Source organism: Lethenteron reissneri, chromosome 5, assembly GCF_015708825.2.
Source record: "Lethenteron reissneri isolate LAM-NWPU_2019-01 chromosome 5, ASM1570882v1, whole genome shotgun sequence".
In the NCBI taxonomy this organism is placed as follows: Eukaryota; Metazoa; Chordata; class Hyperoartia; order Petromyzontiformes; family Petromyzontidae; genus Lethenteron; species Lethenteron reissneri.
The window spans coordinates 5717151-5827727 of NC_083783.1; the positions used below are offsets into that span (position 1 = coordinate 5717151).

Here is a 110577-nt window from a genome sequence, read left to right on the forward strand (position 1 = left end):
CCTTCAGGCCACCCCAATATAATACGAAAGACGCCATGCCACATGATTATGCACAACCTGCCAACCCACGCCCCTCCAATTGCCAGAACATTGCTCCCTGGACAGAAGCCTCATCACTTGCTGTCCGCATGTGGAACTCGGCCTCCCGATGAACACATTGTCGGCAAGATCACCGATTCTGGTTTCAGGCCTTCAAATGCTGAGCACACACACATGGGGCATCTCCTTACTTCACCACGTGCCTTGCCGAGTCTTTGAGCTCCAGTGAATAAAGATTATGCCGATTAGATGTACTAATGTCTGGTATGGATCTTGTGCGCAATTGTATATAAAAAAGGGCCGGATAGGGGTTGTCGGAGATAGCTCAACCCCCGACACTAACAAGTGGACCAGATTCTTTACAGATTTTAAACAATGGTGCAGGTTTCTTAATTTCCTCCCCCCACTGTCCACCCAGCAGCGGGCGTCACGGTGGTGAGATTTTAACTACCTCTCCCGGTATACAGGAGGTCGTGGGTTCGATCTCGACACTGACGCCAGTTGTATATTTGGTTTGCGTGTTCTCCCCCATGGTCGTGTGGATTCTCCGGGTCCTCTTTTTTTTCCCTCCACGTTTAGAATCAATGTCAGGCGTTTGGAGAAGTTAGCTGCTATACATTTTTACGTGATAAGCCACTTCTCTGAAAAAGAGTTACATAACTCAGTGGGCCTTACCTCATTAAATAACAAAAATATTTATACATGTGGTGGCTTAAAGCATGAGTAGTTCCACCTATTCCAAGACATTTGGCCAGTGTGGAAGCGTAGGCCAGACTCTCTCGAACTCCCTCCAGTGGAGGGCCCCTTCAACCAGTGGTGCCACGAGCGAACAATTGTAGGGCTGCACTTTGACCTTCTATTGTTGTTATGATAGTAAGGGATTGATCGAATGAAATCCCCAGACTTGAGACTCTACTATGTGTGTGTTACGTATGTTGAACTGCTTTCGCACCGTACGTAGCCAAACCGTGCTAGTCGGAGGTGCGGGGAGGGGGGAGGATAAACTAAACGCAAAAAGCAGTTGTTGAGAAATGAGTTTTCAATCTAGATTTGAAAGTGCATGGCTCCAGTGGCTTTTTAATATCTGAAGGAACAGCGTTCCAGACTAAAACCTCCACGGGTTGTGGTCGACTGGACGAAGAAAGACCACGACTAGGATGAAAAAAATATATTTAAAAAATGCCGACCCCCCCCCCCCCCCCGCAACGAACGATGTCTGCGCCGCGTAGAGTCTTTGAAGGCTCCGTTTGGTTCGCGTTCCCGTCAGGTCGCGACCGCACGGCTCGCCGCGCGCGCACACTTAGCGCCGCTCGCGGGGGATAGATATTTCTGGCGGCGGGGCGTTGTCGTCGTTGTTGTTGTTGCGGGGAAAAAGGGGGAGGCGAGAAAGTTGCATTTCTGACCTTTCGTTGTTTGGCTTAGGTTGAGAAAACAATGAGAGCATTAACTAAATAAACTCTGCGAGGAAACTTGGGCACAAATCCTGCTTTGGGATTTGGCTTTCATGCGCCTGTGCGCGCGCGTGTGTGTTTGTCGGTGCATCTGTTTGTCGGCGAGTGGTAGTGTGGTGTTTAGCGCCCTGCGCTACTCACCCCGCGACCTGGGTTAAATTCCCGCTCATGACCAACACCAGTGACAATATATTTGATGCGGTCCTGGGCCTATCCTAGGTCGACTCGACCTCAAATGAGTACTTGGTACGGTGTGTAAACATCGCTACGAGAGAAAATGGCGACCGGCGTGGTGTTGGCCACCTCTAACCCCTTGTGTGCTGTACCAGCCTTGATAGGTACTCCCTAACAGCACTTGCCCCAACAGTCTGTTCAGGCTATACGGGGGATCTTTGTCTTTTATGTGCGCGGATGTGTTCGTCGGGGAGCAGTGGTGCAATGGTAAGCTCGCTGTGCTACGGACCTGGCGGCCCGAGTTCAATTCCTGCTCACGGCCAACACCAGTGACAAGTATCTGACTCAATCCTGGGCCTCCCCTAGGTTGACTCAGCCTCGAACGGGTACCTGGTGCCATGTGTAAACATTGCCACTGGGGAGACAAAGGCGGTCGGGCGTGATGCTGGCTTCCCCTTGTGTGCTGTACCAGCCTTCATAGGTGCTCGCTAACAGCACTGGCCCCTACGGCCTGTTGGGGCTAATGGCGTTATTTAATCTTGTTTTTTTCTCCCAGTGGGGAAGTACGGTGCAAACAAACCGACAAAGTGGTCTGGTAATCAGCTAGCAGCAGATTGGCAAAACGACTGTAAATTTGAATTATCAGTTATCTTAAATTTGACTATTTTAATGCATCTCCCTACTTTAATGCAATTGTACTATCTTGTGTTATTGTAAGATACCATAATTCTAAAGTTCCCATTCAATACACGCCATTGTAAAGAGGCATTCATTTTAAGCAAGCCCGCCGCCTGAGCGGATTCGCAAACCTCTCGGCCGCGAAAAAACTTTTCTTCTGGCAGAATCCAGGCGTGCCACGCGTCGCCGCTCGTTAACCGGGCGAGCGACAAGTCACCCTACAGTTGCCCACCCATGTGGGTCGATGTGCCTGGAAGGGCACAGGGGCAGCTGAGGGGCTGCGGGAAGTTGTGATGCGGAGTGGTGGGGTGGTGGGATCAGCGATGGGGAACCGGGGGGTGACTAGCGAGCCACGGGGTGGAGCGCAGTCCCGATTGATTGAGAGTGGTGGATAAGACGCGGATCAGGGGGTATCAGCGTCGTAATCGGCTTGCGCCTCGGAAGGACACAACACCCTCGCGCGAGGAATTGGGGTCAGGCAGGGCGATGTGCAGTCTGTAGTGGCTCCGATTGCCGTGGCGGTGAGCAGCCGGTACGGTGTTTCTCCCCGTATCGTATCCCCCCCCCTTCACCCCATCAGCTTTAGCTCGCCTGTCCGGGATAGAGCCGTCCGAAATGACCGCTTGACCGGGTCACGCCCCAGTGTCTGTGTTTGGCACCTTTTTGCCCGAAATGAAGATATTGACCTTCTGCTCCATCCCTAAAGCCCTTGCTTATGGTAGAGCACACAGCACCTCTGATGGCGCTTTAGGTTCGTACGGGCCTGCTGACGGAAAGGCCCTCCACTGGAGGGGAGTTCCAAGATCGCCACCAGGGAAGCTACTTTGGCCTGCTCTTCCACGGTGGCTTCGTGGTGTAACCCGCTACTTTATTCCACCCCACGTCAAACTGCCTATTGAGTCACTTGGTGAAACCCATCAATACAGCTCCCGGTCGTCAGAGGTCGAGCCGGGGGCGGGCGCCAATTTAAGAAATTGGCACCACTGTTTCAAACCGCAGTTTCCGGAGATGGAATCGAACCGGCGACCTCTGGAGTTCAAGTCCAGTGTGCTCGCCCTTGCACCACGGCGATGCTACTTGGCCTACGTGCACGTGCAATGCGTTCACGCCGCCAGTGGAACTTAACCGTTTGGGTCAAGTGGTTGCTTGTGTGCCGATTGCTTCGGAGTCCTTGGCCTCGCCTCCCTCGCTTTACCCTGACCCCCGATTGGCTGCCAGTTCACTGAATGGTTTACTTTACGTTCACAAACGTTGACGTGGCGATTTCAGCGGCGCGCGTCGCCTTCGTGCCCCTGCGCCTCCCTTCCCCCCGCAAAGGGCGACGTTCTTTCACCTAAGTGGACGGGTTGTCCACTTAAGTGAGGCTTAAGTGGGCGAAACGTTACGCTTACATGTGCTAAGTGATTTGGCACGAGCCCTAGTCGGTGGTCCAACTTGGACATGCGTCTACGGTTAAACCCGCGCTGCCCCCTTCCGTCGTGCCAGACGTCGCCTCTGCCGGCTCGCCGATGACGCACCTGGCGATCGCCAATAACCGCGCCGGCCAGTGACACAAAACGCGGCTGTTGCGGCGACGACGACTGTAATCCTCGCGTAGAAGACGGGCAGCTGGTAGAACGAGCGGTGACATAATATCAGCTCCGAACGCGATCCTCGCTGAATTACGCCTTTGTGTTAAAGCCTCGCTGGGAAGCTCGGGGCTTTAACCCCGGCCGCCCACCGTCTGATTCCGCGCTCCCGGGAGAGGGGGAGTGACGCGGGGTAGGGCCTATGGACGAGTCTCGATTTATGAGTCAGTTGTCTGCGGCCGTGCGTCGGCAAGCCTGGCCAAACCTGACCTCGCAAGTGGGACGGTTGCGTAGGACCCTGGTTGGTCTTCGTCATAATAATGATAATAATTTACATTTATCAAGCGCAATTCATCCAGGGATCTCAGTGCGCCATGCACAAAGCTAGGATGCCATGGTGGCGAGATGTTAATTACCTCGCCTGGTATACAGGAGGTCGTGGGTTCTATCCTGACGCCTGTTGGTTGCGTGGATTTGTTCTCTGGGTCCTTCAGTTTTTCCCTCCACATTTAGAATCAACTTGACACATTTAGAGTATTTGGCTCTAAACAGGATAAGCCACTTTGTTGAGCTAACATTTGTGGCCTTGTCGCTTCTGAAAAGGAGCTATATAGCTCAGAGGGCCTTACCTGGTAAAATAAGAATTGTTGAGTTTTTTTAGGAAATATAAATATGACAACAGTACAGTAAATCATCATCATCAGAGATAATGAAACACCCGCCATTGTTCTTCATAATTTTTTATTTTTTGTAGTCATTGTTAGTGAACATTTTCCATTTCGCCCCCACCTTCCCCCCAAGTTCACTCGTACCAGGAACGTAACCCCATTCTTCCCAACTGGAACGAGGTTTCTGCATTCGCGAATTCTACATTCGCGAGTGTTTCCAAGAACGTGACCCTCGCGGATAGAGAGAGAGAGGGTTTTGCTGTGCAATTACACATTTACCCAGGAGAGCGACACTGAGGCTTTAAGACTCTCGCTCAGTTTGGGTCCTGCATGTGGATGTTTGGCCAACGCTAATTGCACGTTGTTTATTTTTGGCTGTGCGAGGAAAACGGAGAACTCCACGGAGAGCAATGCAGAACCGGGGAAGGGGGGGAGAGCACACAACCTCTGCGCAGACAGGTTCCTCAGTGAGTTTTGAGACCCACTGAGGCTTTCCAGGCTATAATCTAACCAGGAAGCAGATCGTTTTTCGCAAGCCGTTTAAGAGCTCTCGTTCTCTCCCCCACAGGCCACGCAAGCAGAACTCTGCGGGGGGCTCCGCACCGTGATTGTGCATGTAATCTCATGTAATAGCATTAGTCATGCATTCTATTGACCAAACGTCCCAGTGTGGCAGGACGCTCCGGGGGTAAAAAAAAGAGTCTTGCGAATCGTTACATTGTTACGAGCGGACGAGCGGCACACCGCTGTCGTGTGAACGGAATGACGTGTTAATTTGGATCGATACTGGGGAGCCACGGTGGCGAGATTTTAACTACTTCGCTTGGCATTCTTGGTTCTTTCGGTAAAGTCACGTCGAAGGGAAATAATAAAGTAATAAAAATTTAATAATGAAAATTGAACCAAGAATATGAATCCCTGCAGTCACGAAAGCTTTAAATCGAAATTTACCTCGCCTGGTATACAGGAGGTCGTGGGTTTGATCCCGACCCTGATTGATGCCTGCTGTATATTTGGAGTTTGCGTGTCCTCTGGTTTTTCCCTTCACATTTAGCATCAACGTGCGATTAGAGGATTTGGCTGCTATAAACTTCCGCATGATGAGCCACTTCATTGAGCTATCATTTGTGGCCAGGTCGCTTCTGAAAAAGAGCTACATAGCTCAGGGGGCCTTATCTGGTAAATAGAAGAAATGGTTTTATTTAGTATCAGTTTAAAGTGGTCCTTTCATCGTAAAGTTAAAGGTCGTGCATTGCTAAATTTAAACTCTTTGGCCAAGGGACGCGGGCAGAATGCGATGTCCGATAGTCCTTGCGGTGCGGTCATCGTAACCCCTGTTAACAGCGCTGCCAATGGGAAGGCTGCAGTCACAGGTCTATTATTAATCCCCGGCGCCATAGTTCACAACTCATAAAAGTCTTACACGGTCTATGATTTGCTAAATTGTTCTTAATTAAACTAAACGATTAAAACTACAAAACTATGTTTTTTTTATTTTACCAGGTAAGAGACCACTGAGCTATCAAGCTCATTTTCAGAAGTGACCTGGCCACGAATGATTTATCAATGAAGTTGCACAACACGTGGAAATTGATCGCAGCCAGATACTTTCAATGCACGTTGATTCTAAATGTGGAGAGAAAAACCAGAGGACCCGGAGAAAATTCCACGTGACCCCGGGGAGAACAGGCAAGCTCCAAATATACAGGCGTCAGGGTTTGGATCGACCCCACAACCTCCTGCATACCAGGCGAGGTAGTTAACATCTCTCCACTGTGGCGAGATGCTCCGTGAATATGGGTCAATATTGCCCCTCTCTTGTATTTAAATATAATTCTTTCGCAGTTGGTATATGAAGCATAGTTGGATTTGATGCTGCGTGACTGAATCAGTGGAGTGGTGTCACTTGGTTGTTTTTGGAAAACGGGTAAAACCTATTCTCATTATTGTCCTGATCAAGCTCCGTTTGCATCACAGCCCCATAGACCACACGGAGGACCGTCACGGACCCACCGGTTGTCTGGTGGACCAACACTCTGAGAGGCCACTGGACTAAGTGCAAGAAATGAAATGAAGGGCCCCCTATCTAATTTACACCCTCTATTTAGCCTGGCACCTAGGCCTCTCCCGGCCTATGGGCCCCTGGGAGACGTGGCACTGGATTCATGCTCGGCAGCCAAACCACAGACTGAACCCTCGCGGATCCCCGGTCGGGCTCTTAAAGGGGGGTCTCTTGCGTTAACACCGGTGTCTTTGGTAACCTTTGTCCGACTCGACAAGTCGCAGTGATTCACGCCGAACCCAATAGTCATCGCATTGGTCGGCATTGGCCCTGATTCAAGGTATAGAATCGGCTGTCCAAATTTGCACCACCCCACCTCCGCACCGCCCCGCCCCTCTCCACCCTCCCCGCTCCGTGGAGCACTCTACTGGAGAGGATTCAACAGAGAGCAATTTGGGTAGATTGATGATCGAGCAAACCCTGATTCACTCCAGTGACTCGCTCACCAGCGGTCAGTCGCCTCCTTGTCACTCTTCTATCGCTACTGCCGGGGTTACTGTTCCCGTGCACTTCACTCATTGATTCCTCGCCCCGTGCTGAGGACGGTGGGTCAGCCAGGCACTGACTGGCTCCGTCTCATCCACCACGCTGTGTTCAACCACTACACATGGCAGGTCACAGCAATACACTCACTCACTCATTCACCCACTCACTCACCCACTCACTCACCCACTCACTCACCCACCCACTCACCTACTCACTCACCCACTCACTCACCCACCCACTCACCCACCCACTCACCCACCCACTTGCCCACTCACAAAACGACAGTTGATAGCAACACACTCACTCCCTCACTCACACCTACTCACTCACCCACCCACCCACTCACTCACCCACCCACTCACTCACTCACCCACTCATTCACCCACTCACTCGCCCACTCACAAAACGACAGTTGATAGCAACACACTCACTCCCTCACTCACACCTACTCACTCACCCACTCACTCACTCACACCAACTCACCCACTCACTCACTCACCCACCCACTCACTCACCCAGGTGACAGCAACACACACACACACACAGTCGCCCACTCGTTCACACCCTCAACTCCGCCACTGCTGGTCGTCATCTCACTTATCTTTCCGCCTCTTCCCTCGCACTGCTCCACTTTTGGAATTCCCACCCTCCCATGGTCGGTTGAACAACAACACAAAAATGCAACCAACGCGTAGCCCTTAATCCCGCTACAACTGTGGCAGTGCTGGTTGTGGCTGGCCGCCTGGCCTCACGGGGCCTCCGTTGGGCCTGTGCTCGGCAAGCCCCGTTGCCTTTCTCGCTCGCGGTGTTGACGAAACCGACGAATGAAACGTTTCGAGCCCATAGACACGCCACGCTTGCTGGGTTTGCGTGGACCCCCCCCCCCACCACTCCTTACTGCGTTCGTGACGCAAAGGTGGGAGATGGACTCGTGGCGTAATCGTCACGGCAGCGCTTCGGTCCACGAATAAATGTTTCTGACGTTGTTGAGGTGCTTTTGCGCGCACGCACAACTCGTTAGGGACAGTTTGAGATGTGTTCGCTCGTGTAGAATGCTGTTAATTGGGCTACGTCAGAAGAACGTTTGTTTTTCTGGAGACTCTTTTTTTGTTGCTTCAAAATGGTACGCGCAAAATTCTGAGATTGCACATCTTTTGAAGCGTAGTAGTAGTAGTAATTATAATGAAAAGACAAAGACTGAGAAGGACAATTTACTGCAACAAAAAACTAAAAGGAAAATTCCCGGATGACAAAAGCCCGCTAAAAATACATTGGCAATTAATCACCGACAGCTTTTCGGTCTCCATCTAAGGATCGAGCAGATATGCAGGAAAATGTTCCGTAATTAAAACTGCACTGTGAGCATTACAAAGAGACCTAAAGCCCATTTAGACGATTTGTTATCTTCATTTATTATTATGATCACCGTCATTTGAATGTGTGTGCCGTAAGCTGTTGAGAGGGGATGTTGGGCGTGCTTTAAGTTGCCCCGTGGGAAGGTTAACTTAATTATGGGATGGAAGCGTGGATCGCTGCGTTTTCCCGAAGCGTCGCCGCCGTTCCGGCAGAGCTCCGATTCACCCACGTGTGGGCTGCTGCTGCTGCCGCCGCCGCTTTTGATGCTGCTGCTGTTGTTGTTTGTGCTGTTGCTGCTGTTGTTTGTGCTGTTGCTGCTGTTTCTGTTGCTGCTGTTACTGCTGCTGCCATTGCTGATGCTGTTCCTCTTGTTGCTGCGGCTGCTGTTGTTGCTGCTCTTGTTACTGTTGCTGTTGTTGTTGCTGCTGCTGTTGTTGCTGCTGATGTTGCTGCTGCTGGTGTTGTTGCTGCTGCTGGTGTTGCTGCCACTGCTGTTGTGACTGCTTCTGCTGTTGCTGCTGCTGTTGCTGTTGTTGCTGCTGCTGTTATTGCTGCTATTGTTGCTGCTGTTGTTGTTGCTGCTGTTGTTGTTACTGCTGATGTTGCTGCTGCTGCTGGTGTTGTTGCTGCTGCTGTTGTTGCTGCTGTTGTTGTTACTGCTGATGTTGCTGCTGCTGCTGGTGTTGTTGCTGCTGCTGTTGTTGCTGCTGTTGCAGATGTTGTTGCTGCTGCTGCCACTGCTGTTGTTGTGACTGCTTCTGCTGTTGCTGCTGCTACTGTTGCTGCTGCTGATGATTATCATGCTTCCGTAGCGTTTTACTATTACAGCTGCTCCTATTGATGCTAACATTGCTCCTGGTGCTGTCGCTACTGCTGGTGTTACTGCTGCTGTTGATGCTGCTGCTGCCCATGCCACGTGAATGATGGCCATTCACAGCGTGGGGTGCTGCTGGGAGTAACAAGGAGCAGGAGGAGGGTTATTCGCTCGCCCGCACCACCGTCTCCACCACCTCTTGGCATCCTCGCATCATCCTCCCATCCTCATTTGACTGAAGCCGTAACCCCCCAACCCTAACCCCCTGCCCCCCCCACACCTTTTAACCCGTTCAGAGTTCACAAGAGAAACTGACGGTGCTGGTTGGCGCAGAAACAAAAATAACACGCTACCCTCGAGCGTGTAGAGATGCAGATTGCGTCATATCTGCGTTTTTATCGTTTCTCAAAGGAAATGATGGTGTCTTCTTGGTTCTTTCGGTAAAGTCACGTAGAAGGAAAATAATAAAATAATAAAAATAAAACATAATAAAATCATTCTCACGACGTTTCGGCCACAACGCAAGCAGCCGTCTTCAGGTGGAGAACAGGTCTGTCGAGAAGGCAGAGTCTGAAATGTTCTCCTGTTCTCCACCTGAAGACGGCTGCTTGCGTTGTGGCCGAAACGTCGTGAGAATTATTTTATTATGTTTTATTTTTATTATTTTATTATTTTCCTTCTACGTGACTTTACCGAAAGAACCAAGAAGACGAATCCCTGCAGTCACTAAAGCTTTAAATCGAGAAATGATGGTGGTTTATAATTGCGTGACGTTTCGGGCAATGGCCCTTTTTCAGGCGGAGCAGAGCTCTAGAAATATTGCAGGAGAGCGGCCATTCACGAGGGGCCTAATGTTGGCTCTCGGCATGTAGCGTAGCAACAAGCGAGTTTGTGCCAATGGTCCAGCTGGTCCTATGGAACAGTTAAGTCCAATACCGTATAACTATACACTCGGTAACATGTTATTAATCTCTCCAAATTGGGACAGCTAACTCCAAGACAATACGACTACACACTCGGTAACATGTTATTAATCTCTGCCAAGTTGGAACAGCTAAGTCCAAAACAATACAACTGCACACTCGGTACAATCTTATCAATCTCTCTCCACTTTGAAGCGGAGTCAGGATGTGCTGAACGCATGGACGAGGGTGTCAGTGGCAGCTGGGCTACGGAAATGGCGGAGGATGTTGTGCGGTTGGAGGTGTGAGGTCCCGCAGAGCTGAGATGCTCGGGGAGAGAACGAGAGCTCTGAAGGCAGCTCGCCCCTTCGATCTGGCGCTTGGTTGATAATAATCGTGAGGATAAATGATGGTGAATGCGTTTTAAATTAATCCAGGAGTCCTGCATTAAGAAGTTTGGCGAGTTCCATTCGGCGTATGGGAGGCTAACAGAGAACCACAGGGTAAACTCACCGAGCAAACGAGGGGATAACACTCAAAGCTCCGCACAGATGGATTCATTCCACGGCTGAATCCACCTGATTCAGCTGTGAGCCGAATCCGTCGCAGCACTGGCATCTCGTGACCACGTAGCAGCCCCACGCCTGCAACACCTGGCATGCACTGGTGGTCACCCATCCCGACAGAGGCGCAGCTAGGGGGGTGGGGCAGGGGGGTACATGTGTCCCCGGGCGCCAAGGTAAAGGGGTGCCAAAATGAGGCTTACGACGTTACATTATAACTTATTGCGGAGGACGCGACAGCCTGAAACTACCGCACAAATCTACACCTCAACCTAAGAGTTTATATATCCCGCCACACACAGCCTACATGTCATGTAATTACATTTTGGTATGTGATTAAACGGGGGGGGCGGGGGCGCCAATATTATAGTTCGTCCCCGGGCGCAAAATATCCTCGCTACGCCACTGCATCCCGAGCACTAAGCAGGCTCAGCTCTGGTTAGCATCCTCGATCCGACGAAATCCGGGCACGTTCCGGGTGATTTGGCGGTAGGCATTAAAGATAATTCAACCCGTCGTGGCAGCATCAACGGCAGCATTGCTTCCACCGCTGCTCACGGCTTGTGCCACTGTGAGCGAAATCCTTTGGGCTCCCAATACGTGTGGCGTACATTGAACGCGGTTTCATTCGCGTTCGTAAAATGTGCAGGATGAAAATTTGCCTTAATGAAACCGCGAAAGCGGCTGCTGTGACTGTATGTGTGTATATCTATCATGTGCACCGTTGCTGTGACTGTGTGTGTGTGTGTGTATATCATGTGCGCCACTGCTGTGAATGTGTGTGTATATCTATCATGTGCACCGCTGCTGTACCGCGGTTGAGCTTGGCTCCAATGTCTTGGCTGCGGTTATCGCTGGCAGTGCCCATGCCCGGCCCCCACCCATTCCACCCCCGCTTTTGTGCGACCCTACCCCGCACCCCCTGCTTTTTGCGCCCCCTCTCTCCCGAGGGATTTTGTGTGGGGTCACGCGTTCAGACGCTCGGTTATACGAGGCAGCTCCGGCCTCGTAATGCTGCGTCGGTTAGAGATCCCTTTACGATCCACGAGCATATTTGAGTCCTTCAGCCGCAGCTGCGTGAGAGACGTTTGACGGAGTCTTGTCCTGCAGTGTGTTGGTGCCACGCTGGCGAGATGTTAGCTACCTCGCCTGGTATACAGGAGGTCGTGGGTTCGATCCCGACCTTGACGCCTGTATATTTGAAGTTTGCATGTTCTCCCTGTGGTCACTTGGATTTTTCTCCGGGTCCTCCGGTTTCTCCCTGCACATTTCGAAACATGCATTTCGAGTATTTCGCTGCTGCTATAAATTTCCACGCGATAAGCCACTTGGTGGAGTGATCGTCAGTGGCCAGGGAGCTTCTGTAAAAAAAAAAAAGAGCTACGTTGCTCAGTGAGCCTTACCTGGTAGAATAAAATTGGCTGATCGTAGAATTTTTTTTAGTTTATTGTATTTTTATATCATGGTGGTGGGGAGGGAGGGCTTTCATCCATCAGCTGGCGACACGGTGCCTGATATCGTTGCGCGGTTTTCTTCCGATTCAACACGTTTGAATTCAGATATATTTTTGCTCGAGGCCCACTGTCCGACGTAGGTTCGTTTCCCCCCCTGCCGCTCTCCTGCCGCTCTTTGCTTGCCAGCGTTGCATCTGCGCGGCGGCCGATGCGCCGCGCCGTTTCTCAGCGGCGCCACGAAGCAACCGGGGAAACGTCACGGGGTCCAGCGGCGTGAACAATTCGCCCGGCGCCTGCGCGCGAGCCGACATCGTCGTCGCTCCATCGCCGCGAGGCGCGTCACCTCCGGGCCCTCTCGCCATTTAATTGCACGGCGGTTGTTACCGACGGGCAGCTCGCGTCAAGTTCATGTATTAGGTATAGCCCTTTGAGCCATTCGGCTCTTGAATCGGGTGCAACAGCAACAAACAAAAAAAACTAAAACATGAACAAAAAAACATCTTTAAGTTAATATGTGACTGAGTGCAAGCAGAAAATCCAAGAAAAGACAGCAAAATATTGCAGAAAAAACACCATACACCAACGCTGTGTGCATAAATCCCAGTGGGATGCAAGTCAAACAACAACAACAACCACAAGACAACTTAGAATAAGGCCATCAGTCTAACTCTGTACTACAACAAACAAACATGGCTAAACCAATACACTTTTCGAAATCACCAAAATAAAGCCATGAAAGCAATGAAACAGTGATCATAGGAACTGTGATGGAATTTTCACAATAAATAACATAAACAACATGTACTACCAAAACCCTGCAGCCATAGCTGGCTGCATGAGTCACTCCACAACAGCAGGAGCATCATTCGGAGTATTATAACTTTTCAATGCACCTTTAAGATCAGCACACTAAATCAAAACACAGGTCATACTTTGCAGTGATCATCCGGAGCGAAACATTTTATTTTAGGCCACTGAATAGCACTGGCAGCTAGGGGTGTACAACTCATCTAGAGCAGTTTTGAGTGAAGACCTCATAGGTAGTGATTCAAGTTGCAGTGTTTATTGGCAACAGCATTCCAGACCCAATGCATTGCGACGGCCGCGTGTCTAAGGGTGCACCGAAATAGCAGCGGTGGACACCTGTGGGTTTTATAATGAAAAGTGGGATGCAAGAATCTGTCAGGGCCACTGATGATGCCCTATCCCCCGTGGCCTGCGGAAGGTCGCCGCGTACCAGGCCAGGTACATTTACATTTAAATTCCAGCCTCTAGGCAACCTCGTAACGGCTCATTTCACTCTCCTCCTTCTGAGCCCCTCGGCGATTCGATAAATTTGTCCGATTCCAAGGTCAGAGTTCGAACCATGAACACAGTATTATTATTACAATTGTGGTGATTGTAGTGGCTGTAGCGGTCACTATGAACACTTTACGGAGTTTGAAATGTCGATTCTTACTCGCATGGTTCTGCGATGTCACAATACATCTGACCCCTGCACATGAACTCGCCTTCTTGCTCCAGCTCCACAGTAGTCGTACTCTCAGGGTCACGTTTCCTCCTTTGGCTGCCATTCCATTCCCGGTCATATCCATCGGCCCATTTAGTGACGCGTCCTGGCCAATTCCACTTTCATAAATTATCAATGCGATGTCTCGTATGCATGTTGAACTTCTTTCGCACCGTACGTAGCCAACCATACTAATCGGTACCCGTTTAAAGCTGAGTCGACATAGGGGAGACCCAGGACTGGCACAGATGTTCTTCACTGATGTTGGCCATGAGCGAGAATCGAACTCGGGTCACCGGGTTCATGAGCGTAGCTCACAAGCTGCTGCTGCACTCTCACGCTCTCCACTTTGTCTCTGCCCAAAACACAAAGATCCCCCATATAGCCTTAACAGGCTGTTTTTGGGAAAGTGCGGTTAGCGAGCACCTATGAAGGCCAGCACGGCACACAAGGGGGTGTAGGTGGCCAACACCACGCCCCAGTGACGATGTTTACACATCGCACCAGGTACTCATTTGAGGCTGCGTCGACCTAGGGGAGGCCCGGGACCGGATAATCGTCACTGGTGTTGGCCATGGGCGGGAATCGAACTCGGGTCGCCGAGTTTTATAGCGCAGCACAGCTAACCCTTGCACCCCCGATCCCCACACGTGCACACGCGCACGCACACACGCACGCACACGCAGGCGCTTCTCTACTTCATCCACGTGATGGACCACGTGGCGTCACGCGACTACATCCTCGTCTACTTCCACACGCTAACGAGCGAGGCCAATCAGCCCGACGCCGCCTTCCTCCGCACCGTCTACAACACCGTGGACTTGAAGTAAGCGGCGCCCGTCGGGGAGATGGAGGCGGTGGGGGGGGGGGGGGTGGTGGGGGAGCGGGGGGAAATGGCACTCCGATCAGCCAGTCGACCGCGGTGCGATCGGTCCAAGAACTTGCCCGGTAGAGTCTCTGTTGTGCCCACTCGTTCTCCACCCGACTCAGCCAGTCAAGTCGTCTCGTGAACAAGTGTGCCTGTGTGTTGCCACTTCAGCCATGCCGGCGTGTTGGAGAGAAATTCGCAGCATTTTTAAAATTTTGTATTACGTCCCTGTGGTAGCTACCGCCAGCATCATCAGGCAGTGGCCAGAAATCTGCCCGATGGTAACTGGCTCTATCTACCAGTGAAACACCATGCCATATGGTTAGGAATTAGGAAGTTCCACCACTGGCGAAGGGCTAAAGATGGGTTTTTATGTGAGTCTGTGGGTCGCTATGTCAATCTATGCATTTTATGTGAATCTCTTGAGTGTCTATGTAAGGCTTTGGGGTTCCATGTAAGCCTGTGGATATCTATGCGAGTCTTTAGGTCATCTCTATGTACGGTTGTGAGTCTCGGTGAAACTATGGGTCTCTAAACTAAAAACCATGGGTCTGTGTGCTTGAATTTGGATCTGTCTCATGTTTGATTTGTGTGTGTGGACAAATTTTCACTTATGGTGAGCGGTAGTGTAGCAGTTAGCACGCTGCACTATGAAGTCAGCGACCCGAGTTCGATTCCCACTCACAGCCAACACCAGAACCGGTCCTGGGCCTCCCCTAGGTCGACTCGGCCTCAAATGTGCACCTGGTGCAATGTGTAACCATCGCTACTCGGGAGACGAGGGCGGACGTACGTGGTGCTGGCCACCCACCCGCTAATGCGTCGTGCAGGCCTTCATCGATGCTTGCAGCACTTGCCTCGGACGTACGTGGTGCTGGCCACCCACCCCCTAATGCGTCGTGCAGGCCTTCATCGATGCTTGCAGCACTTGCCTCAACAGTCTTCCAAGGCTGTACGGAGAAACTTTATATTTGTGTGGGCAAGTCCATGGTAACGAGGCCAACTGCAGCCGTATTCAGCTGCCGTGGGCTCCGTGCTGTAATTCTGTTACCATGGGATTGGCCCCCCTGGGCACACCGTCGAGCTAATTCTTTAGTGAAATCCTACGATATAATAGGCCAATTAAAAATAATGACGGGTTTTTTTTGTTTGTTTTTGCCGTGACTTAGACGAAAGAAAGATATTGGTGTTTCAGCCGACTGGCTTTTTTTTTCAGGAAACGCACAGGTTTTTACAGCAAGATATACATATATATATTTAGTTACACAGACGTCTATCAAACTGCTGCACTGCGGTGTAACGGGCGGCACGCTTCGCTTGCGACCCAGAGGTCGCCGGTTCCACCTCCTGGCGCGGCCGGTGAAACGGCGGTGTCGGGTTTCTTAAATCGTCCACCTGTCCGTACCCCCTCTCCCGCCCAGCGGTCCACCCGGCGGCGTTATGAATGGGTTCCACCACTGCGAGAGTTGATTGGCGGTGGGGTAAAACGCGGGCACTCCTCGCCTCTCCCAAGACGTCCGGCCAGCGTGGAAGAGTAGGCCCTTTGCCACGGCAGCTCCCAGGCTATGGAACGCTTTGCCTTTCGCAATAAGATGATCGGAGTCGTTTGAGCTACGTCTGTCTAGAAAACTCCCCTCTTTAAATTGCCCCACCCAGTTCTGCATTGCAGGTTCTGTTTATTTTCTGCTTTCCATACTCGGGGTGCGTTGGGATTCATACAGACGAAATGAGCCTCTTTGCAAATGTAATATATTGTATCTATGGGGACCTTTTTTGCCCAGTATCAAAATAATAAAAAAATAAGAATAGGCTTAACTTTTCTGTGGAAATAAAAACTGGTGTGTTAAGATGTTCGAACACCAAACAGACACGCCAACGACAAGGCATCGAGTGTGCGTGAACCACAACGTACCTGTGGAAGAAACATGCAAACAAACATGCTCTGACAGTGGATTACAATGATGGTGCATATTCTTATTTGTCCACTTTATTTGATTATTTGTCACAGCGCCATGAGAAAGAAATTTAAACCTTTTTGCCAAGGCTCGGCATCCGTCCGTGGCGAGCCGCATCTGAGCCGATCCTAGGTCGGCCCTTCCACCGACCCGCACGGACCACCGTGGCGAAGTACGGTTAGAGTGACCTCGTATAACAGTCACGGAAGCCTCCATCCAGCAGTGGATTGACGAGTGTTGTGAATCATGAATGGGGGAAAAGAAACTTTTTTTTTTTGCTTCGTGCGACAGCCACGTGTGACTTTAATTATCGAGGTCCTCGCACCGGTTTGAGGTGGAGGGCCCCACACGGTTTCGGAATTCGCGAGCACTTCTTCCACGTTCCCCGCCGGGTCTCGGCAAGCACTGTAAGACGGACGTCGCCGTCCATTTAAGAGGAAGCCGCTAAGCCCCGGCGCCGGGAGAAACGTTTGCCGCGTTACTAAATAAAGACCTCGCCGCGAGCCAAGGCCCGACCCGGGCCAGCGCGTTTTACTTTGGCCGCCGGCTGCCGCTTGTTTGCAGAACAGATTAGGTGCTAGCGGCGGTGCACATGCGGGGAGCAACGGCGTGCGGGGCATGCCGTACCGCCAGCGTGGACGTTCCCACCCCCTCTCCCGGCCAGACACCGATTGGGAACGTTTGGAAAAATCCCAATCCGCTGCTGCTACCGCTACTGCCGCCTTATTCATGGAGGGGGGGAGGGGGGGCCACCCTGCCCACTCCCCCTCGCTGCCCCCTCTCCCCCCCCTCCCCTACTGTGCATTGGCACGTCCATCGCCTACACACGATCCGCGGGCTGGGGGGGGGGAATTACTTCGATAAGGGAATGTTTGCGTCACCGGAGGAGGAGGAGGAGGAGGCGGCGGCGGGGAGAATGGAAATGTTTGCGTGACGTTATATTGCCAGAGGTCACAGCTACCAACGCACGTACGTCTGAATCGACGTAGACATTTTGAAATGCAGTTTGCTTGCTGGAGCCGTGCACTTTATATTGCGAGAGGACATCGCTTGCAAAGTAGACATCTGAATAAATTAATAACTGCCCTTTTTGTAAAGAATTGTCAAAAGGTGGCATAACCTCACATATCTTGATTTGCATCTCGACTGTGAAGGTAGCTTGACTACAGTATTGTGAACTGGAGTATTGTGATTCTTTTTTTATCCTTCTCTTTCTCTAGTCCGATTTAGCTTATCCAGTGTCGTGTCATGAAACAGACATTTCCATTCATAATGCAAAGAGAAAGTGTCACATCACCCTGTGCAAGAGAACGGCTTCTGGAAGGTGATATTGCAGAACTACTTCTGAGTTACGTAGAAGGGAAATAATAAAATATAAATAATTAAACATAATAATAAAATAATTCTCACGACGTTTCGGCCACAACGCAAGCAGCCGTTCTCAGGTGAAGAACAGGTCTGTCGCTGTCTTTCCGACAGACCTGTTCTTCACCTGAGGACGGCCGCTTGCGTTGTGGCCGAAACGTCGTGAAAATTATTTTATTATGTTTTATTTTTATTATTTTATAATTTCCCTTCTACGTGACTTTACCGAAAGAACCAAGAAGATGAATCCCTGCAGTCACGAAAGCTTTAAATCGAAATTTACTTCTGAGTTCCTTGAATTGCATCTTATCCACGCAAGGACGATGCTTTGAAAGCCACATGGAGCTCACAAGAAGTCACAAACACCACGCGCAGTAGATCCCTGGCTTCGATCTCCCGCGAAGCTTAAGGGGGGCCACAATCTTTGTTGATCACGTCAAGTAGCATAAACCGTCATCACGCGTGCTTCGGTGATCTTCGCAGTGGCGGCTTTGGTCTGGCCATCGAACAAAGACGGTCGCCGTTTCGCGTGCTTTCGGGTCCACTTCTGCGGCCATCTGAAAAGCTCTTCCGATATCAGGAGGCCACCGGAGCTATGGAATTTTAAGTGTAGCTTGGAAACGAATTTCTTTCGAACTGCTTTTTGTGTTTAAGTTTGTTGTCCTTCCCCTGCACCTGTGATTACACTGGTCAACACACTTTTTCTGGCATAAGGTAATCCGACGGTTTTTAATGTAATTTTGGGGTGCTGATTCCAAATGTGGCATCAGTTTTTGTCTATCACATCAGGTTTTTGAGATATCAAATATTGCATTTTCAATAAAAACTGCAGAAGAAAAATATTAAATAAATGTGGATATTTACATAAAATTATATTATAAACACACTATAGTAAAAATACGGCACCATATTTTAACACTAAAGCAGTCACTGACTCGCAACAACTTGCAATCATAAGTGACAGAGTTAATTTTGGGTAAAATCAATGAAAATGGGGTATGCCGATAGCATTTGGAATCAGTACCCTGAAATTAGTCTAAAACAGCTGCAAAAGTCCAGGCCAGAAAAAAATGTTTTTTCTGTTGACCAGTGTTAGCAACTGCATCCGCTGCACAAAGATACCTAACAACTCAACGCCCGATTCGTCATCACAGTGATGCACCACTCCGCTATTACTGACGCAATTAGAGTTGTTACTTCACATCAACATCGGCCACGTGAAGAACGTGGGACGATCACCTACATTAGCAGCGCATGTGAGAAGATACATGACAATCGCCATGACAATCAATCCAATGAACGAGGCATCCACAGAGCGAGACATTTTCAGAACCCGACGAGTTAAAGCCGAGATGCTTGACACGATTGTATTTTGCGCGGTAACCCGTGACGGGGCTGAAGGGTGCCGACTCGCTACACTTGTGAGATCCCGGTCGGTTTAATCACAGGAGGCCTGAAAGCCGAATTGAAACCCAGGGTCTCGGCGTCGGCGCCTCCGGCGTGTTATTATTCCGCCGCACCTCTCGGCCACCCCCCCCATGTTTGTGCGCTTCTCAGGCGAGAATGTCCAAGCGCGTGATTGATAGCCGGTCACCGCAATTGGGTCGCTCCGCATTTAAATGTAGGCCGCCCTGCCTGATGCAAACAAATGGCACACGCCCTGAGATTGCTCAAATTTTGCCAGAACGAATATCCGGTGCTGGCCAAGGGCTCAGCCCCCACCCCCGCCCCCCCTCCCCCCCACCTGCGTGTCACGGAATCACGTTGACTGATGGACGGTGGCCGACCTTGCGTTAATTTGGCCGGGAGGTCGTGCGTACGTACGCACGCACGTTTAAGCGAGGGCGCTGGGGTGACAAACAGGTGTGTCACGCTGGCGCGAGCAAAATCAAAACAAGGGGCGAAACAAAGCGGGAGAGAGGCACCCTTCAGAGACTACCTCCTGGACGTGCGACAGCGCCGCCTTTATATTTTGAGAATTAACAACACATTCATCTCGCCGAAATCAATGAGCACAATTTAAACAATGTCAGCGCCTGACACGGAGAATTATAGCCTTCAGCTCCCAGCGTTAACCCCTTCCGCTTTGCCCGGTTCGTGACACACCCGCCCGCTGGGTTTGACGACGCGCGGCGAACGTGATGGACCCCACCGGGAGATCCCTGCTCCTTGCGGTCCCCTCTCAGCCACTCTCCAGCGTTGCCTGCGACTCTCCGCTACCCTTGCCCATCTTCCTGTCGATCTCCAATCAAGCCCAGGCCCCCCCCCTCCACCCTCCCGCTGGACAATCGCACTACGCCCCAGGGTTATGATTTGTTATTATTTCTGGGTTTCCCCCCCCCCCTCCCTCTCTCCTGGTACCGAACTTGACCAAATATATTTTTTTCACAGCCCCCACCCCCCCACCCTCCTCCCCCCACCTTACTCTCCTTGTCGTGCGATAAATGCGAGCGCGGAGGGCAAGTGGCCGACAGCAGCCGTCTGGAGCCGAATGTTCCCCCTCCGTTACGATAACGTGCGGTGACTCAGGGTGTCTCTGTCAGACCTTGTTTGGGGAGGCAAGTCTCAACCGGAAGCTCCTGTCCCTGCCGGGAGTGGGGTGGGGGGTTGGGGTGGTCGGCCTGCACTGTTGCTGTGCACCCATGAGAGGTAAAGGCGCAGCCCTGCAATCGCTTACTCATGCCGCTGCTGGCGGAAGGCGCCTCCGCTCGAGACCCCCTCCAGGGAGGTTTGAGGCCTCCTCTTCCGCGCTTGGGAGAATTAGGAGCCACCCACATTATACAAACAAAGACACACACACACGACTAACCTGCCAACGACTAATTGTGCTGGAGAACCCATTTATTTTATACCGTTGATTGGACAGGAGGCGGTGGAGGTGTGTGGGCTCCTAGAGATGGAATCGAACTGGCGACCACCGGTTTGCTCGTCCGGCATGTTGAGCATCACCCCGCTGTACCGGTGATTCACTCTTCACGTTTCCCCAATCCCGTGGGCGTGAGAATGCACGGTTGTGCATAGGCGCCCCGCGCTACCACGAGGACGCACGTCGGGCTAGCGGCGGTGCGTGCGTGCGACGCGCGGGTCTTTTTATTGAAATTTTTTTTTTTTACGAGAAGCGTTTAGATTTTTTTTTTCTCCTCGTTCAGGTATAAAAATAGGAGAGCGCTCGCGTGGGAAAACCGAATTGGTTATGAATGATCGCACGGGCGATTTCAGACCTGGTAAACACGTGCGACAGAAAAGAAAAACCACACGTACGCTCCATTCTGATTTATCTCACCCTGCTGCTGCGGCTAACGTTTGGCGTAGATACAACGCTCGCGCCCGGCCCCGTTGTCGATCCACTGCTGGATGCACCGTGAGGGCTAAACCTACGCCCGCGTCGGTTCACGAGGGTTATTTTGACCATACTTCACCACGCGGCGTTGGCGATGGCTGGTGGTTGCGTAGACGTGGAAGCGTGGCGGTACAGTACAACATGATGTTTTGCCTCACCGCCCAACACGTAGCCCCCCCTTCCCCTCCTGTAAACCCGATGGCAGCCTGCGTGCGCGCGACTGTCGCCCCCCCTCCTTCCGAGCACTATCCAGGCCCCTGACCCTGACGTATCCTGCGAGATTCTGCCGAGATTGATTTGGTCCCCGTAAGCGCATTACTCACCGTTACCGTGAACGAACGAGCTTGCCGATTTTGGGGGGGAAATTACGATCTGACGACGAGCGTTCAGCGTTGCCGACGCGAATGTACGCAAGCGTCGGAGAAGCTCCGCTTGCAGGAACGGTTCCCCTCGATGGCAAGCGTCTGACCGTTGTTCATTCGCGAGCTGCACCGTGGCCGTGATGATCTGCCACGCTACCCGTGTCATTATAATTTCCTCGGCATTGGCGGCGGTCTCAAGTTTCTCCGCGCGGCTTTCGCCAGGTGCCGTTTGCGGCTCGCCGCTTGTCGTTTTACAACTTCGGGAGGCCCCGTGTTCAGCAACCGATATATATCTATATTTTTGTTACACTTGCCCAGCTCACTCTGTGGTCTCATACATTTTTAATGCTGTTTTACTCCCCCGCCTTTAGTGAGTGCGACAATGCAATTAGTTAATATTAGTTAATATGCACAGAAGCGGGATGATTCCCAATGCGGGAGGATCAAGAGCGGCGATGGCGAGCATGTCTGTAGGTACGTATGTTGAACATCTTTCCTCCCGTACGTAGCCAACTGTGCTCATCGGAGGTGCGGGACGTCCGTAGCAAACAGAGACCACCTTGTGCCTTTAAAAAATTTGATTTAAATATCATTTATTTCTAACTGCTTTTCCTAATTAGTTTGTTTTCCCTCCACGCACCTCTGATTATCACGGTTGGCTACGCACGATACTAAAGAAACGCAAGCAGCCGTCCTCAGGTGAAGAACAGGTCTGTCGGGAAGACAGCGTCTGAATGAAACACCCCAGGCTTGGAGCTTATATTTAAGCTGGGTTGGAGGGGGAAGAGCGCCTTGACAAAAGAATTGGCATATCAAGAGGAATTTAACATATTTATGGGAAATGCAGATATGGGATTAGTACTGCTTGTGAAATGCGTAGGAGGTGGGCGGGGGGTTTCAAAGTCATATTATGCCCGTGCATTATGCAGGATTAGCAGCATCATTATATTTGGTTTTATTTTTATTACTTTATTATTTCCTTTCTATGTGACTTTACCGAAAGAACCAAGAAGATGAATCCCTGCAGTCACAAAAGCTTTAAATCGAAAGGTACTAAAGAAGTTCAGCGTATATACGTACGTGCCAATCGTCGCATCTCGGCTTTTGCGATGGAGGCGGCTGTCACCAAAGAGGAGCTGTCAACGCTGTTTGAGAGCAGATTGATTGAAAGGTTTATATACCACAGAAAGATTAATCATTTTCAATCCATCATCATCGTGAGCAGTAGCAGCCATGGTTAATCCACTGCCCATTGAAGGCCTCCCCAAGATGCCTCCACCCCTCGTGATCCTGTGGTATAACAATCCGCCCCAGAACCTGTACGCGCGCTGAACTTTTTTTTAATCACATTAATTAGAACGTCAATAATGCCATTTGCTGTCGTGTCTTGTGATTATGAGATGTGATGGGGTGAGTGCTTTCGTCCGGCAGTGGATTGATCATGGCTAATGATTATGATAAATGCGATTTGTTTTTAGGCAGGAAAGCCTCACCCAGTGTCTAGGCTTTATCAGGAGGGGCTTACATTTATGTATATTTCCTCACTTAATTCTTGGCTCACAGAGATACCATGAACAAATTGCACCCGATAGATGTAAATTATTATCATTATATTGGAGATGTTTTAGTCGACTCCGTTCACGAGTGTCTCAGATGACTGCGTGACCCAACTCGGCAGAACCTGGAGAAAGCCCACCACGCAAGCGAACAGGGGGAATATTGAAAGTTTCATCGCAAATAAATTTGAGAATACATCGCTGTGTTTCCATCTCCGGACCACATCACAACACCAGGTATTCCCGTACCTACCAGATGCAACTCTGCTTAGCATCCCATATCTCTTGATGTAAGTTGCATAATTTATGTATGTTGAACTCGTTTCGCACCGTATGTAACTAACCGTGCTAATTGGAGGTGCGGTGCAAGAACAACAATCTAAACACAATAATCAGTTCTCAAGAAATGAGTTTTCAATCTAGATGATTTAAAAGTACAGAGTTCCAGTGGCTTCCCAATATCGGAAGGAAGAGCGTTCCAGACGGCCGCAGAAGCGTATCTGAAAGCGTGCGATGCGCGGACCGTCTTTGTTAGATGGCCAGCCGAAAGCCGCTGCTGCGAGGATGAGGGAGCACACGTGATGATGGTTTATGCTCCTTGATGAGATGAGCGAGGTTTTGGTGGTTCATTTGTGGCAAGCACTTTGTGTGTAATGAGTGCGACCTTTACAATGCATTCGTTCGGCGACCCGAAATTATTAAGAACAATTACTTGGTACGTTTGTCATTTGCGGAATTACGTAGCGCGCAAGCACAAATATCACAGAGTGCGTGTACGTGGTATATTTTTCCATTTTAAGGCAGTGCGAGTTTTTTTTCTAATTTCACTTAAAATAATTTAGTCACGTTTTTTTGACGGCAGCGTTGCCGTAGAAATCTCAAAAGAATGCCAAAACAGTGTGATGCGATGTGAGAAAAAAAAGTTTGGCTGGCTGGCTGGCACACGGGTGCGCAGATGCGCGCGGTCGTGATGTGCGAGGCTATAATGACGTTGCCTGGTTTCACAGACGAGGAGTATTGTCTGTAGGTATGGGGCAATGTTCCCGTGTGGTTTTACCCAATTTAATTATTTGAAACGTGACGCCGGCACGCATGGCCTACTCTCTTTGTATCCGATTGATAGGACGACGTTAAAATGCACCCGCGGAAGCAAACATAATAGGCGGCTGTATCGCGTAAGCCATCGGAAACACTCGAAGTGGCATCCTCTGCTGTTTTGTCGCAAGAATTGTGACCGGGTTAAGCCCCCCGATGGGACATTGCGGAGTCTGCGTTTGCACCCAAAGGCTCCATTGCCACATCCATCTTTAGGCTCTGCAAGCGACAGGCCAAGGATGGGAATTTCAGAGGGCAGATGACTCGTATTTTAATTCGCCACCGTCTCCCCACTCCCGGCCCCTGACAGGTTCACCCGGTCTGAGCGAGACGCGTCGGGAAGAGACGCGCATTGTCCGTGCCGCGTGGCCCCCCGCGTTGATTTCGCTATTGAAATCACCGACGGATATATTTGTCACCAACGTGTTTTGATTTTCCTCTTTGTCCTGCACTGCCGGCCACCGGTCCAATGAGTGAAACTGGACCGGTGGCCGGTGGTGTGGAATAGAGGAACAAGTAATGTTTTAACAAGGTACAAAACCTCTTTTTTTCTTCTTTCTTTCATCGATGACGATGGGGGGCTGACTACTGCTGCCCATGAGATTAACGAGGCTGAACGAAGAAGCAGACTACGATGATTTAAGTTAAACAAGCTATTTAGTGGCGACTGCGTTGGCAGTAGCGCACAAGCACACAAATAACACAAAGTGCGTGTACGTAGTATATTGTTCCATTTTAAGGCAGTGTTCGTTTTTTTTCTAATTTCACTGAAGAGAATGTAGCGACGTTGTTTTTTACTGCAGTTTTACCGAGGAAATCCCAAAATGATCAATCTCAAAACAGCTTCATGCGATATGAGAAAAAAAGTTTTGCTGGCTGGTCTCTGGGTGAGTCTATAGATCTGTGTGAGTCGTTGGGACTCTTTGTGAGTCTGTGGGTCTCTGTGTGAGTCGTTGGGACTCTTTGTGAGTCTTTGAGTCTCTGGGTGAGTCTATGGGTCTCTGTGTGAGTCGTTGGGTCTGTGTGAGTCTGCAGGCCTCTGTATGTATGTAGTTGAACTTCTTTCGCATCATACGTAGCCAAGCGTGCTAATCAGAGGCCTCAATGTGTGTCTATTGGTCGCTGCGGGAGTCAATGGGTCTATGCATATGTCTATGAGTCTGTGGCTCTCTAGTCTCTAATCATCCTAGTAGCATCGTTTTTGTCTTTTCTCAAACCATATGAGTCTCACCTCCGTGACCTCCAGAATTAGCCTCCCGCACAATCTCCTTCATCGGTGTATCATCAGTATTGTTATTTCTACGCAAGCGTCAAAAACCGGGACTTACAATGTCCTGGAAAGTGCAGACTCAAGGACATATTTTTAGTTTTCTTCCACCGAAGACGTAACAGATTAGACAACCACCTCTAAGAGAGAATGATCCCGTGAACACCTGGACAGGTGGCAACCCCCCCACCCGCTGGCCCCCACCCTCCCCTCCAACCCTTCCACCTTCCTCGCCGTGAACTTAAAAGGACACGACCAGCGCCGGATTACCAGCGGCAGTCGTCAGCGGACGCGTCCGAGTGACGCTGCGGCACCTGCCCCGGTCCACCTTGCCTGAGCTGCTCGGGTTATTTATTTTATTTATTTTAATCCCACGTTTCCCGGCACTGACTGACGCACACGGAACGTGACGTCGGCCGAGCCAGTGCCGCGCAGCGACGCGTCCCCGCGCGGGCGCACGCACGCACACAAAGACAAAGATCCCCCGTGTAGCGTCAACAGGCTGTTGGGGCAATTGCTGTTAGCGAATAGCACCTATGAAGGTCGGCACGGCACACGAAGGTGGGTGGCCAGCACCACGCCCGACTGCCTTTGTCTCCCCAATGGCGATGTTTACTGCACACTGCACCAGATACTCATTTGAGGCTGAGCCCACGACCGGTTTCAGATGAGCTTCACCGGTGACGACCGGTTGCCGGGTTGGTAGCGCAGCGCGCTAACCGTCGCACTCCCACTCCCCACACACACACACTCACGAGCACGCTCGCACGCACCCGCTCGCACACGCAAGCGAGCTGCAAGGCATGTGCACTCGGCGAGATAATGCGGGCGAGAGCCGTGCTCAAAGAGCGGCGGTTGGGGTCGGGGGAGGGGTGGTGATGGGGTGGAGTGGTGGGGGGGGGACGTCCGTCGAGTGGCCAGCGCGGCGCGAGAGCGTCAATGGTTCACGACACCCTAACACCCTAACACCGCCACGGCCACGATGAGGTCACGAGCGATGAAGAAAAGCACCCTTCGCGCACTGTCGATCGGCTCTGGCGAGTTCTTCTCGCCCCTGCGCTTGAACAGGCGTCTCAAAATACACACAGGACACAGCGTCCTTCCTCCTGTGGCTGACGGTGATGTCGAGCGACAGCCCCGAGTTTACATCGAGGCGGCTGATGAGCCAGGTGATTGCGTCAGGAGCAGCTGTGATGATGAGGCCTCATCCTTTGTATTTTGTGAATCGGTGGGGAGATGAGGAAGGGGAGGAGCATTGTGTCTCCATTATTCTACGTCCCATGGTTCTGTTCTGGGTTGTGACCACAGTCTCCCGCACGCTGGCCGGGAGAGAGTTTTACATTTTACACGTGCGCATCATATGTGACCGCATCTGTTGCGGTTTAATCGGCTGTGTGCCCGGCAAGCTGCGTAGAAAACCGAACCCGGGGACCTCTCCTGCGTCTTGTCCGGGTCTCTCGCGAGGCGGAGGTGTTTACTACTTCTTGTTGGCTCCACGTGGCTTTCCAAGCATCACCACCATCATCATCATCCCCAGGGTTGGAGTTGCGATAAACAAGGGATACGTTACCGCTAACTCGGAGCGACCGGGGGTTGTTTCCGCCGTTAATGATTAAACGAGAGAAAATCAAACATCGCCTCCCACTGCAGCGTTCTAGTTGCACCGTCTCGTCCGCGATGTTGCGACCTTTCACCCCGCGTGCCGAGCGCTTCTTGACGAAGTGAAGGGGGTTCTTCCTCCCACCAAAGAATCTCGCCGTACGTGGCGTGGAACGTTGCAAGTGGGAGCGGCGACGCGGCCCAACGGCGGCGCTTCCGCCACCTGTAGCAGAGATCATGGGAACCTCCCTTGCCAGTATCAAATATATAAGAATAGGTTTTACCCTTTCTGGCAATAAAACAGGAGGTGTTAGGATGTTAGAACACCAAACTGAAACCTTTTGCAAAGAATCATGTCTGCATTGGTCACATATACTTGTGGTGAACATGTAAACTAAAAAAACATGCTTTGGTAGTATATGATGATGCATTGTCCCTGAAACTGATTGGTCCACACCAGAGACAGCTTTCTTTAGTGCCTCGTCTCAAACGGTGTTAGACTAGAAGACGCCAAAAGGAAGGCGACTAGCACAAAGACAATGCACACTCAGGACATTGAGAGCTCGGGGTGAGCAGCCACATCATGAGACCTCCCTTGCCAGTATCAAAATATAAGAATAGGTTTTCCCCCTTTTTTCTGGCAACAAAACAGGTGTTAAGATGTTCAAACACCAAACAGAAATCTTTTGCAAGGAATCCCGTTTTTTTTCACGGGACGCCCCCCTGATTGACGTCTTTAAAAACGAGCTGGCAGTTGTTTTCCGGTGTCGTGGTCCAAATGTGCCAACAACATTTTTTATTGATTACCCCCAAATTACTCGATTGGGGATTACACACAGCGGCAATCGTCGTCCCTGCCGGCAGACTAGCACCCGTCTTGACGGGCCTGCGGGAACAAGAAGTTATAAACAGCCAGTGAGAAGGGCTCCCCGTTCACCCGGCGGTGGATAAGCCGCGGCTGCTGGCTCTGGTGTGGCGGGGAGGGTGACGACAACCCCACGTGGTCACCGTGTGGAGTTGTTCCACATCGAGAGGAGCGTTGCTCGGAGGAGCCGGTAGCGGCGTTCGGCGATGACACCACGTTGCTTCCACATTGTGAAGCGCTGCACACTCAGGGCCGTGAGAGGCACTTGGTTGTGGTTATGGTTGTGGTTATTGCTGTGGTTGTGGTTATTGTTGTGGTTGTGGTTATTGCTGTGGTTGTGGTTATGGTTGTGGTTGTGATTATTGCTGTGGTTGTGGTTATGGTTGTGTTTATTTTTGTGGTTGTGGTTATTGCTGTGGTTGTGGTTGTGGTTATTGCTGTGGTTGTGGTTATGGTTGTGGTTGTGGTTATTGCTGTGGTTGTGGTTATGGTTGTGGTTATGGCTTCCGTCCCTCACTGTATATCGTGATGGGTGTTGCCCTTGCACTGCAGGTACCGGAAAAACCTCAAGGCTTTCTACATTGTCCACCCTACGTTCCTCTCAAAGGTGTGCTCATCATTGTCACCACCGTCGTCGTTGTCACCATCTTCGTCCCTAGTAATAACCAGGGTTTCCTGCTGAATCTGAACCCCGCAAACCTCTGCGACAATCGGCAGATGTACAATTGCGGGGTCGTCGATGCTTTTGCAGGATTAGCTTTTGGTTCAATGCGCTGTTGGCTGAAGTTTACATAACACCAAAGTAAATGCATTTCATATTTCAAGCAGTACCCACTACAGTGATTTTGTGAATTATCGCTGTCCAGTCTCACACTCCGATTCAACACACCCCAGGCTGCACCTTGACCATTCACTATAAATCAATTGGATAATTATTGAATCATCGACACGCTGGTGGCATTGAAGTTTAAACTCACGCACCCGGTCTGGTACCCACGCACATCTGTGTACTCGCCGTTCACTATCAACTATTTTTATTTTACCAGGTAAGGCCCACTGAGCTTTTTCAGATTCGACCTGTCTGCAAATAATAGCTCAACGAACTGGCTCATCATGTGGAAATTTATAGCAGCCAAATACTCGTAATGCTTGTTGGTTCTAATGTGGAGAGAGAAACCGGAGGACCCGGAGAAAAATCCACGCGACCACGGGGAGAGACACGCAAACTCCAAATACACGGCAGGCGTCAGGGTCGCGATCAAACCCGTAACCTCCTGCATACCAGGTGAGGGAGTTAACATCTCGCCACCGCGGCACCTGTACCCTCCCTCCCCCCAGGTCATGACGTGGTTCTTCACGACGTTCACCGCGTCGGGGCTCAAGGCGAAGGTGCACAGCGTGCAGCGGCTGCAGCAGCTGTTCGCTCACATCCCCCCCGAGCAGATCGACATCCCCCCCTTCGTCCTCGACCACGACCTCCAGGTGACATGGCGCGCTTTGCGGCCATCCGGCTGTCCGTCCGTCTCTCTGACCTTTCGTGTGTCTCCACGTCCGTCCGTCTCTTTGACCTTCTGTGTGTCTCCACGTCCGTTATTCTCTCTGACCTTCCGTGTGTCTCCACGTCCGTCAGTCTCTCTGACCTTCCGTGTGTCTCTGTCCGTCCGTCTCTCTGACCTTCTGTGTGTCTCTGTCCGTCCGTCTCTCTGACCTTCCGTGTGTCTCCACGTCCATCACTCTCTCTGACCTTTCGTCTGTCTCTACGTCCATCCGTCTATCCGTCTGTTTAACCGTCTGTTCATCTCTCTATCCGTCTGTCCATGTCTGTCCATGTCTGTCCATCCGTCTGTCCATCCGTTTGTCCGTCTTTCTCTCTGTCTGCCCGTCACTGCAATTTCTCTGCAGGGGAGGGGGTGGCCGTGGGGGGCTGGGGGGGAGAAGGAAAGTGTGATTATTTTATCGCCGACCGTTTCACAAAAACCACGGGAGCTGCTGCAGTTGGGAACGTTCCATCCATCCAAATCATAGCTCGCGCTGCACGCGGTAAAGGGTTCACCACGGCAGCGCACAATGGAGCCGGCTCGGTTAACTACGTCACGGTTAACTATGGCTTGGTTAACTACGGCGTGGTTGACTTGCTCAGCTACGTCGTGGCTAACGACAGACATGAGCCTGCCACTAACCTGCCCTCGGTGTACGCCCAGTCACGCCTCGTCGAAACTCTCCGAAGCTAAGAGGGGTTTCGAGCGCAGCGAGTAACAACGGATGGGTGGCCGCCACCGGTGCATGCCATGTAAATTAGGGGGCGGGGGGGTGAGGGGTGCCGGTTGCACGTGGCACGACCGTGCCGTGGCCTTTCCACCGCTCGTTGCAGAAGGGTTTGCGGATCGAATCAGAAGGACCGCCCTGGTTAATACTGTCATGTGCAGCGTTTACCAAATTAACACCAATGCGTCGTTGGTGTTATTTTTTCACCCCCCCCCCGCCGCCCCCTAATTTACTTTCTGTGCCGGCGTCACGGTCCGTGTTTAGCAGATAAAAAAATGTACTCGCAGATGACATAATTGGATGGAAATCCCCCGCAACAACATCGACTGTGAATCTATTGCAGACCGCGTGATCGTCTGCGAAGCGAAGCAGCTTCGTGATAATAATAGCCTTGCGCTGGAACATCGACTTGAAATCTCCCCGACGTCCTTGCGCGCTTTGGCCGCGTTGAGTTCGCATCGACGCCCGCGTGACGTTTCTCTCTTCCCGGGAAACGGATCTTCGGGCATGTCGAGCGAAGCGTCAGACACTGCTGCCGAATCGTCGCACGTGCGGCACAACCCAAAAACCCACCGTGGGGGGGGGGGGGGGGGTTGGGGCTACGCAGCACCACAGCCACGATGACCACACGCACGGTGGAGATCCACCGCTGTGACCTCGGTAGTAGAGAGTGGTACGCCGCGTGAACCCTCTGCTCGCTCGTTCATTACGAGTCGGATGAAGGCAGTGGTCGCTCCATACGCCCCGTTGTGGCTGTGTCCACGCTTCAGGGACGGCTCCCTTTGTCGAATTAAATCTTTCCCACTTTTGTTCTTTCCACTCTCTCCGCAGGCGAACCGCGCGTACTACACAGATGACCCGTCGGGGCACGATCTGTAGACGGATTTGGAGCAACTGGAACCCCGGCGGTAATAACCCCCGTGGCAACAGCGGCGGCGGCGGCCGTCGCGAGCCATCTCCTCCCGCCGGACCCAGCCCAGCGTCGCTCGCACTCCCCGGCCTCTTGTAAACCAACGCGGTTGGGGCTTGGCCCTGACATTGTTGGACCGCGCCGGCCAGCCGGGGGCCCACCCTCCCGTGCCGCGTCAGTTCCATGCGCCCTCTCTCGCCCACCGGGCGTCGCCGATGCGCGCTTGGTCAGCACGTGCGTCGTTTGTTTTGTTTTAGAGAAAATGTCAAGACTCTTCGGGGGGGGAAATTATTCTGGGCGCTGTTGCCGAACCGTTAATGGTTTGTTTGCTCCATTTTAAGGGCTCCGGAGAACCGCCACTGAAAGATTTCGAGAGGCTAATCCGTCCGGCAATCATTGTACCTTCTTTCCCACTTCATTTGCTCCCCACGGTACGTATAAGTGTGTGTGTGTGTTTGAGTGTGGGACTGTTTCTTGCCGCGTGAAAGTTATGCTAGGAAATCGTTGAAGATGTGAAATGAATTGGGGTCGACCGTGAGGAGTAGGCTTCATCACAGCAGTTACGCGGTTGACGATGTGACACGGCCGTTGGTGGCGGCACTGGCAATGATTTGTACACTTGCTGTGCACACCTCTTGTCCAAAGCCGATTCCACGCCTGGGCGATCGGAATCGCGCCCGGAGTTGCGCAACTTCGTCGCCTGCGGCTGCTTTGCCCACTTCTGAGCAAGCAGTTGTACGGCGAGGAAATGAATCGGTGTGTTCGGGATCGTAACTACCGATCAAAGGGGGTCGGCAAATTGTCGCTGCGAATCGCTGAGCGCAGCCGACGCTTGAAAGTCGAGCCTCTCTCTCGTGCGAGCAACCCGAGTTGTGAACACTTGAGTGCATCAAGTGTTACGCAACTGGATCGCTCGGGTGTGGAGCCGGCTTGAGATGAGGCATCGTGAATGGGTCGTGTGCAGGTTTTGGTGAATGAACTACGTGGATTACAAGTTTCCTGGGCAACACTTTCAATGAAGAAACACGTGGAATTATATTGATACAACCCTGCTGCTTATGCACAGACCTGGCACTCTGCAATAAGCTCTTTTTAACGCAAGCAGTTGTGCTCTTTGCACGTACACATATGCATTGTATTTAACAAATAATTTTTTGAGCGGGAAAATCTGGTACCTACTTTGATAGTCTCAAATAAGCTTTTGTGCACTGCGTTCATTGTCACTTTTTCCCCCGATTCTCTCCCAACGAGCTGTGGTTAGCGCGCTGCGCTATAAACCCGGCGACATGCGTTTTATTTTCCGCTCGCGGCCACCACCAGTGACGATTATCTCAATTGGTTCTGGGCCTCCCCTAGGTCTACTCAGCCTCAAATGAGTACCTGGTGCGGTGTGTAAACATCGCCACTGGAGAGACAAAGGTGGCCAGGCGTGGTACTGGCCACCCACCCCCCTCGTGTGCCTTGCCATCCGTCACAGGTGCTCGCTAACAGCACTTTCCCCAACAATCTATTCAAGCGTTACAGGGGGGAGTCTCGGTCTTTTTTTGCGAATTAGTGCGAGTGTGCGTCTGAGCAATGCCAGCGCGCGGTGGCTCATTCACTGCCTTACCATTCAAGTCACCGGGGTTCGATTCCCAGCCGTCAGTGGCAAGTGGTATCTGATCCTCGACTAGTTGTCCTCCCCTAGGTCACCTCCGCCGCAAATAAATAAAGCTGTTATGCTGTATGAATGTCAGCAATGGGGAGACACTGGTGACCGGTCACAGTGCCGATCGCATCACCACCACCACCATCACCACTACCATCACCACCACCACCATCACCACCATCACCACCATCACCACCATCACCACCACCATCACCACGTCGTTTGCAGCAATTTTTAAGAGGTACCCACAAATAGCACCTGTTGTGTCGGATCTCATCAGGCTGAATTGAAGCGGTCTCCGTGTTTGCGCGTGCGTGACCCGATCGTTTCCTGTGCCTGCGGGATTCATGTTGGTTTCGTGCTCGAATTTTATTTACTGAAAAATTCTGGGCGGATCGGCCGCCCTCTCTACGCGGCGGGAAAGGCACACGAGCGGTAAACAGGAGCCCTCATCCCTCCGCCCCCCCACCCCCCGCCTCTCCCCCCCCCCACACACAATCAGAGAGGGTCTCCACTGCACGGCGAGATACATGCAAATAAAGATTGCCTCTTCGGTGCCGCGTACTTTCTCCCGGTGCTGTTGAGACAAAAGCGCACGTTTATTAAATCCCACATATTTCACGGCCTTAATTTACGTCGAACGAGGTCGGGTGTCATTATCTTCATCAATATTACACAAATCGTCAATTGTAATGATAATAAACGAGCGACCACCTTAAATCTTTTTGCCACCGCGACTCTCAAACCTGGCTGACTTCTCGGCAGAGCGCAAAATCTAATTCCCTGACGCACGCCCGCCGGCTCGCTCGCTCGCTCGCTCGTAATGTCTCTTCCGTGGCAATTGGCCACACCAGAGTTGCGCTTCAACGGAACCTGTCTCCCGGTTGGACGGGCGAGGCATGGAAATCAATCGGCACACTTTATCCACGGGCAGCAAGCGGTGAATGTCTTGTGCACGGTCCCGCTAACCCGTAGGTATTAAGTAAAAAAAAATATTTAATTTATTTACCGTTTCCATTGTGACGTTTTTTTCAGTTTTGTTTTACCGCAGCTTGCCGTGCCATGCAGCGGGTACTTTTTTTCTCGTCCTTTTCGTTTTTTTCGTTGGCGGGCGCCGAATGTCGCGGGCGCCCGTGATGTCAATGTGAACCTACGGCAGCGCTGGCAATGCGGGAGAGTGGTGTGCACTGGTGCATCCCGCACGCACACGCACACACGCAATGAAGCCACGTTGGTCGATGTAAAAAGAACAAATCCTAATCCACGTCATTTATCTGCGGCCGACGGAACTGCGCGCGCGCGCGCGAGTGTGTTTTGGGACCAGAAACGCGAGGTGCGTTTTATTTCGACGTGTTGCGTTTTGTCTTTTTTTACCACGCCGCTCTATAGGAAGCCCTCGCGTCGACCCGTCGCGCCGGGCGATTCGTTTGCGTCGCTTTGACGTCCACGCGCTTGCCCCCCGCGAACTCACGCGGGCGAGAGCAGGCTGGTCAAATATCCGTGAGGAGGCATTCCCTCCCGGCGTCCTCCGCTGTGTACCGCACCCCCCGCGGCCTACGTCGAATATTTCCCAAAATCCGGTTGTGGATTTTACGGATCGGCGTGGTGTTTTTCTGTCCGCAAGCGTCCGCGCGCCGTCCGTCGTCGTCCACCGCTCCGTCCGTCCGTCGGTTGCGCTCGATGTGATCTTGAAGCCCCGTTCTGAAATCTGCTGCACGTGCCCTGGCCTTGGCATTGCTTTCCACCACTCGGTTTTGATTTACCGCCAGCCCTGACGGTTGATTTGTTCCACCACGATTCCCACTTCCACTCTCACCCCCTCCCACCCTCTCGCCCCCCTCCCCTCGTTAATTTGGCACGTCGTCGCTCCATCGATCGACCTCGCGCCCCCCCCCCCCCCCCCAGTGCCGTTGGTGTCGAGGCCGGGGTGTGATGACGAGCGATGTGCGGCTGCCCAACCCCCGGAGCCGGTCGTCCTGACGTGCACCGCAGCGGAGTTTAAAAACCTCGCGAGCAGATGCCGACCACATGTTTTTTGGCGTTCATATTTTAGTTTCTCTAATTATTTTTCACTGTGTCGGTTTATCGCTTTTTTTTGTTACCTCTGTAGGCTTGGGTGTTTATTTTTGGTCCCGGATGCAGAGTTTTACGATGGAGTGCGAATTTCCACTCAGTTCGTTTTCTTAAGGGACCTAAATTCCACGCCGTGTTTGTGTGTAGTGTCGCCAAATTGCACATTCTAGGCGAGTGGTTGAACTTTTAGGATAAATAAATGTCTTTGGTATTATTGTTATTCGTCTTATGGCACGTTTGCCTGTGAAGGTCCAGAAAAATCACACTTTTGTCTGTGTGTGGGTGTCGGGAGCGATGGCACAGTGGTTAACGCACATGGATAATACTTGTGTGTGTGCGCATGTGCGTGTTTCTGTGATCATATGTGTAGGTGCAGCGGTGGTGTAGCGGTTAGCGCGACGGCCTCCGAACCCGGCAACATAGGTTCGATACCCAGACACGGTTAACATCAATCGCTTTTATCTGAACCAGTATTGGGCCTCGCCTATGTCAGCCTTAAATGAGTATGGTGTGTCAACCTCCGAACCAGGAAGATGAAGGTAGGCTGGGTGTGGTTCTGACCACAACACGCGATTGTGCCGGCCTTCATAGGTGCTCGCTTAACTGCACTTGCCCCAACAACATATGTAGGCTATACAGCGGGGGGAGGGGGATGGGGACATGCGTGAAAAGAGCTTCATAGGTCATCGGAATCTGACAGTTTAAATAAAGATTCTGATTCTGGAATCTTTACTTTTGTGTGCTTCTGTGTGTCCGCGTGTGTGTGTGTGTATATATACTGCATGAGGATCGGTAGTGTAGCGGTCAGCGTGCTGTGCTACGTGACCTGGTGAAAGCGGCAAACACCAGTAGCGATTATCTGAACCGGTCGTGGGCCTCCCCTAAGTCGACTCAGGCTCAAATTGGTGTCTGGTGCAATGTGCAAACATCGCCACTGGGGAGACAAACGCGGTCGTGCGTGGTGCTGGCCACTCACCCCCTCGTGTACTGTGCCGGCCTTCATAGGCGTTCGCTAACAGCACTTGCCCCAACAGTCCGTTAAGGCGACACAGGGGATCTTGGTGTTTGATGTACACTGCGTTCACATCAGGTGGAGTTGGCCAGTAATCCTCACGGGGTTACGGATGGTCGCGTCCGTCCGTGTTTTATCGCCGGACCGGCGGTGACGGCCGGCTGGCCGCGGTGGCGTGGGGGACGTGCCGGCGAGAGAATGCGGCCCCCCCCCCGGCTCCCGCCCCCCCGGTCCCACGCTGTCCTTGCCGGGACGTGCGTCCCCCTCACGGCCCCACCGAGATCGGCAATCACTCGCACGACCTATATTGAAGTGGCGGCAAGAGTCGGAGGGTGCTTTCTTGCCGAGATCTGGTGACGCCGAGATCCGGTGACTCCGAACAAATGCGAGTGACTTGCCGTTTCGTTCTTGTTATAACAATGTAAGTGTGTGTGTGTGTCATCTCGGTCATCTCAGTCAGTTGACCCGTGGCACCCGGGTCTGCCCCTTGACCTACTGCCAGCGGGCGTTCGACACTTCACGTGGCCTCAAGGTGCACATGGCCTGGCACAAGCGTCGTGGTGATTTCACCGCCACTTAGTGTCGAATGGCGGTTGTTGTTGTTGTGTGTTGAACTTCTTTCGCACCGTGCGTAGCCGACCGTGCTAATCGCATGTAACAAGAACGAAAGCCTCACCGAGTTCCAACTCTCTTCTTCAGTAGGGTCCTGCCAACTGCATGCTCCTGTGTGTGTGTGTATGAGATCCCAGTTGAGTAAGTTTGCAATGTTTTCTGCATTTGCATATTGCGTGTCGTGTTCAGCTATGGGTGGGAATTTGAGAACCCGCAGTAAACCCATGGCGAGCATACGAACTGCACGCAGAAAGGCGCCCGGGTCGGGAATTGAACCCCAGGCCCTTGTTGCGGTTAGGCATGAGTTGTCACCACCCTGCGACCTGTCAATTCGAGAATGAAACCGATCCCGTGGAACCGTGTTCATCGGCTCTTTGCGGGTTAACGTTCGCTTGCTTCACACTTTGACACAAAAGTAACGAAAAAACTCAACAAAGTCAGTCTATCTGTAGGCTGCCGGGTTCACAACGCAATGTGCTAACCGCTGCTCCAACGCTCCCCACCCCCACCTCGTGATTGTTGTGGTGCTAAAGCTGTGGACAGCAACCGGTGGGAGGGAGGGGGAGGAGGAGATGGGGGGGACTTTGTTATTTGCGACGCTTTGAGTCACTTTTGCCGGCTCGGTGGGACGCGCGGGCAAGAGTCGGAGCGGACCTTGCGTGGAGACGCGGGGTGAGGTGAACCTGCAGGGGTTAACGCACGCCACCTCCCCCACCCCCTTCCCCGTGCAAGGTGACGCTCACAGCTTGTGACGGTTTGTTTCAGGGGCTGCTAAGTCTAACGTGAAGAGATCTCTGCCGATTGCCTGTGCGGTGGAGTAGGGGAGGGAGGGAGGGATGCACTTTTTTGTGGTTCCGTCAGTAACAATGAGATGTCACGCCAATGCGGTTTACGGGGCTTCACGTGTTGCGTCCGTGTCTTTCCCTGTGATTAACCCGCTCGCTGAAGCTGTGAGCAGGAGGAGGGGTGGAGAGGGGTGTGAGTTGTGTAGCCAGTTGACGTGTAGATACTCTCCCGTCAGCGCGAGTGTAGCTGTCGCCGTGTGATGGGAAGGCACACCCCGAAGCTTGCGTTGTCCTCGGCCGGTTTTGTTTTCCGTCGGTTCCGTACGAAGGTATAAATATGGCAATCACTTCCGGTGCTGCAACCGTCGATCGAATCGCCGGGTGATGAATTGTCTCTTTGCGCTCGGCGATGCGTGCGTCGGATTGCGTGTGCGCGAGCAGGGCCGGATTAAGATTTTGTAGGCGTCGTGAGGCCCCCAGTAATATTTTCAAAAGGAAAACAAAGTTAAAGAAAAATCCATTTTATTTTTACAAGGCGAACAACAAATAAAATTCGGCATTCACAAATAAAATATCTTTTCACTCGCCCCCCACGCCTTAATCCGGCCCTGCGCGCGAGTGTGTGTGTGTAAAGAAAGAAAAAAAGTGATTATTTTCTATCTGTACGTGGGCAATCCTGCAAAATCGTGCAGCCTGAAAAATATGAAAATTTCTCGAAATCACCCCAGTAAGCGCGCGAGAGCTGTCTGAGTGAAGTTAAATGTGTTGGCTTTTCATTTAAAAAAAAATCTTTTAAGAAATAACAGCTCTTAGAATAAATTATTGGTTCGACACTAAAATTATTGCACCATCGCCACCATTCCGTTGTGGATGAAAAATATCAGGCGGGAATCGAACCTAGGACCTTTTAGCCATGAGGGAGGAGAGAAACTTGCACACCTACGGTTGGTTCCTCAATGTACACCCACGCTCTCTGCGCCAGTGGGTTCCCGATCTCTTGTCAGATCAGTGGCTTTGGGATTAATGTCTATTTGGGGTTTGCGTCTCTCTCTCTTTCTCTCCCACCGTGATCGCGTCGATTTTTCTCCCGGGTCTTCCGTTTTTTCCCCCTCCACATTTCGAATCGACGTGCGTTTTAGAGTATTTGGCTGCTATAAATGTCCAAGCCACTTGGTTGAGATATCATTTTTGTGATAGCCAGGTCGCTTCTAAAAAAAAAAAAACTCCATAGCTAAAGTGGGCCTTACCTGGTAAAATTCTAAACGTGTTTTTATTTAAAATATATAGATATTTTTAGAATGTCGGTGAACCGTTGCACCTGTTCTACCCCTGTGTTGGGGAAACCACTACCGGGGCGGGATGCGCGGGGGAACAGTCTACACGTTGCTCCCCCCACTTGTTAACACTTTTTATTGTCAAAGCCATCGGCACGGCGGCTCCTGGCGGCGGCCACCACCGTAGGACGACGCGGATGGTGGGGATTGTGCGCTCCGTGCGTCACGCGGAGCGTGCGTCCTCGCCGTGAGTGATTGCGTTAACCCGCGGAGCGACACGCTCGCTCGGCACGCGATGAACCACTTCGGTCCCGGGCGTCACCCCGAGCCACCACGCGTGCTGCTGCTGTTTCCACTGCTGCTGTCGTTGTCGCAGCTAGTGCTGCTGCTGCTGCTGCGTGTTCGTGGTGACGCGCGCGTTCTTTCGGGGAAAGCGGCCGTCCCCGAAGTCCTTTGCAAGTAACCCCTTAACTGGTGACGCTGCCGCGCTGTAACGGTTCGCAACGCTGGACTTTGCCAATCACAAAGGTCGTCCGCTTCGATGCGAATTTCCCCACGGCGTGACAGCAAGATGCGCCACCCGCTGTCGTAGCGACCGCCGCCGTGATGCCGACGCGATGCCGACACGTGTGCCAGGCACAGCCCTCGTCGTGCGCTCCACTGCTGGACGAGGGCTCCTCCCCCCTACTACGCATCGAGCGTGGCGGGTTGGCGAAGGACCAGCGGAGGGCGGGCGGGCGAGCCGAGGCCCGGGAGCATAGACGTACGGCACAACGGCGGATTGCGCCGTGACGCGTGGTCACCTGTCCGGGCACCGTGGTTGCGCTCTGCGCTCAGCCCCCCACCCCCCGTGTGTGTGTTTGCCGCACTATCTGCGAGGACGGACGATGGGTTGATTCGGCGACGGGGAGGGGGTCGTGAGTTTACCGAACCCTGCTCAGGGTTTCAGCCGCTGGGGAGCACTTCTGTAAATGTTTTGCCGTAACAAGTTTTTTTTTTTGCTCCGATGTGAAATGTGAACGCCCTCATTCTCCCGACTCCTCACCCTCCCCCCACCACCCCCCCCGCCCTCCCCGACTTTGTGATTTCCTTTTGCTGTTTATCGAACTGATTAAAACAATGCAAATAAACTTGTCTTTTTTTTACCTTCACCTCGTCTCGTTGGCGTTCCACTACGGGCATGTTGCGATCGATGTTCGGTTGCGTTAGTACAGGATTTGTCACTTTACAGGGGTTATTTTATGAATCTAGATCAGCCGGGGGTGCCGTGGTGGTGAGATGTTATCTCCCTCGCCTGACATGCAGGAGGTCGTGGGTTCGATCTCAACCCTGGCACCTGCATATTTGGAGTTTGCGTGTTCTCGCCGTAGTCTCTTTACTTATGCTATGATACACTTAGACGACTAAACTATAAAAATATAACTAAATTCAAGATGGCAAATAGTTTTAATATAAACTTTTTTTTACGGGGGTCTGCGCTTAACAATGCGCGTCACCTTTGAAAATGTTCGTAAATTTTTGAATCGCGATGCTCGCACTCTGCCGTGGCCTCTTGCGAATGAAGTTACGCGGTTTTGTAACGGCCGCCGTGAAGTGTACGGACCGCGGTATTTTTCATGGTTCCTTGGGAACGTGCGCGCTCGTCCCGAGGGCTGCCACGGCACGATCCCGGAAGGTTTGTATCGGGCACTTGAGTCGGGGGGGGGGGGGGGGCGGTACATTGCTAACCGGGGGGCGAGCGCTGGGTTCGAGCCGCGAATCGTCGAACGCGCCGAAACCGCTGGGTCTCGTCGCACGACCTGCCCATTCGGGCTGCTGCCTCGCGACGGGGAAATTGTGTACGGGGTGCTTAAACAAAAATGAAAAATTAAATTTAACACGTCTGAGAATTTGCAACAACACCACCAGGAATGTGCTGCCATCCGGGCTCTGGAGAACCACCTGGAGATGCTTTCCAGGCACGCGTTGATACTGATGGCGAACAACTATGGGGACCTCATTTGCCAGTAAAAATATGATAATTGGTTCTTTACCCTTCTATCTGGCAACAAAACTGACACCTTTTTACAAGGAGTCATGTTTGCATAGACCGCAATACCTGCAGTCATAAATACAAACAAAAGACATAACTCTTCAAGGACAGTGCACATTATCAGAGTTATGTCTTTTGTTTGTATTTATGACTGCAGGTATTGCGGTCTATGCAAACATGACTCCTTGTAAAAAGATGGCGAACATGTTGAGACTCTGACTTTTAGAAGTTATTAACATTACATTTGTTAGAATTGTAACATTACATTAGTTACGCAGTGTATTATCCGTAATTTTTCCATTAATCACGATAGCCCCATGTAAGTGTTAGCATTTTTTTTGAAGCGTGCTGTACAATGGGCTCGTCAGAGAAAGGAGAGGGCAGAGAGATTAACACAGCTGGAGGATTGCACTTTACAGCGTGGGCCCCGTGAATTGGCGGCAGTGTTGCGCCGAGTAAATCTACCGACGGGAGACCTTCATAGTTTAGCTGCATGTTAATAATGTATGTGGGTGGCGAGGGTGGCGCAGTGGTGACGCAGCAAGAAGGTCACCGGCTTCGACTCCCCCCTATTCCGGTTGCCTTTCTGCGGTGAAGTTTTTTTGAGCGCATTTTTCGTCCTGTTCGCTGCGTCGGTTTCCTCCCAGAGCTCAAAACAAAACAAGAAACTCGCAACGTGTCACGGCCATTGGCCAAAACATCTCAATGCTAAAAAAAAATGTAACCTCAAAATTACTCTCTTGGGATTGCACACCGCAGCAGCTACATCGCTCCTGTCCTGTGAAAACTTCGGTGCAGGACCCTCTTGACAAAGAGTTTTGAGACTACTCGGCGAGGCTTTCTGGTCAATAATAACAACAGCAACGTTCGTTTCGCTGTTCAGACTCAACATTATTTACCCCGTCGAGGTGTTGAATCTACCCCGGGCTCACGAACTTAAGTAGTCGTTTAATAATCCACGCAGCCACCCGCATGCTAACCGATTCCATCACTCCATCTCCTAAGTTGGCTGATCACGTGATAACCTAGGTCAGGGGTCGGCAACCTACGGCTCCGGAGCCGCATGCGGCTCTTTACGGGCTGCTTCTTGACGATATGTACGTGAGTACAGTATGTACTCAGATGCATTGCGGCTCTTGAAATACTGAATTTTGTACCGAATTGGAAAGAAATGGCTCTTCTTGTTATTTTGGTTGCCGACCCCTGACCTAGGTTATGTCAGAGTTACGCGTTCAGAAATGTGCCCAGGAAACACATTCCTGCGGAAGGAGCTGGTAGGAACGTTGGGTTGCCCGGTCAATTGCCAGGGTCAACGGCGGCGTGGTGTATTCCGCAAATATGGCCAACTGTGAGGGCGGGCACAAGCCGGCGTGAGTAGGTTAAACGTTGAGTTTTATAAGGGCACCACGGGGTGACCAACCCCTCCCCACCCAGCCTCTCCCCACCCTCCCCTCCACACCCAGCCCCTCCCTCCCCACCCAGCCCCTCACTGCACGACGGACACAATAATCCCCTGTGGGCTGGTGTAACCAGGAGGTTCCTACCAGTATAACAATGTGCCCTCTGCCCATCTGCTGATCAAACGCCTTCCCACCATGTGTCAGTAACGGGGCTTTGTTTGACCATACTTCGCCACGCCGGTCAGTGCAGCTTCTGGACGGAGGCAGACGAGGACTGGGTCAGGTATCACTCGCCACTGATGTTAGCCGTGTTCGGGAATCAAACTCGGGTTAGCCATATCGGTGTCGCAGTGCGCGAACCACTGTGCCACCCACTGCTGCTGGTCACGTGGAATTGGATTCATTTTGTCATATTTATTTTCCTTTTTTACAGTGCAGAATGGTCCGTGGAAGGCGATACTACAGAACGACTTCTCAGACGCTTTCCAGTGACCTCTTGTCCTCAATCTCAGTGGGCTCCACTTTTCCTAAAACGCCCGAACGAGAGCGATGTTTCGATTTAAAGCTTTCGTGACTGCAAGGATTCATCTTCTTGGTTCTTTCGGTAAAGTCACGTAGAAGGGAAGTAATAAAATAATAAAAATAAACTTAATAAAATAATTCTCACGACGTTTCGGCCACAACGCAAGCAGCCGTCCTCAGGTGAAAACCAGGTCTGTCGAGGCAACAGCGTCTGACGGACCTGGTTTTCACCTGAGGACGGCTGCTTGCGTTGTGGCCGAAACGTCGTGAGAATTATTTTATTACGTTTTATTATTTTATTACTTCCCTTTTACGTGACTTTACCGAAAGAACCAAGAAGATGAGAGCGATGTTGATCGCATGGCACTCGAACAGAGTTTCATATTGTTTTTGTTTCGTGTGTGATGAAGAAGGGCAATTGCCCGAAACGTCGTCTATTATTTGTTTCGAATTTGGTGTAGTTATTTGTGCTCGTGCACCCGTGCCAACGCAACAGCATCACCAAGTAATGTCTTGTTATTTTCACAGACCCTGACCAGTGTAACGCACACAATGCTGTCACGGCCATTGGGTTTGGTTTAGAGTACAGGGTGAGCCAGATTGTATTGTGACCGCAATATAATTCCGTAAAACTTCCTTTTTTTAAAAGTACATTTTATTTAAAACTAAAATTTATATGAAAATTACAAATATGTGCGGGATCAATTAATTTGTGGGAGGGGGGGTGTCACAAGACATTTGGACCGCCCAGTACAGTACTGTAACAGGCTTTCGCAAACTCCAGTCCTCGCGAGCTATCCACCCACCACTCTCCTTCGTCTCTCCGCCTTTACCAACTTACTCCGCCATTCGAAATGCGCAGCGCAAATTAACTCGGTGCGCGCCGCACGCACCCGATGCTTGTTAAGACACTTCCCACGTGACGCGCTAAGCCAGGCATGTCCAAAGTCCGGCCCGCGGGCCAATTACGGCCCGCGGGCAGATTTCATACGGCCGCAGCTTCGGTCTTATAACGTGTTATTAATGGCTCGCTAGCTCTGTCAGAATAAATACATCATAAAACGCATGGAAATTTAAGGTATTCTATACAGTTTGTTCAATGTTATCTGACTGAATGAAAGGCAGAATTGCGTTTTTAGAGTTGTTCCCGTCTGCCTGAGTGGCTTATATTTGGTTACATTGTCATTTGAAAAATGAAGGTAATTGTGACAATGAAATTGTTTTATAACAGTGTGTGTTTCCACGTAACTTTTGTGGTTAAAACAATGTCATAAGGAACTATTGGCCCCCGGGCATCTTCACTTTATCAAATGTGGCCCGATTTTGCAAAAAGTTTGGACACCCCTGCGCTAAGCAATCGACGAACGCTCGCTCGCGTCAAGAGTGGGACCGCGCGCGTGACGCACACCGAGGGAATCAATGTATTCGTTTGAGATTCGGAGTAAAATTGAGATCTTGTGATTTCATTGCTTAGCGCGGCCACGTGGAACTGTGTTGTGTTTAACGGCAAATGATCGTGCGCGCGTGGAACGAGTTCATTTTAGTTAGACTGATGGCCTTAATCTAAGTTGTCTTGTGGTTGTTGTTGTTGTTTGACTTGCATCCCACTGGGATGTTTGCACACAGCGTTGGTGTACGGTGTTTTTTTATGCAATATTTTGCTGTCTTTTCTTGGATTTTCTGTTTGCACTTAGTCACATATTCCCTTTAAGATGTTTTTTGTTCATGTTTTTTGTTTGTTGCGGTTGCACCCGATTCAAGAGCCGAATGGCTCACAGGGCTACACCTAATACATGCACTTGAACATTTGTATTTGGAGGTCTGTTAAGAAAAAAGTTTAATAGCTCATCGGATTCCTTTCAGTGTCAATACAGAGTCTGAATGGGGTGGGTAGAGGGGGGGGCGGGAGTAAATTGGCACGGGCGTTGGTGGGTGGTAGGTGGGGCCGCTAGCACTGGAGTTTGGGAAAACCCTGGCTCAGAGAACCCTTAGCCCAGAAAACTCGGCCACGTGCATTTGTGTCATCGTCAGCCGCGTGGCTTCCCCTTGCTGTTGAATCGTTTTTTTTTTGGCGAACGTTCAGGGTGTAGGCTTCGCTCGCGGTCGTGTCGGCTTCACCTTTCCTGTGTCCAGCTTCGGACGGAGCGAGACACTGGGACGGGCTTGCGGCCAAGGGCATCAGCGACACGGCGCAAACAACGAGTCGACTCCCCCCCCCATCCCCCACCCCCCAAGCTACCGGTTCATTTGTTTTGTTTTTTGTCGAGGCCACTCTCTTTAAGTGAGGGCTCCCTGTTTGCGTTCCACCTCCTTTGCTTCCTTACGCACCCCCCCCGTCCACCGCATCATAACATTGCTAGCTCTCGAAGTGGAGGAAGAGGGAGGGAGGAGGGAGGGAGGCAGGCAGGGAGGGTGCGACACGGCAAGTCTTTTCGAACGTTCTTTCCTCCCGTGTTGCTTGCACCCAGCCGAGGCCACGCTCGCAACGCGTTTATCAAGCTCCACACGCGTGCGAGCAGCAGCGAGTGCGTCATGACCTGGGTAAAGAGAAGAGAAGTCACAGATTCCCCCCCCCCCACAACCTCCCACAACCCCCCACAACCCCCCACCGCCTATCATCCGCTGCCCAAACAACGATTGCTCAACCACTGTTGACTACAGCCCTGAGCCGTTGCCGGAAATTCCACATTCCCGTCGTATGGACGAGCAGCTCGTCCACATTATTCGCACCCTTTGGTTGGTTTTGCATGCCACGTTCGGCATGATGACGCATGTCGTGGTGTCATTGCGGTGTCGAAAAACACGTGGTACAACATGGAAACATGATGTCATATGTCACGACGTAATGTCGAGCTAAACACGTAATTTTCGGTGCGATTTCTAAATTGCACAAATTTGCATCGCCGATGTCGGCACACAATGGCCTACTCTTTTCGAATGATGTCACGTGATTGTTTTATAATCCACTGTATGTACGCACGTTGGACTTCTTTCGCACCGTACGAACGCCAACCACGCGAATCGGAGGTGCGGGGGAATGACGACAACCTGAGCACAAAAAGCAATTCTTAAGAAATTACTTTTAGTTTTTATTGTTTACGGTCAACACCACACCGCGGTATTAACTAGGGGCGGCTCGCTGGGTTAGAACCGCAAACTTCTGCAACGAAGGACGAGCGTTATCCGGCTGTGCCACTTCACTGCCCCCGAAATAAACTCGTGGTAATCTTAAAGCTTTTACAGAATCGACCGCAGAAGCGTCTGATCGGCGAACATCAAATGTTAAACCCGTAATCGTACAAAAAAACGCCGGTGATGTATAGGAAATATCTATCATTGTAAACTTTTCGGGGGGAAAAAAATCTACTTTAAACCAAGAAGATAGGGCGAAACACTAGTTACCTCTTTTCAGCGAGGTCAAATGTATTCTTACGCTTACTTAAGGCCCCACAGAATCACTAATAATACTATTACGATTCTTAATTCATACGTTTTGGGTGAGATCATCGTGTAGGTATAATGTCAATTCTTAACTCGAGACCTCCACCCAACAGAGCTAATCAAATCAAGTTGCCACGTGGGCATCTACGCCAATTTTTCTTTTTTTCAGAAAAATCACGGAGGAATGTTGAAGGGCGAGCATAATTTGACACATTTTACAAATTCGTAAAAAATATATCAATTGGCATATTTGCCTGTGACGTGACAACTCGATTTTATTGGCTGTGTCGAGTGGTGGAGGGCTTAAGAGTTAAAACATTGACATCATACCCACTACACGAAGATCGAACCCAAAGTTAACCAATTGTGAATGATATTGGTTGTGAAAGCATACGTATAAATGACGTGATACTAATAGTCTTATAATATAATTATCCAGTAAAGCCTCGCTGAGTCTCAAGACTATCTTTCAGGCGTATGCTGTCACATTGAGATGCTGGACCATGAATCCTCTCGGTAGTGAAGAGTCTGGCTTCGTGTTGGAGGAGGAAACCCGCCACGCGATCAAGAGAGCGAGGGGAGGGGGGGTAGCGTATAAAGCCCAAAAGATGGATTCAATATTCCATCGTTATACATTGGGATGTTTGACCCAAGTCTATTATGAATGAGCTTGGCTTCGTGTGGGAGACAAGCTACTGGACATCTGTGAATACAAGCTTTGTAGCTCATCGGATTCCTCCAATATAAATACTTCTTCTGATAAAGCTGAGCATGGACCGGTCCACTCTTTAGTTCTTTCTGTTCTGCCCGCGTGATAAATCCCACAGCCCGCCGTGTTTTTGTGAGTCTCACGAATCTGTACGTGATCCGTCAATCATTGCCTCCAAAGCGCTGGATCACAGCTGTTCCACCGCCACCACCGCCACCGCCACCACCACCGCCGCCACCACCACCGCCACCACCACCGCCACCACCACCGCAACAAACAACGCGCTGCCGGGAGGACTCGCGCAGGAATCGAACTGTCCACTCCACGTTCGGGGCCTCGACATTAGAGCTGGAACCAACGAATTGATGAAGTCGAGAAATCTAAACTACAAATCGCGATCGACTAATTTTTTGTGTGGTGGTGGTTTGATTAACTGGTGTCTCAAACAACAACACCTCACCCAGCCCCACCCTCCCACCCCCCACCCAGCCCCACCCTCCACACCCAGCCCCTCCCCACCCAGCCCCTCCCCACCCTCCCCTCTCCACCCAGCCCCACCCCTCCCATTTTTGGATGCACGACGGACGGGCGGACAGAATAATCCCGTGGGCTGGTGTAACCAGGAGGTTCCTACCAGTAAAAAAATAAGATTTCTCCACTCAGAAGTCAACACGAGTACTGTTATGAGATGTCATAAACTGGGAGCAAGCTCGCTCCGCTGACTGCCAGCCACACTCGGAAACAAAACACAAAAGATCCCCCCCGTGTAGGCGACGCAGACTGTTGGGGCAAGTGCTGTTAGCGAGCGCCTATGAAGGCCGCACGAAGGGGAGGTGGTGTTGCCAGTAACGCGCCCGGCCGCCTTTGTCTTCCCGCTTGCGACGTTTACACAGGCTGAGTAAACCTAGGGGATAGTGCCCCGGGACCGCTTAAAATGTTCGTTGGCTGTGAGCGGGAATCGAACTCCGGTGGCCGGGTTCGCAGTGCAAGTGCGGTAACTCGTGCGCCACCGCTCCCAACCCACGTGCGCGCACACCCCAACGCACACCCCAACGCACACCCCAACCCACACCCCAACGCACACCCCAACCACCCCATCCATCCACGTGCATTGAGTCGGCGACCCTCGATACGGGGAAGTGCAGCCCAAAGCTGAAGGGTAAACGAGTCGGACTTGCCCGTGTCACGTGAGTGGTATTCCGTCGCGCCTTATAATAAAGCTATCACCGTCAGTCCACTGCTGGATGAAGGCATCTCTAAGCCACCACCACCACCGTCAGCCTTGGCCAATCCACTGCTGGGTGAAGGCCGACTCCATGCCACCACCACCGTCAGCCTTGGTGAATCCACGACTGGGTGAAGGCATCTCTAAGCTACCACCATCGTCAGCCTTGGCCAATCCACGACTGGGTGAAGGCCGACTCCATGCCACCACCATCGTCAGCCTTGGTGAATCCACTACTGGGTGAAGGCCGACTCCATGCCACCACCATCGTCAGCCTTGGTGAATCCACGACTGGGTGAAGGCCGACTCCATGCCACCACCATCGTCAGCCTTGGTGATTCCACGACTGGGTGAAGGCCGACTCCATGCCACCACCATCGTCAGCCTTGGTGAATCCACTACTGGGTGAAGGCCGACTCCATGCCACCACCATCGTCAGCCTTGGTGAATCCACGACTGGGTGAAGGCCGACTCCATGCCACCACCATCGTCAGCCTTGGTGAATCCACTACTGGGTGAAGGCCGACTCCATGCCACCACCATCGTCAGCCTTGGCTGATCTACTGCTGGATGAAGGCCGACTCCATGCCACCAATCATCGTCAGCCTTGGTGAATCCACAACTGGGTGAAGTCCTCTCTCAAGCTCTTACCATCCCGCACGATCCTGCCATGTAACAATCACGATCTTTATTCATACCGGAGGAATCCGATGAGCTATGAAGCTATTTTTCTACAGATCTAATTTCATCGCTCCATCTCCTTCGGTTGATCGACTCTCTCTCCGACGCGTTCCAAATCACGAGCTGCACAATTCTCTCCCATCCCAGAAACAAAAAAATTCGTCCTCTTCTGCCCTCGTCCGCCCGTCGAAGATGGAGTTGTAAGTTCGCGTGTGCATCGTCCCAATTTGCCGTGCCCCTGCGGGGTAGCTCTATCCCCCCGCTCCCGTTCAGTGGCAGATCCAAAGGGGGAGGGGGTGGGTGGGTGGGTGGGGTAGATCGCCCCCCACCTCATCATCTCGTTGAGACCCCAAAATGTATATTGTATTGATACTTCGTGGCTATATATCACACGTGAATTGTATTATTTTTTATGTCGGGCGCGAGAAATAGGGCCCCTGCGAGCAGTGGCGTGAGTGAGAAATTGCAGGGCTGCGCCTAGAACCTCCCCAAGCGCGTCACTGCCAAGCACGGATGAGTGAATTCGGCGTTGTTCGCGATCTCAGTGTTGCGGGTGTCACATTGCGTGGCGCGTGCGTGTGTGTAGTGTTTAAAGGGCGCACCTTTTAAGCTTAAACAGGAACACATAATGACACGATTGTTGTGATTTCCCTCCGCCGTTGTCTGTTTTGCGGAGCTCCGACGAGGCTGTCAACATTTTGCATCCACGAGGCGACGATGATGAGTCAGTCGCTCATCCACACACAACACCCCACACACCCCACACCCCCCCCGGTGCAATTTGAGGCAATTAACTTCGAGTGCTCGGGAGTTGGTACCCACCCCGGCGCTGACGCAGATCATAGCCCTCCATCTGTACCCTGCTATTTAAACATACTGCCTCCCATTCATTAAACATTCGCCCCGCTAATGTATGTGTGCGTAGAGGGAAAAAAATGCGCTTTTTGTGTGTGTGTGTGTTTGCAATGCGTGACTCATGGCATCTTTATTATAAAAGCGTCGGCGTTCGGTGTGTCCGTTGTTAACTAAATTAGAAGAGAGCCTTTCCGGAGGCTTGAATCAAAAAGTTATAGACCCCCCCTTCCACACCAGATGTGGGAATCAATAATTGATCCAACAGGTTTACAAACATTAAAGCCGCCACGGCACGCGAGGGGGGTGGGTGGCCAGCACAACGCCCGACCGCCTTTGTCTCCCCAGTGGCGATATTTTACACACCGCACCGGGTACCCCATTTGAGGCTGAGTCGACCTAGGGTAGGCGCAGGACCGGTTCAGATAATCGTCACCGGTGTTGGCCGTGAGCGGGGATCGAAGTCGGGCACCCGGGTTCGTAGCGCAGCGTAGCGCTAACCACTACACCGCTGCTCCCTCCATAGAACAAAAGTAAACACACGCACGCCTGTGAACATACGTTCGATTGAAATTACCAAGGAATGGAACTTCCTCCAACGGAGAGACGGAGCGATGAAATCCGTTCCTTGTCACAGGTGCAGGGTGGTGCTCACAGCACTTGCCCCAAAGTTCTGTTACGGCTATACAGGGGTTCTTTGTTGTTGCATTGCAGGGTCGTGAGAGGTGGTGGAAAGTGGAGGGGAAGGGGAGGGGGTGATTTCCCCCACCGCCCCCTCGACCCTCCACGAGACCCCGAAAATTGGTATTTTATTGATATTTACCACATATAATGTATTGATTATATTTTATGGATGTAAGGGCCCTATTTAAAAAATATATATTTCAGGAATACCCCCCCCCCCACTCCGTCCCCCCTCCCTCCGTCCCCTCTCTCTCCCATCCTTCGGGAAGTTTCTAGATCCATCTCTGAGTGGCAGCGGTGGATTGGGGAGGCCTTCAGCCATCAGTGGATCGACCATGGCTGATGATGAATTGCAACGTTGATTCATAACACCTGTTAATAATACCCTTCGTGGACAGTGATAATTATTTCCATGCGTCAGAATATTCGTAAATCCACTGCTGGATGAGGGCCTCCCTATTGCAGTCGCTGGTCACGTGGGGGCGTTATCTGACCATACTTCACCACGTGGGTCAGCTCGGGTTAGTGAAGGCGGAACAGCATAGACGTAGGAGCATCGAAGTACAGTCCAACAACGGCTTTTTTATGCACAGCCCACAATTATGTCGGCTTGCATTAACATCCATTGTTGTACCGTACTTCCATGCCCCCAAAAAGAGCCGTGCCTAGGGTACGGCGAACCGTGGGCGACTGCCCCGGGCCCCGTGCTTTGGGGGGGGGGGGGGTATCCCACAACCTTTCTATGGACGGTCCTGCCCCCAAGTCAAATGTGCCACTCCTTCAACCAGCACTAACCAGCACTAACTAGCACTAACCGGGGTGCTGAGATGTGGTCTGGTCAAATAGATCCCTCCTATGGATCTACACGACAGTGGCAAGGTCCTGGCTCCATCCAGCAGTGGACTGAGCAAACGGGCTGCTGCATGCTACGCGTCCTATTGTTGACGTGTGTTTTGGTTGACGTTTCTGTTGTTGTTGTTTTTCCGGCGCACGGGAGCCGTAAACGATATGCGTGACTCATGGAATTTAACAAGAGGCAATAGTGGTGGGCATTTTAATACACGTGATGTTCTTTGGATATTTCGGGAAAGCCACGTAGATATTAAAAAATAATCAAAATAATAACAATATCACGACGTTTCGATCGCAACACAAGCAATCGTCTTCAGATGAAAAAAAATATATATCAAGTTAAATTTATATTTTTTGGAGAGGCCAGAAATAAAATGAGATATTTTTTTTCTTCCAAAATAGCAAAGCGGAGAAACAAAACGTGCGGCAACGATGCAAAATAGAAAATTGTGAACACATACACACACACAGCGGCTAATTAGGCAGCTAACGGCGCCCGCGTGCTAGTTTGGTCACGTTGTTGATAATTACTATCATTTATATTCTTACGACGCTGGTTTATCCAGGAAAAAAACAGAATGTATTTATACTCGAGGAATCCGATGAGCTATGAAGCTTTTTTTTGTTCACAGCTATTTCCACGTAAGTCTCGCTGGGTCTCAAGGCTCTTTCTGGTCAGGGATGTTCCTGCCCAGTTGAGTAGCGGTAGGGGGCGATGTTTGCCGCTGTGTCTGTGATTCCAATTGAGTGATTTGCAGGTACATTTTTTTTCGTCTGTGTGTTAGGCATTGGTGATGCTTGGACTAATACCGGTTTACACGTCGTGTGTCATTTGCTATTTGCTCGGTTGTTTTACATCGTAATGGTGTTTATGGAAGGATCAGAGGGATCAAAGAGTTTATGTAACAAACACTGACGAATAACGTGAGCGAACATTTACAATTCTGCAACCTCCCTCCCTCCCCGCCCTCCACCCACCCACCCCAAATTCAATTCCTGATTAAGCTCCCAGCACGTGGAACGAAACGTCTAACATGAAGCCGGACAACAGCTGTGGTGGTGCTGGTGGTGGTGGTGGTGCTGGTAGTGCTGGTGGTGGTGGTGGTGCTGGTGGTGGTGCTGTTGGTGGTGGTGCTGGTGGTGGTGCTGGTGGTGGTGGTGCTGGTGGTGGTGCTGGTGGTGGTGCTGGTAGTGCTGGTGGTGGTGCTGGTAGCGCTGGTGGTGGTGGTGGTGCTGGTGGTAGTGCTGTTGGTGGTGGTGCTGGTGGTGGTGCTGGTGGTGGTGCTGGTGGTGGTGCTTGTGGTGGTGCTGGTGGTGCTGGTGGTAGTGGTGGTGATGGTGCTGGTGGTGCTGGTGGTCGTGCTGCTGGTGGTGCTGGTGGTGGTGCTGGTGGTGGTGCTGGTGGTGCTGGTGGTGCTGGTGGTGGTGTTGGTAGTGCTGGTGGTGGTGGTGGTGGTGCTGGTGGTGGTGCTGGTGGTGGTGCTGGTGGTGGTGCTGCTGGTGGTGCTGGTGGTGGTGCTGGTAGTGCTGGTGGTGGTAGTGGTGCTGGTGGTAGTGCTGTTGGTGGTGGTGCTGGTGGTGGTGCTGGTGGTGGTGCTGGTGGTGCTTGTGGTGGTGCTGGTGGTGCTGGTGGTGGTGGTAGTGGTGGTGATGGTGCTGGTGGTGCTGGTGGTGGTGCTGCTGGTGGTGCTGGTGGTGGTGGTGCTGGTGGTGCTGGTGGTGCTGGTGGTGATGGTGCTGGTGGTGCTGGTGGTGGTGCTGCTGGTGGTGCTGGTGGTGGTGGTGGTGGTGGTGCTGGTGGTGGTGGTGCTGGTGGTGGTGGTGGTGCTGGTGGTGTTGGTGGTGGTGCTGGTGGTAGTGCTGGTGGTGTTGGTGCTGGTGGTGCTGGTGGTGGTGCTGGTGGTGCTAGTGGTGGTGCTGGTGACGGCGTCACTCGCCACTGACGTGAGCCGAGCAAGGAATAGACGTCGGGGCCGCCACCTGTTCGATCTCGATGCAGTCGCCGTTTGCGCTTCGTGTGTTTTTCTCCTTGCGTGCTCCCGCTGTGGTGAATGTGGCGGCCTCTAGCGGCTGCTGGGAGGGGGGGGGGTCGAACCCAATAATCGATCCACATACGCAACCGGCACTCACCAATGTGTCCAAGTGATGGTGACGACGACGATGATGATGCTGATGGTGACGATGCTGATGATGATGCTGATGATGACGATGATGATGATGCTGATGATGGTGACGATGCTGATGATGATGCTGATGGTGACGATGATGATGCTGATGGTGACGATGATGATGCTGATGGTGACGATGATGATGATGACGATGATGATGGTGATGATGGTGACGATGATGCTGATGACGATGATGCTGATGATGATGCTGATGGTGACGATGATGATACTGATGGTGACGATGATGATGCTGATGGTGACGATGATGATGATGGTGATGATGGTGACGATGATGCTGATGGTGATGATGCTGATGATGATGCTGATGGTGACGATGCTGATGATGATGCTGATGGTGATGATGCTGATGGTGACGATGATGGTGATGATGCTGATGGTGATGCTGCTGATGGTGATGGTGATGCTGCTGATGGTGATGATGATGCTGATGGTAATGATGGTGATGCTGCTGATGGTGATGATGATGCTGATGGTGACGATGATGCTGATGATGTATGTTTACCCCGAGCTCGCAGCACGGACCCGTGCGTACAGAGTTGGGGGCGGGTGGGGGAGGGGTTGCGCGGGGGGGGGGCGAGATGCGCTTCAGTGACGTCATTGAGGGGGAGCCACGCGTCCTGTCGAGAGGCGGGGCGGGGGTGATCGTCGCTGTGGACAGAGGGGAGGGGGGTGGACAGAGGGGAGGGGGGTGGACAGAGGGGAGGGGGGGGTGGAAAGCGAGAGGGAGAGAGAGGATGGGGTTGTGGCCTGCAGAGGAGGAGGTTGTGGCTGGAGAGAGACTGGAGGAGGTTGTGGATAGCGAGAGAGGAAAGATGTTGTGGCTGGAGAGAGAGGCATGGATACGAGGTTGTGGCTGCAAAGGGACGGCGGGAGGAGGCGATTGTGGCTGGAGAGAGATAGAAGGAAGTGGGTGGCTGTAGAGAGGAAAGATTTTGTGGCTGGAGAGAGACAGGAGGAGGTTGTGGATAGCGAGAGAGGAAAGATGTTGTGGCTGAAGAGAGGCAGGGATACGAGGTTGTGGCTGCAAAGGGACGGCGGGAAAGAGGAGATTGTGGCTGGAGAGAAATAGAAGGGGGTGGGTGGCTGTAGAGAGGAAAGATGTTGTGGCTGTAGAGAGGAAAGATGTTGTGGCTGGAGAGAGACAGGAGGAGGTTGTGGCTGAGAGAGAGAGAGAGGAGGCGGTTGTGGCTGGAGAGAGGGAGGGGATGGGAGTTCGACTCGCTCTCTCACTCTGCGCACACACGGGTGGACAGCCGGGGCGGGCTGGGTGGCGGGGTGGGTGGGTGGTGGTGGTGTGCGTATTGGTGGGGGTGAGCGGGCATGCCGGAATGAACTGGGCTGGGCTTGCTATGGGAGGTTGGGCTACGTTACAGCAGCAATGCATGCGGGCGTTGGTGCATGAGTGGTGGTGGTGGGGGGGGGAGAGATGAGTTGGGGGGGGGAGGAGGAGTGGGGGGGGCGTGACGTGCGCACCACGTTATCGGGGCAGCCCAACGCGGCTCGTGCTGCGGTGATTCTATTTGAGCTGCGAGCGAGGCGACGAGCTGGGCAGTCGGTGGGCGAGTCGAGATCACGCGGCACGGAGAGAAAGAGAGACAGCGAGAGAGACAGAGAGAGAGAAGCAGCAGAGAGAGACCAAGCCACGCGCAGTGGCTGGAGCGAGGTGGTGAGGTTATCGAGGGGGACGTTACCGCAACCTTCTTTGCTTTGATCGGCATTCGAATCATCTGGGTCGTCTTGCAGCACCACCGTCGTCTGCAAAGTCGTCGTCGTCGTCATCCACCACCACCACTCCTCCGGCGTCTGAGACCCACGGATGTGTTGCCGTGGGAAGCTCTCGGTGAAGAGTGTCCCGTGCTCCGTTCGCAGAAGCAACAGCGGCTGCTGATTTATCTCCGAAGCCTCAAGAGCTGAGCGGAAGACTCAACGTTTGTTTATTTTCTTTGCAAACATATTCGAGATATACTAGCCCAAGCATTTCTAGTTGAAAAGTAGACCTCGTGCGTTTTTTTGTTATTTTTTTTTTGCACCAAGTCGCAGCAAAGCGAGACACACCGATTCGCAGTCCTGCCCTCCCCCCCTGCAATCGTTAGCGAAGTTACCCGGACGTCGCGGCTACTTTACTTTCTCACTCTCTCCTCCCATCCTCTTACATTTGACTTTTGATTCCGGATTTCTGCGTGTGTTGGGAGTGGGGGGGGGGCAAGAAGGAGCGTGCTACGGAAAACGCCAAGAAGCCCTTTAATCGAGTGTTCCAACCCACCCCATACGAAGACGAAAAAAACCCAACAACTCCTGAGTCGGATCTTCGGAGCAAAAGAGGGACCCCCATCCCCTCCCTTCACGGTGAGTACCGCAACCTTCCACGTCCCTGCACCACCACGCCGACTTGCACGCTTGCTCGGACGAAAGCCACCCCGACGGCGCCGTGCCCTGCTCGTTTTGGCGTGGGAGAGGTCTCGTTCGGGGCCGGTGAGCTCGGGGCTGGCAAAGGCGAGCGAGCGTAGAGCCGCATCTGTGCGCGCGCGAATTCGAGATCCTCTGCTGATCCGACTTGAAAACGTGGGTGTGCTAACCGCTGCGCCACCGCTCCGTTACCCATTCCCCCCCCCCCCAACGCCAACGTGGACATTGCGTCGCAATGCGACCCTGACTGATGACTTTATTCGAGGAACTAGTCGATTATATTTCACGGTGGTGGTGATCGTAATGTGATCGGCTCTAATGTAGGACGCGGGCAGGTTGTAGTATTGTAACCGGAGCGGTGGTGACCATCGGCATAGTAAGAACTAGGCTAGCGAGAAATGTCCTTTATTTTACCCAGGGAAAACCTCCCAGGGTGCCAAGTCTCAGGAGAGTACTGCTGCAATTGGGGATGCTCGGTCAATTCCGTTGATGTGAGTTTGGCTTCACGTGGCAAGAGACACGGAGATATGGGCTGACACTCTATAAACTAAAATACAATTTTTTAACCAAATGAGGCCCACTGAGCTATAGCGTGGCTCTTTTTCAGAAGCGACTTGGCCACAAATGATTGTTCAACGAAGTGGCTGATCGTGTGGACATTTATAGCCTGCAAATGTTCTAAACGCGTGACGTTGATTCGAAATGTTGGAGGGGGGGAAAAAAACGGAGGACCCGGAGACAAATCCACGCGACCACAGGGAGCGAGAGAGAGAGACACGCAAACTCCAAATATACAGACATCAGGGTCTATGATCGAACCCACGACCTCTTGCATACCAGGCGAGGTCGTTAACATCTCGCCACCGTGGCACCCCCACTGGAAAACTCTCCGCGCAGATAGTTTCGATTAAAGAACACGGTTCTACATTCGATATATATCATCGCCACCTCGCGGCGCGAAGGTCTGCATGCGATAACATTTCATTTCCAGGCAGTCCGTCAATCTTAACAGCGATGCTCGCCAGGTTGCAACCCTGCTTAGGTTTCCGCGTGTTGCTCGTAGCAAATCGATAGCGCCAGCTGCGCGCGTTATCACGCATGTTCCCACAGCGATGTGAAATCGATTACTTTTGATGATAGGATCATAAATACATCAATTTTGTTCAGTTCGCCACGTAACGGGGGACTAGGTGAAGCCCTGTTGCGGCAGCAGCGGTGAGCGCACTGCGCTAAGAACCTGCACAGGCAGCGATCCGACCGAGTGAAATCCTATACCCGCTCAGAGCTATTTGCATCGGCGGCTCGGGATATATGAACCAGGATCTGGTCACTCTCCAGCCCGCCCCGACACCATCCCTTGCACACACGCACGCGCGTACCAGCGCGGTGAAGTATGGTCAAACATCCTCCACGACCGGTAACGCCGTGGGGATGAATTCCCTTCATCCAGCAGTGGATCGACAAGGGACTGTAAATAATTGTTACCTTTTTTGGGGGAGGGTTTGTTTAAAACGGCAAACTAGAACTCTGGTTACCGGCAACACGATGGATGTGAGGTGTGGCGAGCGGGCATTGTCGGGAAGACGCAGGCTGTTGACGAAGAAGAAAAAAGAATTCACAATTTCACGAGCAAGTGAAATATAAATTCCAGCTATTCTCAATCCACCGATGGGTGAAGTTAGACCTCCCCCATGTCTTGCCGCTACGGTGAAGGCGGGAGAGTTGATCATACTTCACCATGCTGGCAAAAGGGGCATGTGGGTGGGGTGAGTGCCCTGATCTGCTCTGATATAAACTCGCCGCTACTGCTGACGTTACAGCCGCAACCGGGAAATGTTGAACTCGTTTGTGGGCCGGGTTGGTGACTACAAATGCGCTAACCACTTGGCCCACCGCTCCCCCTCCCCTCCACTTGATATACACGATACTAAATCGACTTGCGCGCACTTTGGACTGCCCCTAAGACCACTACCACCGCCGCCACCACCTGTGCAGGGCAAGCGCTAGCAGTTGAAGTGCAAATTGCTGATGCGGTCATTGACCAAGAATACCTTCCCGACAGCTGGAGAAAGGTTTTTATTTTAGATGTCATCGCCACTGGGGGGATATTGAACGCGCACACGCGTGTAGCAGAACGGTGAGAGATTGTTGAGGCTTGCCGGAGGCCTGAAATCCAGCAGTGGATTGATCATGATGATGATAATGATGATTGCTACGTGCAGCTCGTTATTGCCAAACCACTGTCGGTGTTGTATATTCTCTCCCCGCCTTTGTCGGGCGTTGCGGTTATTTTTGACCATACTTCACCACGCTGGTCGGTGAATGCGGCGTGCGAGGCGTGGATGTGGACGCATAGAAGTGGAGTACAGCAAATGATGTTTTAGAGTCGATGGGACATTACCCTGGAAACTGTCCGATGGCAATGCCACGTTTGCTTATGCTGTGGTTCTTTCGGTAAAGTCACGGGGATAGAAAAAATAATAACAATTAATGAATAAAAAATAAAGTGAAAAAATAATAATAAAACGTTTGCTTCTGTAAAAAAAATAATTGTTGATCCACTGCTGAATGAAGCCCCCCCCCCCACACACGCCCATCTCATGGGGGGGTTCTTTAACCATACTTCACCACGCTGGTCAGTGCCGGTTGGTTGAGGAGGGCGGGCGGGCGGGAGGGGGGGGTAGAGGAGGGGGCCCGCTGTGAACGGGGCCAATTTCACCCACCCACTGAAGCCAGCCGCTGCCGGGAATTGAACTCAGGTGGCGGTCCAGCTGTTGCGCAACTGCGCGTGTTTACACTGAGCGGTCACCATGAGATAATGTAATAAATAAATATGTCCTTTGTATCTTCACGTTAAATATACATTATTCTTGTTCAGCCTCTCGGTCTATTTGCCTTCCGGCTTTCTTATAATCGTGATTTAGTATTGTTTAAGCAAACCTCGGGGGGGGGGGCAGTTTTCAACGTGCTCTTAGGCTGTGGGGGGCTGTGGGGGGCGGTGGTGCAGCGGTTAGCGCGCTGCGCTACGAACCTGGCGACCCGGGTTCGATTTCCGCTCAACGGCCAACACCCAGTGACGATTATCTGAACCGGTCCTGGGCCTCCCCTAGGTCGACTCAGCCTAAAATGAGATACCTGGTGCGATGTGTGAGCATCGCCACTGGGGAGACAAAGGCGGCCGGGCGTGGTGTTGGCCACCCCATCCCCTCGTGTGCCGTGCCGGCCTTCATAGGTGCTCGCTCACAGCACTTGCCCCTACCGTCTGTTAATGCTATACGGGGGGATCTTTATCTTTTTTGTAGCCGTGGGGGGGGGGGGGGGTTGATTAGTGACAGCCGTGGGGGGGGGGGGGGGGCCCTTGTCTTACTTGTGAAGTGACTGACTCGGGTCGTGGTGGAAGTGTGATGCTGCATCGTTCGCCACCCGTGCAGGCGATTTAACTCACGCTGCTGCGTACAATTGCAGGTGAAGTTGTTTTCGCGTGCTTGCGAGTGCGTGTTGTTACCACCACCCGTACAACTTTATTCGAGGCACGTTCACGCGTTGATCATCTGGGTGGCATGATACAGGGTGGCAGGACGGGGGGGGGGGGGATATTAGCAATGGTCCCCCGCTGTTATGGGACGTCAATTATCTCTGGAGCGGCCTTGCTGCACGGGGGGCTACGTACGGTGCGAAAAAAGTTCAACATACTTACAACTTAAACTAAACTACATTTTTATTTTATTTTACAAGCTAAGGCCCACCGAGCTATCTAGCTCTATTCTTAGAAGCCTGTCACAAACGGATAGCCCAGATTAAGTGGCTTATCACGTGGGAATTCATAGCACACAAGTCGAAGACTCTAAACTTTGCGTGACGTTAATCTCTAAAAAATGTGGAGGGCAAAAAGCGGACGACCCCGGAGAGAGACGCCACAAACTCCAAACACACAGCAGCAGCAGCAGCAGGAAGTCGGGGGTTCGGGATCGAGCCCACGAACCTCCTGTATACCAGGCGAGGGAGTCAACATCTCCAACGTGCATGGCAGCGGCCCGTGTCCGGGTCAGTTGCGAAGCGTCGGGACCTCTGCCGGGAGTCGCGACTTGTGCAGCCCTCGCGTCTCTGCTGCCCAGCCTGCCCCAGCCTGCCCCAGCCTCGGTGTTGTGTTTGATATCTTGACGTGCTAAAGCGACGCACCATCCCCACAATACCCCGGGCACCCCATTTAAAACCGTGCGTCTCGTCCAGTGGCCCTCGATCACTTTTGCTCCTGCGCCCCCCCCCCCCATAATCGACTCCCCAGCCCCCCCCCACTCATAGCATCGTGTGTGTTTCGTCGCCGAAAGGTGACGGCCGAACGAGCCCCCCCCCGACACAAGCCCCCCGGGGGTTGGCGAACAACGATTTGAGAACTGCAGGGCTTTGTCATAGGCATTTCTTAATTTGGAAGATTCGTTTTTTTGTTTAGGGGGGTGGGAGTGGTGGGGGGGAGGCGAAGAGCCTACTGGACATCTGTGAAAAAGGATATTTTATAGCTCATCGGATTCCTCCAGTACAAATATTCTGGTTCTGCCAATTTCGGGAGGGTCACCGCAACTCGGCGAGCGACGCTCGCGCGCGCCCTTAAAGGCGCACTTCCAAAAGCTGCCTCTGCTTCCGCAGCAGCATATGGCTTTTATATTCATATAAATATCTTTCGGGCATTAACCGCACATAATCCGTCCAGATTTATAGAAAGGACGTAGTCAGGAGTTTTTTTTATTTATTTCTACGATGATCAGAAGCTGGCGTTACCCCGAGAAAGAAATAAACGCGAACCTCATGCGAGAACAAACTAAATAAATATTGCACCGACTAAGAATTTGTGAATGCAAAGCACGTGCCCAAGATTATCTCACACGGGAGATCGAGCGGGACAAACGACCTTTTTTTTAGTACCAGGTGTCATCGCCGTTAATCACTCTTTAACAGCCCGCGGAGATCAGTAAATATACTTATTCATGAGCCCTTTGCCAAGTACTTGCAGCGAAACAGCAATCACCACCGACCACGACAACCAACAGTGCAATATTAGCACGGGTGGCTACGTACGGTGCAAATGAAGTTCAACGTACCTGCATGCAAGAGCTAAAGACGCAGCACTGCAATTCCTTGCTTTACGCTACTGCTGACGGAAGGAACTCCACTAGAGGGGGGCTCTAAAGACCCCCCTCCCCATTCAGGGTATGTTTTGGCCTACTTTTAATAAACGCTGGAAGAGGTGGCAGTCACCCACACTTTGCCCCACCACACACGCGGGATCGACATGCCGTGGTGGGCAGACGCGATGTGATTGAATAAAGTTGCACCATTGTTTCAACTGCCCGACTAATAATACAAGTTCCACGACGTTTCGGGCGCAACACAAGCGTCCGTCATCAGGTGGAAAAGCTTTGATTTATTTTATATACCCACGTGACTTTACCGAAAGAACCAGAGAATGTATGGATTCCTGCAGTCACGAAAGCTTCAAATCAAGACTACACATTGCTTTGCCCTAGCAAAGCCTACGTCTTCAGACGAGTCAAAGATTCCCCGTATAGCCTTAAGGGACTGTTGGGGCAAGTGCTGTTAATGAGCAAACTTATGAAGGCTGCCACGGCACGAACGGTGGCCAGCACCACGCCTAGCCGCCTTTGTCTCCCTTGTGGCGATGTTTACACGTCGCACCTGGTACTCATTTGAGGCCGAGTCGACCTAGGGGAGACGCAGGACCGATTCAGCTGCTACACTCGTGACGTAGCCAGGGTCAACTCCACTTCGCTTCCGAGATCTGACGAGATATGGCAAACGCACGTGCCGAGATGTTAACTACCTCGCCTGGTATGCAGGAGGTCGTGGGTTCGATCCCGACCCTGACGATGCCTGCTGCTGTATATTTGGAGTTTGCGTGTCTCTCTCTCATCACCATCATCACGATGGCTAGGAGATGTTAACTACCTCGCCTGGTATGCAGGAGGTCATGGATTCGATCCCGACCCTGACGCCTGCTGTATATTTGGAGTTTGCGTGTCTCTCTCTCATCATCACGGTGGCTAGGAGATGTTAACTACCTCGCCTGGTGTGCAGGAGGTCGTGGATTCGATCCCGACCCTGACGCCTGCTGTATATTTAGAGTTTGCGTGTCTCTCTCTCTCTCCCCGTGGATTTTTCTCGGGGTTTTTTTCCCTCCACATTTCGAAACACGCGTTTTCAGAATCGGGCTGCTTCTATAAACTTCTGCATGCTGAGCCACTTCGTTCAGATATCATTTGTGGCCAGGTCGCTTCATGAAGAAGAGCTATATAGCTCGGTGGGCCTTACCTGGTAAATATATTTTAATAATATTAGATTTTATTGCTCCCACTTGCTGTACTGCCACCGCTTGGCCACCTCGTGTGTACAGCCCCAGCTGTGGTTGTGAGTTTCACGAATCTACGTGTGATCCACCAACGCTTGAGCTCTCAGTTTTCGATAGTTTTGTTGTCAAATCACGATTGCTACGCCCAGGCCACCAGACTCAGAACGCCAAGCGGCCAGCAACGAGCAGAACTATTGAAGGTGTACTTGAAAAGAGTCAATATGTTCCTTGAACTGAGCGAGGTTATTTTAAGAACCTAGCAAATGAGACGATGATGCGAGGTGGGGATTCCGCAGTGGAGCGGTGAGAGGGAAGAGGCAGAGAGAGAGAGAGCAGTGAAGTGACCTGCAGTGCGGCGAGTGGATGGTTGAGCGAGTGAATGAGTAAGGGGGCGGGTGAGTGGTAGGTGAGTTCATGGTTGAGTGTGCGGGTGAGTGGTAGGTGAGTTCATGGTTGAGTGTGCGGGTGAGTGGGTCCATACAGGGGGGGGGCGGTGTGGGGCTCGGGGCCGTGTGGGCTCCCCAACGCCTTCAAACTAAACCGAAACGATTACATCTGACACAGCGATGTCGAAGCGCTGTTCCCCCACCCCCCAAAACGCGGGGCCCGGGGCGGTCTCCCCGATTCGCCATACTCTTCGGGACGGCTCTGTGCGTACGTCAGTGTGTTGTCAGTCTGGTTAGACCCGAGTGCTCAACATGCCGTAGGTGTAGCAACAGTCTGTGAGCAGAACACCGCAACTGCCCGCGGAGAAGTACGGTCAAACAATCCCCGTGTTCCACGCCGAGTAGAGGGAGGCCTCTCATCCCGCAAGCAAATCGACAAGGAGGTCATCATCGTGATCACCGTCGAGTAACGTGAAGGACAAATAAAAAATTACCACGTGCTAAATCATGGCACGTGGACCTGGGTGTGAGTCACGGGGCGGCTGTGGTTTTTCACGGACACTGAGCGGTGGCGCAGTGGTTAGCGCGCAGCGCTGTGAACATTCGGGCCAACCCAATTCAATTCCCCTCCCCGTTGCCCACCCCCCCCCGATCGGTCTGTGTTTATCTTGTACGCAACTCCACGTGCGTTTTTTAGGCTGGCTCAGCATTTATCTGGGACCGCTGGAACAGAGCCAAGTCACCAAGGACGAGTATATTAATCACATCTCAATGACGGGCAGCTGTTCACAGCTGACCACAAAAAAAATGTTTTTGCATGTCCATGACTATTCCTGCCCATCGCAATCGGTAGCGGATGATGGCCTCCCCCCAAATCCTCCGCTTTCTCACTTCGCTAAGGATCCTAGCTAGCGCCGTCGATGATGCACACGAGCCGATTTCATTTCATGGCTCCATCTCCACGGGGTTGAACGTTCTCTCGGCGGCTTTCTGGTCCCATCCGCCGTCGCTTTCATCGTAATTCCTAAAAAGAGATAAAGGGGCAGCCCTGGAATATCTTGCTCCACGCCGCTGCTGGGGAGCTCAAGAGAGGCACTCTGGAGGGTGCTTTTGGTCTACTCTTCCACGCTGGTCAGCGGCGGGAGTGGCCACACTTTGCCCCCACCGCACGCGAAATTCCGATGGGATTGTGGTTACGCGCCCGTAAATAATGGCAAGTGCTGTCGGGCGAATTTTTAAGGAAGTTGCTCATTGTTTGAATTGCCACGCCGTGAGATCGAACAAAACCGTCAATGCAACAACCACGGCTTCATCAACTAAAATAAACTCTTTTTTATTTGACCAGGTAAGGCCCACTGAGTTATGTAGCTCTTTTCTAGAAACGACCCTGGCCACGAATGATAGCTCAAACCAAGTGGCTTATCGCGTGGACATGTATAGCAGCCGAATAATGAATCCAAGGTAACAGCGGGATACAAAAGACCCGCATGCATCACAATTAGCATACTTATCTGCGTCACTCAAGCGACGGTCGCACACATATCCGAGCAATCGCGTGCGTGCCAAGATTACTCAAATGCCGCGTGTGAATACGTTAAATGAATAATTCGCCGAAACGCCGTGATAAATTCCCGCCGAAGATTGGGGGGGGGGGGGGGGGGAATCTAGCCAAGGCCGCTGGGTGTGTCTGCGTCGTGCTAATGTGGTGTTGGTGGTTGGCCGACCTTCAAAGCAAAAAAAATTAACCCCTAAAAACAAAGTTTTTCACTATAAATCCTTTATATGCGTGGCGGCTAGAGTCATCTCGTCCTCTGGCTTGAGATGGCTGCCACCTATGGGTCAGATGATTGCCTGCCACCATTAAGCAATTGGTAATTAAATATTTAAAAAAATTCCTAAAAAGTGGAAAATTTTGAAAAGAAAATTCACGAAAATAAATTGTCACGCACAACGAGTCTGTGTGGAAAATGTCAGCTCGATTGGATCACGGGAAGTGGGTTAAAACACGACCGAAAGATGTGCACGGTCGTAAGCGCGCAAGCAAGTGAACTTAATATAAATATTTAAAAATACTCTGTCGAGTGAATTTCTGCCCACGTGGTCACCGAGACATCGCTGCTCACTCGCCTCTTTGCTCCCCACATGCAGTGCCAGCGGTGAGTTTATCTGCAGCACAGACACTGTTTGACTTCCCCCATAAAGCGGTAGGAATTTTATCGATCCCCCACCCCACCCCCCAGGGAAAGATGATGATGATGGGCATTTCAAAAGAGCAGATGCTAAGCATTTTAACTCACGTCTCCGCCTACACGTTCAGGTGATGATTTTATAGAGTGTGTACAGAGAGAGAGAGACCACTGGTGAATAAATGCCTCTCCTCGCCGTGTCGGTGATGGGGAGGTAGTGTTTGACCATACACTCAAACATACACTTTTTTTTACTTTACCAGGTAACGCCCACTGAGATATATAGCTCTGATTAAGCAGCGACCAGGCCACAAATGATAGCTCAACGAAGTGGCTTATCGTCACGTGGTAATGTATAGCAGCCAAATGCTCTAAACGCGTGATGTTTCCAAACGTGGAGGTGAAAAACCGGAGGATCCCGGAGAAAAATCCACGCGACCACGGGGCAGGAGAGAGAGAGACACGCAAACTCCAAATACACAGCAGCAGGCGCCAGGGTCGGGATCGAACCCAGCACACGTTCCCGCATTCACCAACCCGCACCACCAAGCGTGGTGAAAAGCGCGGGTTGATGAAGGCGGGGAGCATGGGAGTACAGCACAACAAGGCTGTGTGCTGCGCTGTCATCTGCGTATATCTGCTGGCGACTTCGCCCCGCGGCAGCCTATAACACCTGTTAGCTTCCGCAGCCCGTCATGTTCGAGCGCTCTGCGTGTGATGTTTACCCGAACGTAGGCCTTAGGGGTTAAATGCATTGAACGCAAACGGTGTAACTAATACCTCGTGTACTTTTACTGTCAGATGTACCCGTCTTTAATTTAGGTGAGTACTGTCCCACGCCTTTCGTAACGAATTCTGACCCCGTGCCACGACGAGAGGGCTTCAGCGGAGAGACAGAGAGAGAGAGAGATCGTGTGGCTTTGCTGTTCCTCCGCCGTCGACGCAACGCAGGCTACAGAGGACTGTGTGGTCCATCGTTTGGGTTGAATGGCCACAATAGCACGATGGCTTATCTTGAATGCATCTCTATAATCCCTATGGGCCTCTGTGCCTCTGTGCGTTTCCATGTATCCCTATGTCTCTGTATTTCTATGGGCGTCTACGAAACTCCGCGTCTCCGTGAATTTCTACGGGTCTCTATGAATCTGTGTGTGCCTCTGTGCGCTCAATATGTGGCTCATAGTTTGGGTTGCATGGCCACGACAGCACTGATATACTAATTCGAATGCAAACATGACGCAAAAATAATATTCGTAACAATACACAACTCTGCCCGTTGGCAATCCACTGCTGGATGCGATGATGCCACCATAATCGACATCACAGTTGTGCACAATCTCATCAGGAACCCCCCTTCCACCGCCCTTCACCGTCCGTGCCATCGGCTCCCTGCCCCTGTCCATTGAGTCGACTTTCATCTCCCAAGCGAACGCGTCCTTCCCTAGCCCATGCACCTGTCACAGAGCCCAGTGCAATTGCGAAAGATACAGCACAGAAGATCCCCTTGGGTTTTGATCTTCTACGAAGCTCGTGGTACACCCTAAACCGCATCCGCTGCACAAAACCACGGCAGCAGTAGATGCGGGATACCCTGGTGGTGATGATGATGCAGCACAAATGTTAGATGTGAAACTCTCCAGTAGCGTGGGTCATCCAGAAGAGACGGCGGTGCAACGCGTAACGACCCAAATGCCTCCCGATCCACAAACACGGAGGAGACATCGCAGCGACACACGACTCCGCTTGCTGCTCCTGCTGCTGCTGACGCGGTTGTCTGCGCTTTGGCCACCACGAGTGTGACATTGCAGTGGGTGCTCTGCATCTACATCAGCCATATGAAGAAGTACGACGAGACATACGTTTTGTTGTCTGACACACGTGTTTTCTCTCGGGTTTTTTGCAGCGCTACTCTGCCCATTGCATCGTCGTCTCTTTCTCTCTCTCTCGATGATTCTGCTGCGTACTTTGAAATCTCGACCGGGGGGTATTAGCGATGACGCTGTCGTGGACATAATGCTTCTGCGTGCGCAAGCGTTGTCAGTACAGTGCAGCTATTTGCGTGACAGACGAAAAAGGGGCTCTTACGTAATTCCCAGCCAGTGCCATTCAACTCTCCAGCACCCCACCCACCCACGTGCCCCCCACCCACCTACCCACGTGCCCCCCACCCACCCACGTGCCCCTCCACCCACCCACGTGCCCCCTCGCCCCCCACCCACCCACGTGCCCCCCACCCACCCACGTGCCCCCCACCCACGTGCCCCCCACCCACGTGCCCCCACCCACCCACGTGCCCCCCACCCACCCACGTGCCCCCCACCCACCCACGTGCCCCCTCGCCCCCCACCCACGTGCCCCCCACCCACCCACGTGCCCCCACCCACGTGCCCCCCACCCACCCACGTGCCCCCCCACCCACCCACGTGCCCCCCACCCACGTGCCCCTACCCACCCACGTGCCCCCCACCCACGTGCCCCCCACCACTCGCTCCTTCCAATGTAATCTCGTCGCATTGCCACTGCTACGCGCGCATGCCGCAGCGGCAGCGGCGTCGCTTTGGGGCACTGCAATTGCAGCGCAGAGGTCGGCACGCACGGGTCGATCTCCCGTTGCGGCAGTGCAGAAAAAGTTTTTGGCTCTTTCTTGCAGGGGCAATTGCTCGCGCACGCTGTAAGAAATTGCCTCGAGTAATTTCTCTGACTGGTGGACTGACAAATTCACATTCTCGTGATGTAGATATTTTTGTCATTATGACTTCGTCATCATCATCAGCAGCATCGCCTTCGTCGTCAGCCATGATCAATCCACTGCTGGATGAAGGCCTCCCCCAAACCGCTGTCCACCCACCTCTCTCCCAGCACGTGCCTGGCCACGAGGAGGTGGCATTAATATCGCCAGCGCGTTCGGCACGTGGCAGTGAATTCGATATTTCGATGATTGCGTTTCGATGAGTATTTGCGAGAGTTGGACTCTGCTAAGAGTGCGAGAGCACGTGCGGCCATTGTTGTATATCCACTGCTGGATGGCTGCCCCCCCACTTCCACTCCTATTAGAGTCTTCAGGGGGGGTATTTGACCATACTTCACCACGCTGGTCAGTGCGAGTTTAATGTGATTGGGGAGCGGTGGCGCAGTGGTTAGCGACCTGCGCTTCGAACAACCTGCCACCCGAGTTCGATTTCCCGCTCACGGCCACCAACATCGGTGACGATTATCTGCGCCGGCACTGGGCCTCCCCTAGGTCGACTCAGCCATAAATGAGTACCTGGGTACGATGCGTAAACATCGGCACTCGGGAGACAAAGGCGGCCGGCCGTGGTGCTGGCCACCCACCCCTTCGTGTGCAGTGTTGACCTTCGTAGGTGTTCGCTAACAGCACTTGCCCCAGCAGTACGGTCAGGCTATATGGGTATCTTTGTATTTTAGTTTTTTTTATAACAACGACCGCTGTTCACCACTTAGTGGCGGTGACGTCGCCACGGCGCTTGTGCCAGGCTAGGTGCACTTTTGAGGCCACGTGAAGAAGGCCCGCTGGCAGGAGGTCACGGGACAGACCCACCAGGTCGACTGATGGAGATGACTGACCACCAACTGTGCTCCCAACTCGCTGCGTTTTCGCCGTCCATTTACACACGCGCACACGTGTACATCGCTGGACATGTTTACCACGGGCGTGATGGTTGAGGGTTATTTTAGCAAAGCAATACACCTTAATGTGCAAATGAGCTTGAATTGTACTTAATTAGCCCATAGGTAACCCGCCCACGACCCAAAGTGGCAACTCCGGAGCACGATTTAATAACATCAAGTGCTTGTGTACTATGCTCATAATGGGCGAATGCAATGTTTGGGTGGCGTGATGTGTAAAACGACAACACGAAGTTAATTGTAACAAATGTCACACCAGCCTCAACTCACAGCAGCGCACTGCCATTCACATGCACGGCAATTGCCTGGGAACAAAAATTATTTGCCCCTCGTGACTGCTGGCGGAAAGGGCCTTCAACTGCAGGGAGCTCTGGCGATAAGATGATTGTATTTTTAAAATTGGGTGCAATTGTGAACAAAAGCCATATCTCAGACGTGAGTCCGTGTCTCGTCGGCTTACTAAATTGGGTTCACTGCAACTCAAAGACTCGGTCTCTAGAAGGATTGTGGTGAAGTCAGGAGATATCACGTGTGTATGTGTGTGTTCGGCATTGTGAAGGCCCAAAGACCAGAATCGGTAATCTCGCCGACAATGTCTTCATCGCAGAGTTCCATATGCGCACAGCTGAGTGAAGGGAGCTTTTGTCCAGAGAGCAGTGTTCCTGGAACTGGACAAGAACATCTTTTATATGGGGGTGAAATACGTGTAAATGTGTAATCAGAGAACACCGCCTTGTATATCTATGATGAAGAAAGTCCGCCGACTCGCTGATAACTTAACGAGTAACCACGATAGACTATATACACTTGGGTAACTTAAATAGCTCTATTCTGAGACAACACAATTCTAGCCTTCCAAGGCTGCAAGGTGCCCAACTCCAGGATGATGAAGACCATCCGCAAGTCCCCCACAACAGTAGCCCAGAGCCCAGAGGTCGCAACCGGGTACCCGATACCCGTACCATACCCGATACCCGTACCCTACCCGATACCCGGCTACCCGTACCCGGCCGGGTAGCCGTTTGCGTACGGGTAGCCGTTTGCGACCCTGGTGCGGCCGGGTTTGGGTACGGGTAAGCCGTGAGTCACTGGTGAGTAACCGTTTGTCACTCATTTCGGGTAGGGAGCGGGTACCCGGCCGGGTACGGGTACCCGTTTGCGACCCTGGTGCGGCCGGGTACGGGTAAGGAATCAAAACCCGTTTGTGACCTCTGCCAGAGCCCCCCGCCTGCCCCCGTGTCTGTCTCTGTCCTTATTACAATTCACAACCGTTGGGTCCGCGTGCTTGCCCTCACGTGACCCTGTCAACCGCTTAGTCCCATCAATCATTATTAGCGACCACTTGGGTACCGCATTGCCCTAACGTGACCCCAGTCCGTTTCCGGCACGTTAATTAGTAACCATGCCACGGGGAGTACGACTGTCCCTGCATCACCCCGTGCTGTCCTTACAAAGGCTCCGTCCCAGCAGTAGCCACAGCCGTACCAACCTTAACAAAAAAAAATCCTCTTCAGGGGCCTACCCTGGCTTCTGCCCCCCTCAACCAGTACATATATATAAGGTCGGGTCTCTTGGGATTTCTCTTTATTTGATATAGCAATCGTGCTGTGACCGTTCCACCTGAAGACGGAAGCTTGTGTTGCCTCCGAAACGTCGTGATTTTTATTATTTCATTTCTATTATTACTTTATTAATTTTTAATTAATGTTTTTACCTACGTGACTTTACCGAAAAAACCTAAGAGTATTAATCCTTGCAGTCACGAAAGCTTCAAATCTAGAATTATTTCGTTGAGGATTGCTTTATCACGTTGGTTTAGACGTCACGGAACAACTTTATAGACTGTTTTGTTAATGAGGTAAGGGCCCACGAAGCTGTTGCATAACTCGTTTTGCAGAAGCGACCTGGCCACGAATTGTAGCTCAACGAAGTGGCTTGTCGTCATGGTGTGGAAATTAGCAGCACGTTGATTCTAAATATGGTGGGAAATATCGGAGGACCCGGAGAAAAATCCACGTGCGAAAATGCATTAGGGTCGGGATCGAACCCACGACCTCCTGTATACCAGGCGAGGTAATTAACATCTCCTAGCCACCGTGATGATGAGAGAGAGAGACACAAACTCCAAATATACAGCAGGCGTCAGGGTCGGGATCGAACCCACGACCTCCTGTATACCAGGCGAGGTAGTTAACATCTAGCCACCGTGATGATGAGAGACACAAATTCCAAATATACAGCAGGCGTCAGGGTCGGGATTGAACCCACGACCTCCTGCATACCAGGCGAGGTAGTTAACATCTAGCCACCGTGATGATGAGAGAGAGACACAAATTCCAAATATACAGCGGGCGTCAGGGTCGGGATCGAACCCACGACTTCCTGTATACCAGGCGAGGTAGTTAACATCTCCCAGTCACCGTGGCACCCTAAGACAAGCTGGGATTCGGTCCCACGCTATACCCCACTGCACAGGGTGGTCCAGATGTCTTATGATCCCCAATTGATTGACCCCTAATATGTGTTTATATTCATTTGAACATTAATTTTTGTTTAAAGTAAAAATTTCTGTAAAAAATATGAATACTCTTTGGTTCTTTCGGTAAAGTCACGTAGGTATAGAATAAAATGTTAGTATGGATTCCTGCAGTGACGAAAGCTTCAAATCAAGATTTGAAAAAATATGAAGTTTTTAGAGAATTAAATGGGGGGGGGGGGGGGGTCACAAGACATCTGGACCACGTGTACCACAGCCTGTCGATCGATGCGTTACTTCCGCTGGGTGGACGGAGCTTGATAGTTTAATAATTAATCTGTACCACGCTGTCTCGAACCGCTCGAGATGACTGGATGATATTTACAGGTGCCCGTGTACAGAGAGATGGAGAGATGCCGTACGAAATGAATATGGAGGAATTATTGATGAATCTAAAATGTATTGAAAGCCCTCCTCTCTGCAAGATACGGAGGCTATCCCGTTATTGACAATATGCTGTTGAGAACGATGTCTAAGGGGGGGGGGCAGCATTAGAAATCAGTGGGATATTTGTAAATGTATCGGGATTTGTTATCAATCCCTGGGGGGGGAGAGGTGGGATTTTACCATACCTCACCACGCTGCTCAGTGCGGATTGGTGAATAATTTAGTGGGACCCAGGACCCGCTTCGGAAATCACTCACCACCACTCAATTATGGCGATCGTGTTCGGCGTGGCCCGGGAATCCAACTCAGGTGAGCGGCTCGGCTCGCGCACTAACCGCCTAACCACTGCGCCACCGCTCCACCGCAAACTGCGCCGCATACAGGCCACGAAATTATTCAACACATTCCAATGGCAGCGCGTAATTGTTAATTGCTCGGCATGCCCCGGGTCTGTGTGTGTGTGCGTGGCAGTGACTCACGCGTTTTGGCTAATAGGGCCCTGGCTGCTCTAAATTCACCAGCGGGCTGAGCTATTAGCGGGCGCGTTAGCGCCGATGAGCTTCAAAAACGCCGACGCCTTGACGCGTGGCCACTTCTTGTTGACGCGTGGCCACTTCTTGTGGACGCGTAAAAGCGCGCGGTCAAAATCCACTGCTGGATGAGTTCGAGGGCCCCTCCGCACGCCGCGCGGGTCGCTCCGTGAGCGGCTATTTGACCCCGAAATACGTCGCAGCATCGCCGGTTCTCACCGTAGGGTCGGTGAAGGCGGTGAAGGATTTACGTGGGAGCATAGAAGTAGAGTACAATGGATGTTTCTGGCGATGTTCGCCGATTGCCCCAATAACACGTTGCGCCGTGACCTCTGATCCCTGTTATGCACGGTTAAATAAAAACAAGCAAACTAAAATATATCAACGAGAAAAAAATAAGAACAGCAACTACGGTCATCGTCCGAAACGTCACCTATCATTATACAAAAAAAAACATACCTAATAAGTTCTAATTCTTGGTTTGACGAGTTGACCTTCTGCCGCTGTGCAGTTATAATTCGCGTGGACGCGTAACGTCGCCGCGTTCATAAAGCAATGCGCAGGCAGCAGCATCGTCAGCGGTGGTGGTGATAATAGCAGCTGAGTCGGTTGGCGGGCGTCAGCTCAATACAATGCATAATCACCGGGCGTGCCCGCTCGCCTATTGTGGCTTTGTGTGACGGCACAAAGCTCCTCCGCACTCCACGCACACACCTCGACCGTTGGCGCAAACGCGCGCTTACGAAATTCACACCTTTGGCCATGATCGGCGAGCACCCATCATGGAGGCCCACGTCCTTCGAGACGAGGAAGAGGACGTGGAGCAGTGCCGGTGTGGTGCAGTGTGGCCGAGCGGCTTATCAGGCACCTTGGTCTCCCCCAGCGTCAGACTGTTCCAACCCTGTGGATGTAAGAAGGCCAGGCTGCTTTATTAACACTGAAGCCCTGACAATCGTTTTATTTTTATGTTATGAAAGTGGTACATTTCGATGTTCTTTGGGTGTTTCGGTGAAGCCACGTGGGTAGATAAAATAATCAAAATCACGACGTTTCGATTGCAACACAAGCAATCGTCGTCCGGTGAAAAAAGAGGACATTTAGCTTTGAAAGTCGCGCATGAGTTCGTGTGTGTTTAACCCCGCCGCGTACATCCGTGGGGTTGGTCAGTGTGCAGTCCACTCACGATGGATGGGAACGGAGAAGGGACACGGGGAAGGGAAGAGAGAAGAGGAGGATTGGGAAAATGAATGGAGAGACAAGAGCGTAGGGTCAGGAGAGGTGAGGATGTGAGGATGTTGATTTTATGTGAGGATATTTATTTGACTTTCATTCATTTGAACCCATCTACGTGACTTTACCGAAAGACCCAAAGAATAGCAAGAGGATACATCAGGGCCTCGACGCTGCAGCTGCTGCACGGAGCCGCGTCTGTTTTCACAGGGGGCGGAGTGGAGGGATTCAGAGTAGCGGTTGGCTTCACCTGAGTCACGTGATTTACGGGGAAGGTTCAGCTGATTTCGCTATTTATCGATGTTTGCACGGTCGCGCAGGATACCCATTCATATCGAGATCGATGACGGCCTGCGTAGGGTGGGGGCACAGGCCCCTCCCCCCGCTTCCCACGCACGGACGGCATCGGCGCTTAAATCATCGTCACCATTGGCAGCTGTGCACGGCGCCTCGAGCAGGTGACGCTGGGGCGGATGAGCGAGGGGACATCGCCCGCTCGACTGCTCTTCGCCGGGGGGACGGGGGGGGGGGGTGCAGCTCGTGCTCTGGGCCTGGTATTGAGGGTCACGCTCGCGACGAAAGCAGAAGTCGACACTGGAACGGAGGGGGGGGATGCGCCAGATTTTGCACGTGGGTCTTGTGACCCTGGAAGGATGAGTCGTCGTCATCAACATAATTGAAATATCTAGATTGAAAACGTATTTCCTTCGACCAGCTTTTTGTTTTATAGTGCGCTGTCCTTCCCGCGCACCTCCAAATCGCACGGTTGGCTACGTACGGTGCGAACGAAGTTGAACGTGAATTCGTCAGCATCGGCAGATCGCCCGTGGTTTTGACGAATCTCCGTTACTCGCCGCCGCTGATGCTACATGCAGTCGTGCATACTCAGTTCAGGCTGATTCGACCTAGGGGAGCTTTTGACGTCACTCACCACGAATGTTAGCCATGGCCGGGAATCGAACTCACGTTTGCTGGATTCGAAGGGCCGTGCGCTAAACACCGCTCCACCATGGCCTGTGATTAACCCGCGGTCGTAGGAGCTACGCAAGTTGCAAATCATGGATTGTGTCATTTCACATCAATCCTCTACAGAGACATTCATTGCCCCCACCATCACCTCGCCCGACCGGCCTTCACAGTTTTAAGTGCTGGAGAATTTCCCGGCACACTCGCGCGGATGAACTCTCCCTCGCAAACTCCCCGGGGGCATATGTCTCCCACGTGCTAACGCGGAATTCCATTCATTTTACACAACTGTTTGCAACTGTCAACTCAACAGAAAACCGAGAGGAAATTTCCATAACCTGCACGCCCCTCCTCCCCCGTACCCCCCCTCCTCCACCGCCATAAGATGAGCATGGTGAACATTTTTGATCGTGCTTTTTTTGGCTGTTTTGTACCGAGATCAAATGTCACAGGTTGTACGCACGTCATCATTAATGCCATATAGGCCTCGTGGTTTTTCCTTGCGGTCACAGTGAGCCCTGGGCTCAGCTCTGTAAGAAATTGGCTCGAGTAATTTCTCTGACTGGTGGACTGCTACGCGCGCATCCGCAGAGGCGGCGTCGTCGCTTTTGGGCATTGCAATTGCAGCGCAGAGGTCGGCACGCACGGGTCGATCTCCCGTTGCGGCAGTGCAGAAAAAAGTTTTTGGCTCTTTCTTGCAGGGGCAATTGCTCGCGCACGCTGTAAGAAATTGGCTCGAGTAATTTCTCTTGACTGGTGGACTGACAAATTAACATTCTTGTGATGTAGATATTTTTGTCATTATGACTTCATCAGCATCAGCATCACCTTCGTCGTCAGCCATGATCAATCCACTGCTGGATGAAGGCCTCCCCCAAACCGCTGTCCACCCATCTCTCTCCCAGCACGTTCCTGCCCACGAGCTGATTTCATTTCTTACAGGAATGCTCACCCCGTCAAATAATAATTTACGCATTTAATGCGTGCGGAATCGTGTGAGGATGATTCTGCCTGTGCCGCAATCCAACGACGACAAGAGATAAAGAGAGCAAACGATCAAAAGAGCAAATTTTAAAGTTGCTCTCGTTGGCTGTTGAGTCAATTCCATGAAGAAAACAAGACGCACTATGACGCCATGGGCGAGAGAGGGGGCCTCTTTCACACCGTGCCAGTTGTGGTGGCCTCAATTGACCATACTTCACCACGCTGGTTCGGAGCGGGTTCATGAAAGCCGGGGGGAGGGCGGGGGGGAATGGATGTAGGGACATAGAGGTTTGGTACAATAAGTGAATTGGCCGCACTGCACCCTGACGACAACGTGTCGCCTACAGCAGCCTACAACATCAGAGTGCAGCGCCACATTAAATACGCACTACAATGACAAGAGTTTAAAGCGATTTGAAGCATGTTTTATTTTTTTTGGGGGGGGGGGGGGCAGAGCTTTGTGACGTCATATTTGAAGGGGGGGGGGAGGGGTCTGACTTTTTGTGACGCCGTGTGATGAGGGGGGGGGGTGTCAAAAATCGTCAAAAATCGCGTGACGTCATTTATGGACGGCCCTTAAACTCCACCACCCGCTACCCCACCACGACCCCAGACCTCCCCCAGAGCCCCCCAGAGCCCCCAGCTCGGGCTCTGTGCAATGTCAATTGCTCAATGAAGCATGAACTGCGCAATTGCAGACGGGCTTTGGTGTCAACACTGGCAACAGCGAGTAAATAAATAATGGGCGACGTTTCGGGCAATGGTGCTTTTTCATGCGCTGAGTTATTGTGTATGTGATTCGTGCTTTATGGCTCATGCACCCACTTGCAGCATATCAGAATACAACACGCTGATGTGCACAACACACGATATACACAGCACTATGTACACAGCACTATGTACACAACACAGATATACACAACACACGGTATACACAACACACGATATACACAACACACGGTATACACAACACAAGGTATACACAACGCACGATATACACATTACACGACATACACAACACACGGTATACACAGCACGCTATACACTACACATTATATACATAGCACTATGTACACAACACGTGTTTGCTGCGGTGGTAGTGATTAGATTCTGATGCTACGAGGAGGTGTATGCTGTGGGTCGGGTAAATATTGGGGGGGGGGGGGTGGAGGAGAGGGGGTGGGAGGAGGCAGAGTTGGGGGGGGGGCTGAAGAAGGGGAGGGGTGGGGGGGATGAAGGGGAGGGGTGGGAGGAGGGGGGAGGCTGAAGGAGGGGAGGGGTAGTGGGATGAAGGGGAGGGGTGGGGGGATGAAGAGGAGGGGTGGGGGGATGAAGGGGGGGGATGAAGAGGAGGGGTGGGGGATGAAGAGGATGGGTGGGGGGATGCAGGGGAGGGGTGGGGGATGAAGGGGAGGGGTGGGATGAAGGGGAGGGGTGTGTAGGGGGATGAAGGGGAGGGGTGGGATGAAGGGGAGGGGTGTGTAGGGGGATGAAGGGGAGGGGTGGGATGAAGGGGAGGGGTGTGTAGGGGGATGCAGGGGAGGGGTGGGATGAAGGGGAGGGGTGTGTAGGGGGATGCAGGGGAAGGGTGGGAGGGGTTGTGGAAGGGGGAGGGGTGGGGGGATGAAGGGGAGGGGTGGGAGGGGTTGTGGAAGGGGGAGGGGTGTGTAGGGGGATGAAGGGGAGGGGTGTGTAGGGGGATGCAGGGGAGGGGTGGGAGGGGTGTGTAGGGGGATGAAGGGGAGGGGTGTGTAGGGGGATGAAGGGGAGGGGTAGAAGGAGGCGTGGCCTAAGTTGTCCCTTTAATCTTGTGGGGGGGGGGGGGGGGGCAACCATCGGCCCCTTCCACCCCGCGCAGCGTCGTCACCACGAGGGAGGAGCGAGCGAGTGAGCGCGCAGCTATTTAAAGGGACGGCCGCTACCGCCGCAGCAGCTGCTGCCGCATCTTCGGAGCGCGCGTGTTCACACCCACCCTCCGTCTACGCTTGTGTCCTCTTTTCCACACACCAACCGCACCCGTGCCGTGCCGTGCCGTCACCGTAGGTCGAGTTCCAATGGCCGCAGCGAGTGAGCAGCAGTCGCGGCGTTTCAGCGTGCTGGGCTGGGAGCAGGTGGAGCGTCTGGACGCCGTGCTGGACCAGAAGGTTCCCATTCACGGCAGGGGGAATTTTCCCACGCTCGAGGTATGGCGGCAGTACACACACACACACTACCTACTGTACACACTGTACACACACACTACATACTGTACACACACTGTCTACTGTACACACACTGTATATTGTACACACACTGTCTACTGTACACACACACACTAGCTAATGTACACACACACACTACCTACTGCACACACACACTACCTACTGTACACACACACTACCTACTGTGCACATTGTACACACACTACCTACTGTACACACACACTACCTACTGTACACACACTACCTACTGTACACACACACTACCTACTGTGCACATTGTACACACACTACCTACTGTACACACACTACCTACTGTACACACACTACCTACTGTACACACACACTACCTACTGTGCACATTGTACACACACTACCTACTGTACACACACTACCTACTGTACACACACTACCTACTGTACACGCACTACCTACTGTACACACACACTACCTACTGTGCACATTGTACACACACTACCTACTGTACACACACACTACCTACTGCACACACACTACCTACTGTACACACACACTACCTACTGTGCACATTGTACACACACTACCTACTGTACACACACACTACCTACTGCACACACACTACCTACTGTACACACACACTACCTACTGTGCACATTGTACACACACTACCTACTGTACACACACTACCTACTGTACACGCACTAGCTACTGTACACGCACACTACCTACTGTGCACATTGTACACACACTACCTACTGTACACACACTACCTACTGTACACGCACTACCTACTGTACACGCACTACCTACTGTACACACGTACTACCCACTGTACACACGCACTACCCACTGTACACACGCACTACCCACTGTACACACGCACTACCCACTGTACACACGCACTACCCACTGTACACACGCACTACCCACTGTACACACGCACTACCTACTGTACACACACACGCACTACATACTGTACACACGCACTACCTACTGTACACACACACGCACTACATACTGTACACACACTACCCACTGTACACACGTTACTTGTACACCAACCTAGCACTTGCCCTACAGTCTGTTGGCCTACACAGGGGAGCTTTGTATTTGTTTCCCCACGTGGTCTAGACTCTCTAGAGAACGCGTCGGTGTGTGGTGCATGTGGTGTGTGATGCATGTGGTGTGTGGTGCAGTGTGTGATGCATGCGGTGTGTGGTGCATGTGGTGCAGTGTGTGATGCATGTGGTGCGGTGTGTGATGCATGCGGCGCGGTGCGTAAACATCGCCACTGGGGAGACAAAGGCGGCCGGGCGTGGTTCTGGCCACCCACCCCCTCGTGTGCCGCGCCGGCCTTCAAAGGTGCTCCCTGACAGCACTTGCCCCTAGAGTCTGTCGAGGCTACACGGGGGATCTTTGTCTTTGTTCCAGTATGATCATGCGTGCGTGTGTGTATGCGTATCTGTCTTCCCGTACGTGACCTAAACAATTCTCTATCTGAATCTGCGTCTCTTCCTCCGGGGTCATCAGCGGCGCGTGCAGCGCAACCTACGACTTTGTTTCGTGCGTGCGGGCAGTGCTGTGGCCAGGAGCTTCAATACCAATGTCGAGGTCTGCCAGCCACGACGAGAGAGGAGAGAGGGCTTCAGGAGAGAGTTGTTTTGCCTGCCTCGAACTACAGCGGTGTTGCTGTCTAACTTTATGATTAAAAACGAATTCCTACGATTGATCACGGGGCGAATTGCTTACTCGGTACCATCACATGAACAGGCAGAGAGAGACATTTAATTGTGGTGTTGGTGGCAGCATTCGACGCGCACGCATTACGACACTCTAGCCTGCAACAGGCACGGATGGATATCACCAGTTGCGAAATCTCGTTTCATCCCATCTAGCGCATCCACCATGGATTGTGCAGGGCAATGGGGATGTTGCTGACATTTTCACCACCGGCGCAATCCGCTGTTGTGTTGGGGCACGCAACCCGGGCAGAGGGAACTCGCCTGTTATCATCAGCTGGCAGGCCTGCGGCAAAGTTTTGAAAGTGAAATTGCCATGCGGCATTGCATCTCAACCAAACTATTCAATTTAATTTTGCCAGGTAAGGCCCCACCTGAGGTTTCTAGCTCTTTTTCACAAGAGACCTGGCCCACAGATTGATAGCGACGTGGCTTCATCGCGCGGACATTGATAGCAGCCAAATACTCTGAACACGTGGTTGATTCTTCTCAATGTGGAGGGGAAAAACCGGAGGACCCGGAGAAAAATCCACGCGATCACGGGCAGAGAGAGAGAGAGACACGCAAACTCCAAATATACAGGCGTCAGGGTCGGGATCTAACCCACGGCCTCCTGACTACCGGGCAACTTGGTAAACATTTAATTCTGTTAAACGAAATATATTTTTCAAGTAAAGTTTCTTTAAAACAGAAATGAATATACTAAGGAAAACAATGCTAGGGACCAATTAATTGGGGGTCACAAGACCTCTGCCCCACCATGTTCAATGCATTACGATGTAGACTGTGTAGCAACTTTAATGTGAGCACATCTCTCGATGCTGGACATAAACAGTGGGCCTACGCTATGTTTTTTTATGGGGAGAGAAGGGGGACAGTTGCTGATAGGTTTTATAATCCAGGCATCTCTTTCGCTGTGAGTCTGTGGGTCTCTGTGCGACTCTTATGGATATGCTGTATGAGAGTATGTGGGTCTCTGTGTGAGTCTGGATCTCCATGTGATTCTATGGCTGTCTTTAGTGAGTCCATGGATCTGTTGTGTGAGGTGTAGGTCTCTGTGTGAGTCTGTCTTCTTTTTGTGAGTTTATATAAAATACAGTTTATTATACGCAGCATATAAATGCAACCGCGTCTCAAGACACTGTACATAAAGAGTGCAGCATATTTATTTTCATAAGCGAGGGAGAGGTCCAGTCAGCCACGAGCAGAGAGATACAAAAAAATTAACCCGTAAAAACAAAGTTTTCCACTATAAATCCTTTATATGCGTGGCGGCTAGAGTCCTCTTGTCCTCTGGCTTGAGATGGCTGCCACCTATGGGTCAGATGATTGCCTGGCAGCATTAAGCAATTGGTAATGAAATATAAAAAATTAGCAAATTTTTTTTCACGAAAATTAATTGTCACGCACAACGAGTCTGTGTGGAAAATGTCAGCTCGATTGGATCACGGGAAGTGGGTTAAAAAACGACCAAAAGATTTGCACGGTCGTAAGCGCGCAAGCAAGCGAACTTAATATAAATGATTAAAAAAATGGGACGTCGTGAGTCTGGATTTGAACAGGGTCAGGGATTCAACAGCACGGATCGCTAGGGAAATGGAGCTCCAGGCTAGAAAGGGCAGCAGACGAGAATGATCGACCTCCCCCCCCCACCCACTGATCGATTGCTCCTTTATTTGACCAGGGTGGGAACCCGCCGAGACCCCGAGTATCTTTTTACAAGGGGTGACATGGCACAATGCAAGCAGCAGATTGTTGAGGTCGGAACGTCTTGGCGGTGTTTCAAGCCCGGGACCCGCTTGAGTTTACCGATCGCAGGGTAAAGGGCTAGAGGAAGCGGGAAACGTCCCCCCCCCCCCTCTCTTAAGAAGCTATTTGGCCTCCTATTCCGAGCCGGCCAGTCGTATCGCAAGAGGTTGCCCACACTTTACACCACCACACGTGACCTGCGGGTCAACTTAACTGTGGGTGGACACATTTATACAGCTGCTGGGTGGACAGAGGTGCTGGAGGGGAGGGGGGGGGGGGCTTTGGAGCGGGGGGAGGGGGAGATTTAATAATCATGCACCGATGTTTCAACCGCAGTGCCGGGAGATCGAATGAAACCGGCGACCTCTAGATTGCAGGTCCATCTTGCTAACCGCTACACCACCGTCACCGTGGCAGCGTCCAATCGCTGAGTGTCCCACGGGGCCCTTTAAAGTCTCGCCACGTGGTGTTCTCTACGGTAATCGTGTTGTAAAAGAACTACAAGATTGCTAAACGGCTTAAATGCATACAGCAGCGTACAGTGACTTGCATGATTGCCAGATAGTGCTGCTGTGCTTGCAATGACTGTGCGTGTGCCAACGTGCGTGTGTGCCAACGTGTGCGTGCTGGTGTGTGTGTGTGTGTGCGCATGTGCCAACGTGTGCGTGCTGGTGTGTGTGTGTGTGCGCGTGTGCCAACGTGTGCGTGCTGGTGTGTGTGTGTGTGCGCGTGTGCCAACGTGTGCGTGCTGGTGTGTGCAATAAGCATTGCTCGGCATGTTGGTTGCCCAACGCTGAGCCGTACTCCGAACCGCCAGGCCTCCCCTGTCAACGCCGATCTCTCTGCGGCTGCTGCTGCTGCATCCTCGGAATCCAGAGCCCAATTCTAATAATAATAATATTTCTTAATGCGCTTTGTTTGCCCATAAAGAGCCTCGCCCAGTCTCGGGAAGAATTTCGTTTTGTTTTCGAGAGGGTGTCGCTGCATTAGCGATGATTTTGGTCAATTTGGCTGGTACCCGCTAACGGGTGTTTAAATCAATCAAGTCTTTATTTCTAGAGCACGATTTTGTGCAAAGGATGCCATTCAAAGTGCTGTACAGATTGAAAAAAAACCAAATTGGCGGAAAACCCCGGCGAAAACCCAACACGAATGGGGGTGGGTGAGGGTAGGTGTAGCACAAGAAACTCCATACAGATGGGTTCAATAATCCATCAGCCTCCTGACCACCTCGCATTCTGGACATTAAATCACGAGCCAGGCCTGTCGACCCTGGCATTGTGTGTGTGTTTGCGCCCGTTGAACTTCTTTCGCACCATACGTAGCCGACCGTGCTAGTCGGAGGTTCGACATCTTCAATTGTGACACATCTTCAATCTCTTATAATAATAATGCAATTTATAACGCGCGCGAATTTGCGGACGTAACGGCCGCAATTCAGAGGCGCGGAGCCAAGCTCCGAGTCACTCGAAAGCATGATTGTAGAGGTGAGTTTTTAAAGTGTCTCTTGAAGGAGGCGATTGAGGTGATGCTGTGAATGTGCAGAGTGGATGACGACGTTCCAGACTGTTGGGGCTGCCACCGAGAAGCGGCGCATAGATGTGACCATCCTGGATCTTGGTATCAAGAGGAGGTCCGCCGAGATACCGCCTGGCAGTGCAGTGGCGTGGATATAATAGTTGACCCAGTATTTCCTGGGGTGAAATATTGGCCTTTTGAAAGAATGTGTCCACACACGTATATTACAATATATCGCTTGGCAGGTCGCCACTTCGGCTGCGTAGTTGCTTGTCCATAAACTATTCTCCTCGGTCATGCCGAGTCATGCCCTGTGCTTGTGTCCGCCTGCCCTTGTTGTTAGGCAGGTAAAGGCAATAAACGCCCCGTGTTTGTGTGTGTGTGTGATTCACACTTTGAATTACTAACGACTTGCACCTTTGAACGGCAGTAACACGGGGACATTAATAATTAAATTCGTTTATGGACTTCTAAGTGTGCCCCGTAGCTTCTTGCGTCTTCAGCCCCCCCCCACTCCTCTGCACGCCCCCTCCCCCCAATAATTTGTACAATGATGACGATCGCGTTCGAACTGGAAGCCAAAAGAAACGCGCACGGCGAAAAAGCCGTCGAGAAAGATCGCCTTGGGGCGATTGCTGTATAAGCGAGCTCCTGTTCGGGCTCACACGCCCTGCCCTTATTTTATTTTTTGAAGGCTCCCTAATGTCAGCTGCGGTGAGAATGTTGAGCTCTGGCAGCAGTCGTGGTTCTCATCCTCTGCGTTAACGGCCGTGCCTCCCGCACTTCACAAGAAAGGGCCACCGCACACCCCCCTAACGTGTTTAACCTTTAACTCGCCGTTGGGTCAAGTGCTGTACGTGAACGCCTATTCAGGCCGACACGAGGCACGCGTAATCGCAACAACGACGACGACAATAGCCGCCATTCGCTGCTAACTGGCGGTGACGTCGCCACGTGAGCTTCAAGAGGGTCGCGGGACAGAGACCCTCCAAGAGCTGTGAGTTGACCGCCCGAGATGACCGTCAGATGCTTCCACCTGTGGCACCTCCACCGCTGTGCCTATCCTTCCTACAAAGGAAAAATGGGGGTGGGGGGGTGGGTGGCATCGCTACATCCTCCGTTCATTGTCGCCTGCACGGCGCATTGCACGTGAACGCTCCTTCCTGCGTGCGGCGTTCGCCACGGCTGCGCACGCGCGCACAAAGTAGTGTGTGACATCCGTTCTTCTGTGCACGCGTGGACGGATGGCTTCCCGATAGGCGACGTGCAGTGATTGTGTAACCCGGCGCCGGCACAATGCTTCTCCTTTCACCGCCAGGAACTATTCGACGCAGTGCGGTCCGCCTATTCAGGTTGCCTTGCCTTTTGTCGGATTGCACGCGTGCACAGATTTGTTGGTGCTCGTGTGCCGGCAAGCGTCGAGAGTTCCAGCGTGGTTTGTCCGCTGCTGGATGACAGCCTTCATTCCCAGCTCACGCTTTTCTTACCGCGATTCCACGATGCAGCGATCCACCGCAGAACTCCCCCCCCCTCCCTCCCCCTGACCCCATCTGCAAGCAAGGGGGATGCTCTCGGGATGCCGTGCGTTCCCTGGCCCGCCCGCTGCGGCGTCCGTTCCGGTGCCGCGACGCGTCCTGCCAGAGAGGCCCTGCTCACTTTTTTCTCTCTCTCTTGTCTCGCAACGTAGTCCCAAGCCTGCAACCAATCCCCATGCTTAATGTGACGGGGGTGGGGAGGGTTAGGTGGGCCGTTTGCATTGTCGCGGAGAACACTTGGCTGTCTGGCTCACTGGTTCGCTGGCTTGCTGGCTCGTTGGCTCGCTGGCTCGCTGGCTCCCTCGTGCCTCCTTTTAAAGCGACCGAGCTGCCGGGCCGCGGTGGACTGCCGAGCCAGGCCCGGGAACAGCGAAGGCCCTTCGTGGTGAATGGCGGTTGTTGTTCTTGTTGGGCAAAATCCTTCATTGGCCGCATTTTATATTTATACATTTTTTACCGCCCTCCCCAGTCCTGGCCACATCTGCGTTTTTAGAAAATGAAAAATGTTGCCTGTGGGATATATTAAATGCAATTGGAGTTGCTTTATTGATCTTTCCACTTATGAGTTTCTGTCTCTCAATTTTTTTGTTTGCCCTGAAGGGTCAAGTATTTCCAGAGAAAGCTGTTTGTGAAAATCTGGTTTTGCCACTTGCGAAATCCCCCCCCCTCCCCCCGCTTGCGTAAAACAATGCTCACATCCCCCCCCCCCACCGATTGTTGAGCCGAGGAGTCGCAGAGATGGTTCGGCTCGTGCGGCCGCCCCTGTTAATACCGCGCGCGGTCTGTGGCCTTCTTCAAGGTTCCCGTGACGTCATTCGCAAGCGCAAGGGGGCATCGTGTAGCTGGTGGCGGGGGGCTGCAGGGGGAGAGTTGTCATCTCGGGGGGGGGGTCACAGTTCAAATTGTGTCGTATTGGGAAAAATGATACCGCACATTACTCGCTTGGGATTATATAACTCTATATATCTAGCGGTGGTCGCTCACCTACTCCGAACACTTGGCAGGACCCTCCTGAAAGGAGGGTCTTGAGACCCGGTGTGGTTCTTCTGTGGAAATAAGCGGAATGATAATCTTAAAAAATACCAAAAATCTTTATTTAAATTATTTGAAATTGTGTTGACATTGTGGTACTGATGGGCGACAATGTGAAGCATTTCACCGAGCAGCGCTTATGATAATAATAACAACAACAGGATATTAACCTGGCTTATTCAGCAACCAGCACTGGTGAAGTATGGTCAACTAATCCCCATAATCGATTGCAGTGTTGGAAAGTCCCTATCCGGCAGTAGAATATGGCAGAGGGTTGTGTATCCTGTTATCTAATGTTAATATATAATGTTACGTAATATATATTGTGAAGATAATTGCAGGTTATATAAACCCAGAGCTGTCAACCCATGCGGTTTAACCCCGTATTCTTGTACAGGAAGGAAATTGAGTGTCCAGGGCCATACGGCGAACAGCCGCGTCAACACGGGAAACAAAAAAATAATGATACGGCCAAATAAAAAAAGTTGTGGGACGGATTTTTTTTTTTACACTCTGGAGAGTAGCGATCCCCGTAGCAGCTGACAAATTTAATCTGAAATTAAGATGCTCTCGGTACAGATTGTACGCACAAGCTACATCTCCAAATCCGGTTTTCCAAACACAAGCCACACTACAGCACAGCGACAAGCGTTACCTCCTGCAGCGAAGTTAGCGATGCCTTGGTGCGTTTACAACATGAGTGTGTGCGTTTACAACATGAGTGTGCGTCCACATCAAGCAGGCGGCAGCATCCGCATACAGGGTCACAGAGGGTAGCGTAATAATCGGCTCGTTGACACCACTTGTCAAAATGAATACGTAAAATGTTTTTTTGTTTAGTAACGTAATTTTCGTCTTTGTGTTTCTCCCTTGTGATGGGACTTTTTAGGATGAACATTCAGATTTATAAGGGCACTGGGTGACCAATAAGGTCTGAATTGGTCTGTAATGGGGAAGGCACTAATAAGTGGTTGCCAGGTATGTAAACCAGAGCCTGGGAAATGCAAGAAGTTAGTGGATAATGGGCGAGTGCGATTGCGAACCTGTTCGCGCGGATTCGTTTCTGTTTGTGCGGTTGGGTTATCTCCGTTTTTCTCCCGCACGGAGCCAATTTATTTATCGTGGGCGGCATCTTCGTGGTGCATTCTACCCACCCGTGTCCCACTGGCAGGGGGGACACCCTTACCGTAAGAGAGTCTACTGAGAGCTCTGTAGAACCACGTCAGAAATGGCACCTCGGCCCAACTCTTTCACACCAACCCAATATGATCTCGGGAGAGGTGGACGTACCCACATTTCACCCCACCGCCGACACGGACCCTGGTGATGGACCGAGCGAACGTGTACGGGCACTTGGCTGATTAATGCAGGACGCTCATAACGACGAGTCATGAGACTCAGCGATGCTTTCCCGAATAAAAAAAATGGCGTTATTATTATAATTTAGTTAGTGTTTGCTATGGGGGGTGGGGGGGTGGCGTTGCAAATGGAATACTTTATATGGTCGCACTCATTACACACAAAGTGCTTGCCATAAATGAACCACAATACCTTACTGATCTCGTTAAGGAGCATAAACCATCATCACTCGAACTGCAGTCACCCTCGCAGCGACTTTTGGCTAGCCTGTCGAACGAAGATGGTCGCCGCATCCTGCGCTTTCAGATGCGCGCTTCTGCGGCCGTCTGGAACCATCCTTCCGATATTAGGAAACCACTGGGGCTATGCAGTTTTAAATCGTCGATTGAAAATTCATTTCTTTTATAAATGCTTTTTGCGTTTCGTTTGTTGTCCTTCCCCCGCGCCTCCTATGAGCACGGCTGGCTTCGTACAGTGCGAAAATAAGTTTGACATACATGCATACATACAAATACAACCGGTCAACCGACTTGACTGAGCGATGCCATCTGCCCATGGGGACCATCATAAGACCTGCGCTCATTCATGCCAATAGCAACCCACAACGCTCTACATAAATTATGTGTAAGGACCAGATCCCATATACGCGGTGCGAAATAAGTTCGACGTACATACATATGTTACGGCTATACGAATGGTAACTTCGTTTTTGTGGCATCGGGCTGGGACTGAGTGAGCGAGTGGTGTGTTCCGTGTTCGCTGGCACGGTGTGTAAGCAGTTCACCGTATATACATACATACGTACGTTAAGGCTTTGTGGCATCGGGCTGGGACTGAGTGAGCGAGTGGTGTGTTCCGTGTTCGCTGGCACGGTGTGTAAGCAGTTCACCGTATATACATACATACGTACATTAAGGCTTTGTGGCATCGGGCTGGGACTGAGCGAGCGAGTGGTGTGTTCCGTGTTCGCTGGCACGGTGTGTAAGCAGTTCACCGTATATACATACATACGTACGTTAAGGCTTTGTGGCATCGGGCTGGGACTGAGCGAGCGAGTGGTGTGTTCCGTGTTCGCTGACACGGTGTGAAAGCAGTTCACCGTATATACATACATACGTACATTAAGGCTTTGTGGCATCGGGCTGGGACTGAGCGAGCGAGTGGTGTGTTCCGTGTTCGCTGACACGGTGTGAAAGCAGTTCACCGTATATACATACATACGTACGTTAAAGCTTTGTGGCATCGGGCTGGGACTGAGTGAGCGAGTGGTGTGTTCCGTGTTCGCTGGCACGGTGTGTAAGCAGTTCACCGTATATACATACATACGTACATTAAGGCTTTGTGGCATCGGGCTGGGACTGAGTGAGTGAGTGGTGTGTTCCGTGTTCGCTGACACGGTGTGAAAGCAGTTCACCGTATATACATACATACATACGTACGTTAAAGCTTTGTGGCATCGGGCTGGGACTGAGCGAGCGAGTGGTGTGTTCCGTGTTCGCTGGCACGGTGTGTAAGCAGTTCACCGTATATACATACATACGTACATTAAGGCTTTGTGGCATCGGGCTGGGACTGAGTGAGTGAGTGGTGTGTTCCGTGTTCGCTGGCACGGTGTGTAAGCAGTTCACCGTATATACATACATACGTACATTAAGGCTTTGTGGCATCGGGCTGGGACTGAGCGAGCGAGTGGTGTGTTCCGTGTTCGCTGGCACGGTGTGTAAGCAGTTCATCGTATATACATACATACGTACATTAAGGCTTTGTGGCATCGGGCTGGGACTGAGCGAGCGAGTGGTGTGTTCCGTGTTCGCTGGCACGGTGTGAAAGCAGTTCACCGTACATACATACGTACGTTAAGGCTTCGTGGCATCGGGCTGGGACTGAGCGAACGAGCGGTGCGTTCCGTGTTCGCTGGCGGTAGGTGCGCCCGCGGGACATCGTGCGGATCGTGCGCGGGCGGCTGGAGGAGCGGGGCATCGCGGTGCGCGACGTGCGCCTCAACGGCTCAGCCGCCAGCCATGTGCTCCACCACGACAGCGGCCTCAGCTACAAGGACCTGGACCTCATCTTCGGCGTGAGCCTCACGGGGGAAGCCGAGTTCCAGCTCGTCAAGGTGCACGTCACGCCACGTCACCCCCCACCACCACCCCGGCAGTGATGCGGCGATCCGTTGTGTTTCCCCGTCGCACGCATGTGATTGAATTTTTTCTTCCCACGTGCTCCTCCCACACATATAACGCTGATTAATTGGCCCGATACCAACTCAATATGTTGAGGAGCGCAGAGCTTGGGCAGTTGTTAGTAGCGCCTGCTCGGCATCGCATCACTGCTGCTGCCTTCCCGCTCATCGGTATCAGCCCCTCTCTCTTTCTCGCTACGAGAGCGAGTTGGGATACTGTGCAGCAGTGGTGCGTTACAAGTTGACTCTTGATATTAAGACCATTCTCCACGTGTGCACCTGTGTCTGTGTGCCATTGTGTATGTGCTGCAGCCCGTTATTATTTTGTAATTAATGGATTAATTAAAAACACATTTTCGTTGTTGCAAGTCTATTTAATCCAGCAGTCATTATGGGGCCCGCTATGCATCGTTACACCCCAGTGCCCTTGCCTCTTCCGTGTTTTGATGAGAGTGCCAGACTAACGCTACCACTGTACCCTCCCCTACCCACCACATGCACTACCACCACCACCACCTTCATCATCACTAACAATACCACCACCATCGCCACCACCTGCAAACCTTGTCCACCACCACTATTCTAACATTCGCCGTCAATTATCACCACCTCTATTAACATCGCTACCACCACCGCCACCTTCATCACCACCATCAACCACCGCAACCAACCTGACCCACCACCACCACCAAAACGCCTACCGCCCCCCCCCCCCGTCTACCGTCGCCGCCTCCGCCGTGCACAGGAAGTGGTCCTGGACTGCCTGTTGGACTTCCTGCCCGAGGGCGTGAGCAAGGAGAAGATCGGGCCGCAGACGCTGAAAGAGGCGTACGTCCAGAAGATGGTGAAGGTGTGCAACGACACGGACCGCTGGAGCCTCATCTCGCTCTCCAACAATAGCGGCAAGAACGTGGAGCTCAAGTTCGTCGACTCGCTGCGGCGGCAGTTCGAGTTCAGCGTCGACTCGTTCCAGATCGTCCTCGACTCGCTGCTGCTCTTCTACGAATGCTCCGAGCACGCCATGTCGGAGCGCTTCCACCCGAGCGTGCTCGGCGAGAGCATGTACGGCGACTTCGGCGAGGCGCTGGAGCACCTGCGCGGCAGGCTCATCGCCACACGCAACCCCGAGGAGATCCGAGGTGCGCGCTCGTGTCTGCGTGTGTGCGCGTGTCTGCGTGTGTGCATACGCACACGTGGGTTGTGGTAGTGTAGCGTTTGGCGCGTCGTGCTACCAACCCGGAAATCTCTGCTCGCGGCCGATGCCAGTGACGATTATCTGAACTGGGCCTGGGCCTCCCCTAGGTCGTCTCGGCCTCAAATGAGTACCTGGTGCGGTGTGTGAATATCGCCACTGGGGAGACAGGCGGCCAGGTATCATTTTGGCAGCACCACCAACCCCGTGTGCCATCCCGGCCTTCATAGTTGTTTGCTAATGGCACTTGCCCCGAACGTGCTTGCGAAGTGTATACAGCGGGGTGAGTGGGTTCCTGTTTGTGCGCGCGTACATCTGTGCCCGCGTGCCTGCGTGCGTTCACGCATGAGCACCGTGCGATCCACAACGCTGCCTGGCCCCGAGCCTAGCGATAAACAATGTAGGCCGCGACCTCGTCATTAATAACGCTGCTCCTGCTCCAACCAAGCCGTGTCGAGTTTGTCCGACCACCACCGCCAGCGAAAACCGCACGGGGTTGGTGGGCGAGGGGAGGAGGGAGTCCCCCCCCCCCCCCCCCCCCCCCCCCGGCGTCACTACGCCATTAGTTTCCTCCGAGCTCTCTGCGTCACGCTGGCCCACGTGCGCGCGTTTGTCCACGCATCGTCCACGCGGCGACGCGTTGGAGTCAACGGCGGCGCTCTGGTTTCTAACTCTGGACAAACGAAGCGGTTAGCCCCGCGGGGAACATTGAGGGGCGCGTGCGACCGCCCCCCCCATCGTTGACTGGACATCTGTGAACCTTGGCTGGACAGAAGGTCTAGTCAACGGGGCTAACGGCGGCTGTAAGTTCACAGATTTCCAGCCAAAACAACTATTTAAACTGTGTTTTTTATTTTACCAGGTTATCAGGCCCACTGAGCTGTATAGCTCTTTTTCAGATGCCACCTGGTCACAAAGGATAGCTTATCATGTGGAAACGTATAGAAGCCATATACTATAAAACGCCCATTGATTCTAAATGTGGAGGGCCCGGAGAAAAATGTACAAGTCATTTTGGATCTAACCTTGAACCTCCTGTATACCAGGTGAGGGAATGAACATCTCGCCACCGTGGCACCGACTGGACATCTGTGAAAGAGAGCTTCGCAGCTAACCGGATTCCTTCATAATAAATAAATAGTCTGTTTCCGAGTGACGCCACCCATCGGAGTGAGCGGGTTGGCCCAAGCCCTAGGCTCAATGAGGGATGAGTGTGCTGGGGGGGGGGGGGGGTGTAGTTGACTCGGTACGAATTCGCGTTGGAATTTTCACCGTGATTTTTATATTTACAATAAACCCATATTTATTCGACACACATGGGGCTCTGGTCTTGCCGAATTATCCAATATTCCGAACTATTTACAATCGTACTCCCCAGTGCCTTCTGCCCCAATAAAAAAAAAAATCCAAATTTGTTTTCCAAACTCTTCACACACCCTGCATCAATTCTATCCAAAACTTTGGATTTGTCTCGCAGACTAAGGGATTTATACTTCAGACCCCTTCCATTTATTCTTGATGTAGGCTTAGAGGATTGCCTTGCACAGTGTGCATAAGCAAAGTAAAGTCCATAGCAACAGGGTCTGCTCTAACGCTCACCACGCGCGCTGCCACTAGACTGAGTCGTCGTTTTGGCCGTGGTGCACAGCGTTGCTCCGCGTGTATGCAGAAATTGGACAGTTCGTTCAGGGAAAATTCGGCTTGTCACCAATAATAGACAGTATATGCCGAAAATGCAGCCGTGCCGAATTATCCCCAATTACGAATGATCAAATTAGCGAAATAACGAGGTTTTGCTGTACATGCTGCACACGTGTGTGCCGCCTACGTTACGGCCTTGAGTTATAATGGTCGTGGTGATTCGCTGTTAGATGTTTTTGTATGTCCGATGGCGATTTTTTTGTAGGTCTTTTTTGCGCGCGACAGAAGTTCAACATCATACGAAAATCGGTGCGCAGCTGAAGCATTAGTCGATTGGCATGTTTGTTAAACTTTATTAATCTGCTGTGTCGGTCGTAGGAGGGTTTACGATACCCACGCCCGACCGCCTTTTGTTTTCTCTCCATTCGCGATGTTTACAAACCACATGAGGTACTCTGTTGAGGCAGAGTTGATCTAGCCGGAGGCCTGGGACGGCTTCGGATAATCGTCACTGGTGTCGGCCGTGAGCGGGAATCGAACTCGGGTGGCGTGCCGGGTTCGGAGCGCAAATTGAGTTGGCCCTCCTGAATAACAAATCTTGCGGCTCCGTGAGGCCCTGCTGGGTAAATTCGGCGTTAATGGTAACAGACTTGCCGACCTTACTACGAGGCGTCGGGGAAATAAGCCGCGCTTCGGGAATCTGCCCGCCCTTCGAATGCTGACGTCCGCGCCTCGCTCCTCCGGCCAACGCAGGCCGCCCGCGTTCGTTGTCCCACCGGGGGTGGGGGGGGACACTTGTGGGCGATGCAGTGCCCGCGACGTTGTGACCTCAGACGACGTCTGGGCGAAGAGAGGAGCGCGGTTCGCTCCCTGCATTGTTGTTGCTTATCTTTTATTGTTGTTAGCGGCGAGCTGCTGTCCGCCCTCCGACCCCCACCACCGCCACTGCCGCGATCCGGTCGTCTGTATGAAAGAGTGCTTTGTAGCTCATCGGATTCCTGCAGTACAAATACAAATTCTGATTCTGATTCGGCAGTAGTGGCGCTAAGTTCAAGCAGCCCCCACCGTGTGCGGCGTTTTCCACGGCCGTCGGATGTCGGTCTGTGCCGTGCCAGTCCTGGAACGGCCCCTTGCCGCTCCTGCGTTCAAATCCCCCACGGCGAGAGGGAATCGACCGTAGTACATTTTTAACGAGTTTAAAAGTACGCTTGGGTCGGATTGCGCTGTCCCAAGGTGTATCATCTTTTATGTCGTAATAATCAAAAACGCAGCCCAGGTGTTGACTGCGGCGTTAGATGATGACGACGATGATGAGAATCCCGACGATGATGACGACGAGCACATCGTTCCTCGTGACATCGCCTATCTGCTACCGATCGACGGCTTGATATTTAAGCCCCAGCCACTCGGACTGCAAACGGAGAGCCATGCGTGTTAGTGCGGTGCCAAGGACCAGCGCGTGAACAGGCGTTGAGCCCCCCCCCCTCTCCCCCCGGTTCACTCCGAGTGGTCGTCTGATGGATGCGACGTTGAGAGTATCCACATCGCTCATCATGCTGCGGCGAGCGGGGAGCAGGGAGCCAGCAAGCGGCACCTGCGAGGACTGTAGCCTCACAAAGTTTGGTTCGTTCCACTGGAATAGTCCTGTATTTGGGAAATTTCGTATGGAAATAAATTCTTTTCGATTTCAGAAAAGTCCACGTGGGCAGCTGACTTGGCCATCCGTCTGTCGCTGCTGCGTCGGTTTTCACGGTCGCGCTGTTCCGTTACAGTCACGATGCGTTTTCGATGTCCGACGTTTCTCTGCATATGCTTGTAAACATAACGTGGACTGGTGGAACATTGTGGTTGGGGGGCTAGGTGGCAGCTATCACCCCCCCCTGCCAGCCCCAATTTTCTGAATAGGGGTAAGCAATTGACTCTAACCCCCAACTAGTATTGATTGGCAGTGCGTCTTATCAGCAAGCAAACCGTGGAACCATTTGATACATTTGTAGTCTCGTCAGCAGCAGAGTCGGTTGTTGCTTGAACCAACCAACTCTGACATTTCTGAAGCGTCCTTCTTCCCAACGTCCCGGCTGTGGGTCCACATAATTCTGTGTGGCGGGTGGGGGAGGGGGGGGGTAGTGGGAGGGGGGTGAGGGGACGTTAGGGGTAGGGGGGGAAGGCGGTCGTCGCCAAGTTGGGAGTGAGGGAGGGGAGTGGGCGAAGACGCCGACAGACATCTGGGCCCGACATTAGCGCTCGCGTTCTCACAAGGCGGCTTGTGTCCGCCCAACGTTATTATCTTATCGAGGCTAAGGAGTTTTCAAGGTCTCCCCCACCCCTTTTCCTTATGAATCGTTTAGTTGTTTGGGCCGCTTGTCAAAGCGACGGCGTTTGTCCGACGCCAAACGGTCGTTTTCGAAATCCGGACGCGGATTCGGGGTCGGGCACTCCGCTTCGGGGCGGGGATTCTCGACTACACCGGCGGGGGGGGGGGGGAACTATCCGGATCGCGACCCTTGTACGACCGTGCATGTTCTCTTCCCCCCCCCCCCACCCCCCTTTTCCCTCCCCACGGGTGTCAGAGAAACGCACTCGCAGCACCGAGTCTGTCTGGACGCCGCTCGGCAGGAAGCGGAGAGGGCTGCTATTTTATTAATGGCAACGTCTGAAGGAGATAAATTGGTCGAAATGTTTTTGTTGGGGCTGAGCGAGCGCGCACGTGTGCGTCTGGTTGTGCCGAGCCGGCCGAGCGAGCGCAAGGGGGGGGGAACGTGCATTTTGAGTATCGGCGGGAAAAAAAAAAAAACGCTTGTGGTTCTAAAAAAAGATATGAAGAAAAATAATTAAATATCGTTTTTTTTTTTGCCCTCATACGCGTGAACCGGAGGTTGCTCGAAGGATTCGCCGAGCGGTAGTTCTGCGATATCCGCTTCTCGAACGCGAAAGGGTCGCGCAGTTGCTCCGTGAATAAGTTGGGGATTGATGACGAAGTTAAGTTACGAACAATTAAAATATTTTGCCCCCCTTCGTCAAACGGTGATCTCCGGGTGACCCTGACGACCCTAATTTGAAACTCGCTTTTAATTATCGGCCCGGTTACGTCGGCGATGAGACCATTGGCGTCCGTTGTTTAACCGTTCGCTCAAGCCTGATTTTAACAAGAAATATTTACGCGTAGTCGGGGGCGCTGCTGTTGCGACCTGCTTACTCTGGCAAGCACTTTGCACGCAACACAAAACACGCGCGAACGTTGTCCGCGTTGATTGCGTAGAGCAGTTTGAATATTTATATCACGGTTATGTAAGCACGCTTTTTTTGTTTTGTTAATACGGCATCATCACTCGCGCACGCCCGGAATTCGTAACTCGTACGGATTCCTCGCGTGGGGGGTGGGGTTGGGCGGTGGGCGTTAAGGCAGCCAGAACCAAGAAGCACCGACAATTTTCTTCCAAACTCCAGTCCTAGAGTCCTACATCGCGACGTTTTTCTTTCTTTCTACCGCCGCTCACAAAACCCACTCGTTGCCCTTTGTCCCCTCCGCTCCCCCCCCTCCCCTCTTTGTTCAGGCGGCGGCCTCCTCAAGTACTGCAACCTGCTGGTGCGCGACTTCCAGCCGGCGTGCGAGCAGGAGATCAAGACCCTGGAGAGATACATGTGCTCGCGCTTTTTCATCGACTTCCCCGACATCTCGGAGCAGGAGCGCAAGCTCGAGTCGTACCTGCAGAACCACTTCCTGGGCGAGGAGGGCAGCAAGTACGACTACCTGCTCACGCTGTGGGGCGTGGTGAACGAGAGCACCGTCTGCCTGATGGGGCACGAGCGCCGGCTCACCCTGGGCCTCATCACGTCGATGGCCTTCCGCGTCCTCGCCGAGCAGAACGTCATCCCCAACACGGCCAACGTCACCTGCTACTACCAGCCGGCGCCCTACGCCAGCGACTTTAACTTCAGCGGCTACTACCTGCCGCCGCCGCCGCAGCACGCGCTCGCCTACGTGCCGTCGTACCACCAGCACCACCACCAGCAGCAGCACCACCAGCACCAGCAGCACCAGCAGCACCACCACCAGCAGACGTGGCTGCCCTGCAGCTAACGCAGCCGGCGATGCCCCCACCGTGATGCCCGCCCACCTGCCCGCCCGTCTGCCCCGCCAACCTCGCTGATTGATGACGGACCGCAGCAATTACCCCCCCCTCCCTTCCTCCCCCAGGACCAATGCCGTGATACCACGCGGTCTTTTATTTTATTTTCGATTTTCCTTCCCCTTGCCTACCCCGCCCCCCCCCCCCCGATTTCCTGATTCTACACCCCCCCCAACCCCCCTCCTCCACTGCCACTCCATAGGTGCCTGTGCAACAAGCTGCTGTCTCTCCGCGCCGTGTTTGTGGTGGTCGTTGCTGTTGGTTTCTCTCTTCCATTTTACGTCTCTCGGTAAGACGGGCAAAGCAGCAGCAGCAGAGGCGGCAGCGGCATTAAGAACTGTGCGCGTTTGGCAGCACGAGCCCCCCCCCCACTCCCCTTCATTGAACCGAGATTGCAGAACTGCATGCACGGAGACTTGCACGCCCACACACACGCAAATGAGTGAAGAGTGACGAAGAGGAGGTTGAGCAAGAGAAGATACTGGGTGGTTTTGCCCGCCGCGCTGCTTTCCACGTGTGTACATATGTAATCCAAGGCTCGCGACGCTTGTGCCAGAAAAACTTCCGCGGGCAAGTTGCGGACGTTAACCGTTTAGCGCTGGTGGAAGTAAAAAAAAAAACTAAACTAAAACACACAAAAAAATGGAACTCGAGACTTACACGCAAGATGTTTTGCGACCTCTCTTCGGGGGAACTCTCCCGACGGGAAGAAATTATACGCGCAAAGAAGATGAAGAAGAAGAAGAAAATACAACAACAAAAAAACCGGGACACGCGTTGTGAACGGGGAAAAAAATTTCATAAAAATTTTAATAAACGCTAAAAAAAATAAAAAAACCCCAAGAGAAAAAGACTGAAAAGGAAAATATTGGCGGGGCAGCCGTGCGTGGCGAGCGCGACTGCCTGTCGCAGGTTGACTGCTAACGCGTCGTCTAGCTGATTAACCACAAAAAAAATATTACCGATTTACAAAGCGCTATATTTTTTGGGGGTGGGGGGCCGGGTCCGCATTTAAAACACGAGCCCAACGTGGACACCCGACGCTTCCAGAGTTACGTAGGGGCACGCGCGCGTGGGGTGAAATGGGGAAAGCAAGAGCGAGCGAACGCCCCGGGGATGCCACTGATTTTTTTTTTAACACCCCCCCTCCCCCCACATCGCGCGACGGTCAACCTTCACGCCGCGGGGCAAACCGAAATAATTCCTCCCCCAACTGCACGCAACGAAACGAGTGACAACGGGACGCCTCCCACCCACCCCCTTCCCCGTGTCCCTCCGTGCTTGGCCTGTGACCACTGCCGACCCAACCGTGGCACGTACACCGCTTTCTCGGCCTCGTCTGATGCCAAGCCCGGTGACGGAACGGACGCGTTTATCAACTCTCTGCGTCGCCGCGCGGTGCGTTCGGTCGCTGGGCACGCAGGGACATGTGGGACAAGAGTCCGTGCCTTCCCGCTGTTTGCGAGCAGCCGTGTGCGTGGGTTAGTCCGAGAGCCCGGACCAGAAGTTTCACTTTTGTCGGTAGCAGCTGAGGTGGCGTCACTTTAGCGGTTCCACGTTCTTTACGCGGCCAATTACGCGATCGCCATTCCATTTCAAGCGTGCGAGTGGGTTATCGAGTTCATTTAACTCTCGTTAGCCTACATAAATAACTCCGTATGGACTTAACTAGAGTGCTGCCACCTTAGCCAGTACAAATTTCTACTCTGGCCCGTGACACCGAATGATGTCGTCATTTCTGCGCGTTTTCCAGCCTGCTTTTTGTCGCGTTTTTCCTGGCACGGGCGTTCTCTGCAAAGTCCATTTGCGTTCGACCGCAACGTTTCCTTGCAACGCCTTCGGTGGGGCAGGTGGGGCAGGACCGTGTGTGTCGGTGCGTCCGTTTGCGGCGGTGCCATCGTCTCGCCAGCGCTACCGGCAGCGCCGACGCCGCTACCGCCCGTAGCTGCGGTTTGAGTGCCGTTAAAGGGATGCATACAAATTGACTCTCATCTGTGCAATTTTGAAACTCTTTGAATCTTTAGTTTGCACTTGTTTTCGGAGTTGGGAGATCGAATCCCAACATAGTGTTTTCCCCCATTCTCCCCCCTACACCTTCCCTTTCATTTGTTATTGTCGCTTGTTGTTGTTTTTTGCGTAATTGTGTTCTCTTAGGTAATTTACACAAGTGCTTGCGTTGAACGTGTACGGTATGCCGTTGGTTTTTGAGTAGCTGAGCGACTCGAAGCCGTAACTGGAGGGTGAGGGGGAAGGCCGAGGTTGGATGTATCCATGCCCCCTTCCCCCCCCCCCCATTGGCACATCTCAGAGCCGTGCTGGGGCCAGGCTTGCGCCACTCGGGAGAGGCTCCAGACCCTGCGTCCCGAGTCCAATTCAAATATCACGACGGTGCATGCACGTGTCGCAGTTTGGTTTCCGGGCTCGGCTTGGCCAGTAACCATTCGTGCTGGCTTGGCTCTGATGTTCCAGTGGGGGTGGGGGAGGGGAGAGGGATCAAGATGTGTGGCAGAGAATGAGACCTAAAATGAAGGTGGCAATTTTTAAGGAACAGCAAAGTTGGCCATGGAATTGTTTCGGGTTTTTCCAATCCCCCGCGTGGTTGGGTCAAATGAGTGGACAACCGTTGCCAAACCTCGCCTAGAGTTCCACCGCAGGAAAAATCGCAGAATCTCTCAAAATGATCCAGTTAAAAAGTCTTACTCCCTCACGCGCTCACCCCCAGAAGTGTTCAGATCCTTCCATGTTTGAGAGGGAAAGATCAATTGCAATCCATTATACTTTTTTTTGCGAGTGATATTTACCGTGCAATTTAGCGTTAAGACGAGAGAAAAAAAGCCCTACATAGATACAGTATAAATATATGTTTACAAAACAAATCGCGTCCAGGTTCTATCAATCGGGAGTAAAACAGGTCCGAAGAGATGATGACCATGACGACGATAATGATGGTGGTGGTGGTGATGCCCATGATTTATTGTGAGTAGGGACGAAAAATTGGACTTTGAGAAAATGTTGACGGGAGCGCGGTGCATCTTGGGAAGAGACGATGGCTGTAGGGCACCGCTGCTGGATGGTTCTGTCAACGCTGTCAAAAAGAATAAAATAAAACCATCGCGGGGTCAAACGTCAAACGGGATGTAACGATGCACCGATTTGGTCGCGTTTTTTCGTAACGTTTTTTTTGAGTTCGCAAATTCGTGCGTGCGTGGGAACCTGATGTTGCAGCCGCCCCGAACTCGTCGCCACTACGAAATTGAGCTTTGCGTGACCCCCTGCCCAGCCACTTGGGGCCCACTACAAAACTCACGATGTTCAGGACTTGAGCGAATCGCGACGAACGATCGAATCGCGGTTTCTGACCGCTGGTGGTGGCATCAGTGGTGGCATCGGTGGTGGCGCTGGTGGTGGCACTGGTGGTGGCGGGTACTGGTGGTGTGCGGCTCGTAAACTTGCCATGCGCAGCACTTGAGGTGCTACAATACTTTTGGGCATTATGTTTATGATGATGTTGTTTTAGATTTTATTTTAAACTTAGCCTAAGGTGGGGATTTTCTTTTTTAAAAAATATATACGCGGGGAAAAAAATTATAGAGGAAGGGCAAAAAAAAATATCCGTGCTGCCGATGGTCCGACAAATAAGCTATATATGGTAGAATATATTCCAGACACTGAAGAGAGAGAGAGAGGGAAAAAAACAGGAAAAAAATATATATAAATATATAAACCGAAAAAAATGTCTACGAGCGCGTTCGTTTTTGAGTTGACGGATTGCAGAGAAGAAAATATTACGGGGCCCATCGATTCGCTCGCGCGCCTCGCGATGGCGAATGACTAAGGTGTCCATCGATTGCGATGATTCACGATGGTGGGGGCGGGGAGGGGGGGCGGTCGAATGGGTGACGTCCGATGGTCGAGGACCCCCCCTCACCCCCCTCGCCCCTCACCCCCCTCACCCCCCTCACCCCCCTCACCCCCCACCCCCCCCGCACGCGCGTGCGTTTATTTTCAAACGGCGATTTGTAGCAAAAAGTGTCCCCACTAGCGAAGGATCGCGTCGGGGCAACCCAACCCCCCACACACCCCCCTACACACCCCCCCCCCCCACACACCCCCACACACACACCCCAACACCCCCCCCCACTTCTTATCTCAGTCTTTCGGCGATTCTCAGTGCATGCGAAGTGATGATGAACATGACTGTGTCTGTGACTGCGTGTGTGTGTGTCACTGTGCGTGTGTCACTGTGCGTGTGCGTGCGGTGGTGTAGCGGTTAGCGCGCTGCGCTACGAAGCCTGGCAACTCGAGTTCGATTCCCGCTCGCGGCGAACACCGGTGACGATTATCTGAACCGGTCGTGGGCCTCCCCTAGGTCGACTCCGCCTCAAATGAGTGCCTGGTGCGATGCGTAAACATCGCCACTGGGGAGACAAAGGCGGCCGCGCGTGGTGTTGGCCATCCATCCCCCTCGTGTGCCGTGCGGCCATTTATAGGTGCTCGCTAACAGCACTTGCCCCTACAGTCTGTTAAGGCTATACGGGGGGGATCTTTGTCTTTTCTTTTGTGCGGGGTGCGTGCCTCGTGCCACTCGCTCTGTCCGCTTCCTCCTCCTCCTCAGCGCCCCTCGTCCCCAAACCGGTTCACACGCGGCGAGGGATGATGTCGAGTTCGATCGTAAAGACACACAAAAAAAGAAATATATTTTGTTATATCAAGACTTTGCCTCGGAGACATTTAGTGAACCGTGTAGCGGATTTCATTGTTCTCACCCCCCCCCCCCCCCGTTGATCCAAAAGTTGTTGAGGACGTGAAGAAAGATCTGTTCCAAAGTATGAAAACAAAAATAGGAAGAGTTTTTTTTTTAACCCTTTTCTGGCAATAAAACGGCTGTTAAGATGTTCAAACCACCCCTTTGCAAGGCATCGACATCTCAACGCGTGTTTTTATTGCCAAAAAGGGGTGTAAAAAAAATCTTCGCTTGTTCTTTTTTTATTTTCATACTTTTGATACTGGCAACAACAACAAAAAAAGTGTCCCTTTTTTCAAGATCGGGCCCTCCCCGCAGAGTTTGTGCGCGGCTGCCCCCCCCCCAACCGCTCCATTTGCCACCGGGACATGTTAACGCCGTGAACCCCGCTGCCTCAGTTCAATGCACTGGCTTTGCTTCCAAGCATTTATTACCACCACCACCACCGTTCCTCACCCTCCGCTCCGTACACTCCTCCTCCTGAAGACCGGTGGAAGAAAACATGTACCGTGCTAATCGGATGTGCGGGGGTTACGGACAACAAACTGAACACACGAAAAAACTAATTTCTTTAATTTGCAATCTAGATGATGAGTTAAGATTGCATCGTGTAGCTCCAGTGGCTTCCTAATATCGGGAAGGGAAGAACGTTCCAGACGGCCGCAGAAGCGCGTCTGAAAGCGTCGCGCGCTGCGGTGACCACCGTCTATGGTTCGGTCTGTCAGGGCCCCCCCTCCCAGCCTGCCCCCCCTCCCAGCCTGCTCCCCACCAGCCTGCCCCCCCCCCCACCAGTCTGCCCCCCACTGAAAATCGTGAATAGCCGCCACCATGATTGGTCAACAGAGACGTCCACTCTTGTACGTTGTGCAGGCCCGTGTGAGTGTACAACACTTTCAACGTTTTTGTTTTTTTGTGGGGTGACTCTATTTTTGTTTATTGATGTTGTCTGAATGTAAGATTCTAAGGACCAAAGAAACGGCGCGAGAGGGGGGCGGCTGTCGTTTCCCGCATGGGTTTTGTCTGGGGGGTTGGGAGGGGGGGTGCCGTTTGGGGGCTGGGGGCGGGGGGGGCCCATGTGTGTCTAATTTTGTTGTATACATATACTGTAAGTGCCTGATCACATGACCATTTCATTAAACTCCTCTTTTGGGTCCACTTTAACATCGCTTGTCTCTTTTATTGTTATTGGTATATTTTAAAAACGCGCGTTAACTCGAGCACAGGGCTCTGCAACCCCTCCCAAAAAGCGAGAAGAACCCACGTTTATTTCGAATTCTGTAATTAAAAAAATATATTTTATGGTTCTTTTCGGTAAAGCCACGTAGATCGAAAAAATAACGATAAAATAATAAAAATAAAGTGAATCAAAATATCACGGCGTTTCGATCGCAACACAGGCGGTCTGATGGCGACCGCTTGTGTTACGATCAAAACTCCGGGATATTTTTTTTTTATCATTTTATCATTATTTTTTCTATCTACGTGACTTTACAGAAAGAATCCCTGCAGTCACGAAAGTTTTAAGTCAAAATAAAAATATATAAAAAAAAAACACCCCTATTTCAAGAGCCCCGATGTGGTGGTGAATCTGTCTGGAGGGTGTCAATCTCTCCGGAGACGCGATTGACGGATGCCGTGGCTACTACGTACGGTGCGAAAGAAGTTGCACGTGTGTTCTCCTGTTCTTGCATGGCTTGTGCGGGTTTCCCCTGCCACGGCTAACGAAACGAAAATCAAACCAAGCAATGGAACCGGTGTTGGCCAAGCAGCCCAATGCAAATGGATCGATGAACATTACACACAACATCAACATCACCCCACCGGCCTGAAATCAAAACAACTGTGTAGGTACCTCCCGAAAACGAGTCTTGAGTCTCGGCGAGGCTTTCCTGGGAAAACAAGCACGAAGCTATTAATGACGATGAAATAATATTGTTCTGTTTATAAATCTTCGAAGTTGTGCCAGGATTTTCTCGAGGCTTTTTTGTCTGTGTGCGTGTGTGTGTATACACATGTGGGAAGCGGTAGTGTAGCGCTTAGCCTGCTGCGATATGAACCCCGAGACCCGGGTTTGATTCCCGCTCACGGCCAACACCAATGGCGATTATTATCTGAACCGGTCCTGGGCCTCCCCTAGGTCTACTCAGCCTCAAATGAGTACCCGGTGCGGTGTGTCAACGCCACTGGGGAGATAAAGGCCACCCACCCTCTCGTGTACCGTGCTCGCTAACAGCACTTAACCCCTAAAGTCTGTAAAGGCTACACGGGGGATCTTTGTCTTTGTTGCGTATGTCTGCCTCCACTTTTTCCAATTCCAGTCTGATTCCCTTCTACGGCAGAAATCTCTGGGCGGACAGATAAAATGAAAACCACATAGCGACTCGGCAACTGCTGCGGCGGTGGCGGAGGGCTGTGCCGTTGTGCAGCTGCGCACACGAAGAGCGTCCAAACGAATGCCACAGCCCAGAGCCGCGCTTTCGAGGTTGCTGGAGAAGAAGGGGCCAGAGGCAGAATGAGCGAGCGAGTGATCGGCGCGTGGCTCCTGGGGGACTCGACAGCTGGGGCCGTAATGATGCTTCGTGTGCAGTCGCCGGTCATCCGGCTTGTTCATCGTAGAGTTGGATTTGAAGTTTTCGTGACTGCAGGGATCCACGGCTTGTTCATTGTATAGTTGGATTTGAAGTTTTCGTGACTGCAGGGATCCACGGCTTGTTCATCGTAGAGTTGGATTTGAAGTTTTCGTGACTGCAGGGATCCACGGCTTGTTCATCGTAGAGTTGGGTTTGAAGTTTTCGTGACTGCAGAGATCCACGGCTTGTTCATCGTAGAGTTGGATTTGAAGTTTTCGTGACTGCAGGGATCCACGGCTTGTTCATCGTAGAGTTGGATTTGAAGTTTTCGTGACTGCAGAGATCCACGGCTTGTTCATCGTAGAGTTGGATTTGAAGTTTTCGTGACTGCAGAGATCCACGGCTTGTTCATTGTATAGTTGGATTTGAAGTTTTCGTGACTGCAGGGATCCACGGCTTGTTCATTGTATAGTTGGATTTGAAGTTTTCGTGACTGCAGGGATCCATACTCCTTGGTTCTTTCGGTGAAGACACGTGGGTAGAAAATAAATTAAATCACGACGTTTCGATCGCAACACAAGCAATCATCAGGTGGGGGAAAAATTTTTTTTGCTGTGGTTTTCCCACCTGATGATGATTGCTTGTGTTGCAATCGAAACGTCCTGATTTAATTTATTTTATTTTATACCTACGTGACTTTACCGACAGAACCAAAGAGCATCATATCGATTTTGTTGTTGTTGTTAGGTTCGATCGTGTAAATATAAATGTGCCGTTAAACCCGCCAGTACCCGACACAGCCAATTAGTAAGGTTTGTTACGTCAACAGGACGTGCCAATTCGTTGCTAGTTCAGCAACACCGGTTGTGCGTTGGGAGAGCAAATCCACAACATGTACAATCGGAGTACGACGTTTTGCCAAGTAATTACAACCGGCACCATCAGGCGGACAGCCAAGATTAGTGGAGAAATCCTCCCGTTTCGTTCCCTTTAATAGAGGGGTCGATGTGATGGCGTCACTTGTGAGCCCGACACGTGCGAAGGGGGGGGGGGGGTACGGGTTTAATGTATGGCATATAAATGACAATGGGCATCGATTACAATGGGTATCCACCCGGTTGTTCCCAATGCACGTACGTGCACATCCAGGCCTCGCTGTTCCAGGGCGGTGTTTCTCGTCGGTCGGCAACAAAAACCGGGACGAGCGGGCGATGCCAGATGCCGCCGCTTCGATGTTGAATCTCGGCAGACGGTAAGCCGCGCATCTCTTTATCAACGTTGTCATCTCATTGGGAGATTTGGGGAATTTAATGGGGAGGGCGGCGGGCGTGGGAGACGCGGGGCGGATCGCTCCATAAATAATCGCGGCTTCGGCCACCCACCCCCCCTACCGCCCATCACCACAGCACATCTACCGCTCCTCGCGTGCCAACCAACCCGTGGTAGCGGCGTCCGTCGGCTGGTAAGGCGGCTGGCAACTGGCGGTGGTGCCTCTGCGTCGGCGTAGTCGTAGCTGTCGCGACCATTGCCCCACAATGAGTTAGAGTCAACACGGACATTCATCGCGGATGCGGCCCGCCGCGCGCGTTAGTCCGCGAGTGTCGTGGTGTTTCGATTTAAAAGCTTTCGTGACTGCAGGGATTCATCTCCTTGGTTCTTTCGGTAAAGTCACGTAGAAGGGAAATAGTAAAATAATAAAAATAAAACATACTAAAATACAGGTCTGTCGGGAAGACAGCGTCTGAATGCTGTCTTTCCGACAGATCTGTTCTTCACCTGGGGACGGCTGCTTGCGTTGTGGCCGAAACGTCGTGAGAATTATTTTATAATGTTTTATTTTTATTATTTTATTATTTCCCTTCTACATGACTTTACCGAAATTACCAAGAAGATGCCGTGGTGTTGTTTAAGAAGAATTTCAGCGCCGTGGGCTTGTAGGGTTGTAAGGGGTTTAGATTGCTAGGGATGATGGGATAAATGCCCCCAACCCACCCCCCTTCTCCTGAACGGCAGTTGCTTCGAGGTAGATTTGCCACCTCCCGAGGTGTAATAACGCGGGGGGGGGGGGGGGTGGATGTTTTGACGGGAAGAAGTCAAAGTGAGGTCTGGGTGACTTCCGACTCAAATGAACATCGAGGCATCGGTGCTAATCTCTTGCTTACAGAGGCCGCAGAGCTCGCAACCGTGGCAATTCCACATGCCCATGGCAGGGGTGAGTCTCTCCCTTAGGACCATCTGCTGTTGACTTCCCCGGCAAAGTAGTGCTTAGTGTATCGACCCTACGAAGGAATGATGGGCTAAGTTACTTCAAAGTTGCATCTCTCTTGATTGCCAGCTGCTCGCTCTGCGATTGAAGCCACCTGGTCGAAAGAAATCCAATCTCCCAATTCGGGAAGAGAGGGAATCGTCATTAGTGAGCGGTGTTTTATAACTATGACTGTTATTATTTTACGCAACTGACAAACATCTGGACATTCAATGTCCCAGGACAGACTGAGACATTTCCTTGGACAGCAGCTGCCTCTTGGCAACACGAGAATCAGAATATGTTTACTGGAGGCGATCCGATTAGCTATTAAGCTCTTTTTCACAGTTATTCAGGAGGGGCAGGTAAGTATAGGAAAGGTAATTTTCGATTTAAAGCTTTCGTGACTGCAGGGATTAATCTTCTTGGTTCTTTCGGTAAAGTCACGTAGAAGCGAAATAACTAAATAAAAAAATATAAATTTAATTCAGACACTGTCTTTCCGACAGACCTGTTCTTCACCTGAGGATGGCTGCTTGCGTTGTGGCCGAAACGTCGTGAGAATTGTATTTTATTATGTTTTATTTTCATTATTTTGTTATTGCCCTTCTACGTGACTTTACCGAAAGAACCAAGAAGATATAGGAAATGTAATAAAATCACTTGAAAATTATATACAAATAAAACTAAACTATTTTTTATTTTACCATGTAAGGCCCACTAAGCTATATAGCTCTTTTTTTCAGAAGCCACCTCGCCGCAAATGACAGCTCATCATGTGGACATTTCTAGCGGCAAAATTTGCTGAATAAACTGGTCAACACACTTTTTCTGGCATAAAGTATTCTAACGGTTTTAAGGTAATTTTGGGGTGCTGATTCCAAATCTGGCATCAGTTTTTGTCTATCACATCAGGTTTTTGAGATATCAAATATTGCATTTTCAATAAAAACTGCAGGAGAAAAATATTAAATAAATGTGGATATCTACATAAAATGATATTATACACACACTATCCTAAAAATACAGCACCATATTTTAACACTAAAGCAGTCACTGACTCGCAACAACTTGCAATCATAAGTGACAGAGTTAATTTCGGGTAAAATAAATGAAAATGGGGTATGCCGATAGCATAAAAATGAGATGTGATAGAGCAAATCTGAGATCAGATTTGGAATCAGCACCCTGAAATTAGTCTAAAACAGCTGCAAAAGTCCAGGCCAGAAAAAAAAGTTCTTTTTTGTTGACCAGTGTAAACTTCGACGCAGCTTTCTCAATTTCGATTTAAAGCTTTCGTGACTGCAGGGATTCATCTTCTTGGTTCTTTTGGTAAAGTCACCTAGAATGGAAACAATAATGTTTTATTTCATTATTTTTTATTGTTTCCATTCTACGTGACTTTACCGAAAGAACCAAGAAGATGAGCGTTCTCAATGTTGACTGGAGGGGGCCACAAGAACGCCTCCTCCACAAAGCCTCGCGGTCGGTTGCTCCATCGGCATGGGGCCACTGGACCTCCCACACACCTCGAGCAAATTAAAAGAGTCTGAGCGAGCAGGCCCGCACACGTTGGAGACTAGATCGGCGACTTTAATGAGCATCCAACGACAGCTCGGCGTGAGCAAATGGAACGAGATACGCGTGAGAGCCTCCAGCGGGCCCTTCTGTAACTTTCCTGTTTAGTTTTGCTGTCGAGTGCAACCGTGCGCTCTTAGCTCCGGTTCACGTCACGTAGTAGGGTTACCAACCGTCCCGGATGGGCCGGGAGTGTCTATCGAGAGTGGCATCGATCTCCCGGTGACTACTTGGCAGCAATCCGGAAGATGTTAATATGTAGAGGGTATTTTGAGAAGGTAAGCGCCTCTCCCCCCCCCGCCCCTTCCCCAAAATATTCCGTCGTAAATGAAGCCCTGGGTCTACCACTGTGCGCTCGTTAACCCCGGGTAAGGTGGGCAGTGGAATAATTTGACCGTGAGCGTCAGAATGGAGGCAGAGCGGTTTGTGTGGCCGCTTGCCAGCACGTGCGCGGTGCTTGCCCCCCCCCCCCCCAACCACCTCGTGTGCCGTGCCGGCCTTCATAGGTGCTACTCGCCAACAGCACTTGCCCCCAAAAGTCTGTTAAGGCTACACTGGGGGATCTTTGTCTTTGTGCGTGGGTGAGTGGTGTCTGCGCGTTCCACGAATAGCGGCACTGTGATCCCCATTTGCTGATGAATGCAAGCGAAGCACGCAATGACCTTATCACTACCCCAGGCATTAACCCTTCGGTGGGTGACGCTGTTGGACGTTGAGCAGGGAGAAATGAGTTCATTATTGTCACATAATGCCATTATTGCCACACTACTATGTATTCTTACCTACGTGACTTTACCGAAAAAACATAAGCGTATGAATCCTTGCAGTCACGAAAGCTTCAAATCTAGAATGCCACACGATGGCCTGAGAATTGGCGTGGGTGGCGCTCCGGTGATGCCGTGCAAACAGCTGCTGCGTCGAAGTCGTTGTGGAGAGAGAGAGATAAAGCAGGCGATCGGACTCACCATGCTGCACGTCAAACTCTGCCGATAAACGCCCCCGTTGTAGCTGCGCGCGCCTTGGGGTTGACCCAACTTGCGCCGAAGCTGTCAAAATTGCGCGCGCGAGCGATGCGCGTGCCCGTTAACGGCGATCCCGGGGTCATTCATCGGGGCGGCCTTCGCGGCTCTCTTCACTGGAATGTGCAGAATTCATTCACGAACGCGCCGTGCCCTGCCCGCCTGACTCCGTCGTCATCATAATCAGCACTAGCCAGGAGGAGCTATCCACTGCTGGATGAAAGCGTCGTCAAAAAGCCACCGCCGCTGCCACCACCCTCTCACGGTCCTCGCGAGGCGTCGATCCATCCGCGGGGCTCATGTTCACGAGTTGATTCCGTCGCTCCGTCTCCATTGGTGGATGAACCCTCTGGGCCGGATTCCCTCCTTTGGTGGCTGGCGCTCGGTCGTGAGTCGCGATACACCGGACATTTGTAGCAACAAGATGACATTTTTAGATTTAAAGCTTTCGTGACTGCAGGGATTCATCTTCTTGGTTCTTTCGGTAAAGTCACGTAGAATGGAAATAATAAAATAATAAAAATAAGAACAGGTCTGTCGAGAGGACAGAGTCTGAATTCTGAATTCAGACTCTGTCCTCTCGACAGCCCTGTTCTTCCCCTGAGGACGGCTGCTTGCGTTGTGGCCGAAACGTCGTGAGAATAATTTTATTATGTTTTATTTTTTATTATTTTATTATTTCCATTCTACGTGACATTACCGAAAGAACCAAGAAGAAGATGACATTTGATACAAAGTCAAGTCTCTGCTTAAAAATGTGAAACAAATACAGCTGCTTGTCAGTCCACTGACATCCCAAGGCCTCTCCATACCGTTTGGCCATGAGGGTTGTCTGACCATACTTCCCCACATTGGTCTGCGTGGGTTAGCGAAGTGTGCGGGGTGCTGGGAGGGGGAGGCCTGGTGCAGATATCACCGCTCAGCACTCACGTTCGCCAGCGCCGAGAATCAAACTCGGGTGTCGTTGGGTTCATAGCGCAACGCCGTCTAAGGGGCTGTCCATAAATGACGTCACGCACCTAGAGGGGGGGGGGGTCAGACATTTGTGACGATGTGTGACGAGGGGGGGGGGGGTTGATAAATGTGACGTAACATAAAAATGCGCAATTTTAAATAAATATAGACAACACGTTCTACTTAATTAAATCTACTTTTTGATAAGTGTTTTCTCCTACAACATCAGAGTGCAGTGCCACATTAAATACGCACTGCAATGACATTAGTTTAAAGCGATTTGAAGCATCTTCTTGTTTCTTTCCGAAAGAAACAAGAAGATGAATCCCTGCAGTCACGAAAGCTTTAAATCGAGATTTGAAGCATGTTTAGTTTTTTTTTGGGGGGGGGGGGACTAAGCTTTCTGACGTCATATTTGGGGGGGGGTCTGACTTTTTGTGACGCCGTGTGACGAGGGGGGGGGGGTCAGAAATCGTCCAAAATCGCGCGACGTCATTTATGGACGGCCCCTAACCACTCTGCCACCGATGCACAGCGAGTCTATGCTTCAACTGTAACCGGGGCCAAAATATTTAAGTGTTAATTTAGATTTTGACCCCAGGGCTATTAAAGTTGGTATCTGGAAGATTTCCATGGTGCTGAATCCAAATGCGACATCAGCTTTTAGGATTTTGGAAGCCATTAATTTTTTTAAAAATTGTTTTATAAAAAATGTTGGGACGATTTTTTTACATTAAATTTGCACCTCGACCGCAGGCGCTTTGTATCTCGAGCTACTGAAAGGCGCCGAGTTGGAATACAAGACCAGATTTTTTTTGTAAATAGATTTTGGGACTGTATTTGTTAGTGTACCTTTCTGAACGTAAGCCTGCGAATCATTGCATCTGGAGCCACCGACTCAAAAGTACAAAATCAGATAAAATAATGAAAATATAATTCTCATCGTCATAGAACCGAGGAGTTTGCCTTAATGACAATAAAAACCAGTGGTTTCCTTTCTCTTACTCTAAAGTCAAAGTGGTTTGCTGCTCAAAATGAGCATGGGGTGGTACTCATTTGGTGTCTGTCTACAGTCCTGAACTAATGGTGGAAAAATCCATATTCTCATGTTCCAAGTGTAAAAAAATGTAAACGCACTGCTGGATGAAGGGCTCCCCACGCAATGTTAGTCATGGGTGTTGCTTGACCATATTTCACCACGCTGCTGGTGAAAAGAGGGAAGGTGGGGAGGGGGAAATAGGAGTAGGAGGGGGGCACGTGCCAGATTCAAGCATCACTCGCCACTGATATTAATCGTTCTAATCAGAAATCTAACTCAGCAATGTAACTGGCATTGACCAAACAACGCAACATCGCTACCGACTGCAACAACAAAAAATATACCTAGCAGGAGACTCGCGAAAAAAATTGCATTGAGACTGAGCGAGGCCTTGCTGGGTAAACCAGTGTAACAACAACAAGAATACATTCATAATTTTGTTTTAACAAAAAAAATTCAGGGCGTCCCAGAGCTGCTCTCAGAGCGGGGCTCACAGGCGTTTACTATTCCCGCACCTTTGTTGATTTAACTCGGATGGGGTCGGGTGCTGCCCAAGAAACTGAGTGCGGTCGTCCCAGCCCAAACACCTCCTCGTGATTGATGGGACCAGGGCGACGCGACACAGAGCCGGGCTTGTGCGCTCCGCGAGCATATTTCTTTTGAAAAAAAAATACTTTAAACGCTTTTTAAACTGTTTTGGCAGTTGCTACACATAATCGTCCGCGTTCCAGAATTTACAGTTTTTGGGTCGTTGTGTGTTGCACAGTGTGCAAGGCCAGATTACGTTTTATTGGGGGCCCTGACGCTGTTATATGTAGGGGAGTGGGGGGGGGGCATCACCCCTCTTTGTACTCTCAATTCCTCCTCTTGGCTGTTTTACCACGGGCCGTGCCAGACGCCCCCACCGTTTACCACCTCGGTTATTTTATTCAAGTCGCCGAGGCGCGATTACGCAATCAACCCGTGGCCTATTTGGTGGTGCCGGTGCACAGTGCGGAGGCCCCATTGGGGCCGTCCATAAATGACGTCACGCACCTAGGGAGGGGGGGTCAGACATTTGTGACGGTCGTCCCAGACCCAAACACACATCAAAACGCGCAACTTTAAATAAATATAGACAAAACGTTCTACTTAATTAAATAGACTTTTTAATAAATGTTTCCTCCTACAACATCAGAGTGCAGCGCCACATTAAATACGCACTACAATGACAATAGTTTAAAGCGATTTGAAGCATGTTTTATTTTTCGGGGGGGGGGGGGGCAGAGCTTTGTGACGTCATATTTGAGGGGGGTCTAACTTTTTGTGACGCCGTATGACGACGGGGGGGGGGGGGGGGAGTCAAAAATCGTCCAAAATCGCGTGACGTCATTTATGGACGGCTCCACTTC

At 51.8% G+C, this 110577-nt stretch overlaps 2 protein-coding genes across 3 annotated transcripts; both read left to right on the forward strand.

Annotated features, from left to right (window-relative positions):
• The first annotated feature begins 14415 nt into the window (after positions 1–14415).
• LOC133351734 (ganglioside-induced differentiation-associated protein 2-like) lies at positions 14416–39687 on the forward strand. Its single transcript, XM_061567179.1, has 5 exons — positions 14416–14551; positions 28550–28604; positions 29336–29479; positions 31094–31170; positions 34726–39687. The coding sequence occupies exons 1-4, from the start codon at positions 14436–14438 to the stop codon at positions 31139–31141; spliced, it is 363 nt and encodes a 120-aa protein (XP_061423163.1). The 5' UTR covers positions 14416–14435; the 3' UTR covers positions 31142–31170; positions 34726–39687.
• Positions 39688–54703: 15016 nt separating this feature from the next.
• On the forward strand, positions 54704–100825 carry LOC133351524 (terminal nucleotidyltransferase 5C-like). Of its 2 annotated transcripts, XM_061566806.1 has the most exons (5): positions 54704–55509; positions 76827–76966; positions 87817–88008; positions 88820–89213; positions 94462–100825. In XM_061566806.1, exons 2-5 carry the CDS (start codon positions 76838–76840, stop codon positions 94986–94988), a joined length of 1242 nt encoding a protein of 413 aa, XP_061422790.1. In that variant the 5' UTR covers positions 54704–55509; positions 76827–76837; the 3' UTR covers positions 94989–100825. The 2 variants fall into 2 exon arrangements, with proteins under 2 accessions (XP_061422790.1, XP_061422798.1); XM_061566814.1 differs by lacking the exon at positions 54704–55509 and having other exon boundaries at positions 76735–76966.
• Positions 100826–110577: the final 9752 nt, after the last annotated feature.

What these genes read in the sequence shown, in the direction of transcription:
- LOC133351524 (XM_061566806.1), top strand. Translation starts at nt 76,838, where the DNA reads ATGGCCGCAGCGAGTGAGCAGCAGTCGCGGCGTTTCAGCGTGCTGGGC. An exon ending in GGAATTTTCCCACGCTCGAG is followed by an intron (nt 76,967 to 87,816) that starts GTATGGCGGCAG and finishes CGCTGGCGGTAG; the next exon opens with GTGCGCCCGCGGGACATCGT. An exon ending in CAACCCCGAGGAGATCCGAG is followed by an intron (nt 89,214 to 94,461) that starts GTGCGCGCTCGT and finishes CTCTTTGTTCAG; the next exon opens with GCGGCGGCCTCCTCAAGTAC.
- LOC133351734 (XM_061567179.1), top strand. Translation starts at nt 14,436, where the DNA reads ATGGACCACGTGGCGTCACGCGACTACATCCTCGTCTACTTCCACACG. An exon ending in TACAACACCGTGGACTTGAA is followed by an intron (nt 14,552 to 28,549) that starts GTAAGCGGCGCC and finishes CTTGCACTGCAG; the next exon opens with GTACCGGAAAAACCTCAAGG. An exon ending in ACCCTACGTTCCTCTCAAAG is followed by an intron (nt 28,605 to 29,335) that starts GTGTGCTCATCA and finishes CCCTCCCCCCAG; the next exon opens with GTCATGACGTGGTTCTTCAC.